We start from the raw sequence: 128728 nt of genomic DNA on the forward strand, positions 1-128728 counted from the left end.
CCTGAGAGACCCCCAAAGAATTAGGGGTCTCTGGGGACTTTCTGTAGGTGGGGCTCTGGCGACAGCAGGGGAACCCGCCCTCACACAGACGCACCCTCCAACCACCTCACGCTCACACTCACTCACATGCAAACCCACATCGACTCACCCGGAACCTCACTCAAGAGTCTCTGGCGTCCCAGGCCCACTCACACCCCTGCGGCTGCTGAGTTCTGCACACACCCCACCGGCACGCACAGTCAGACACACACAGAAGCAGCCCCGCACCGCGGATCCACCACACCAAGACCCTGCTCCCGCCCTTCCTCCCGCCTGCCCTGTCCACCCCGGCTCTCAGACACACTCCAGCCCAGTGCGGGCCGCCCACCTCCCAAGGGTTCCCACGTGCACCCCCCTGGTCACACCACGCTCTCGCCAAGAGACACAGCATGCCCCAGCCCAGGGCCAAATCAATAAAACCACCCCCTAAACGGGACATAAAAGAAACCTCAACTCTTTCCCGGAAACCCACAGTAAAAACCCAGGACAAACAAGCATTCGACTTTTTTTCCTTTGCAGATTTTTTTTAAGTAGACATAGTCTGTTTTCTTTCTCATTTTACAGCAAACATTGCAAATATAGAAATATTTTTTTCTGTACAATAGAACGACTACAGTGTACACGGGGGCTCGGCTGGGGGACATGCCTCCCAGCCCTTGGCCCTCCCGGCCACCCCGGCCGTCCACAGGCACAGCCTCCACCCACCCTGAGTCCAGCAGGGCTCCAGGACCTGTCCCGGAGGCCACTCGGCCGCCGGCATTCACTCTGCCCCTCTGCGGTGGACTCCGGAGGCGGCAACGAAGAGACGGATGGACAGAGAATCCACAGAAAACCACGGACCGAGGAGATCACGTGAGGGGCCCCGAGGCGGCCACGCCGGCCACACCCCCCACGGACGGCATTGTATGTCTTTTTAAAATAACTTGTCTTTTATTATATTTTTTTAAAAAAGGAAGAAAATAAAGAGAGGAAAAGAAAAGGCAGAGAAGACTCAAAAGAGGAAAGATAATGAAAAAAAATCCCCACCCCCACCCCCCATCCCTAAGACACAGTTTTCCGAAGTCCCTCGTGTGTGTGTGTGCGTGTGTGCGTGTGTGTGGACACGTGCCGCCCGGGACGGTGAGCGCATCCCAGGACCGGCCACAGGAGCTCGGGACGTGTCCCCCTAGTCTGTCCCCGCCCACGCCCCCCTCGCCTCTGCAGGGCCCCCCCCCGGCTGTCACAGTTGCTGTGGTGTTGTGCGTGTGTTGGGTTTGGTGCTGAGTCTCTGGGTGGATCTGGCGTCCTTTTTGGTCCAGTGGGCATCGCGGGTCTGGGGGGGCTCAGGACTTGTGCTGGGCCGACACGCCCTTCCAGTAGTCCAGGATGTCGTGCAGATCCTCGTCTTTGGCGAACTGAACCTTCTTGCGCAGCGCGTGGCCCGCGGCCATGAACTCTTCTTCCTCCTTGTGCCGCCGGCGGCTCAGTCTGAAGCGCTCCCAGATGCTCTGGGAGGCCCGGCAGGTGTACTCGGGGCTGGAGGAGTAGCTCAGGCTGTGGTACTGCGGGGACAGCTGCGAGTAGGCGAGGTCGCGGGGCCGCGGCCGGGTGAGCGGCTCCAGGATGGAGGTCTTGCGCCCCAGACCCTCGTGCGGAGGCGGCGGCGGTGGCCCGGGGGGCGCAGGTGGCTCGGCCGGGTGGGAGCCGGGGTACGAGTGCCGGTGCTCGCCGTACTGGCGACCCTTCTCGGCCTCGGCCCGCAGCACGGCGGCCGCGGGCGTCACAGTGAGGATGGCGTCGGCCGCGGGGGAGCCCTTCTCGATGTACTTGGCCTCGGCCGCCGCGGCCTTGTGCGCCCCGACGGCCTCGGCCCGGAAGGCGCGGGGGCTGCGCACGGAGCCGCCGGACGAGGTGCTGGCACGAGGGGGCCCGGCGGCCTCCACGCTGTGGTGCCGCTGCAGGCTGTGGCCGAAGGCGTCCTTGTACCCGGGCGCCAGGAAGCCGTGCTTGGCGGCCAGCGGTTCGGACAGCAGCACCAGCGGCGGCTCTGCGGCGGACACGGGCCCCGACTTGACGCCTTGGAAGGAGGCGGACTCGGACTTGAGCGCGTCGATGCAGTTGTTGATGATCTGGTTGACCTTGTCCACCTCCTTGGCGATGGTGGAGATCTCGGCCACTGAGCTCTGGCTGTCGGGGCCCGGCCGGCCCAGCTCGCAGTCCCTGCGTTCCGGAGGGTCCCCGGTTCGAACCTCCATGTAGCTGCCCTTGCTGGCCTTGGGGGTGTCCGCGCTCTCCACCAGCTTGTACTGCTCCACCTCGCCGGTGGCAGGCAGGTAAGGGATGCGCGTCACGGCCTCGGGGCCCAGCAGCGGGCCCTGGGACAGCGGGGCCAGGCCGGGCGCCTCCAGCTCTGGCCCATACTTGAGCTCGATGATGGTCTTCTTGAGGCTGCCAGCTGCGGCCGCCGAGGCGGCCTTCTTGTGCTTCTCCTCCTGGCGCCGCCGCCTGCGCAGGCAGTAGTAGACGGCACCCAGCACCAGCACCATGCCGAAGAGGCAGCCCAGGATGGTCATGATGTAGTGGGTGGCCGTGGAGGGGCTGGGCACCGGGCCGGGCGGGCTGGGCAGCCGGGGCAAGCAGATGGTGAGGCAGGTGTGGTTGTGGCGCAGCCCGGCACTGGTGGACACCACGCAGTAGGTGTAGTTGGTGAGCGTGAACAGGTTGGTCAGATGGATCTCCTCCTGGGCCTTGGTCAGCCTGGACACGGTGGAGGCCTTGCTGTTGTTGAAATGCTCCAGGGTGTACATCCGGTGGAATGGGCTGGGCAGCTGGACGGTGATGGTGGCCGAGTTCTGGGTCAGCTGCTTGACCTTGATGAGGGGACGGGCCTCGGCCTGCGTGGCCAGCGTGGGCAGGGCCACCAGTGGCGTGGTGCCGTCCCCGGAGAAGCACTCGTCGTCGGCACAGGGCGTGTCACTGGGCTCCGGTGGAGGCGGGGGCGGCGGGGAGCGCCCCGGCTGTGAGCGCCCTGATGCCGGGCGTGGGGGCCCCACCACCTCAGCCGCGTACGAGTCCTCGGTGCAGACTGACTGCAGTTTGCTGAGGATGCTGCGGTGGCTGCGGCGGCCCTGGCCCAGGAGGTAGTAGCCAGAGTAGACGGGCGGCGACTCGCATTGCATGCGGTCGTACGTCTGCGTGGCGTTGGTGAAGGCGGCCAGCCAGCGCAGGAAGCCCAGCAGCTCGCAGGAGCAGTAGAAGGGGTTGCTGTAGAGCTCGCACACCGACAGCTTGGCCAGGCCGGCGAAGGTGCCGCTGTTGAGCTGCTGGATGCGGTTCATGGACAGGTCAATGTTGACGATGTTGGGACACTCCCAAAAGCTGCTGGCCATGACCACCTCGATGAGGTTGGCCTGCAGGTACAGGTACTCCAGCTTGCCCAGGCCACGCAGCATGCCCTCCGTGAGGTTGCGCAGCCGGTTGTAGCCCAGCTGCAGCACCTGCAGGTTGAACTGGCCTGAGAAGGCGCCGTCCTCAATGTAGCCGATCTCGTTCTTGGTGAGGTTGAGGTACGTGAGGTTGCCGAAGCGGCTGAGCGAGGCGTACTGCACGCTGCGGATACGGTTCTCGTTGAGCCGCAGGTCCACGATGGTGTTGTTGATCTGCTGCGGGATGGCCTCGTAGGGCGGCTGGTTCTGGCTGCAGATGGCCAGCCACACGAAGCCCTTGTCGCCCTCGATCAGCCAGCAGTCCCCGCGGGCTAGGCCGCCAGCATGCAGCAAGGTGGCGGCCGCCACGCACACCCACAGCGCGCCCCACCCACGCCCGGCCATCGGGACCGCCCTGCAGGGAGCCCCAATTCAGCCTGCCAAGGGGGACCAGGTGGGGGGCCAGGCGGCAGCCCCCAAAGGGATGGAGGGGCGGGAGGGGGAGGTGCCTGCACTCTCAGGGGTGTCCTGTCCCAAACCGCATGGCCGCGCGACGTAAGCGCGGGGAGGGAGGGTGCCTCCCTCACAGCCGGCCACCTCTCGTCTTCCGCCCCAGTCCTGCGGTGACCGAGGCCTCCTGCCCCATGGGCCTGGGTGTCCTGACGGCTCCACTGGCTCCTCCTGCTCCGACGTTCCTGCTGCAAGACAAAAGAGAAGACAGCGGTCAGGGATGGCCGGCATCTCACAGCGGTGGCATCCGAACATGGCCTGAGTCCCTGCTCCGCTGAGCCCCCCGAATCTGTTCTGTAAAACACAGAAGCTCCTGGGGGTCCTGAGACAGGTCAGGATAGCGGAGGAAATGCTTCACCCTCCCGTGGAGGGATCTCCTCGGCTCTCGGGCCTCAGTTTCCTCATCTGCAAAATGGACGGGGAGAGGCCTGCTTGGCCGGGTTACAAGGTACTGACAGCCCAGAATCAAGGCCCCTGAAGCCCATTTCACTCTTGGCGCAACCCCGGTCAGATAAGGAAACTGAGGCAGGGGACTCGGACCTAAAGTCGCTTGGCTGAGGAGTGACCGGGCTTCTGCCGGCTGGCTGCGGCCAGGGATGCGCGTGTGAAGGCCCTCACTGGGCAGGGTGCCTGTCACCTGGGGCTTCTGCTCCCAGGAGGCCCGGCCACAACGCTCCTGGAGCCGCCTGTAGGAGCTGCCCCGCGTACTCGCCACAGGGTCCCCAGCCCGCGACACAGAATCCTTCCGGGGCACGGGCTCCTCTCCAGCCCTCTGGGAGGGAGGCACCGGGAGGTATTCTGGCCTGTCTGGGGACTCGTGTCTGCCAGGTCTCAGTCTGAGCTCGCCTGCCCTGTGTCCCCGGCACGCTGTGCCCCCTCTGGGCCTCGGTTTCCCCAAATGAGCCAGCTGGATGGTCTCTGAGGGCGTCTACCTGGCACTGGGACTTGGCACTGTCTGCACATCACCTTGGTGGAATGTGGCTGCCTCCCTTCTGGAAGGAAGGGGGCCGCTTGCTCTGCTGAGAATTTCCAGGCTCCACACATCTTCCCCAGGCTGGGAGAGGGACAGCTCCGAGGTCCCTCGGGGGAGCCAGATGCCTCTCCCACCATCCTCCCCACCACCATACGGGGTCCTCTGCTCTATTCCTCAGCCTCCACTGGACCCTGAGGGTCTCCAGGCAGGACGGTGCCTTCCCCATCTCTGTGTCTGCTGAACCTGGACACAGAGGATGTGGCCAGTGAGCTGTAGGCAGGGAAGCCCCAGGCAGGAAGGACCCTGCAGACGGGGCTGGAGGTGCGTCCGGGGAGCGAGGCATCCCGCTGGGCTCCTGCTCCCCCACGGACCCCCCCACCACCGCCCTCGAGATAAGGGGGCCCGTGGTGTGCGGCCTCACCTCCCGGCCGCCTGTGTTTTCCCTGCAGGATAGAGAAATGGGTGTGTTTGCTTGTTAATATGTGGATTTACAGTCGGCCTCTGTCACCGAGCCGTGGCCTGGCGGGCAGCCAGCTGGGTGTATTTCACTGATATTGACGTTTGCAACTAGTCTGCACTGAAGCGGTTTACATTAGAGAAAAAAAATATAATGATGTAAAATGGGTTTTTTCCTCCCTTTGGAAACTTCATAAAGAACAATTTTGTTCCGGCTCCTGGAGAAGAGTCTATTTCTGATTTAAAGAGAGGGAGAAGTCAGATGGCATGGGGGATGCAGCGAGGTCCTAGCGGGCCTTGGGGAGCTAACCCAGGGCTTGGCCTGGAGTGGCCAGGGGACGCCCAGCCCAGCCGGGCGGGACCTGGCTAGGCCCACTCAAAAATGGCTTGGGAGGCTGCTTGGGTTGGGAAAATGGGGTCCCCACGTGGTCTGGTTGGATGTGAAATCCACCATCACGGGAGTCAGCACTGTCTCGGTCACCGTCACGCCATGCGCACCTGCCAGCCCGCACCCACGCCAGCCCCTCCATCCCTCCCCACCATCCCTCCACTGTGCCCAGACAACCTGTGCCAACGCTGGGATTTAGCTTTCCCAGGCCTCCTGCGGGCCCAGGTCTCAGGCAGAGGCGCGTGCTGGCCAGGGGCGGGCCGAGGGCGTGGGGCAGATGGCGTCCGGCTGTGCCCGGCCTCCGGAAGGGCGGGTCTGGCCAGCGGCCGCGCAGGAAGCGCGTAGGAAGAGTGGCGCCTCAGCCACAATCGTAATCACCTTTAATCTCTTGCTCAAAATAACCCAAAGTCAAGGTAAGGAGGATTACAGGGCCTAAGAGCCCTTACCACAGGCACAGGGAGGAGGCTTCGGGGCCTGGGGCTGCCCCGGCTCTCCTGGGCCCACAGCTGAGGGCTGGAGGGCTGCGTGCACATGGGGTTCACGTGTGTGTGTGCATGTGTGTTTGTGGACACATGTATACTCACGTCCACCCACACACGTGTTTGTACACGTGAGCCCTCGTGTGTGCCAGGTTGTCTGTGTGTGTGTACAGATGTGTGTGCACAGATGTGTACACAGGGCGGGCGATTGTGTACATGAGTGCACAGGCCATGCTCACTGGGGCACTGGGCAGAGCAGGTGTCACTGAGGGCACCCTGTCTGGGCAGTGAGGCCTGGGGCTCTGGTGCGTCTGCGGCTAGGTGGAGGCAGGTGTGGGTGGCACGGGTACAGCTCAGAGCCCCCCAGACTTCCTCCTCATGTTCACACGTGCATGGGGGTCTGTATGTCTGGCATGTTGCATGCATGCAGGAAACACGCTCTAAGTGTGCACTGGTGGCCGACATCTCCAGGGCCTGGCTGGGCGCCACACTCTCTCCCCCTTCCTGGCTCACCTCGTTCCTCCCCTGCCCGCCCTTTCCCTACCACCATGCCCCACTCCCCCCATTGTGAGTATAAGAATCTGTGCATCAGACTCCTTGGGAGTGGTGCTGGAACACAGCCTCACCTCCCCACCCAGCTCTGAGCCCTCCTCCATCAGGCTGGGCAGCTTGTGTGATGAGGGAGGCAGGCCGTCCCCAGCCCAGTGTCCAGCCCTCACCTTCCTGCTGGGCCCCTGCCCCAGAGTCCAGGTGAGCAGCAGCCTGTCCTGTAGGGGTTCAGGGAGTCCTGCCCCACCCCCAGCCTGGCCTCACTGCCAATGTCCTGGGCAGGGAGATCTTCAGGGCGTGTGGGCGTGACTCCCCAGTGTGGCCAGTGCCCTGCCAGGAAGGAAGCGTGGGCCCGCAGCCCCTTAGGAGGCATGGATTTTGCCCCCTCTATGGCCCCCAGCTTTGGAGGAGTCCCAAAGTTTTTTTTTGAGATGGAGTCTTGCTCTGTCACCCAGGCTGGAGTGCAATGGCGCAATCTCAGCTCACTGCAACCTTTGCCTCCCGGGTTCAAGTGATTCTCCTGCCTCAGCCTCTCAAGTAGCTGGAATTACAGGCACACGCCACCATGCCCAGCTAATTTTTGTACTTTTAGTAGAGATGGGGTTTCACCATATTGGTCAGGCTGGTTTCGAACTCCTGACCTCAGGTGATCCACCTGCCTTGGCCTCCCAAAATGCTGGGATTACAGGCGTGAGCCACCATGCCCAGCCAAGGGGCCCCAAAGTTTTCATTCGGCAGCTCACTTTACAGCGGGGAAACTGAGGCACAGAGAGAGAAGGACTTCTCCGAGGTCACACTGTGAGTCAGCCCTGTGCAGCCTCCTGTCAGGGGCTGGGGGGAGAGGCTGGACGGTGCTGTGCTAGGAGGGGTTCGCGAGGCACCCTGGGTCTGGGAGTCCCCAAGGGCAGAGGCTGTGGACCTGGCACAGGAAACAGAAAAGCTGAATCACCTAGGAAGGTTCTGGACAGACCACAGGCCCCCCAAGGCCCTTTCCAGCTGGGCTCGCTCACTCAGTCATTCTCGATGTCCCACCAGCCTGTGCCCTCGCTGATGCACACTCACACCTGCCGCTGCACCCCGCGTCCAGTGATCGGCTCATTAAACGACGTTTCTAGAAAGGAGTACTGGCTGGCACGGAGGGTGGGTGTGGAGACCCCACATGGGCGTTGCTGTCCTGCACAGACCCAGCCCCAGCCCTGCTCCCCTCCTCAGCACACTTGCCGCCTCAGACCCAGAGGCTCGCATGGGCGTGGACCACAAGGCCCCAGGGAGGCCAGCAGGCCCGCGGCATCCCTCAGGAGGGCTGCTCCCCACTGCCTGAAAGGAACTCCCCTTCCTCTCAGCCCGTCTGCACCTGCTCCCAGGGCCTAGCCTCCTGCCTCAGGGAGACGCAGAGGTCGTGGCCCCTCTGGAATGGGCACCCCTCGGGTCTGATACCTCCAGCCCTCTGCAATGCCATCTTGCCCACACAGCTTTCTTGGATGCACGGAGGTTCTGTACTTGCACTGTCCAACAGGGTGGCCACAGGTCCCCTATGGCTCTGGAGTGCCAGAAACGTGGCTAGTAGCTGCTGTATTGGAACTCGTAGTTCCAGAACCTTCCATAAAACAAGCCAACTTGAACTGCGTAACTTCCGGCCTCTGCCTCATTGCAGCAGGTTTTCTTGGAAGGATCGCCAGCGGTTTCCATCCCCCTCGCTCACCTCCTCTTCCATCCTCAGCCCCACCCCATCCAGCATCCCCCCTCGGGCCCTCTGAGCCACTCTCATCAAGGCCACCAGCGACCTCTGCCCTGCCAGGGCCCATTTTTGTCTTGCTCAGCCTCTCAGCAGCCCTTGGCCCACGCAGCTGCCGGCTCCCTCCTGCCACCCTCTCCACTCCAGCATCCTAGCCACCGCCCTCTCTGTCCAGCCTCCTTCACCTTCACCCCGACTCCACATGTTCCAGGCCAGGTTGGGTCCTCACCGCCTCCTCTCCCCAGCACTCCCAGGGGGTCTTGTGCCCTGTGCTCTTGTCTCTGTGCAGCTGACCCTCGGTCTATCTTGAGGCCCTCAGCTGCCCCCGACTTGAATATTCTCCCCTGTCACGTCTAAGTGGCTACTCCAAACTCCTGTCCCCGCTGGCTTCTCACTGCCTCACCATCCACCTCATTCCCCCACCAAAAGTTGATGCCACATTCTGGACTCCTCTCTTTCCTCCCCCAACACCTGGTCCAACTCCAGCAGCATCTAATCCACCTGCAGAAGCATCTGGAATCACTCCACTCCCACCACGACCGCCGCCAAACCCACCTCCGGCGGGGACGACGCCCATGGCTGCACCTTGTCTCCTGGCACCCACAATCCATTCTCCTTCCACGGCTGGAGGGAGCCTCACTAACCACCAAGGTGGTCCTGCAGCCCCACGCAGCCCGGAGGGCATCCAGTCCTTCGCACGTGGAGGAGAATCCGGCCTCCAAACACGATCTCCAGGACCCACCGGATTGGCCTCCGCCCCTTCTCACTCCCAGTCCCCCAGTGCACGCCCCCTTCCTGGCTGAAGACCCTGCACCAGCCGCCCCTCTGCCTGGGAAGCTCCGGCTCCCTCCCATCATTCACTCCGAGATGCAGCAGCGTTGCCCCAAGAGCCCTCCCTGCTCTGCACCCCAAATTCACTCTCTGCACCCCAAATTCACTCTCAGCCCCCACCTAGTTTAAATCCTGGCACTTCTCTCTCCCTGATGTTCTGCTTGGTTATTTACTTTTAATTCATGTTGGAGCTTCTGCCACCGCAAGGGCAGGAGCTGTGTGTCCTGGTCACTGCTGTGGCATCCCAGGGCCGGCACGGTGCCCGGCAGCCAGGACTGGACAGACTCGAACCACGCTGCATGCGGGCTGGGACACGCCAGCTCTGCTTCCTCTTCTGTTGAATGGGAGTAAAGACAACTCCTCCCAGGGAGTTTGTGGTTTCTCACAAACATTAACTTCCTTTTGTACTTTTTTAAAGAGATGGGTCTCGCTCTGTTGCCCTGGCTGGAGTGCAGTGGTGCAATCATAGCTCACTGCACCCTTGGCCTCCTGGACTCAAGCCATCCTCCTGCCTCAGCTTCCCAAAGCACTGGGATTACAGGTGTGTGTCACCACACCCGGCCATCCACATCATGCTTGGTCAAGCCCATAGGAGCTGTTACCCCCTCAGGAAAGATATGAGGTGCACACAGGGGGTTAGGTGGTCCTAACCCTAACCCACAGGGGGTCCTGCATCTCAGCTTTGGGCCACACCCCACCAGGTCTCATCTGGTCTGTGCACGTCCCTACCAGCTTCAGTGTCTGATGCCCCTCACCCAGATGGAGAGAGGCCTCCACGTGCCCGGCCCTGGGCAGCCATAAGAGCACCACAGGCCACGTCATGGGACATGGGACCACGTGCCCTCCATGGTCTGGGTGGGAAGCCCCTCGAGTGAAGGGACTGGCCAAGGTCGCCTGGGCTAGTTGGGGAAATGGGCTCCCAGAACCACTGCATTCACTCACAGCCGATGGCAAGGTCTGCTTGTTGCACGGAGACCCCGGCTGTCCTGGAGGCATCTGCCCACCCACCGCCTGAGCCTACCACGCTTCCATCTTGGGACGGCTCTGCCTCCCACAGGCAGGGCCTGGAGGGTGATGGAAGGGGTGGCCAGCATACCCTATGTATAATCAGAGAGTGCTGATCAGGGGACAGACACGGAAGCCGGGAGAACAGAGAATGGGGTCAGACTTTAGGCCAGGTGACCCTGGAAATGTGCTCAGCTCTGGGCCTGTCTGGAGGGTGGAGAAGGGGCAGCAACCGCCAGTGGCCTCTGGAAACAGGAGCACTCCTGGGACCCAGTTGCTAAAGAGCTCTGTCCAACAAGCTGTGAAAGGTAGTGAGCCCCCCATCAGCAGGGGTGTTCAAGCAGGAGCTGGCGCAGAGGGCAGGGCTGTGGGGAGGTGGTGTGAGCGGGAATGCCCCCGACGGAATGAGCTGGCCACTTCAGGGAACGTTGAAGGTGGAGGCAACACTCAAAAGGACAGATTCTGAAGCATATTCGACCTCCTGAAGAAGCTCTCTCCTGGATGGGTGGAGGGCGAGCGGCTTAGCATCTGAGAGTGGGACCCACCCCCCTCGGACACCAGAAAAGACCCCGACTCCAGCTGGAATCTGCTGGGATTCAGGGCCAGGGGCCAGTGGGTCTACCGCCTGCCGTGCCCCCGAGACCCGGAGCAGGAGGGTCCATGTTCATCTCCTGGCCTTGCTCTGTCCACTGAAGATGGGTTGCCAGGCACTGGACATTTAGGAACCACGGGGCCCCTGAAGGGCTTACAGACCACAGTGGGGCCTGCAGGGAAAGAGGCGGCCTGGCTGGGCTAGGGAGGTGTGCGAGATGGGGGGTAACCAGACCACAGTGGGGCCTGCAGGGAAAGAGGCGGCTTGGCTGGGCTAGGGAGGTGTGCGAGATGGGGGGTAACCAGGCAGGGCTTTGGCAGGAGCTGCTGCTCGAAGGGCCCCAGCAGAGGAGTAGGAGTTAGGGGAGGATGGTAACAGGCATCCCAGGCAGAGGGAGTGTGTTCAAGCCATGGAGGCAGGAGGCCCCTCCAGGGAGGGTGGGGTGTCCAGGGCGCAGGCAGTGGTGGGCAATGCTGGCGGGAGGTGGGGCTGCAGGGGTAGCTGGGGGCAGGTGGAAGGGCTTGAGTGCTGGGATAGGAGCCTGTTCTTTAACCAGATCATCTCCCCTCCCTGGGCTTCTCTGCTCAGAAGGGGTGGGAGGAGAGAGTGCAGCATTGCTCCGAGAACCCTCTCCTGGGAGACCCTCTCCCCTCTAAGTACTGGAGTTGCTGGGAAAACTGGTCACAGCGGGAGAGGCCAGGCATCCAGGCCGGAGCCAGAGTCCCAGGTCTCCAATTCCCATCTCCGGGCCTCAGTTTCCCCATCCTAACATGAAATTGTTGAGCCAGACGCCTCCAAGGACTCTTGGGATTGTGTCTGGGGCCTGGTGTCTGCCCGGCTGGAGCCCTCATGACGTCTCATCATCAGCCTCACACACACTGCCCCTGCAGAGAACACCCCGCTGTCCCCCAGGGGACGATGGGGACAGTGCGTGTGAGGTGGGCAGCAAGTTCCTTCCGTGGCCTGTGTCATCACTAATGAAATCAAGAAATATGGTGGTTCCAGGCTTTTAAACTTCTTACGACTGGATTTGCATAATCACAACAGCCGTGCTGGGACGGGCGTGCGTCTGTCTAAAAATATTGTTCCTCGTCTCGATCATTTAAACCAAATGAGAGGCCAGGGCTGGTCTGGGGCCGGGGCCAGGGCTGGACTGAGGATTCTGCTGATGGAGCGAAGTTTCCAGCTCCAGGGGGAAAGGTGGGCAGAGGGCCAGACGTGTGGGGGAGGTGGGGAGATGGTTGGAAAGCTATAGATCGATAACTTTTCATCATTCCAATGTTTTGCCGATAGATCATGTTTACTGCTAACGTCTGCCTGCCTCTGCAGCTTGGCTCTCGCCCTGTCTGTCTCCCTGAGCTCTGCCGCAGAGCCCATGAGGCTGTGATGGGCATATCAGGGCAGTTGGGCCTCAAGCCGCAAGGCCTGCCATGGTGACCTGGCCCAGCTAGGAGCAGGTGGAGGGCCCGCCTGTGCACCTGCTGCGTCAGGGGACACAGAACCATCGTGGGCCAGGAGATGGTGTTGGCTCTGCCGTGCGCCTGCTGTGTGACCTTGGGCATGTCACTTAACCTCTCTTAGCCTCAGTCCCCTCATCTGTCAAACAGAGATCGTCATGGTGTCTGCCTCCCAGGGTTGTGGTGGGGGATGCATCACCAGTTACTTAAGGCTCCTGGCATGATGCTGGGTACAAGGGGGTGCCCAGTAGACACTCATTTCCTCCTCGGTAGGGGAGGGAAGGTCAGTGCAAGGCAGTATGGGAGACGGAGCCGCACGCTGGACACATGTGGGTTCTCCTTCAGCACAGTTGCCGGCCCTGGTGCCCACACGGGGGGGCCCATAGAGGGATCTCACCAGCTCTAGGGGCTCCCTCATGGCCCCCCAGACCCGGCCCTCTCTTCCGCTTCCTGCTCCCATCCTATCGTCCAGGGGAGGCTGGCGGGGGTTGCAGGCAAGGCTGGGGCTGGGAGGGCTGACTCGGCGGGGCTGGCTTCTGGGGACATGGCCACAGAGTTGGGTCTAGCAGGCCCCTGACCTCGGCCTTGCCCTCCAGGAGGCTGGGCTGGGGAGTAGAACGGAGGCGACCGCTGCCTACACCACGTCCCCACTGTGTAAGGACTCAGTGAGTGCTGGGGAAGGTCAAGGGGCTGTGGGAATGGTGTCGAGTGCCTGACGACCTTACCATGGGATCTTGGACCATCCACACAACTCATGGAAGCCACAGGGCTCCCCCTGGCCTGCCCCCAAGAGCAGGACACTCTACGAGTGTGCAACAGAGAAAAGCTCCTGTTTCCTCGAAGGTCTGCCGGTGTGCAGCGCCTCCCGCACGCAGAGCCCTCCCCAGGGTTCAGGGAGGCAAAGGTTAGTGTTACCTCAATTGGACAGATGGGGAAACAGAGGCTCAGCATGGGAAAGTCTAGCCAGGAAGTTGAGACTCCCCCACAGCAAGGCCCAGGAAGGCGGCAACAGCACTCCATTGCTACTTAAAAATGCAGATTCCTGGAGTGGGCACGGTGGCGCACACCTGTCATTGCAGCACTTTGGGAGGCGGAGGCAGGAGGACGGCTTAAGCCCAGGAGTTCAAAACCAGCCTGGGCAAATGGTGAGACCCCAACTTTACAAAAAATAAAAAAATTTGCTGGGTGTGGTGGTGTGCACCTGTGATCCCAGCTATTTGAGAGGCTGAGGCAGGAGGATCCCACGGGCTCACGAGGGCGAGGCTGCAGTGAGCCGTGATTGTGCCACTGTGTTCCAGTCTGGGTGACAGAGTGAGATCTTGTCTCAAAAAAAAAAAAAAAGAAAAAAAAAAAAGTAAAGGGGGTATAGCTCAGGGGTACAGCATTTGACTGCAGAAAAAAAAAGTAAAAATGCAGATTCCTGCCTCACCCCAGAATATGCAGAGGCAGGCCCCGGAGTGGGAGCCCAGGGCTGGGTGAAGCAGCCCCTCCCCAAGGCCCTGGCCCTGGAAGGTGGGGAAGGGGGTGCCTGGTCCCCTCTGCCTCCTCCCAACCAGAGTGGGGAGGGCTCAGGGCTGGGGCTGGGGCCCTGAGTGCTGCCTCCTGGGGTGCGCCAGGCTTATTCTGCTGTCCTACCTCTGGGCCCCAGCCCCAGGCTGCTCTGGAATTAATTAGAGACCCAAACATTTAATGGTCTGTTATGCTTCCATGGGGCATCTTTTAAATTAAAAAACATGATGTATGGCGCCGCTGGAGGGAGAAATCACTTTGCAATGGTTCCCTGCTCTGGCGCTGGCAGGGATGTGGGGTGCCGGTGGCTGGCTGGCCCCGGGAGAGGAGGGATGACCCTCTCCAGGAACACTGGTCCCCCTCCCGCCACCGTCGGAAAGCGCGTCGCTTAAGCCAGGCAAGGGTCTAGGTGTCCAAGGATGCCTAGCACTTTCCTCATCATGCCCTCATAACCCTGGCAGCCGGAAGTTCTATCTTTAGTCTGACCTGAATCTCTCCAGTTGCTTTCAGGGATGGCCGGTTTGAGATTGAAGGCAGAGAGGTGCTGCTTCTTCTCTTCCTAGTAGTACCCTGACCTCCAGGAGCCCCTGAGCTCTGGGAAAGCCTTTCTGATGATCTCAAGCTTGCAGATTCTGTCCCTGTTCTGACCTGGGGTCACAGCCTGGTGGTAGAACAGGACCTCCTGCTAAGACGCTGGAAGGACCCTTTAGGGGGGCTGAGGCCTGGCTCCCCTCTCCCCAGGCGCAGGTGCACAGGCGTGTGGGCGGTCTGCAAGCACAGATCCTGCCTCACAGCACCGTTACCACGATGACTGAATCTGTGTGTTTCCTGGCTGCTGTTAATTGTGCTAGAGATTTGGGGCATAGTTTTGCGGTGAAGGTTAGAAATGAGCAATTAGCCCTCAAATGTTAAACTAATAAGGGAAATAAATGATCAAGCAAAGTCTAGCCCAGGAGGTTTCAGCAACGGAAGATGGGCTGGGATGGGGCTGGGATGCGGCCGCCCCAGGCAGGGAGTGGCCTAGCCTGGTTTGTTCAGGGACCAAGATGTTTCCACAGTCGGAAGGGGTGCTATCTCCTGTCTGTTACTAGAAAGTTCTATCATAACCCCAGGGATGCTGACACAACATCGCGAGACAATTACTGTCCTACCGCCCAGGGCTCCTCGTGCCTCAAGATGACAGGGAAGGGATTTGCTGTCCCCGCGCCCATCAGCACCCGAGAGGCCTGTTACTCCCTCTGGAGGCTTCCCTGGCCCCACCAGCCCTCGCTCACGCAGTCACACCATTTCCACTCCCCAAGGCCACCTGTCGGGCACTGCATGTCCCGGGGACTGGTGTCCCGGCTGCCAAGGAACCTCAGCTGGATCTGGCTGAGCTGTGAAAATAAAAATGTGGGCCGGGCGCGGTGGCTCACACCTGTAATCTCAGCATTTTGGGAGGCCGAGGTGGGCGGATCACTTGAGGCCACGAATTCTAGAACAGCCTGGCCAACATGGTGAAACCCCATCTCTACTAAAAATACAAAAATTAGCCGGGCGTGGTGGCAGGTGCCTGTAATCCCAGCCACTTGGAAGGCTGAGGCAGGAGAATCACTTGAACCCAGGAGGCAGAGGTTGCAGTGAACTGAGATTGTGCCACTGCACTCCAGCCTGGGGGACAGAGTGAGATTCCATCTCAAAAAAAAAAAAAAAAAAAGAAAAGAAAAATGTGATGTATCTTGACCTCATCACACGGCCTCTCCCCGAAGCTTGTTCAGCGCTGTCCCCGCTGTGGCCTGAGCTCGCTTCCCAGGAAAGAGGTTTCTGCAGACAAAGCCAGTGCCACAGCCTGGAGACGCTTTTGCTTTTGACTTGCTTGTCATCAGCTCCATGGGGCATATTTCTCCCCACCGACACGGCCTTCCACCGCTTTGCGGCTCGGGGAACTCCACGCCATCCTGAGCCGGGACACCCGCCTCTGTCTACCAACCTCTTTACTGTTTGCATTCTTACATTTAACTGTCAGTCCACCTGCAAACTATTTTTCTGGTGTAAAGAAGGATCAAAATCGATTTTCTCCCTTCCCCCAAATAGGCAACAAATTGCCCTGACGCTATATTGAGTAATCGATTCCCTCGGGCTGATTTCTGGTGCTCCATCTCCACCCAGGCTGAAGCGTCTCCTGCCTCTCCTCCTACCCCCTGCAACCTTACGTGGCTCCCCAGGACCCTGGAGAGAGTCCTCACTTCTTAAAGGGGCTGACTGGGTGTCAGTGAGGGTCCTTGCTGTCTCTCAGCTCTCATTTTGCCATATAAGGCCGTGACTTGCCTGGGCTTCTTGCATTTTTGCTGACATGGTGTTTCCTCTGCCTGGGACATGAACCCCTCCCACCACCCCAATGTTCCCCCACTCAGTGGGCTTCTCTGTTCAGCCCCCAGGTTGGGGCTGGAACCTCCCGTCTGTAACCGGGGCTGCCTGTGCTTGCTCCGCTGTGACCCCACGCTGCCAGGCTCTGATTCCCATCTCCCTCCACCTGGAGTCCACCTTCTGCACCGAAAGCTTGGGGCAGGTAGGGCTGGAGCTGGGGTTTCCTTTCCAGGCACTGAGTAGGCAATGCATGCTGAATGAATTCAGGGAAATATTAACTCCATACCTGCCTATAAAGGAAGGCAACCAGGCCAGGCACCTGGCTCACGCTTATAATCCCAGCACTTTGGGAGGCTGAGGCGGACGGATCACCTGAGCTCAGGAGTTCCAGACCAGCCTGGCCAACATGGCAAAACCCCGTCTCTACTAAAAATACAAAAATTAGCCAGGCGTGGTGGTGGGGGCCTGTAATCCCAGCTACTCAGGAGGCTGAGGCAGGAAAATCACTTGAACCCAGGAGGCAGAGATTGCAGTGAGCTGAGATCGCACCACTGCACCCCAGCCTGGGCGACAGAGCGAGACTCCATCTCAAAAAATATATAAATAAAGGAAGGAAGGCAATCCGAAATTGGCATATGTCACGGTTTTCCTGGGATGGGCCCTGTGCATGTCTATTTCCCAGTATAATGGTGAATACATCCCCTTGTCACTCTGAAAGTATCCTATTTGGGGCAATAAATTGTCATATGGTCACCCTCTCACGAGGCCTCTATGTGGGACCATTTCTGCTATTTCTATTGATAACACCTCCCCTCTCTTCTTTTACCAATTTCAGCTCAATTTCAATCACCGTAACTCTATAAGAAGCTTCCATACCTGGCAGGAAAGACATCCTTCATCATTCTCCCTTTTCTGCATTTCTTTACTCTTGCCATTTGAATATTCATTCAGATGAACTTTTAGAATGATTTTATCTCACTTTGTAAAACTCGCCACGAGCCTGTTGATGGATGGCGTTAAACCTGTGAATTAATTCTGGAAAGACTTTCGGGTAATATTCCAACACAGCACATCTCACCACTCTTGTTTTCTTTGATATCTCTCAGGATAACTTTAGAGAGTTTTTCATAATGATCCTAAATTTCTCTTGTTGATTCATTCCTGGGAATTGGGAGGGTTTTGTTGTTTTATTGGTGCCGTTGTAAGTGGGGACCGTTTATTTAATTATGTGTCTCGACTAGCTGTTGTTAGTTCAGAGAAAAGTTATTGATTTGTATATGTTTGTTTGATTTCCAGCCCAGCACCTTTGTATTAAATTTTTATATTAAGTCATTTTTTTTCTCAGTTGCTTCTCCTGGGTTTCTAAGATCTTGAATCATATTGTCAGCAAATAATTACAATTCTTCCCTGTAGACATCCCATTTAATTCTATTTCGTGTCTTATTGCTACGTCCAGAATTTCTGGACAATGATGAAGGCATTGCTGTTTTTTAATATAAGTTTCTGAATGGGAATCATTAAAAAATCTCATCACCTAGAATGATTCTGGCTGTTGAACTGAGACAGATTCTTGACTTCGATAAAGACGTGTGTTTCTGGTTCTATTTCTAGCAGTTACTTTAAAATCTGAAATTGGCACTGGATTTTATCAAATGCCTTTCGTCATTATGAATGTGTATTCCAGCTGACCTGCGGACACTGTGTAGTTTATTAATAGATTTATCTAATATTAAGCCAACTTTGAATTCTTTGTATAACTTCTACATAATCATGGCTGATTCTTATCTCTGCGATATTCTGTGGAATTGGATTTCCTTGAGTGTCTTTGAGGCTTTTTCATCCAATATTCACAGGTGAGATCAGGGTGGGGTTTCATTTCCTGCAGGGTCTTGGCTGGTTTGGGGTTTGAGGCTGGCCTGGCTTCCTCCCCCAGCTCATCAAGCAGTGCTGCTGCTGCTGGAAGGCCCTGGCTCGGTGGGCTTGGCCCCCCTCCCCAGTGGATGTTTTCTGGAAAGTCCCACAGGCAATCACCACACACCGCTTTGTAAAGTGAATGATCATTTTCTCAAGTGAAATGTCACGCCTCATTTGTCTTCTCTGCTTTCCAGATTTTCACGATTCAGGGTCGGCTCAAAGTAGGGTGAATGACAGAGCAGCCTCCTCTGGGAGAACTCATGACTGCCTGGAAGGCGTCTGACGCAGTGGATTCGGAGATGGCATCTGGGAGGGGCTGGTCCCTGGATGGGGCTGCCAAGGGCCTCGGAGGGAGACCCCAGCTCCCTGCCCTTGAGGCTAGACCTGTGAGACCACCCCCGCCCACCTCCTGGGGCCTGCTGGTCTATGTGCCGGGGCATCCGTGCTCGCAGATGGACATCCCAGCAACCAATTGAGAGGGGAGGGCACAGAGAATACAAAATGAGTAAACTGCAATCTCAGCCCCTTCGGGACGGCCGTTCTAACATAGGAGAAAAGGAACAGACGCAGGAAGTAAATAGGGGCTCAAGGCAGGACTGCTAGGGCCGACCCTGTCTGCAAAAGACAGCTGCGTCTCTATGTCCCACCTGGAGTCTGCAGAGACCTTGACATCCCCTGCTGAGACGTAGGGTCTAGCTCAGCACCCCTGAATCTGGGCTGGCCTGAGATAGCCTTGACCAAGGCGCTGGTAGAAGCGAAGCCGTGTCCATCCTGGGCACAGCCCCTAGCTAGGCCGGCTGCCCTGCCTCCTGTGTCCTGGAAGCGGCCACCAGGTGAGAAAAGCAACTTTCCCAGTACTCTGCTGTGAGAGCTGGGTGGTGGGGGGTGTGGTCCCATCAAGACCGAGAGGCCAGGGCCATGGCACTGGCTTGGGAGTGAAGGAGCCGCTGCTGAGCAGAGGTGAACCGCCCCGCTGAGCCCTTCCAGTGCCTGACCCAAGAACCCTGAGCAAAAGAAGCCGGCACTGAGCCCCGGGGTGCAGGACTTTGTGGGGCAGCGGAGGATCACTGAGTCAAGCCAAACCCAAGTCCTCAAGTAAGAGGGAGTGGGTGGGGAACCCCAGGCCTCCTCCAAGCTCACGTTCCCCATCCACCACAGGGGGCCGAGCTCTGGCTCTAAGAATCCACTGGAGAATTAGAGGGCTCCTGGCAGTGAGTTGAGCAGAGGGCCTCTGTGCAGTGTGAGGGCCAGAGGAAGCCGGCAGTGGCAGCTCCTCGGGGCAGAAGGAGCTGGGCTTTAAGCTGAGTTTGCCTCCTGCTCCCCAGCTGGGTGATTTGCAGAATGTCCTTAACTTCTTTGAGCCTCAGTTTACCTTTCTGACAAATGGGGCCACTGATAGCCACTAATGGGGCCATCATGAGTGAGATGTGATGGTGTTTGTGAACATGCTGGGCACACGGAGGAGCTGGTGTGAAACTCCCCTTTCCCGACAGGAGCTGGGACCCGGGTAGGGCTGGACCCTCCCGCTCAGTTCCTGATACTCACAAAACTCTGGGTCTTTCCCAGCCTCTGTTTTCTCTCCTCCGAAAACTGAAAATACTAACATCACCCTGGGGTTCCTGGAGGGGGGAACGTGAGAAAACACATGTGCTGGCCGGGGGCGGTGGCTCACGCCTGTCGTCTCAGCACTTTGGGAGGCTGAGGCGGGCGGATCATGAGGTCAGGAGATCGAGACCATCCTGGCTAACACGGTGAAACCCCGTCTCTACTAAAAATACAAAAAATTAGCAGGGCGTGGTGGCGGGCGCCTGTAGTCCCAGCTACTCAGGAGGCTGAGGCAGGAGAATGGCGTGAACCCGGGAGGTGGAGCTTGCAGTGAGCCGAGATCGCGCCACTGCACTCCAGCCTGGGCGACGGAGCCAGACTCCATCCTAAAAAAAAAAAAGAAAACACATGTGCTGTGTGCTGCCCAGGGCGTGAAGTGGTCCGCAAAGCCGTTGGTGGGATTTGCGTGGACAGAAGAAAAGGTGGGGGTCTGAGAAAAGCCCAGGAGGTGCCTCCAAACCAGGGGACCCTGAGCGCTGGGGCAGCGGCTTTCTGCGAGGGAAGGTGGCCAGGACCCTGAGTGAGGAGGACTGGGTGCCCGTGGGCAGCTGGCTTCTGCCTGCCCAGCCAGTTCTGCAAACCCTCCGTGTCTCAGAGCCTATCAAGAATCTCTCTAATAACACAGCAAACATTAATTACAGCTGAAAGGCCGCAGAATGTGGTTGGTCTGAAAGAGGCTGCCCCTTGTTAGTGAGCCTCTGGGAAGGATGCAGGCAGGGCTGGGCTCCCTCCGCAGGGGCTAGTGTGGTGGCGGGGGGATGGGGAGCAGGGGCTGCTCCCAGGGCTACGGTGCAGACCACAGGTCCTGGGGGAGACCTTCTGTTCTCACCCCTGTTTGGCTCCCTAAAGGAAAGACTGTCTTCGCAACCTGGAGCAGGAGAGGCAGAAAGAGAGGCCCCTGGGTGGGGCAGGAAGGTCTGGGATCCAAGTCCAGCCCTGCCTCCCAATGGCTCTGGACGGAAAATGGTCCATGCAAAGGGGTGGAGCTTGGACCTCTCGGCCTCTCTCAAACCCCTCCCCTGCACACAGGGTGGAGAGAAGGCCCATTCCCTGGGCATTCACAAGTCCAACAGACCGCAAATAAGGACTAGGGGAGGTAAGGCACAGTGGCTCACACCTGTAATTCCGGAGCTTTGGGAGGGCAAGGTGGGAGGATTGCTTGCGTCCAGGAGTTCAAGACCAGACTGGGCAACAAAGCAATACCCCATCGCTGCAAAAAATAAGAAAACAGCTGGGCATGGTGACACATGCCTGTAGTCTCAGCTGCTCGGGAGGCTGAGGCAGGAGGATTCCTTGAGCCCAGGAGGTGGAGGCTACAGTGAGCCATGATCACACCATCGCACGCCACCCTGGGTGACCAAAAAAAGACTACTGGATAAGGCCAAAGCATCCAGGCAGACAGAATATTGGAAGGGAGTGGAGTCCTTGAGTTGAATGAGGAAATGAAGGGAAGCCCCTTGAGTGGGGCTTGGGGGGGCAGCCCAGGACTGACCACAGGGGCATCCCACTACTGAAGGTCCCAAGACTTCCTCTCCCTGCCCCTCTCATGGAAAAAAGAAAAGGGAGGATTCAGCCCTAGTTTCTTGGCCCCTGGAAACATCTGAACTTTAGGAGATACCCCCACCAGAATAAAAGCCTCAGGAGATACTCCCACCAGAATAAATGCCTCAGGAGATAACCCCATCAGAATAAAAGACCTTGTCTCATCATTTCTAGCTACCCCAGGGAGAAGAGCAAGATTGCATGGTGGAGAGGCCTGGCTAAAGCTTGAGGACTCACACTCACCGTCTCCACCCTCCTCGTGTGCTCATTCATCCTTCATTCTCACAATCATTCATTCACTCAGTATTTATTGAGTGCTTGGGGGTGGGCAGGGAAGGAACCAAGATGGACGGAACAGGGTTGCTGTCTTCATGAATCACAGAGGCTCTGAGTGCTGAAGAGAACATGAGTGATGGAATCCCACAGCCCGTCCCTGATGCTGGACACCGATCCTGTTGCTTGGTGCTGTGCACCCCTGGGCAAGTGGCCCACCCACCCTGGGCTTCAATCTTTGTGCCTGTAAAATGACCCTGGGAGGACTAAATAAAAGGACACATGATGGGAAGAACCCAGCCCGGCTCCTGTCTCAGCAGACATGGGTCCCCTGTGGAAGAATCGGGACGTGCAGGGGAGAGTTCTGGTGGAGGAGGCATCCCAACCCGCCTGTGGGCCCTACTGGTAACAGCTGGGCTCATGTCCCACCTGAGGCTGGGACGACGGCCCCTCCCCTCTTCTCCAGGTGACACCCTTGCCGTGCCTCTGGCTGTCACCTCCCACCTGCTCACCTGTCTGTATCCAGGAGGTAGGGGGAGAAGGGACTTGGGGGCCCTCCCTGGGCAGAGCCTGGGCTAGAAGCGAGTGGCTGGCTAGCTCTCCCTGGAGGCCTGGGTCCCCTCTGCAGCAGCCGCCACACCCCAGGGGATCCAGGGACCCCGGGGAGCACACACTGATGGGTGTGAGGCTTCAGGGGAGCTGGGCCGGCTTGGCCTTGGGGCGGGACTTGGCGTGGTGTCGGGCTGAGCGTGCTGCCAGCATATGTCTGAGCGGGCACATTTGGCAGGGTCCATATGCTGACTGCTATAAATAGATCTTCTCATTTAGGCTTCAAAGGGCCAAGGTGAGGAAGAACTGACAGGGTTTGGAGAGGCACCGTGCAGGCATGGCTGCAGCTCTCGGCTTGGGGTGGGGGCACCACCCAGAGACCCACAGTGGCTCACGTCCCCATCCCAGCACGGTGGCCGGGACAGAGCTTGGGTGCGGTGGCCACAGGGCAAGGAGGGGTCAGGCCCGTGGCGGATGGGGACCTTGGAGCCCTGCGTTCTCCAGCCAAAGACCTGCTAGGCCCTGGGAGAGAACAGTGTGTGTGTGTGAGTGTGGTTTTTGTGCAAGTTGTGTATTTGCGTGTGAGTGTGATTTTGGGTGACAGTGTACTGTGTGTGTGATTTTTGTGTATTGTGAGTGTGATTTTTGTGCGTATTTGTGAGTGCGAGGGTGTATTGTGTGTGTGTGATTTTTGTGCGAGTGTGTATTGTGTGTTTTTGTGCGAGTGTGTACTGTGTGTGTCTGAGTGTGACTTTTGTGTGAATGTGTACTGTGTGTGTGCGCATGCGTGGGCATGTTCTCTGGCCCCTCCAGCCATGGGTCTACCACTTGCCCCGCCCCACCCTTTCCCGACGTGCACACACAGACATGCACACATGTGTTACACACACGAGCGTCTAATTACTGCCTCACAGCAGGCAGGCGTCCGACAGCTGGGGCAGCCAGAGGACATTTCATTTTCAGTGAAGCTGACAACACTGGAAACCACCCAACTGGGGTGTGAGTGCACCCTCTCAGGAGTCACTTAGTCAGCCGGCCCGGCCCGGGAGGGAGGCCTGTGTTCTGCTCCCACCCCACCCCCGCTCCGCCTCACACCTGCTGCCCTCCCTCCGTCCCGTCTGTCTAGCTCCTGCCTCTCTAAGGCTGCACCGACCTGGCAGACACACGCACCTGTCACCGGCCTCGCCTGCGCCCTGTCCCATCCCACTGTCTCCTCTCCTCTCCACACCACCAGGGCCCCCCGCCAGCTGCCAGGAGCCCCAGCACCAGCTGTGGGCAGGATTCTGGCCAGGCAGCCTCCCTCTGGGAGTCATCGGCCTATTCCCTGGGTTCCTTCTTCCCTAAACACAGTGCCTGGCCCCTGCTGCCGGCCAAACTGCCTGCACTCACCAGGTTTTGGGGTGTCAGGGTCACCTGCTCCCCCTCCCTAATCCTGGCCTCTGCCCACTTCTGGAAGACCCCTCTTTGATCCCCAGCCCAACCTTACTCAGGGACAGAATCACCCTCTGGGGTGCAGGGCTGGGCTGTGACACCTTGTTCTGCCTCCTGGGCTGTGCCCCTCCCCACAGGGGCCTCGCCTGGGCCATGCCTGGCATGGTGGGGAGGGGGCTGGCACCTGACATCAGGGCAGGGCCAGTGTCCACTGTGAGGTAAGGAGATGAAGGTGATGATGCCCTCAGAACTTGGCAAAGAGGCTGACACAAGCCAAAAGGGGTACCAGGGGTGCAGGAGGGGAGGTGGGTGTGAGGCACAGGTGACCCTGACCTTGATGAAGGGGCAGTGGTGGCCATGAACCTGCGAATCCACGGAGAAGAATCAGGTGAGACACACCCGGCCGCTGTGACAGGCCCTGGGGGGAGTCGTGTTCATGGGGACCCGGCCTCCGGCAAGGCTGTGGTCAGTGATCACTTATGCTTGAGTCCCTCAAAGGGCCGGGGTTCCCCAAAGGGGGTCCGTGCGGGGGTCACAAGCTCTGTCCTCACCTGGTTCTACCTGTGAGCAGCAGTTTGGATGAAATTTGAGAGTTTGCAGGAGGGTCAGGACCAAGACCCAAGCCTTCCCTCCTGCTGGACTGATTGAGGGTCAAATTCATCTGCACAAGTCACACAGGGCAAAACTCACACTCACGTAGCCAGCCAGCAGGGAGGCGGGGCCACACGGCACCTCAGGGAACAGAAAGACCAAGAGCAAGTTCAAGGGTAAACACGGCCACCTGAGAAGGCAACGCGGGCTGACTTAATAGAGATATGTTAGGTAGAATAGAGGAGGTGATCTGGTTCTGCCCAGCACTGCTTAGCCACGATGAAGGGTTTGGTTTCAGACCTCTAGGGAGATCATAAATGCTCATGCTGACATTGCACCCACCACGCACCAGACACTGAGCTAGAAACTCTGCATATATTAACATGTTGGATACTTGTGGTAACCCTGTGACGTCTGTGCTGTTATTTCCATTTTACAGACGAGGTGCAGACATGTTCATAAACTTGCCTGAGTTCCCACAGCAACTAAGTGGGGGCCGGAGCCCAAGCCAAGACAGCCTGGCCCCACAGCCCCTGTGACTAACCACATCCCACGTGGCTTGCAGGTCAGCGTGGGCATGTTTCCGGGAGAATGAGTGGCCTCGATGGGAGGGAACACAACGTCAGCTCACCCAAAAAAAAGTGGGAGGAGATGGGGTGTCTGGCTAAGGGAAGGGGCGTCAGGTGCACTGCAACCTGCAGAGCTGCCTACAGCAGAAGGCTCCCCCACCCAGTGCAGGCACTGCACGTGGCGACTCCTCATCCTCCCAGAGACTTCTCCACACCTGACAATGAGAGCGGGACCCAGTACGCAGTGCTGGAAAACAACTGGGCAACATCTCACCAAGGCAAAGATGCTCGTGGCCCACGAGCCCAAGCCCCAGGCCGGGGCGCAGCCCTGGAGGAGCTGGGAGAGCTGCCCAAAGGTGTTCCTAACAGCACTGTTTATAATGGTGACAGGGCGAACACCAGATGTCCATGAGAGAGTGGACCAGAACCTTGTGAGGCATGGGCCCGGTGGAGTACTATGCAGCAGTGAAAAAGAAGGAACCACAGAGCCATGTGCACAGAGTGGATCCCACTCACAAATATGCCTCCCAGCCAACAATCAAGCTGTCCAAGATACCTGCTGTACCACACCCCATATCCAAAGCGTCAGAGCCTGCAAAAGCGTATTACATAGGTGTTTGTACAAATATGGTCAAAGCATAAAAAATGTGTCACAATAACGTTGTGGAGGTCTGTCGCGCAACACCATAAATCCACTGAACACCACTGAACCGCGTGCTGAAATGCGTAAGGTGGCGAATTTTATGTATATTTGACCACTATGAAAAAAATTTTTTCTGAGATGGAGTTTCACTCTTGTCACCCAGGCTGGAGTGCAGTGGTGCGATCTTGGCTGACTGCAACTTCCGACTCCTGAGTTCAAGTGATTCTCCTGCCTCAGCCTCCCGAGTAGCTGGGATTATAGGCGCCCGCCACCACACCTGGCTAATTTTGTGCTTTTAGTAGAGATGGGGTTTCACCATGTTGGCCAGGCTGGTCTTGAACGCCTGACCTCATGTGATCTGCCCACCTTGGCCTCCCAGAGTGCTGGGATTACAGGTGTGAGCCACTGTGCCCGGCCAAAAAAGTTTTTAAAGAGAAAGAGGGATATAGGATCTAGAAGGGGAAGCTTTCAGTGCACAGGGACTAAGCTGGGAAGGGGGTGGGTATTTAGGTATTCATCGTATTACTCCTTAGGTCATTGATTGTATTAAATATTTTATAACTTTAAAATATTTATAAGGGATTTCTTAAATATTTGAGACATCTTAAATATTTTATAATCAATTTTAAAATGTTTTAGAAAGCAATGGGCTGCCATGTAAGACTGAGCTCCCCATTAGTGGAGGTATACAAGGAGAGGCAGGACACCAGAGACAGCATTAAAGTACTGGAGTGGAAGTTGGACTGAAAAAGTGGCTCCTGTGCAGGCGCGGTGGCTCGCACCTGTAATCCCAGCAGTTTAGGAGGCCAAGGCAGTCAGATCATCTGAGGTCAGGAGTTCGAGAACAGCCTGGCCAAAATGGTGAAACCCTGTCTCTACTAAAAATACAAAGCTTAGCCAGGCGTGGTGGCAGGCACCTGTAATCCCAACTACTTGAGAGGCTGAGGCAGGAGAATAGCTTGAACCCAGGAGGCGGAGGTTGCAGTGAGCCGAGATCGTGCCACTGCACCCCAGCCTGGGTGACAGAGCGAGGCTCCATCTCAAAAAAAAAAAAAAAAAAAAAGTGGTTCCTAAATTGGGCTAGCTGTGAGGATGACTCATGAACTTTAGAAAAAGAGGCTTCCAAGACATAACTCTGCTGGTCCTGATCTGGTAAGTCTAGGTAGGGCCAAGCACCCGTACTTGTTAATGTGCCCACTTCTCCAGCTGGACAACCTGTCTGGTCTAAGCACTGTTTCTCTAGTCCCAGGGACCAGGCCTGGGCCACCTGGGCCCCCGACCAGCTCAGCCATTCCCAGGGCTGGGGCAGAAGACCGTCCACTTCGCACCTGTTGTAGTAAAGGATGGGATGTACCCACCCCAGAACGTTCCAGGAGCCGTAAGCCAGGGGCCTCTGGCAGTGAGTCACACAAAAGCTCCCATGGCACAGATGGAATCACTGAAGACCAGAGAGGGGAAGGGAGTGTCACAGAATCACGGGGGACCAAGGGAGACTTGAGCTTGGGCCTTCTCGTTCCCTTCCAGGACCTCCCTGTGCCATGGGCAGGGGTACTGATTGGCTTCAAAAACTCCTGGACAACAGATGGTGAGCGATGGTTTTGGGGGCAGTCCCTTCCTCAGAACACCCTCTTTGACTCTGACAGGCCTGGCTTCCTCTGGGCACTGAGGAAACACGTGATGGACTGAGCGTGGTGGGCTTGGCAGGTGCGTAACTCGATGCCCTGCAAATGGTGCCCATGAGAAGCCGAACCTTCATCTCACAGGCTGATGGCTTTAAGGCCCCAGCTGTTCTTCTTCCAGCCGACAAGGCGTTTAAAGCACCTACTATGTGCCAGGCACCATGCACTGTCCAGCAAGTTCGCTGCCTTGTGTGTGCCAGCGTGCCTGGAGTCACATCAAGAGATGCTCCCAATATTGGCCTCTGCCCCCTGAGAGCTTGACTCGCACACTTAGGCCCTGAGAGGGAAAGGGATTTCCCCCGAGTTACACAGTGAGGTCATCTCTCTCTAAGGTGACACCCCTGTACCTCCCTCACATCAGGCCTGGTTGGGCAGCCAGGAGGAGGGTGAGTGAGTGATCAGCCATGTAACTGCCTCCCACCGGCTCTTCCTCCCCCAGTGCAAGTTGCTAAATCTCTCTGTGCCTCTCAGCTACCTCACAGGGATGAGAGACCTCATTACAGTAATGCCAGATAGCTTTTATCCAATGTTTAATTTTGCAACTGCTGACACATGTTTATTTAAACATGTTATTAAACACATAGAGACACTATGACGTGGAGAGTCCTCTGATCATTCTCATTTTCCAGAAGAGGAAACTGAGGCACAGAGAGAGTGCAAGGGACACGTTGGTAAGGGACACAGCTGGGACCTGGGCCCAGGCAGGATGGGTGTGGGGCTGCCTCTGTACCAGAGGCCACACACAGTCATCGGAGCATGCAAGGTCTGCTCACTAATTAGTAGTTGTTACTTTAGACAATAATACAATGATGTTCCATGTTACATAATGAAAGTAAGAGCTTACACTGTGGAAGAGAGATCCAAGTACTAGGTGCGGGGTGTGGGGGGTGTCGGCTGCTGGGGGGAGGAAGGGATCCCACCACAGGAAGGGGAGAGAGGTGGTCTCCAGGGCCTGAGATGCACTGGAATAGGAAGGAGCTTTTAAGGAGCTCAGAAAGGCATCACAACCTGCTGAGGTTCTTGGCACACAAGCTGGCGCAAAGAGCCATCTGGTCTACCACCTGCCTGGTTAGATGGGGCCCGGTTATTGAAGGCGGTTTTCCATTCATTCATGCCACAAACCTGCACGCTGGTTCCCTGGCTCATGGCCTCGGTGTTCTGTGCTGTGCCTGGGTGGAGGCTGGGAACCCATTCCCGAGGCTTGTTGGGGCATAGCTGGCTGCCCCTTTCCCGCAGCTGTATGGGCCTCCTGGCGGGTGTGAGCCAGCAGGCCTCTGGGAAGATCAAGAGCAGGCAGAGGAAGCCTGGGGCCCACTGTGAGACAGACGTCTGCCCCCCGGCTGTTCCCATCTTCGTCTTCCCACTGGAGGAAAGGCAGAGACCTGGACTCCATCCAGGCTGGGCCTGAGTGCAAGGATAGTGGCTTCCCTGGGACGGGGAAAATGGGCAGAGGGTGGGGTTTAAAAGGAGAGGTGTCTGGCTGGGACATCTCCAGGCAGCATCAGGCTCGCAAGGGACACTGTGCCAGGATGCTGTCAGCTGAGTCTTATTTCTGGGCTGAGAAAGGGGAACCCAGGACATGGAGTGCCGGGTGGTTGGGGCTGGGGTTTGCAGAGGAGATGGTGGGGGAGGCCCCCACCTGAGTGCCAGTGGCTGGTGCTGGGGCTTGCAGAGGCGGTGCGGGGGGAGGGTTTGTAGAGGTGATGGTGGGGAAGGGTTTGCAGAGGTGATGGTAGGGGAGGCCCCCCCACCTCCTAGCCGTTTGCTCCTGGCCTGATCCCAGTGTTCGAACCCCGCCATTGGGGGAGATTCCTCTGGGCCCTGTTATATCTTTGGTTTTCAAGAAGACGCCAAAGGTCTGCCAACAGATCTGGAAAGGGCAGTGTCCTCACAGAATCAGTCTGTGGCCCCATCCAAACTCGGCTCCTCCTTCTGTCAGTTGAGGGAGGGAGGGAGGGAGGGCACTGCGAGGGCTGGGAGGCTTGGGGAACAACAGTGCCATCTCTAAGACACAGGGGTCTCCAGGGGTGGGTGTGTCCAGAGGGCCCTGGCTGCGGAAGAGGGAATTAGACGCGGCTGCCTAACCCAGAGCTGGTTCTGTTGGCGGGCGGGGCCCTGTTGGTGGGCGGGGCCCTGTTGGTGGGCGGGGCCCTGTTGGTGGCTTGGGTCCTGTTGGTGGGCGGGGCTCTGTTGGTGGGCGGGGCCCTGTTGGTAACCCCTGGGGGTGGAGATGGAGGCACTCATTCAACCCCGGATGTGATGCAGGCGGTCAGGACCCTGGACAGCTCCGGGCTGGTCCCAGACACTCTTGGGGGCAAAAAAAGAGGAAGCTCACGTTTCCACCCTGCTGTGCATCCCAATCTAAGAACCCCTGGAGTATGGCTCCGCGGAGGTGAGATTCTCAGGAAGAGAAATGAGGGCAGAGGCCCAAGACCCTTCTGTCCAGGATAGGATGCCAGAGAGGCCAGAGCTGAGGTCCACAAACCAACGAATGGGCGAGAGGGAATCAACCAACACGGCCAGGGAGGGGGGCCTTTCTGGAGTCCTAGAGTGGCTCCATCATTAACTTTAGCGTGACCGAGGACCTCAGCTTCCCCAGCCAGAACACAGATGGAACAGTCTCCAGGTGGGGTGACCGCACATCCTGGTCCGCCCTACTGTCCCGATGTCACTACAAACGCCGCCTCTTTGTACTCTCAGAAGTGCTCTGGTTTGGACACTAAATTACATGGTCGGCGTCTCTCTGGGCACCCTTTGCATTCAAAGCATGCTAATGATTTCCTCATATTTCAACTTTTAGCAAGAAAGGCTTTCAGCCAGGACCAAGGAGAGGCCCTGTGGATAGGTCAGTCACCCCCGATGCTACTTCCCATTCTCCAGTCAGGCCCACTGAGGGTGACCCACTCTCCCTTCTTCCCACAAGGTACTGTGGCCCCAGGGTGTCCAGAGGAATGAGTGGCCAAGACCTTTCATTGGTCCCTATTCTCCTCTTCCTCCTTTACTAATTGAACTCCAAATTTAAGCTGGACCCACCTAAATACTACATTTCTAGCTTCCCTTGCAGGTAGGACCACATTCTAGCCAATGGGACGTGAGTGGAGTTGAAGTGTTCCACTGGTGAACGACTCCCTTAAAAGGAATGGGCATGCATGCTCCTTGCCAGCTGGGATGCAGATGTGATGGTGGGAGCGGGAGCAGCCACCGTGGTTCCAGACATGCAAATTGCAGGTGATGGTAACACAGCCACCCTACCAGCCCTGGGCCCTGACTTCTGGCTGTTTGTGAAAGAGAAATAACTTCTATCTTATTTAAACTACCGTTCTTCAACAGCTTGTCCTACCTAATACAGATGAGAGGCTTCTCGCTCAGATGAGCAGATTACAAGGGAGGAGGCCTGGCACAATCTGGAGGTACTCTGTGCATATGGGGAAGGGAGGAGAAGCAGGACTACAACTTCCTCCTCCCCTGCAATCTGTCCCTGACATGCCCAATTTTCTTTATCCCACCCTGGCACCACAGCCCCACCCTGGCCGTCCCTATACGCTGCACATGCCACGCGAGGTGGAGACGCCACTGTTTCTGCCATCTCTCATACCCCAAAGCACCCTGTGCCCCTCTAAGTTCCACGCACTCTTCCTTCCTAGAAGGCCACTCTGATCTGTCTGATTCTCTGAGGTCTGCATGCATGCACTGTTCCTCTCTGGGAGGGTCAGGGCCCCCCATGAACCACATCCCCAGCCAGGCCTGGGCTCCCAGGGGCACAGCTAAGGCTCCAGCTTCCCCCACACCTTCCTCTGAGTGGAGCACACAGTAGGACCGTAGCATGTGCTTGCAGACTGGGCACACTGCCTACCTCCACCTGCCCCTTCCTGGGTGTCCCAGAGTCTCAGCATGTCAGCTGAGCAAGCCTGGAACTGCAGCCCACTGAGGTGCTCATGGCATCTCAGGGCCATGCTGCAAGCGGCCAGGCCAGGATGCTCCAACGTCCTGAGCAGCCTAAGCTAGGGCAGGCAGAGAGCCCCACGGACTGCTCCAGGTGCCTGTGATCTCCATGCAGAGAACAGCAAGGCTGCAATACTGGAGTGTGGGCGGCTCTCCTGGGCTCCGGCTCCGGGCAGATGCACGGCCCCTGTCTGCCTCTATTTCCTGCGTGCGGCGGCACCGCTGACACCCATTGCTCAGGGCTGTGGTGTTACGGAGAGGCTGCATCTAGAAGGTGCTCAGTAAATGTGTCCTTCTCCTTCCACGCCTTTCCCCCTCCTCCCTCCTGCACACTCTGGCAGAGAAGCAGCTCCTTGAGCTCTGGGCCACGTCTCTCCAGATCAAATCATTGCTATGAAAAAACATCAGCCCTGTCTGCTAATTTCCCTCTGGCTCCCATGCCCCGTGCCGGCCGCCTGCGCCCTGGCCCCTGCAGATCCTCCTCTTCTCCCGACTCTCCTTCCTCTCCCCTCCCCCTCCATGGCTGCCGTCAAGACAGGCCTTGGCGCTGGCCTCCTCCCCAGGCCCTCCAGTTTCCCTGCACGCTCTCTGACCCACTTTAGCTGCTGGATTCACAGTTTCCCGGGTGGGGCTGGGGGAGCGCGGCTGCAGCCCTGGCTGTGAGTCACTGGGGCTGAGTTTGCAGGGGGCGGGGACGGCTATGACATGCATGCAGCCCCCAGGGGTCATCACGCGACATGTATGCACAGGGATGCCTACACCTGTGTGTGCAGAATGTGGATATCCTTGCACATGCAGGGGACCTGGGGATCACACCTGTGCAGGCATGTAGCTGGGTCAGCCTGGCGCACGCAAACACGCATGCACACACAGACATACGCCCACGTCCAGCGGCAGGAAGGAAGGCAGCTGAGGCTCTGGAGGGAGGATGGGGGAGAAAGACTCAGTGGCACCTGCCCAGAGGGCTCACCGGGCACATGCCAGGGCCCCAAGAGGGCTTCAGACTTTATCCATGCTGTCACCTCACCAGATGCTGTGTGAGCCCCTGGGGCCTGGGCCTCCACAGCACACAGTACGATGACCCTAGACCCTCTGGCTGTGGGACCAGCAGGGAAACCTGGAATTAGCTCAAGCGAAGGCTGGATTGCAGGGCAGGAGGACCTCAGGGTGGGCAGAACCTTGGGGTAGGCAGGACCTCAGGGTGGGCAGGACCTTGGGGTGAGCAGGGGATGGGAACAAGTGGAAGAGGAGCAGGCACAGCTGAGAGGGCTCCTGGCTTCTCATTCACTTACTCACAGACCTTCACCCCCAACTCACTGAGGAGGAGCACAGAGAGGTTACGTGACTTGCCTCTGTGTGCACAGCTGGTGAGCAATGGCGCCCACAGTTAAACCTGGGCCTGGGACAGATCCCTCCTGCTGGGTGCCAAAGAGCAGGTCAGAGACCAGGGGTCAGAGGCCAGAGTTCAAAGTCGGGGGTAGGGTCTGTGAAGGGAGGAGGCCAGAGGTCAGGCTGAAAGACAAACTCTACAGCAGGGATGGGCAAACTGGGGCCGGAGGCAGCCTTCAGGAGCCCTGCCCCAGGGGGAGGAGGGAATCTCCAGGGCCTGCCCAGTGGGAGAGGCCAGAGGCAGGGGGCTGGGCATCTGCAGCCACGCCTTCTGTCTGCTAATTAAGTTACAGGAGTCACAGGATGTAAATTACAGGAGTCACAGGATGTAAATTACAGGAGGAAATTAAAAGACAAATGAAGACCTAGGAGCAGAAGCTGGATCCCCACAGCCTGGCCTGCCTGCAGGAGGAGGCTGATTGCAGCGGGGGAGGGGCTTTCCAGGAGGCAGAAGTGGGCAGGAGACCCAGGTGCTGGGGAGGGGAAAGGAACAGCTCCCTTCTCATTCAGGATGGCCCACGGGGCGACTCCGTCCAGGCTGGGCTTGGGCAGTCCCAGGTGTGTGCAGAGGGGAGATAGGATGGAGGCAGGGGATGCCCTTGTAACGGGCTCCTGTGAGGAGAAGCAGCCAGGTGTGGGATGGAGGCGGAAGCAGGGAGAACCCAGGCTGGGGGAATGGACGGCCCTGGAGGATGCCCCAGAATGGGCCGTGTCTCATCTCACAAATGCCAGCATGCAACCTTGTGAATACCACCAGGACAAGGTCTATTGCCTGGCAACTAGTAGGTTCCAAACAACTACCTGGCAAACGAATAAGACGTATAGTAAGCACCAACTCAAAGGCAGCAGTGACTGCCGTGGGCAAGAGAACGGCTCAGGTGTTGGCTGCTACCTTCCTAATGACAAGGAACAGACTTAGCTGGCGTATTCCCTTCTCCTTCACCTCTACCCCACTTCCCAGTTTCCTGCCTGGGATGCAGATACAATGGCCAGAGGTGTGGCAGCCATCCTGAGGCCATGAGGACAAACGTCTGCAGAGGCAGAACAGGAAGCTACAAGGAACCTGGGCCATTGACAACCCCCTTAGGCTGTGTACCAGCTCCACTGCTGCCCTCTTTGCATAAGAAAAATGACCCCCACGTGGGGTTCAACCATGCAGTGTTTGGGTTTGTCTTGCGCAGCCAAATTCAGTCCCTAGCTGACACAGCATAAAATACTACTGAATCATTTTATGAGAAAGTTACTCTCACTTTAAAACTCTTGATTACAACAAGAAGAAAGTCTCAGATCAGGGTTGGTGAGCCTTGAACCCCTCTGCACACTTACTGCTCTCCCTTTTTAATAAAGCAATGGCAGGCCTTGGGCTCTGAGCCTCCCCCAGGGCTACAGCATCCAAGTAGAATTTAATAACATTGCTTTGTTTCCACTGAATTTATTTTTATGATTATGAATTCTATTTATGGCAAGAGAGGCTTGTTTTCCATTTGTAGTAGTGCTATAAAGCTTCCCTTTTAAATAAACGTATTTAAGTTTTTAAAAAGTGAATGGATTTAGAGGAAGGCGGTAGGCTTGAAGTGGGAGGTGGTGTAGGGGGTGAACAGACAGCTCCGGTGGGGATGCTGCCCAGCCCTGCACTGCTGCTTTGAGGGACAGTCTGTCCCAGGCAGGGGGAGCCGGCAGGGCTAGGGTGGTTAAGCCTGGCCCCTCCGCATGCTGGGGGCTGAGCCTCTGTCCTGAGAGGGTTTGTTCCGCCTGGAGACAGGGGATGGGTTTCCCTTGGGGCTGGGGAATCTCTAGAAGATGCAGCCTCAGAGGCATAGGCTGGTCAACTGGGCGATGAGCTGTGGGCAGTGACTTGAAGCTGACCTGGTCACTGAGCCACTAACTCAACGTCCCAGGTTCCTTCCAGCCCGCCCGTGTGAGGCACGACTTCAAATGCGGGGGCTCCGGGAGCCGGTGTGACCTTTTGCTGATTAGCTCGCGCTGTTTGCTCAGCAGCTGCCAGCTGATCTCTGGACGGCGGCTCAACACGCCAGCCACAGCCGCCTGTCACCCTCTGGCAGATAAATAATTGCTCCCGGAGAGGTGGGGGAGGGGAGCCAGGCGTGCGGCAGTGCTGGGGGAGTGGCACGTGGGGTGCGGGGATTGGCGAGGTGGCCTTGGGCGAGTCGCTGGGATGCCAGCACTGCACTTCAGCAGCACCTCTGCTGGCAAGGACGTCGCCCCCACTCCCCAGAGAGGGAAACTGAGACCTATGGGGGGGAAGGGGCTTGCAGAGAGGATCTGGGCTCGCCTCTGTGGGCTCCCAGGCCCTGCTGTCCTGAACAGGCCTCTGCCTCCTATCACAGCCGCCAGCCTCTCTCCCTGGTGCTGAACGAGTCCAGCCAAGGTCACCCAGGGCCACGGGATACCAGAGAGCCCCTTCTAGACTCTCAATCACTGCCTGGATAAAAGCACCTTCTAGGGACCAGGCCTTGAACGCAGGAAGTGGAGGAGAGCGGCAGGGGCATTAGAAGCTGGGAAACTTCAACTCACTGAGTGACAAAAGGATGTCCCTAGAAGGGATCTCGGAAACAATGCATCCCACCCCAAGTTCCTGAGGAAGACTCAGCGGAGCGGCTGCCTCCACCGTCAGACTGCGCGGGAGCCAGGGCCCATCTGTCTTGCCACCTGCCTTCTGAGGTGGGCCGGGCTGGGAAGCGTCCCATCTACTCATTCAACAAACATTTATGCGCTCTCTCCCACCTGCCGGGCCCTGAGGCTCACAGCACAGAGCCTGCAGCCTGGGGCTGAAGCGAGAGAGAAGACAGATTTCAGGCCCGGCGAGAACTCCGGAGGCTATGGGGCTGGAGTGATCCCACCAGGCTGCAGTGAGCCTGGAGGAGCCCGAACTTGGGCTGGGATGGAAGGACAGGTATCTCTGGGTAGAAGGAAAGAACTAACACGGATGGAGCTTCGGTGTTCCGGAGACTGCTGAGTTCCCATTCCATGCTCAGGGCAATACCCAGGGCGGTCGAATGAGTATCTACTTGATGCCAGGCAGTCTACACATCCCACTGTACACTTCCCTCCCAAGGGGCCTTATTTTCCCCATCTTATAGATAAAATGTGGGCAGGGACTTGAAGCTGTCCTGATAAAAGATAAGAGATAAAAGAGGGAGGTCAGAGGTAGAAGATGACTTGCCCAGCATTTCACATCCAAAACCCAGCAGGGCAGAGGTGGTCTGACTTTTAAAAAGGAAAGAAAGGCTGGGTGTGGTGGCTCACATCTGTAATCCCAGCACTTTGGGAGGCTGAGGCGGGTGGATCACTTGAGACCAGGAGTTTGAGACCAGCCTGGCCAACATGACGAAACCCCATCTCTACTGAAAATACAAAAATTAGCCGGGCATGGCAGCAGGTGCCTGTAATCCCAGCCACTTGGGAGGCTGAGGCAGGAGAATGACTTGAAAATTGGAGGCGGAGGTTGCAGTGAGCCGAGATCACACCATTGCACTCCAGCCTGGGCAACAGGGCAAGACTCCGTCTCAAAAAAAAAGAAAAGAAGGCTGGGTGCCGTGGCTCACACCTGTAATCCCAGCACTTTGGGAGGCCGAGGCAGGCGGATCACGAGGTCAGGAGATCGAGACTATCCTGGCTAACAGGGTGAAACCCCGTCTCTATTAAAAATACAAAAAATTAGCTGGGCGTGGTGGCGGGCACCTGTAGTCCCAGCTACTCAGGCCACTGGCCTCCAGCCTGGGCGACACAGCGAGACTCCTTCTCAAAAAAAAAAAAAAAAGAAAAAGAAAATAAAAGAAACAGACAAACTTGGGGGACAGGGTGTTCCAGGCAAAGGAACCCCCCACATGAAAAGACACAGAGAGGGAAGGTCCGTAGCTGCCGCCAGGCATCTCAAGCAAAGCCCAGCTCACACCTCCCAACCACTGTCCCATCCCCAACGGCTGTGCAATGGCCTGGGGTCCTCACAGTCCAGTCTGCTGGCCTCACCCTAACTGTCCGCACTCTGCCGCAGCCCTGTGGGCCTCTGTGTTCTGTCTGCCACAATGTGGGTCTCAGTCTGGAGGCCAGAGGGTTCCTGGGCTCCTGGCACGGTCCGAGCTGCTGCCCCCTCCCCCAGACTGCCCTGTCTTCCCAAGAGCTCCCAGCCCAGGCAAGCCCCATTGAGAGAGGGTCTGTGGGGACACCCTCACATTTCAGGTGGGGATACTGTCACCCACAGAGGGGGAAGGTGCAGGTCACTGTCACAGGGCTTTGCTCCAGTAGGGGATCAGCACAGATTGGATGAATACATGAAGAACTGAAAACTGGGATTTCCGTTTCTGAGTGCGCTTTCTCCCTCTCTCCCTCTCTCGCTCTCATTCTCTCTCACTCTCTCGCTCTCTCTTCAAGGTTTTTCCTTCCCATGTCTCTCTGAGCCTCTGGCTGTCTCCTCCTTTTTCTGGAAGTCTCTATATTTTCTGGGTCTCTCTGTTCCTCTCTCATCTCCTCCTCTTCCCACACTCCCTGCCCTTGCCTCCCCTCCCCTCCTCTGGCCTCTGGATGTTTGGGGCACAGGCTGAGTAGGCGTCCCACAGGCTGGCCTCAGTGGCAGCTACCACCCACCTCTGTGCAGCAGACCCAGCCCAGGTTCATTCCCTCATTTCCACTTTCTAGTAAAACCGACAGACCCACATGGAACACAGTCTGCACACACGGAGGACACCACTCCACTCTGGAGACCAGCCCCCCGAACCTGGTCCACATGTTCCCAGGGGAAGGGGGATCTTTCCTGAAATACAAAGGTGGTATCGAGGTCAGCAGGGCTTGGAGGGATCCCAGATGGGAAGGAGGGACTATCCCACTGGGGAGGAGGAAGACCACAGATAGGGCCAGGCAGGGGCTGGCGACTGAGTCCCTGCTGATCCTGGCTCGGGCGGGGCAGCCCACCTTGCCGCAGGGAACTCCAGGCTGGGGGCCTGGCACACCTGGGACCTCGCCCCCACTTTGTGAAGATTTTCCTGGGTGGTCTCGGGAGTGGGTCCCTTCCCCTCTCTGGGCTTCGAGTCCCTTATCTATACAACGAGAAGTTGGGTTCATGATCCCGAAGGTGCCTTCCAGCCCTAATATTCTAGGCAGTATTCAAGGCAGCAGAGCGGGACAGAGCTAACAGCAGCAGTGGGCCAGGGGCTGGGGCCTGGGCAGGGAGCAGCCCGCCCTGGGGACCCCATTGCCTGCCGGCCTTTGTGGGAAGGAAGGAGAAAGACATGCAGAAACTAACCCTGGCCTGTGAGTTAGAGGAGACCTATGGCCCCGATCTGACTCTGAATCACTATGGGGCCCCCCTGGGCCTCAGTTTCCCCACCTGTAACATGAGAGCTGCAATGGATGAGACTTGAGGGCCTCCCAAATTGGAGATGCTACGAGCTGTTGACAGGGCCAATGCTGTGGGTGGAACCCCTCCCTACCAAGTCCTGGTGAGGCTTTCAAATAAGGCCATAGTGGCAGGGGTGAGGGGGCAGGATAGAGCCTGGGAAACGAGGTCCTCTGGGATCCCTCCCCAGAGCCCAGTTCAACTTGTCTTCCTGAGAAGCCTCCCTCTAAAAGCTGCGGAGAGGTCTGGGGAACCATCTGACCACCAGCAGAAAAAGGCAAGCCTTGGGAGGTTCTAGATGGATTGTCTGTCCCCCCATGTAACAAAGGAGAGAACCCGAAAATTCCCAGATGCCTTCCTCTTGTGGTCCATTGGAATTGGCAGAACATAAGCAACACAACCACTTTAAATAAATTCAATATATAGAACTCTTTATATGGAAGACAAGCTATTTATTGAGGAAACCCACAGTCTAAAATCCAGACTTTTCAGTATACTGTGTCGCTTAACAATAGCGCCTCCTTCTGGTCAAGTTAGATATTACAACCGAGCTCTATTAGACAAAGAAACTGCATAACAGGGCCTGCTAAATTTGAAAACTGCTGAGTTGGAGTCCCAGAACTGGGTGAAGTACAGTTGCCCATATCCAAAGTACAGTTGCCCAGAGAGGACATATCTGCTACTTCTGAAAAATGCTACAGAAAAAGAACTTGTCCAGCTACCTTCCCACTGCAGGATGAAACTCAGAAAAGACACAATGTAACTGGGTCACCAAAAGATCTGGCAAGCCATTGGGATGGAGACCTCCACCCGCCTATTCACCTAGACATTCAATTCAACATTTGTATATATTTTTCCAGACAAGAACCTGTTTCAAATACATACTGCAAGTCAGTATTAACCTATATGACCTATGCCATGTTATTCACATAGTGGTTTTACGCTCAAACGCTGGACCACATCTGTTCACAAAAGTGGTGGAAGATAAAGTCTCCTCTAATCCTCAGAGCTGATCCTGGCTTGTCAGGGAAGGATAATGGGCATGCCCCGAGTATGGCCACCACCTACTTAGACCATTTCTGGGTCCCCTGGCGGCCCCAGGCTCCTTTTGTCCAATTCCGAGGCCACCCCTGCGGCCTCTGTCCACTCCCTTCATCTGAAGGCAGCGCCACTGAACAAGAGTCAATCCCTAAGAAATGCTTATTTCTGCAGGACACCTGGCTCTGTCTCCATCTCCTTCCAGGCACACCTACTCATAGGTCATTAGGAATTGCTCCTGTCCCCCTTCTCTGCAACCCCCTGTGGAGAGCATGAGGAACAAGAGCACGCCTTACTTGCACGTCAGGGCCCGCCAACGACCTGGGGTACCAGCGAGGAATAGGCTGGAGGATTCTTCCCTGCTGGGCTCAAAGACATGTTCACCTCATTCCAGCACACAGAAGGACAGCCTGAGTCCGGACAAACTGTAGGACAAATGGTCACCAAGGCAGCTGCACCTGCACAGAGACAGAGGGGAGGAGGGTGAGAAGGGATGGAGCACCGCCTTCTGCAGCCGTCTCAGCTGCTGGAAGACCCCATCTGCTGGAGCCACCAGCTGTCAGTCACACGTGTTGGAATGCAGGTACGTCATACCTCAAGAACAAATCAGAGAGGCTGGGGACTTCCTGACACACAGAGCAGGCTGACAAACGGAGCCACATGCCAGCCGGGATAGAGGGGAGAGGAGCCAACAGCAGATGCAAGATATGAGCTGAACTGCAGAGCGAGGGAGTTGCCAGACCTGTGGTCACTGCAACCAATTCCAGCTCTAGTCACTTGGCGGTGGCCCAGGTGTTTGGGGTAAAGGTGGCGCCCACCTCTGGGGCCGCAGCCCCAGAGGCTCTGGGACCGTTGGGTCCATGGGAACCTTCCAGGCACATCGCATCCAACATCCCTCCATGAGGTGAAGGCAGATGAAGCAACAGCTGGACTGATTAGGTAGAGACCCTGGGCATGCTCACCAGAACTGCTCCATCCCTGGCAGGGCCCTCTCCCTGGCACCTCCCACCCCAGCTGCCTGGAAGCAGAGGATGCCAAGTGCCAGGCCAGGCCAACAACCAAGAAGGAAACTAAGTCAGGAGGCAGAAGCCTCAGGCCCAAGCCCAGCTCTGTGCTGTTCTGCTGAGCGAGATAACTTGGGCTGGTCAGTGAACTATGCTGCCCACAGGTCAGGTCATTCATCCACCCACTGGATCAATCCCAGGAAGCTTTGCACGCCCAGCTCTGGTGCTGAGGATTCTCCAGGCCCCATCTCATTTCACCAGCATAGCTGCTTCCTTCACCATGAGGAGGCACCTGATCCCCATTTTGCAGATATAGAAACTAAGGCTGATAAGGGAAGTTGTCCTGCCAGGGTCACACAGCTGGGGTGTGGTGCAGAGCCCAGCCCCATGAATGATGCCTTTGCACCTGGAGGGCAGGAGGGGAAGTGCTGTGGGGTGCTGGTGGGGTGCAGGGACCAGAGGAGGTGGTGTCTGCAAGACAAAGGGGGGTTCTGGGTGCAAAGGGCTTCGTGAGGTTGGTGCAGAGGTGGGGGGTTGCCGCTGGGCTCTGCCGTTCCTGAGCCCCTGGAGGCTGAGGGAGCCTCAGGAGGCCCCGGTGGGGGCCAAGAGGGGCCCCCTGTTCTGTCTGCCCGTGCCCTGCTCCCACAGCTCCAGGGCCGGAGCAAGTGCTAGAAGGCGAGCAGGAACCTGTCGCTGGAGGAAGTGTGTGTGTGCAAATAGATGAGTGAGTGGCATGTAATTACCTAAAATTGTGGGTTAGAAGCGGATGTAAATAACCAAAAAATACGTGGGGAAGTGGGGGGATGCTCATCAGTTAGAGATAATTACTTAACCACTAATTGAAATAATAATGGTGTGTATTTGAATATGCTAATGAGGCTGAACCTGTGTTGGAAAAGGTAACTGAAATAAAATAAGAGGAAGCTTCCAGGCCCACAACCCGCTCTGCCCAGGCCTTTGCCCCGTGAGCCCCCCTGCCATCTACCCAGCCCGTGCCCACTTCCTTTGCTTGGTCCTGCCCAAGGCCCCTCCCAGGGCACCCACTAGCCCCAGGGTTGCCCTTGCTTCCTGCGCTGGGAGGGCAGATGCTGCGATGCAGGGCGTTTGCCCACCAGCCTCCTGCAAAGCCCCAGGGAGAGGCAGGAATGCACGCTTGTGGGGTGCCTACTGTATACCCAGCCCAGCTCTGCAAAGCACTCCACGTTACAGACTAGCAGACAGGCATGTGCGGCCAGCCTGCAGTCACGTGGAGGGGTCGGGCCAGGACGCGGATTTCCAGCTGCTCTCGGACTTTCCAGCAAAGCCATCCAAAAGCGGAACAGCCAGACACCACGGAACCACCGTGTCACTGTGAGCAGAGGCCCAGACCCCTTGGGAGCGGGCTCTGCTTGTTCTCACATGCGTGTGCTGGGCACGGTGTGCACGTCAGGGCACCTGCCCTGGAGCTTTTCGCTCTCCATTAGCGTCACAAGCAGACTGTGAGTGTACACAGACATGTATGTGCGTGCACACATATGTACACGTGTATATGTGTTGCACATGTGTGCACATACACATGAACTCACACAGGCATGTGCACACAGAGGCATGCACACTCAACACACACAGGCACACACCCATCGCTCTCCACAAAGGCTCCCTCAGACACATTCAGGCCCAGGCATCCAATGCACCACCTCGGGCACAGCCTGAGCTTTAACCCAACATCCTGCCTAGCATCTGCCAACGCATGGCACCCGAGGGGCTGGACACAAGGTGGGGTGCAGGGGCCCACTCATCCACTCTGTAGAAGCCAGCCAGGCTTGGAGGGTGGTCTCTCGGGGCTGTGCACTTTACAGAGTGAAGGTGATTAGACAACCTCACAGTGGCCCTTGCATTGCTGCTAGAAACCGATGCTTCTGAAGTGCCAGCATCGATCAGGCATTCGTGGGGTCGCTGGTGATCTAACACGCGGCAGCTGCTGGCCCAGGGGCTGCACTGGGAAGGTGGGGGGGGGAACACCCAGATTTGCATGTCGTGGAGATTCAGGGTGCTGTGGGGGGCAGCAGTGCATGGTGGGACTTGCAGGATGTGGAACTGCTGGGTTTTTTTTTTTAGACAGAGTCTCACTCTGTTGCCCAGGCTGGAGTGCAGTGGTGCCATCTTGGCTCACTGCAACCTCTGCCTCCCGGTTTCAAGCAATTCTCTGCCTCAGCCTCCCGAGTAGCTGAGATCACAGGCAGCTGCCACCATGCCTGACTAATTTTTGTATTTTTAATAGAGACGAGGTTTCACCATCTTGGCCAGGCTGGTCTTGAACTCCTGACCTCATGATCCACCCACCTCGGCCTCCCAAAGTGCTGGGATTACAGGCGTGAGCCATGGTGCCCAGCCAGTTGCTGGGTTTTGAAGAAGTGGTGGCTCCTGCCCTTGTATGTGGTCCGCGGTGGCTCGGAGGAGGAACCCAGAGGGAGGCTAGGCTGGCAGCTCAGCAACACCACCACTGCCGTGACCTTGACAAGCCCCTGAAATGCTGTGCCTCACTTTCCCTCCCTGCAGAACCAGGATGATCGTGACCATCCCTTTGTTGGGAAGCAGGCTCACAGTCCAACCTCGTCTGGAACTGCAGGCCGGGAAGCCTCAGAGACCACTGGGCTGGAGGGGTCAAAGCTAAGAACCCACCCTGGAAAATACACAGGCAGTTTTGTCTGTGATATTCAGGGGCTCATCAGACCTCCCTGAGGACCATCCCGGGACACTAAGACTCTACTTTACAGAAGGGCAATGAATCTGTGCAGGATGTTGTGGACAGGAAACCGAGGCCCAAAGCCATCCACTGAATTGCCATGAGCCAGAAAGGGCAGGGGCCCAGAGGGACAGCAGCCCCCAGAGGCGAGGGTAAACTGAGGCTCCGAGCAGCTGATCACACAGGTGCACAGTGAGGCTGTGAGGCCTGCCGTCTGAGGTGCCCACTGTGTGCCGTTGGAAGGGGTGCCCAGTGGTGCCCTCGGGCAGGCGGTGGCGGCTGCCACGCTGGACTCACTCCCCTGGCACCCTGGCGGTTGGGAGTGGGGGCTCCTCCTCCTCCTTCCAGGACGAGGAACAACTCATCAACTTGCAAATGTCCGGGTGAGAGGGTTGGAAAAATGAAGGCGCCCAAACTTGACATTTGCATTTCAAACACTTATATCAGCAAAACAAATAACAGTAATTATACCATTTGCATATTTTGTGCGATGATTGTTTAGTGAGGTGGGGAGGAGGGGTGCCTGCTGATGCCAGCAGCCCAGCCTCCCGCACAGCTGTGCCGCCCCGCCCAGGGTCCCTGCTGCCCTGTACCTCCATGCTGCCCACCCCTGGGCCCTGTGGGTGTGATGTGCAGCCCTTGGGCTGCTCCCTCCAGCGGGCTCTGCCCTCTGGCCACTGGGCGTCCCTCTGTTCTCCAATACGCCCTCCCCCCGCAGCAGGTCCCCACCTCTGTCCTCTGCACTTGCTGTGCCCCCCACCTGGGAGCCTCTCGCAGGCCCGCCCAGGCTGGCTCCTCTGTTCAGGGCCCATCCTCACTGTCCCCGCCTCCACATTCTGATGGGGACACGCACGGCTGGGCTGCCTTCTCTCCAGCCCGGAGCTCCATGAAGCTCTAAGCTGACCTTGAGCCCTGGTGGACAGGGCTGACCCTTGGTGTGGGGCCTGCCTAGCCCACACCCTAGCATACAGCAGGCCCTCAGCAAGCAGGGGACATTCCCACTCAAGTCCCTGCCCCCCACTGGGCACTGGGCACCTGGCTGGGGAGGGGTGCCCAGGCCTGGCACTGACCTCGCAGGGATGACATGACGTGGGGGTCTCAGAGTGAGGGAGACGGGACTCACAAGCAAGGGCAGTGGGTGATCTGACTGCATACCCCAGGTCACACTCAGGACCCCAAGCTGACCCCAACCTAGTACTGCTGTGGGTGGAGCCTCCTGGGTTGGGGAGGAGTCGAGACCCAGTGACCCACATGGCTCTGTGTGTATCACCATGTGTTTACGGAGGGTCTGGCTGTGTGTGAGAACGTGTGCACATCACGTGTGTGTGTGCGCGACTATATGCACGTGTGTGTGCGCATGTGTGTGTATACATGTGTGCGTGTGTGCATGCATGTGTGCTTGTGTGTGCATGTGTGAGTGTCTGTGTGCTTGTGTGTGTGTATCGTAGGTTCTCCAGGCAATGCTGGTCCTTTTGTCTGGATCAGGACCAAGAGACTGGGTCTCTGGGTGCCCATTCCCCACAGCCCAGTTTTGGGGTGAGGAGGGGGAGAGTATGGCCTCCATCAGCACTGGGAAAAGGAGGTGGCCCCACCCACCAGCCCACTCACAGCTGGCAGGGTCCCCCACCCAGAGGCCACCATGGCTGGCTGCAGGCTCCCTTCTCCTGAGAGGCAGCCATAACAAGAACAACAGCGGCTGTGCACCTGTCGCAAACGCCAGGCCCTCCCATGGGCTGACTTGCAGAATCATCCTCCAGCCCCACGAGGAGGTGGAAACTCCAGCTTTATTATCCCTGTTTTCAGATGGAGAAACTGAGGCACACCGCAGTGAGGCCTCTTGCTGAAGGTCACACAGAAGAGCCGGGATTTGTACTGAGCCCGCCCGGCCCCTTGCTTTTTGCAGGACAAACCCCCCCGGCGCACACAGTCCCGGCGACAGCCCTTACAGGACCGGTGTCATCAGTACCCGCATTTCACAGACCAGGAAACTGAGTCTCAAACATACACAGAGACCTCCCCAAGGTTACATTGGATGTGGCTAAACTCAGCCGAGAGTTCTTCGCTTTGGACTGAAACTCAGGCGGAGGCTGCCAGCAGGATTGTCCCCGTGGTAATTAGGGCTCCACTATCAATCCCAGCGCGCAAGATGCCACCTCCCTGCTTCCTTTAATCTCCCCCGCTCAGCACCGACAGAGGAAGCCAAGCCCAGAGACTTGGAAGTGCAGATGAGGCCCCGTCCCCTGGTAAACTGCAAGCGGCAATTAACTCCTCACTTCACACCCCACAGCCCCACAAATTCCAGACGGGGTAAACAGTTAAATATGAAATATTAAGCCATAAAAAAGCTGGAAGAAAACAGAATTCAATACTTATCAGTTCTCAAGAGGGAAACAGGCTTTCCAAGCACAGAAGGAAGAGAATAAATTTTAAAAGAAAAAGGAGGCAGATTTGACCATATAAAAATAAGAAAAAGGAACACAAAAGGTAACCCAAATTAAAAGCCGTATAGCAGAGAGGGAAAGATATTTGTGCGAATGTGACAGATAAATGATATCTATCTTCACTATGTAAAGATCTCGTTCAAATTGATCAGGGAAACATCAATAGCATATAAACAAATGTGTAAAGGAACAAACACAAAACAGAAAATACAGGTGGTTACGAAACATATGGCCCAATGCTCAACCTCCCATATAATCAGGGAAATGCAAATTTTTAGAAAATACAATGAGACACCATGGGCCCACCAAAGTAGACATGATCTAAAAAAACAAAAATACCAAACTAAAAATAAATCCCAGTGCATTGCAGTGCTGGCACGGTTGTGGTGAAACTGGCACAACTCTTTTGGAAAGTCATTTGGCAATACAGATCTAACACTCTTAACATGTGCATAACTTACAGCACATCACACCATGGTGCGGCTAAAACTTTTTGCAATCAAGAGCAACACAAGGATACTTGCTGCCACCACTCTGATTCAGCACAGTGCTAGTAGTTGCAGCCATTGCAATAAGGCAAGAAAAAGAAACAAAAATTATAAGATTCAGAAAGAAAGAAACGAAGCTCTCACTATTCACAGACGATGTGATTATGTACATAAAAAGTCCAAAAGAATGTATATGTTACCAAAATTAATAAAATATTAGCATAAAATTCATATACAAATATATACTGAATTTCTATACATCTGTAATGAATAGAAAATGAATACTTATGAAACATCAACACTCTTCAAATTAATTTATACATTCAAGGCAATCTCAATCAAAATCACAGTCCATTTTTTTTCTTTTTGTGGAACTTGACAAGCTAATTCTAAAATGTATATGGAAGAAAAAAAGGCCAAGAATGTTGCTAAATAAAAAGAACAAGGTGGAGTGAGGGAGGGTCTTCTTCTTTGTTTTTTTTCCCCAGACGGAGTCTCGCTCTGTCACCCAGGCTGGAGTGCAGTGGTGTGATCTCGGCTCACTGCAAATCTCCACCTCCTGGTTCACACCATTCTCCTGGCTCAGCCTCCCAAGTAGCTGGGACTACAGGCACCTGCCACCATGCTGGCTAATTTTTTGTATTTTTAGTAGAGATGGGGTTTCACTGTGTTAGCCAGGATGGTCTCAATCTCCTGACCTCGTTATCTGCCCACCTCGGCCTCCCAAAGTGCTGGGATTACAGGTGTGAGCCACCGCGCCTGGCCGAGGATGGGTCTTCTTCCATCAGATAATGACAGTTGACTATAAAGCTATGGTGGTTGAGATATTATTATAAGATTAGACACATAAGCCCATGGAACAAACAGAAAAATCCAGAAACTGACCCATGAGGCAGCCCTTAATAGAGAGAGGAGGCATAACTTTTCAATAAATTGAATATATATGGGAAAAACTGAAACTGAATACCTGCTTCACATCACATATAAAGTCAACTCCAGGCTGACTACAGAGTTAAATGCAAAAAGAACTACACATTTTGAAAGATAAAGTAGATAAAAAGATAAAATATATATATATAATACAAATATATATTTGTGGATTGAGATAGGGTCTCACTCTGTTTCACAGGCTGGAATGCAGTGGCATAATCACAGCTCACTGCAGCCTCGAACTTCTCAGCCTCAGGTGATCCTCCCACCCCAGCCTCCCAAGTAGCTAGGACTGCAGGCATGCACATCCGTGCCCCATTAAATTTCTTTAGAGAAGGGGTCTTGCCATGTTGCCTAGGCTGGTCTAGAACTACTGGACTCAAGCAGTCCTCCCACCTCGGCCTCCCAAAGTGCTGGGATTACAAGCATGAGCCACTGCACCCAGCCAGAAAAATATATTGATGACCGAGAGACAGGGAAGAATTTCTTCCCACTCATGCAAGAATATATTGATAAATATTACTACATAAAAATAAAGAATTTCTGCTCGTAAAAATATACTATGAAAAGCTAGCCTGGGCAACATAATAAGACACTGTGTCTACAAAATTTGTTTAAAAAATTAGCCAGGCATGATGGAGTGTGCCTGTAGTCCCAGCTACTCTGGAGGCTGAGGTGGGAGGATCACTTGAGCCAGGGAGGTCAAGGGTGCAGTGAGCCATGATCCCACCACTGCACTCCAGCCTGGGCAACAGATCAAGACTCTGTCTCTAAAATATGCACACATACGCACACATACACACACGCACACACACACGTGCACACGCATACACACACACGTGCACACACACATGCACACATGCACACACATGCTCACACACACATGCACACACACGCACACATACACACGCACACATACATCATGCAATGTATTAAAACACAAACTACACAATAGCTATCTTCTGAGAGAATGAGATCTCATTCAGAATCTATAAACACCTCTTATGAATTAATAAGGAAAACCGACACCTCGGTCATAAAATGAGCAGAGATCTCGAAAGGGCATTTCACAAATGAGGACATCCACACGGCCAAAAACCCCGTGCTCAACTGCATTACTTGCCAGGGAAATTCAAATGAAAGCTTGGTAAGACACCAGGACACACCCGCCACACTGGGAGGCTTCAAGCATCTCAGCAGATCTGGAGCCGGGGAAGGAGGATGTGGAGCAACAGGAACTCTTGTCCGCTGCCCTGAGGGTGCAAAGCCTCACCACTGCTTTGGGAAAGAGCCAGTGGCTGTTCTCTGGGATGTAAACCTCAGGGAGGGTCCCACATGTGTGAAGCAGGAGATATGCAAGGGAGCTCACCACAGCCCCAAACTGGAACCGACCTTGATCCCCTCTTAGGACAGGACACGCTTCAGTGATGAGAATGAACCAGCACCAAGCACAATGAATGGGTATGTCTCCCCCGGATGGTGCTGACCAGAAGAACGAGGTCAGAAGGGAAGAAGTATGCAAAGATTTCATTTATGGGAAGTTCAGAAACGGGCAAATCCAGAATCAATTGTCCAGGAATGCTGGTTGCTACGATCAGGAACAACAGAGCGCTGGGATTAGAAAAGAACGCGCCAGAAGCCTCTGAGGGCCACCAACATTCTAGGTCTTCACCCCAATTGTTGTTACACAGATGCAGCCACACAAAGTTCACACGGCGGTTATTCTTTCCCTGGCTCAGACAGGACTTTCGCACCCTGCTGTATAGACGGTTTGTTCCAACTCACAGTCTACACCACCACAGGGCTGTGAGGGGATGGCATGCCTTTCACCCAGCAGCCTCCCTCCTGAGAACCTACCAGAAGGAGAGAATCCCTGAGAGAAAACCATGTACAGCCAAAGATTTCCACTGCTGCTTGATAGAGAAGGAAAAAAAATGGAAACCACCAAAGTTTTCAGTACAAAGACAATGATGAGGCTGGGCACGGGGGCTCACACCTGGAATCCCAGCACTTCAGGAGGTTGAGGCGGGCGGATCACCTCAGGTCAGGAGTTCGAGACCAGCCTGGCCAACATGGTGAAACCCCGTCTCTACTAAAAATACAAAAATTAGCAGGGCATGGTGGTGCGCACCTGTAATCCCAGCTACTCGGGAGGCTGAGGCAGGAGGTTGCAGTGAACCGAGATCATGCCATTGCACTCCAGCCTGGTCGACAGAGTGAGATTCCATCTCAAAAAAAAAAAAAAAAAAAAAAAAAAAAAAAAAGAGGAGAATGACTAAATCAATTAAAGCACACCCTTATTATTGACTGTGGCGATTTATTGATTTATTTATTTATGATGGAGTCTCGCTTTGTCGATCAGGCTGGAGTGCAGTGACGCAATCACGGCTCACGGCAACCTGGACCTCCTAGGGCTCAGGTGATCCTCCCACCTCAGCCTCCTGAGTAGCTGGGCTCACAGGTATGTGTCACTATACCCAACTAATTAAAAAAATTATAATTTTTAGAGACAGGGTCTCACTATGTTGCCCAGGCTTGTTTCAAACTCCTGGGCTCGAGTGATCTGCCCACCTCTGCCTCCCAAAGTGCTGGGATTACAGGTGTGAGCCACCGCACCTGGCCACAACTTGGAAACTGCTGGAGATCAGTGAATGATCAGACTCAACACGTCCATTCTCAAGATGGACAGAGATATCAACACGTCTCTACAAAACACATGTGCGGGGAAGTGCATCACTGCTCACAGTACCCACGATAGCCCAGACTAAAAACAATCTGAAAGACCATCAGCAGAGAAGGGATACAGCAACTGAGGTACAGCCTCACATGGGAATACTATACGGCAATGAAGAGGAAGGAACCGCCATCACATCTAACAAGGATGAATGAATTTCGCAGGTGCAATGTGCAGAAGCACCCAGACAGAATGTGTATATAATGGATGGTTCCACTTATACAACATGCAAATACACGCAAAATTCAGCTATGCTGGAAGGAGCCAGGGTGGTGTTTACCCTGAGGTGGGGGAGAGGTGACCTGCAGAGACCATCAGGAGACCTCTGGGGCTGGTGGGGGGCAGGAGGGGGGCTGGTTTCGTTCTGTTTCTTCGCTGGGGTGCTTGTGAAAATTCATTAAGCTGTGCACAGTGAGGATTTGTGAACTTTTCTGTATGTAACTGACATCTCAAATTTTTAAGTTTCTTTTAAGAGTGATATCAACCCTGAAACAAACGCCGATCCTCAAAAGAAGAAAAAAGACCAGAAGGAGAAGCTCTAAAATGCTGACAAGCTTCTCTTGCATGGTGGAGCCAGAGTTTACATCTCTGGTTTTCAGCATTTTCCTAGTTTTCTTTAGTGTATACACATGTATATTGCTTGTGAAATTAAAGAGAGAAATAATATGCTATTACATATATTTAAATGCCAGGCCCCCAGAAAACGATTCGTGTTTAATTAGGACTTTGTGATTCAAGATGGCACAATGTTTTATATGTTGTTAAAAAATCTCATCACGGCTGCTAACAGTGCTCAGGCCCCCTCGCCCCATCTTCTCACTGCTGTGGCCCAACCATTCCTCACCCGACAGGAAGCTGACGTGCTAATTTGCTTCGCAAAGTCAGAGAGAGCGCCGAGGGTGCAACGCAGGAAAAGAAAATTGCCACAAAAGGGAGGCAGGAATATTCCGAAGGCATTAACCTGATGAATTGTATATGAGAGCTGTAAATTTGATAAGTGCTTATTAGAAGTAGAAAATGAGGCTTGAAATTTGCTTGTTTGCCTGAAATGAAGGCTGAGGTTCCCTCGGAATCTAATCGGCTAAAAATTTGGCGAGATGTTCAAATGTAGGCATCATATGAAAAAAAGACACCTAGAGAGATGCAGAAGGCCAGGAGAGATGGTAACTGTTGTGTCAGGCACATTTGGAAATATTTATTAGAAAGAGAAAAGAAAAGTCCAACGTCTTCTCCAAGCCCGCTGCCTTAGTCAGCACCCACCTGCCAGCCGGTTCTGCGGGAAGCCCAGGCCTGGCCCCAGCCCCACTGCCCTGTCTGTCTCTCCTTTCTTCCCACACCTGGAAGCTGAGGCGGGAGGGTCACTTGAAGTCAGGAGTTCAAGGCTGCAGTGAGCCACGACTGCACCACTGCCCTCCAGCCTGTGCGACAGAGAGACCCTGTCTCTCAAATAAATTACAATTAAATAATTTTTTTAAATCTGTTCAGGTGACACATGCCTTAATGTGTTCATGGGCAGGCAGCCCTGATCTGGGTGAAAAACAGAGATAAAGTCCCAGAAGGAGGAGGGGTGGGGGCGGGAAGTGGAGACCACCCTAGAGAAGGGTCTCAGATCACACAGCAGCTGTTGCAAATGTGGCAAATACCGATTTTCCCAACTGTACCCCTGGGTGTGTAGATGAGAAGACAGGCTCAGAGGTCCCAAGGCCAGTGGGAAGCTGGGAACCCAGACCCTAAACCTGTAGTGTACACCGGGGTGGCCTCGGCTGTGCCGGGACCTGGCAGGCAGGGTCAACCCAGCGGTGCTCAGTCCCAACCCACGGAGAGGGGAGTGCAGGCCCCAGGGTGCTCCCAGCACCGGCTCCTCCCTGCACAGACCCCTGCAGCAACCCAGATATCCCCGTGGAGGAGGAGGAGGGGGCAGGCGCGCGACTGTTCCTGTCTGAGTCCCACACTCTGCGGCAGCCGAGCAGAGGTCTCAGGCCCTCTGCGTGTCCATGGATGGGAATGTGGGCATGAGATCCTCCCCCTTCCCCCCTAGACCTGGCCTCTCTCCTGCCCAGAGGGGTGGGGGGCTCCTCTCTGCCCTGCCTGGGGAGGCACAACTTGCCATCCTCACCTCCAGCACTGCCTCTAGGCTGTCTCACCCCTGCCGCAAAGCCCAGATCAAAGAGGGCAGCAGCTTCTCCAAGGCCTCAAAGCCAGTGAGGGGCGCTGGGCCTCGGACCCCAGCCTGGGCGAGTCACCTCCTCCGAGAAGCCTCCCAGCCTGCCCCACTGAAAGGGGACGACCAGTCCCTGCTAGTGCATTGCCCGTGGTCATTTCCTGTGGCCCCCGTTGTTTTCCTAACGCCTTCCTTTGCTCGAGTCACCCCACTGGACCCTCAGCTCCTTAAGGGCAGTGCGGTGGGCTGAAGTGTGCCCAGCATCCCTGGGATGAAGCCCTGACCCCAGGCTGATGACAGGAGGCGGCAGGATCTCTGGGAGGTGATGGGGGTTAGCTGAGGTCATGAGGGTGGGGCCCATGATGGGATTAGAACCTTTACAAGGAAGGATGCCAGGCTGGGCGCCGAGGCTCACACCTGTAATCACAACACTGTGGGAGGCTGAGGCAGGAGGACTGATTGAGCCAGGAGTTCAAGACTAGCCTGGGCAACATAGCGAGACTCCATCTCCACAGAAAAAAGTTTTAAACAATAATTAGCGTGTGGGTGTCATGGCACCCACCTGTGGTCCCAGCTACTCTGGAACCTGAGGTGGGAGGATGGCTTGAGCCCAGGAGGTGGAGGCTGCAGTGATCTGTGATTGTGTCACTGCACTCCAGCCTGGGTGACAGAGGGAGACCATCTCTGGAAAAAAAAAAAAAGAAAGAAAGAAATAAGAAAGACACCAGGGTATCTGCATGCTCTCTCTCTCCCTCTGTCTCTCTTTCCCTCTCTCTCTCCGTCTCTCCTTCCCTCCCTCTTTCTCTCCCTCTCCATCTCTCTCTCCATCTCTTTCTCTCCCTCTCACCCTCTTTCCCTCTGTCTCTCTCTCCGTCTCTCTCTCCATCTCTTTCTCTCCCTCTCACCCTCTTTCTCTCTCTCTGTCTCTTTCTTTCTCCCTCTCTCTCTCTCTCACACACACACACACACACACTCTCTCTCTCTCTCTCTCTGTCTTGGGAGGACACGGTGAGAAGGTAGCCATCTGCACACCAGGACACTGGCCCTCCTAGAACCAACCCCGCTGGCACCCGATCCCAGACTTCCAGTCTCAGGGGCGGGGAGACAATGTGTGCTGCTGTGTAGACCCCAGTGTCCGGCTTTTGTTATGAGAGCCGGGGCCAACAAAGGCAGGCAGGAGTCACGTCTGCCCTGCTCACTGCTGTGCCCCCACATCTAAACCAGCCTGGGGCTCGGCATACAGCAGGCATTTAATAAATGCACACTCCAGGAGGAAACAGACTTTGTCTGGTAACCCTAGGGCCTGGCGCACCCAACAAGATTTGCTGAGTAAATGTTTGTGAACAAATGAATGGGAGTCAGTGAAACCAAACCAGCATGGTTTTTTTTTTTTTTTTTTTGGAGACGGAGTCTCGCTCTGTCACCCAGGCTGGAGTGCAATGGCGCGATCTCGGCTCACTGCAACCTCCACCTCCCAGATTCAAACAATTCTCCCTGCCTCAGCCTCCCAAGTAACTGGGATTACAGGTGTCCGCCACAATGCCCGGCTAATTTTTGTATTTTTTAGTAGAGACAGGGTTTCTCCATGTTGTCCAGGCTGGTTTTGAACTCCTGGCCTCAGGTGATCCACCCACCTCAGCCTCCCAAAGTGCTGGGATTACAGGCGTGAGCGACTGCGCCCGGCTGCATGGTTTTCAAAGTGGGGTTCATGGGCTTGGGGGGCTGAGTCTGCTCCTGCCTCCCAGCGAGACTCGCCCAGGCCTGTGCCAATGGTCTTGCTCCTGCCCTTTAGGGAGTGCCCTCGACGCGGACACCTGAGCCCTGAGCTGCAGCCCTGGCGGAGGAGGACACAGCTGGTGCTGGGAAGGGCTGGGAGGCCGGCCACGCACCTGGCACGACCCTACTTCCTAGGGTTCTCAGGCAGGAGCAGGGTCCTGGTGGCTTTCCTGGTGGAGGGACAGAATCCTCACAGCCCCAGCGGGCTGCACATGAGCTCTGGAGCCACAGCGCAGGTCCCACCATGTGCCTGTCGGCTACGTCTGCTGCCTGGCACAGCCACGTGCATCCGGAGCCGTCTGCAGCGTAACTCAAAGTGAGGGGGATGGGCACATGTGCACGACACCCGACGCCCCTCTGCAGCACTCAACAGGGAGGGCAGGGAGCTGGAATTTGTCCCAGTTGGGCACAGGGCTGCTGTTGGCAGCCAGGGTCAGGGAGACTCTCAGAGTCCCCCACTTCTGTGGAACAGACAGTTTCTTTCGTTCTGGAATTAAACTATTAATAGCAGTGGAGATCAAGAAACTCAAGTGCAGGGCAGCTGACAGGTGGTCTCGAATGCATCCTGGGGGGTGTGCAGCCAGCAGCCCTCAGAGCCAGTCTAAGTTTGGCAAAGGGCCGCTGTGCGGGCCAGGCATGGTGACAGTGACGTCTTGGTGTCAGGGCCTCCCGTCTCATACCCTCGCTCCTACAAGGGCCTCCGCACCTGGGCAGGTGGGTGTCTGGGTGCTGGGGGAGCTGACTCCTTCAAGGAGGTGGTTTCCTGTCTCAGGGAGGCAAGGGGTACCCCCGGGATCTGCTTCCAGGGGCGTAAGCCCCGGCCTATTGAGTGACTGATGGACCAGAGCTCTATCTTTCTAGAAGGCCTGGGAGAAGCCAGGAATCCCCTCTCGGAGCCTCACCCCACTCCTCCCTCCAGCCATCCTCCTCCAGCTCTTTGTGACATCACTGCCGTTGCCATGGGAACCCTGCCAACTGAGCGGATGACTTCACAGGAGGATGGGAGGCGCTGGGCTGGGCCGGCCTGGGTCTTGCAGCAAAGGTCTTTGATAACCAGCAAAATGGCAAAGGGAGGCAGGAAAACTGCCAGCAGGGAGGCCAGTGTGGGTTTAAGGTGATGGCATTCCCCAGCCCTGCCCGGCATCGGCATCCCAAGCCTGGGACCTGGGCGCTCCCTGCCTCCTTCCAGATGGAGGTGGGCATGGTGGAGCGTGAGGGGCCTGGGTCTGCCCGGGCTGGCTGGGGACCCCCGGCTGGAGCTGCTTCAAGCCTCGGTTTCTCTTTCTAGGAAGTGAGACCAGGACTACAGACTGGGGGCTCCCTGCTGAGTCTGGGGCCCTGAGGGCTGTTCAGCTCTAAGCATGGGCTCACAGACAGGCCAGACAGGGCTGTATTGCTCTGATCGCCCTGCAGGAATCACAGCCAGACGGGGGCTTCCCGAGTGCTGCCCACCTGGCCGGCACGCAAGAGGAAGTGGCATGGGCTGGGGAGGAGGAAGCACTCTCACTCCCGCTGGGGCCTCTGTCCAGGAACCCCCATTGGCCCAGCCGTCCCTGGGGAGCCCCATCCCACGTGCCCCGCACCCCGTGTCTGTCAGCACCGATCAGGGTCTCCCAGACACCTCCTCTGGGGTTGCCATGGGGACGAGTGGGAGGGTGAGTGTGGCGCATACAGCTGTCTGTGGACACACAGAGGGCATGCACACGTGTGTCTGTGCTCACCTGCATGTGTTCACATGGACTGGGCACTGCTGGAGGTGTCTACACAGTGGTGTACACGGACCCCCCTGCAGATGTGCACACGCCCAGCAAGGCCATGTCCACAGGCGTGTATGTGTTCTCGCACCAGAAAGTGGGTCACGCCCCACACCACACACCGTACACTCTGCCCCTGGAGCACGCACCTGCCTGGGTGCACCAGGCAGTCTAAGCCCATGTCACCTATGTGTACACGTATGTGCACATACCTACTCAGGCACACCAGTGTGTGTACACGCCTGCCCAGGCTCTTGGAATCGGGCACTTTCTGAGGCTGCCCTGATGGGCGTTCCCTTCCCCAGCCAGTACATCCTCTCTTCTTAATCCCATGTCTGCTGGACTCTGAAGGTGTCCACGCGGCCATGAACGTCTCCAGGGCCTGCACTGCCCACCACGAGGACCCCAGCGGAACCCAGCATCAGGTCACTAGGGGTCTGCGTGGGCAGTCACTTCCTGGGGGCCTGCACCCCTTAAGGAGGGTGAACGATGGGCCGGCCCAGCTGGGGCTGAATCCTCACAGCCTTGTTCACAGGGAGAGGCTGACCTGCGCCCATTTTACAGACAACAAAACTGAGGCTGAGAGAGTCATAGCCCGGCCAGCACACAGCAGATCGTGGCGCAGGCCCAGGCCGGCCTTGTAAGGTCCCTGCCATTCCCTGCAGGGTACACAGAAAGAGGTGGAAGCTGATGTGGCCCCCACTGGGCGTTCTTTCACTTTCTCTCCTTTGATTCCACAGTCCTCAGACCTAGGAATTGCAACGTCCCTAGTTTCCAATGAAGGAAATATTAATAGAAGCTCAGAGACGTAAGGTAACTGACCCTAGGTCACACAGCAGAGTCAGGGAGCTGGTGAGGTTGAGGGCAGGGAGCCCCAGAAGGGCCTCGAGAATCTCCCTCCCCACTTCACCCAGCCAGGGGCAGGTGCAGCCGGCAGGTGGGCCACTGGCCTCGGGTATGGCCTGTTTATGCCTCTGCATCTAGCGTACATGACAAAGGCAATTTTCCACGTCTAAAGCGCCACAGCATTGCCTGCCTCTGCTGATCAGCCCCGATCTTTCATGGCTGTCTCTTCCCCAGCTCCATGCGGATGCACCCCCAATTCAAGCTCCCTAAGCTCCCAGCCCCACTCCTCTCCACTCTGCCTGTCGCAAGGCCCTCCCAGCCCAGGCTTGGGAGAGAGGTACGCCCTACACTGCCGTGAGCCCCGAGTGGACCTGGACGGACAGAGGGAGCAGCCCTCAGCCGAGGCCCCACAGCGCAGCCCAGCCCGTCCCTGCAGCCGCGATCAGTACTCACGGAACCCTCTGGCAGTCCGGCCTTGGCAGGGCAGGCCAGACAGATCTGTGCAGTTTACAACCAGCTTCTGCTTCTAAAAATAGAAGTGCTACTTGGCACAGAGACCACAGTGAAAGTGGAGAAACTGAGGCCCAGCGGCAAAAAGTGTCTCATCGAAGGTCACGAAGGCAGGAAATAGCAGATGCCAGGAGGGTCATGGCACTCGGAGAGGAAAGGAGTCCCTCGTGCACGGCACTCCCCAGCCCGCCAGCCACCGTGACCATCCTGGGCACGTGAGCACCACTGCACCAGCCCAGCCTGGAGCCTGGTACTGCCGGCCTTGGCAGGCAGACATTGCTGGTCAGGAATGCAGAATCGGCCTTTAAATACCTCAGCAAATTCATGCCCTGGCATCTCCTTCTTCCTCACACCGCCCAAGGCACCGCTGAGGCTTAATGAGCGGTGAAGGTCCATTTTTCAAAGTTAAACATTTCCTGGGCTCCCTGGCCCAGCCTTTAGACACAGCCTGGCGATGTGTGGTGGGTGTGGGGTTGAGACAGCTGCACAGGGAGGCCGTGGTTCACACGGATCTCCAAGACGCCCTCGGCTCTCACCGGCCACCGATGCCAACAGAGACCTACCCGGTGGCCAGCTTGTGGGATGCAGAGCTGGCAGTGGGTCAGGCCTGGGCCATGGGAGCAGTGGGTTGGGCCTGGGCCCCTGAAGCTGGGAATTCCAGCCTAACACAGCCTTCAGAGGTGTCGATTCTAATCCCCTGCCCATTTTACAGATGAGGAAGCTGAGGGAGGGTCGTAAGTCCCCTAACATCAGGGACCACAGCGCTTACCCAACTGAACATCTCAGGGTCCAGCCCTGGGCCTAATGTTTAGCGCCAAAAACAGGTGGTGCTCAATCAATGCTTGTTGCCAGGAGTAAGCACCCAAGGCTGCAGAGCAGGAGGTGGCAGCCTTGGGTGGAGACCACAGAGCCCTGACTCCCAGACTCCCTGCATCAGCCTCCGAGGGTGCAAACAGACCTCCTCTCTGCTGGGATCTCTGTCAGCATCCCGGAGGCCCCTGGCTCCTGGTTTAGACCCTGCTGTCTGCAGACGTGAAGCAATAGAGAGGGAAGTCTAGATCTGGACTTAGGCAGAGTCAGGTTTGGGTCCCAGCTCTGTCACTCTCTGACTTCCTGGGCTTGGACAAGCCACTTCTGGGGGTCTCAGTGTCTCCATTTGCCATTTGGTGACATTAGCCTCTTTACCTGGGGGACTTCTGCACTCCCATTTCTTCCAAGCTCCTGTCCATACTGACACTGTCTTTTTCCAGTCCCTGTAGGTCTCTGCATCTATCATCCACTCATTCATTATCTACTTCCATCATCATTAATCTACATCCTCCCTCATTCAGGCATCCATCCATCCATTCATCATCCATATATCCTTCTAGCATCCACCCACTTACCCACCAATCCATCCATCCATCTACCTCTCCACCCACCCACTCACCCATCCACCCATCGATTCATCCTTCTTCCATCCATTCACCCATTCATCCATCCATTCATCCACCCATCCAGCCACTCACCTATCCATTCATCCATTCATCCACCCACCCACCCATCCATCCATCCATCATCCATATATCCTTCTAGCATCCACCCACCCACCAATCCACCCATCCATCCATCCACCTATCCACCCAGTCACTCACCCACCTACCCATCCACCCATTCATCTTTCTTCCATCCATTCGCCCATCGTCTATCCATCCATTCACCTATTCATCCATTCACCCACCCATCCATCCACTCACCCATCCACCCATCCATCCACTTGCTCATCCATCCACTTGCTCATCCATCCACCCACCCATGCATCCATCCACCCACCCATCAGTCCATCCACCTATATATCCATCTACCCCTCCATCTGATGATGCATATGTCAAAAAGGCAAGGTGCCAGTTCTGTGCCAGGGCTAGAGTCCCAATCCCCAACTTCTAATCTAATGCCCTCTCCAGGATGCCAGGTGTCCAGAGGGCTCAAGGGGTTCCCATTCTGTCACTGCATTGGCTCAGATCCCTGACTGCTTGGGGAAGAGCTCCTGTTGCCACTCTAGGTCTCATGGAGACAACTAACAGCTAAAGAATCAGAGGACTCCCCGTTGGCCCTGCTTAAGGATGGTGTGAATCTGGACAAGACACTCATCTCAGTGTAGCACTCACCACCTGTAATGGGCACATGATTGCAGAGGCTTCAAACTGGGCCATGCCAGGGAAGTTGGCTGGCTCAAGGCACTGTAAATGGATGTAGTTAGGAGATTCAACAACATGATTAAAAATAAGGAGACAGGATATGCTTTTCCCTTGTCACCAATTCCATAGCATCTCAAGGGTCTGTAGTGCACCAGGCCCAGCCTCCAGCGAAGGTGGAACCAGGCCTGCCCAGCTGAGCCCTCTGCAGATCCCAGGGGAACAGGGTCAGTCTGCAATCCCAGAAATGTATTCATGGTTCCTTAGCAACCGGTGGCTTGGGGACTGAGCTGGGAATCTGTGTTCCTCCCAGTGTCTCACCTCATCTTTTGTTCCCCTCACTTATCCATCTGAGCTCTCAGCCCTCAGACACATTAGATGACTGGAATGGTGACTACAAGCCTGTGCAGTGCTGAAATTATATTTCCACACTCATGGAGGCACACACATGCGTGAGCATGCACACATGTATACACACTACATACAGTATGCTGAGTAGAGAGGCCCAGGTTAAGAAATAATGTCACTACTCAATTATAGAAAAGAACAAACTATTGATAAGCATCACAACTTGAATGAATCACCAGGGAATTTAGTGGGGGAAAACAAATGTAATCCCAAAATGTTACATACTGTGTGAATAGTGTGTGATTCCATTTACACAGCAGACTGACAGTCCCTGACTTAACAATGCTTTGATTTATAACTTTTTTACCTTATAATGGGTTTATTGGGGTATTAAATGCATTTCTGACACATTGTTGACTTATGATGTGTTTATCAGGATGTAACTCTATCATAAATTGAGGAGCATTTGTACTTGAAAAGACAAAATTATAGAAATGGAGAATGGATTAGTGGTGACCAGAGGTCAGAGATGGGATAGGGGTGAGGGAAGGGGGTGTGGCTATAAAAGGGTAACAAGAGGAGTATTTGTGGGATGGGACTTTTCTGTATCTGGACTGTATCACTGTCAATATCCTGGTTGTGACACTGTACTATAGTTTTGTAAGATGTTGCCACTGGGGGGAACCGGATAAAGGGTACATGGGATCTCTCTGTATTATTCTCACAATTGCAAGGGACTGTACAATTGTCTTAAAATAGAAAATTTAATTTTAAGGAAATAAAATAATGTCATTGAAAATGGATGGTATTTTTCAATAAAAGGGGTAAAATCAACTGGATTAGTATACCTGGGAAGAACTGACACTTGATCCTTACACCTCACACCATAGATAAAAAATTACAGGTGGATTAAAAGTCTAAATGTCAAGTGTAAAACAATAAAGCTCCTAGAAGATTACATACAAGAGCATTTTCAAGAACTTAAGGTGAGAAAAGATTTCTTTATAAGCTAACAGAAAGTGCTAACCATGGAGAACTTGAGTAACATTAAAATGAAGAACTTCTTCTCATTAAAATACATGACTGAAAGAGTGAAATGGCAAGCCATGGAATGAGAGAAGATATTTTCAACATATATAATCAAAAAATTAAGAATTACTAGATATATAAAGAATTCCTACAAACGTACAAGATAAAGAATGCAACTCAATAGAAAAACGGGGCCTGGTGCAGTGGCTCACACCTGTAATCCCAGCACTTTGGGAGACCAAGGTAGAAGAGACGCTTAAGTCCAGGAATTTGAGACCAGTCTGGGCAACACAGGGAGACTCTGTCTCTACAAAAAAAAAAAAATTAGCCAGGCATGGTGGCATGTGCCTGTAGTCCCAGCTATGTGGGATACTGAGGTGGGAGGATTACTTGAGCAGGAAGTTTGAGACCAGTCTGGGCAACATAGTGAGACCCTGTCTCTAAAAAAAAAAAAAAAAAAAAAAAAAAAAAAAAACCACAACAACAACAACAAAACAAATAAAAAAGACAAATATGACTTTTAAACAGATAGTTCACAAAAAAATGACATACAAATATCCAAATGGCCAATAAACTTACGAAAAGGTGTTCACTAGTACTGCTACAATTTAAAAGGACTGACAATATCAAAGGCTTTTAAAAAATTGTTTTAGATTTAACATTTAGACCTTTAATTCATCCAGAATTAATTTTTTAATCTATGGTGTGAGGTAGGCATTAATTTTCAGTTTTTTCCAGGTATACTAATCCAGTTGATCTTACCCCTTTTATTGAAATATACCATCCATTTTCAATGGCATTATTTTATTTCCTTAGAATTAAATTTTCTATTTTGAGACAATTGTTCAGTCCTATGCAGTTGTGAGATTCCCCTGGAGGAGAGAAGGGTAGTGATCAGGAGGAGATGGGGTGGGGGGCTTCTGAGATACAAGTATCATTTTTATTTCTTGAGCTAGATGGTTCCTACATAAATTTCACTTTGTGGTACTTCATGGAATTGCATATGTTACCTTTTTTTAAGTTTTGTTTAAAAAAAAAAAATACCACAGGGTGGGAATTCTGGTATAGAATAGTGAAAAGGTCACCAAATCTTCTCTCCAAAAAACAACTATAAAACTAGTCCAAATTCAAAAACAGTCATTTCCACATCCTTGAAATTAACCAAAGGCCTTCATTCATGAAAAACTGCTTAACTTAGGCTAAGACAGGGAGAATCTGTGGAGTTCTTACCTGAAGCTCTCCCATCTCCCCCCGCCCCTCCCCCCAACTCAGTTGATGCAGTCATTCCAACAGGGCAGGGCAGGGCAAGGCAAATCATAGAAACTAGTAGCTTTGCTGTCAGGGGCTGATTTTATTTGAAGCAGAAAGCACAAACTCTCGTTTGGCAGAAGTGTTGTCAGCAAGAAGCAGCAATCTCGGTGGCAAGTGAATGGGGAAAGCCAGTGGTCCTACCAGGCTTAAGCTGTGATCCTGACTGGGGTAGCAATAGACCCATAGACTAGCGAGAGTTGCATGAAATATGACAGTCATAGAGATACCTAATAAGCCTACCACGTGTGCCCAGTGGATGGGTAGCACACATACACAGGGGACAGCAGAGAGGGCCCAAGTAATTCACAAATTTCTGGCCTACTGAGAGCCTGTAGGCATATGCAGAGGAGACAAGAGGGTCTGGAAAAAAGTAGAAACCAGGTCAGGCCTGAAAACTACCTGATCTTTGGATGTGCTTACAGACCCACATGCAGATCTATCAGCAGCATGTGTAGGCCTGACTGGCTCAAGGTATTTGCAAACAACCCCAGACCAATCACTGACTGACCACAGAGCTATGCAAACACAGAGGTAATCTAGGAGGCCAGAATTAAAATAAGTAGGGATTTAACAAAAGAGAAGAAAGCCAGGAATGGTGACATTACCTGTAGTCCCTGCTACTTGGCAGGCTGAGGTGGAAGTATAACTCAAGTCCAAGAGTTCCAGCCTGCAGTGAGCTATGATCACACCACTGTACTCCAGCCTGGGCAACAGAGTGAGATCCCATCTCAAAAAAAAAAAAAAAAAAAAAAAGAACAAGGACAAACTAACAGAGACACAATGATCACACATTCACACATCAGGGGAAAATGAATTTCACAGCTTCAGTTCAGGTCAATTACTATACAAACAACAACAACAACAAAAACCAGCAATACTAGCAACTCTTAGGGATACAAATCAGAATCTGGAACTGCTGCAATATATTACCTGAAATGTTTGTTTTCAGCACAAACTTACAAAACATCCAATGAAACAGGAAAGGGTGACCCATACTCAGAAAAAAAAAGTCAATGGAAACTGTCACTGAGTGTCCCCAGATGTTAGATATAGCAAAGACTTCAAAGCTTTTATAATATAAATATATATTTATATTATATGTTGTATAATGTAAATATATATTTATATTATATGTTGTATAATGTAAACATATATTTATATTATATGTTGTATAATATAAATATATATTTATATTATATGTTGTATAATATAAATATATATTTATATTATATGTTGTATAATATAAATATAGGTTTATATGTAATATAATTTAATATATATAATACTTATATAAACTGTTGAAAGACAAAGAAAAATTATAAATATATATTTATATTATACATTTATGTAATATAAATACATTCAAAGAAATAAAGACAACTATGTTTAAAGAATTGAAGAAAAGGATAATAATAGTGACTCAAAACACAAAACCTCAATGAAGAGACAGAAATTATTTTGAAAATGGAAAATCTGGAATTAAAAAGTGTAATTGCTGAAATGAAAAATTCATTACATGAGGGCTTGCAAGATGGTAAAAGAAAAAATTAGTGTGCTTGAAGATCAATCAATAGAAGTATTCAATCTAAAGAACACAGAGAAAAAATTGAACAGAAAAATAAACTGTGCCTCTGACATACATGAGACATCAAGTGCACTAGCATATGTGGTGATGGGAGTCTCGAGAAAAGAGGAGAGAGAGAAAGAGGCAGGAATAAGATTTGAAGAAATAATAGCTGAAATTTTCCCAAATTTGATGAAAAGCATTAATCTACAGATTCAAGAAGATCAACAAACACCAAACAGGATGAACACAAGAAAAATCCAAACCTGGACACATCATAGCCAAACTGTTGAAAGACAAAGAAAGGAGCAGGAGAAAATTGATTCACAGTGTCCAGAGTAACAGCAATATGATCAATGGCTGATTTCTCATCAGAAACTATGGAGGGAAGAAGGTAGTGGAATGGCATATTCAAAATGTGAAAACAAAAAAAAATTTGTTACCCAAGAATGAAGGCAAACTAAAAACATTACAGATTAAGAGAAACTGAAAGAATCTGGGGCTAGGACAGCTTATTTAGAAGAAATACCAAGAGAAGTCCTTTAGGCTGAAAGGAAATGTCAGATGGTAATTCAAATTCACAGAAAGAAATGAAGAGTACCAGAAATGGTAAATATGTAGATGAATATAAAAAGCTCTATAAATGTATTACTTTCTCTTTCCTTCCCTTAACTTCTTTTAAAAACATGAGATTGTATAAAGCAATATTTTTAACACTATATTGTTACATGTTATAACATATGTCAACACATATTGATGAAATATCTGACAATAGTACAAAACAGGGAGAAGAAAATTGAGCTATGTTGGAGTAAAGTTTCTATATTTTACCATAATTGTTAGTATTAATGAAAAATAGATGGTAGTAAGTTGGTACGCATACTGTAGTCCCTAGGGCAACCAATAAGAAAATAACTCTAAAAATTAGTTTACAAATTAACAGAGGAATTAAAACGGCACATGAAAAGTATTTACCTAGCTCAAAAGAAGGCAGCACAGGAGAAAAGAATGGGTAAAGACATGAGACATAGAAAACAATGAAGAAAACAGCACCCATAGGAAATTTAAAAACTGCATTAAGTGTGAATGGACTAAACAGACCAAATAAAAAGCAGAGATTGTCAGACTGGACAGCAATATGATCAATGGTTGATTTCTCATCAAAAATTATGGAGGGAAGAAGGTGGTGGAATCACACATTCAAAGTGTGGAAACAACCCAAATATATACTGTCTAGAAGGGGTACATTTTAGTTCAAATATACAAATATGTTGAAAATAAAAGGATAGAAAAAGATATACATGCAAACGGTAACCATAACAAAGCTAGAAAAAGATATACATGCAAATATTAACCATAACAGAACTGGAGTAGGTAAAAAATTTTTTTGGGGAGACAGGGTCCCACTCTGTCATCCAGGCTGGAGTGCAGTGGTGTAATCATAGCTTTCTGCAGCCTCAACCTCTCACACTCAAGTGATCCTCCCTCCTCAGCCTCTCAAGCAGCTAGGACTACAGGTGAGCACAACCATGCCCAGCTAATTTAAAAATTTTTTATAGAGACGGGGTCTCCCTTTGCTTCCCAGGGTGGTCTCAAACTCCTGGGCACAAGCAATCCTCCTGCCTTGGCCTCCTAAAGTACTAGGATTACAGGCATGAACCACCACACCCAACCTGGAGTAGGTAAATTAATGTCAGATAAAATAGACTTTAAGACAAGAAATATTGTCAAAGACAAAGAGGAAGGTTTCATAATGATAAATATGTTGGTATCTCAGGAATATGTAACAGTCATAAATAAATATGCTTATAACAACAAAGTCCCAAAATACATGAAGCAAAAATTGGCAGAACTAAAAGGAGAAATAGGCAAATCAACAAAAATAGTTGGGGATTTCAATACTCCACTCCCTCTCAATAACTGATAGAACAACTAGAGAGAAAACCAGCAAGGACAGAGAAGACTTGAACATTACCACCCACTTGACCTAACTGACATTTATAGAACATTCCACCCAAAAGACCAAACAATGTTTTCAAATGTATGTGGAAATATAAAGGAATATTATGAACAACTTTACACCAACAGATTAGACCTAATTTAGATGAAGTGACAAATTCCTAAAAAGACACAAATTATCAAAACTGGTTTAGTAAGAATAGAAAATCTGAACAGACTTATAACCAGTAAAACAAAAACAAAAACAAAAACAAAACTAAACTAAGACATAACAAGTTAAAAAACAAACAAACTGATTAATTTGAAATCTTCTTACAAAGAAAAGCCCAGTCCCCTATGACTTTAGTGGTAAGTTTTCTTAAATATTTAAAGAAATAATATCAAAACTTCACAAACTCTTTCAAAAAAAAAAAAGGATAAAAACTTCTCCACTTATTCTGTGAGAGCAATATTTTCCCTGATACCAAAACCAAAAACATCACAGAAAATAACAGACCTTTATACCTCATAAACAGAAGATTCAAAAATCCTTAAAATATCAGCAAACCAAAGCCAATAACATATAAATATAGGCAGAATTTTCCCCAGGAATGCAAGGTTGGTTTAACATCTGAAAATCACTAATTTTGATCCCCTTAATAGATACAGAAAAATAATTTGACAAAATCCAACACCCATTCATGGGAAAACTCTCAATAAACTAAAAATGGCAGAGAACTTCTCAACCTGATAAAGACTATGAAACCCCACAGCTAACATCATATGGTGAAAGACTGAATGCTTTTCCTCTAAGGCCAAGAACAAAGCACCTCCGCTATTCAAGATTATTCTGAAAGTTCCAGTTAGTGCAATAAGGCAAGAAAAAGAAATAAAAGTGCTCCAAGAGGCCAAGGTGGGAAGATCATTTGCGGCCAGGAGTTCAAGACCAGCCTCAGTAACATAGAAAACCTTGTTTCTACAAAAAAAAAAAAAATTATCCTGGCATGATGGCACACGTCTGTAGTCCCAAACACTTGGGAGGCTGTGGTGAGAAGATCACTCGAGCCCAGGAATTCGAGGCTTCAGTGAGCTATGATCACACCACTGCACTCCAGCCTGAGCAACAGAGCGAGACCCTGTCTCTGAAAATAAAAAAAATAAAATAAAATAAAAATAGGCATATACTTCAATGGAATAGAATTGAGAGTCCAGAAATAAACTTTTCCATTTATGATTCCAACAAAATGTAACACAGAAAAGAAAGTCTTCTTCAAAAACATGTATACAGCAAAACAAGCTCTGACCCTCACACACCATACAGACTATTAGCTAAAATTGGACAACAGGCCTAAGTGCAAGAGCTAAGGCTATAAACGTCCTAGAAGAAAACAGAAGAAATCTTTGTGACCTTGGGTTAGGCAAACGATTCCTAAATATGACACCCAAAACATGCTCCATAAAAGAAAAAAAAATGATAAATTGGACTTCATAATAAGTTAAAAAACGTTTGTGCTCCAAAAAGATACCATTAAGAAAATGAAAGACAAGCTCCAGACTGGGGTAAGAGATCAGAAATTACATTTCTGATGAAGGACTTGTATCCAGAACATATACAGAACTCACAATAATTCTGAATAATTTTGAAACTCAATAATAAGACAAATCCATTAAATATGGGCAAAAGATTTGAATAGACATTTTATCAAAGGAGAAATATGAATGCCTAATGAGCACATGAAAAGATGTTCAACTTCACCGGTCATTCGGAAAATGCAAATTTAAACCACATGGGACACCACTACACATCCGCCTGAAGATCTGTAATAAAAAGACTGACAATAGCAGGTGGTGAGAGACACGCAGGGGCTGGAATCCTCACGTGTTGCTGGTGGGAATGTAACATGGTCTGGCCAGTTTGGAAAACTGTTTGGCAGCTTGTTAAGAATTTAAATATGGCCGGGCACAGTGGCTCACACCTGTAATCCCAGCACTTTGGGAGGCCGAGGTAGGTGGATCACTTGAGGTCAGGAGTTCAAGACCAGCCTGGCCAACATGGCGAGACCCAGTCTCTACTAAAAAATACAAAAATCAGCTGGGCGTGGTGGTGCGTGCTTGTAATCCCAGCTACTCGGGAGGCTGAGGCAGGAGAATCACTTGAGATGGGGGGCAGAGGTTGCAATGAGCCAAGATTAAGCCAATGTGCTCCAGCCTGGGTGACAGAGTGAGACTCCATCTCAAGAAAAAAAAAATTTTTTAAATATAAACTTAGCAGATGAACTCTACTTCCAGGAAGCTGCCCAGTTTGTGCACGAATGTTCACAGTGGCATGATTCATCATGGCCCCACACTGGACACACACGCTTTGCATATGTTTTGGAAAATGGATAAATAAAACTTGGCCTAGCAATACAACGGAATACTATTCAGCAATAAAAACCAAAAACTACTGACACAGTCTACAAGATGATTGAACCTCAAAAATATGACACTCAGTGTTAGAATCCAGATGTAAAAGACTGCATATTGCAGGATCCCATTGACGTGAAATGTCCATTAAATGTAAATCCACAGGCTGGGCACGGTGGCTCACACCTGTAATTCCAGCACTTTGGGAGGCTGAGGGGTGTGGATGACCTGAGGTCAGGAGTTCGAGACCAGCCTGGCCAACATGGTGAAACCCTGTCTCTACTAAAAATACAAAAACTACCCAGGTGTGGTGGTGGGCACCTATAATCCCAGCTACTCAGGAGGCTGAGGCAGGAGAATCATTTGAATCCAGGAGGTGGAGGTTGCTGTGAGCCAAGATTGCACCACTGCACTCCAGCCTGGGCGACAGAGTGAGACTCAGTACCCCCCTCCCCCCCAAAAAAATTGTAAATCCACAGAGACAGGGTGCAGATCAGTGCCTGGGGGTGGGGTGGGGGGTGCTGACTATAGTTGGACATGAAAATGTTCTATAGCTGGTATGTAGTTATGGTTGTTCAACTCTATGTATGCATGAAAACCGCTGCCTGGTGCCCTTGCAATGGGCTTGCAGAGGGACAGTGTCGGTGCACATGATGCCTCCGTAAAGCTGCTCAGGAAGAAAGGAGAAGTGAGCTCAGGCGAAGGAAACAAGCCCGGCACAGCCGCTGCCCCTTTCAGCATCGTCCCCCAGGTGATCGGAGTCTTGTCCTGAGGGTGGCGAGAACCAGAACGACTTGACCAGCCCCCAGACCATCCACGTCTTGACTATCCTGCCACACTTGGTTTTCACTCAAAACAGGAGGATCTCCCCGTGACTTTGGGGTACCTTCCCAAAAATCGAACGCAGAATTTTTTTCCCCTACATGACCTGCCTTGGACACTCCTCCAAGGGGTGTTCCAGCACGGCTCTGGGCCCATGGACCGGGTCAGAATGAGCCAGAGTGCTCAAGGCAAGCCCAGGCTACTCCCAGGAGAACACCTGCTTTGCTTTCGTATCCAGACCACGGGGCCCAGCATCGGAGAATGTCCACTGGGTAGGTGAATGAATGAACGAATCAATGAATGAACGCTTGTAATGCGTGACTCCCATGTCCCGACTTCATGGTCATGTTTAATGAACTGTGCACCTGCATACAGGTGCATTCAGGGGCACACGTGCCCCCGTCTGCTCCCCGTTCCATCTCTGCCCCTGTCCTCTCCTTTCCTCGAGGATGGTGATCTCGGTGCCAGGGCCCTGTGGTGGACAGGACAAGGCAGAGGTGACCCTGCACAATGGGGCTTTCAGAAGAGGAGAAGACACCATGCCCATGATGACCAATGATGCCAAGGACAGGGGCAGAGTCACAGCAGGGGGTCGCTGTTGGAACGTGGCCAGGGGGCAAGGGGAAGGGACCCTTGTTCTGAGCACAGTGACAGGTAGCACCATGGCATCCAGGCTGTGCCAACACCCCACAAATGCCACCCCGCTTGGTGGGACTCACCCCAGCAGACAGGAGTTAGCGGCTCCAGTGCACAGGTGCGAACATGAGGCTTGCAGGAACCCTCTGTTCCCCTCCTCACATCCTCCCCAGGAGAGCTCGGTAGAAACGGGGCTGGCTTCAGTTTCCCCTCCTGCCTCAACCTCCAGGGAATGTTCCTGTGGGTTCCCTCAGCCAGCAAGCTGCAGTGGACCCCAGAGCAGGCCCCGGGACTGTCTTCCAGGCCCCAGGCCCAGAGCTCCCTACCCACGGCCCGGCTGGTCAGGCCAGGCACCCCCAGGCTTGGGGAGGTCCCACAGCCTCCTGCAGGGAGGGGGATGTGCAGCCGTGATAATGCCGGCACGATGGACCCAGGCCTGGGCTGTAGCTATGGCCCACCCCCGCCCAGCCCTGGTCACCAGCTAGACCCTGGCAGGGTACAGAGCCCTGGCTGCTCTTTTGTCAAATGGGGGCCATGGGCAGCTGTGTGTGTGTGTGTATGTCGGGGGTGGGCTCTAGCTGAGTAGGTGTCAACATCCCTGCCAGATGGATATAATCATTAGTGTGTAACTCAGGGTCATGCAGCCCAGCGGAGGTGATGGGAAATGAGCGTCAGGGTCCCCAGGCCTCTCCTCTCCTCTGCCCACACCAAGGCCAGTTCCTCAGGGTGAGCACTCCTGGGAGCACGGGCCAGCCCCTGACATCACCCACTCTGGCATCACCCATGCTCCAAATCCCAGTTCACAGCGTGTCCATGCGATGCCCGTACCCCACACTCCCGATTTCGCTGCTGTGCCAAATATTCCCTCACTCGCTAAGCTGGGTAGTCACCAAGACCATCGCGGAGATGGGGGATGCCCTGGTACCCACATGGGCAGACGGAGGGCACAGTGAGAGCCGGGGCTCAGGGGCCACACCCACGACCGCTGAGGCCAGGCAAGGGCAGCAGGACTGAGGCTGGTGGTGGGTGCAGGAAGAGGACGCCAGAGGAGGCTTGGGGGCAGTCTGGGCACCGTGGGAGGTGCTGAGGCTGTTTACAGACCTTTCTGTAAAATGTGGGGTGGGGGCCCAGGGGTGTCTGAGACAGGCTATGCTGGGTTCTGGCACATGCGAGCTGTGAGCCTGAACCATGTTACTTCCCCACTCCATGCCTCGGCCTTCTGTTCTGTGAAATGGGCACACAGCACCTCCCTCCGCGCTGTGTGAAGATTCCTGGTGGCTTGGGCCTTACCCACAACTGGCATGCAGGGTGCAGGGTGCAGGGTGCAGGGTGGGGCGGGAGAGCTGCTCTGAGCCCAGGTGTGGGGTGTGAGGCTCAGGTGCCCTGGGTGGTCATAGCAGGATGGGAGCTGAAGTCCCATGTTGGCACAGGCTGCACCCCAGGACCCCATGGTGTGTGTCTGCACGCACCTGTGCCTGTGCACCCCTGTGCATGCCTCCCCAGTGTGTGTGGGAGCATGGTGGCACACACACTGTGCATGGTGAGGGCACAGGTGCCCAGGGCTGGGAGCTGCCCGTTCAGCCAAGTCCCCTTGGTCCCCGACTGGTGTGGATTCGGGCGCGGGAACACTGGATTTCTGGTGAGTTGTTTCTCTGAAAAGCTGTCTCTGGGGACTCACAGCCCTCAGATGTGGCATTGCTCTTGCTCTATGGGGACAATGTAATGAAGGAACAAAAATAAGCCCGGATGTCTGTCAGACAGCAAACACCTCAGGGGCCTGACTTTCTTCCTGACGTCCCTCCCCGCCTACCCCAAGGACAGGGGAGCCGGCCGCTCCCAGACCCACCAGGAGCCTGCGGGAGCTCCACACGCTCCCTGCATCTCAGAACCTCCATCCGCTCCACTGAATTTGCAAAAAAAAAAAAAAAAAAAAAAGAAAAAGCAGACAACAAATTCATTTTACAGAACCTAACCCTCAGACTGAAGGAATTTCACATCAGAGCCACGATCATTCATGAACCCACATTGGCTGCCCACTGTGGTGTCTGGGAGGGGAAAGGGGTGGGGGGGCCAGGAGGGTGTGCACACTCCTCTACTCACACAGACACTAATCTACACACACGTGAGCTCATGCACGTGTGTGCATACTCCTGTATTCACAGACACGAATCTACACGCACACACCCGCAAACCTACACGCACACACACGTGCACACTCCTCTGTTCACACAGGCGGTAATCTGCATGCGCACACATGTGAACCCGTGTGCCTGCTCCCATATTCACTCGGACACCCATCTGCACCCACAGCCACACACAAACGAAGATCTGAGAATCCCGTCTCCTGGAGAAAGCCGGGATGCTGGATACCTGAGGAATGGGCCCTGGACTCCACTTCGGTGGGCACCCTGAGGGGTTCTGTGCCAAGCTGACCCCGCTGTTTCATACCAATCCATTTTGGGGGGTTCATCTCCTCAAGAACACAGCTCTGAAATGCTAATGGCTGTCAAAGGGAAGCAGGACTTGCTTCGCACAACCTTCCTCTCCACGGGACCGCCTCCCTCATTTCCTAATGAATATAAATAGGAAAATGGGTTTTGCCTTACAGAATATTTTTCTCTTCAGGAATGTAGCTCCAATTTCTAAGCACTGTCAAAACAGAAGTTACATCCTCTCTGTCTCTCCGTTGCCAGCGTCGTCACCCAGTACAGGCTACCCTCATGGCTCTCAGACGTCGGCAGTCCCCTGGGTGGCTCATTCCCTCGTGTGCCCTTAAAAACCCTTTCTACGTCGACACCAGAGGGATGCGTTAAGGCCAGCCTTGTCTCTCAGCTGCTGCAAACTCCCCAGAGACTTCCCGAAGCAATCCAAGTACCATCTAACTCTTCCCAGGAGCTCCGACACAGGAGCAGACCCTGAGGCCTCTCCCGCTCACCTCTCAGCCCCCACGGCCAGCTGCACTGGCCTTGCCCTTCACCCACAGGAAGCGTGTCTCGGCTGCAGGGCCTTTGCACCTGCTCTCCCTTCCCCAGCATCCTCCTTCCCTGCCTCTTTGCACGGCAGGGCACAGAGGGACGCAGGGACCGAACCTGCGCCCCATCCAGGATCCAGGGCTGCAGGTCTGAGGGTCCTGCAGGGCAAATCAGAAAGGCTGGGGATTGTGCTAGCGGCGGCAGCCCGGCCCTTTCCAGAACTGGTGTCAGCCATTTACACTCCCACAGCCATCCATCCACCCCCGCCCTCACCTGACGGAGGGGAGGCCGAGGCTCCGGGAAGGGAAGGGACCCACCTCAGGTCACACCGAACACCAGAGGCTCCCCAACCTGGGCCACCCCATGATCTGCAGCCAGGCCCTTCCACCACTTCCACAGGACAGACAGATGCAGCGGTGGTCCCTCGGTGAAGAGGGCAGAGGCCGGGCCCTTCCACAGCTTCCACAGGGCAAAAAGGCACTGGGGCGGTCTGTCGGTGAGGAGGGCAGAGGCCTCAGTGCAGGCTCCCCTCAGGCAGGGAGACAACAGACTGGGGGACCCTCTCCAGGGTGCCCTGGAACCACTACCAGCACCCTCCAGGCAGAGGCAGGCACTTGGCTAATGCCATCTCCCTTTGGATCTGGTCTAGGAGCCAGCTACCACCTTTCCAGACATGTCCGGGAAGCATCCCAGTCCCCCTCCCAGCCAGCCTCCCTAGGTCAGCACTCTGACCAGTGGGGGGGCCAGGCAGGAGCCATAGCACAGCCCAGTGTCCAGGCCCAGGAGACACATCCTGAGGGTCCCCAGCCCCTTGGGCTTCTAGGGAGGCCGTGGAGGTCGAGATGGCGGTGAGGGAGCCAAGCGCTGGCCGTCCCTTCATGCATCTCTGGCGGGTCGTCTGTGCGGTGGCTATTTCCGGGACACCTTCCCAGCCACTACTTCGGGCTCTGTTTCGGCAGCGCAGGACTGTGAAGGCACACAGCTGTCCTTGACTCGTCCCTCCGGGCCAGCGCTGCCTCACTGTGTGCTCTGCAAAGCCCTCTCTTCCTGCAGTGCCTCCTGTGCACCGGCCCAGGGTCTGGGGAGCCCCCCGATGGCCCCCCATTTCCAGACCCCGCTCCTCGGCTCCAGGAAGCAGGCCGGGATTCTCATCCATGTGGGGCGGGCACATGGCTGGCTGTGTTTGTATCTGTGTTTATTAAACTAGAGGGAGTTAATGACTAAGAGGTGCCTGAGTTTGATCCTGCTGAAAATAAGACTCGGATCTGTCGGTAAACACTGGGGAGCCTCCGGGCTGTCAATCATCTCCTGGGGTTTCCATCCCAGGCAGGATTCCGCCTGGACCCAACCCAACAGCCTCCAAATGTCAGGGCAGCAATGCCAGGGTGTGCACCTGTCACGTGGACAGACCCCCAAGCCCTCAGCCGCCACCTGGCCACATGTCCAGCGCTGGTGAGAAGCTCTCAGCGCAGTCAGCGCTCTGTGACAAGCCCTCTGACAGAAGTCACCATTGGAGGGGGCGGATGGCAGAGAGATGGGCTTCTGTGGGGTGGAGTCCTAGAGGGGTCATACAGGGGGCCTGGGGGTCCTGGGGTACACAGGGGGTGCACAGGGGCCTGGGGCCACAGAGGGCCTGGGGGTGCACAGGGGTGGAATGTGGCTTCCCAGACAAGCCAGTTCACCTCCACGCCATGGGCTGCAAGGTCCCCATAGGTAAGGCCAGGGGCACTCTCCCAGCTGAGGCCAGATATGAGGTGTGGGGAGTCCAGCGTGGGAGCAGGGCTGAGCCCAGATACCGCTGCCTGCAAGCCTCAGTGGCTTGCAGCCACTGCCCTATCTGGGCCTCAGTGTCCCTATCTTTAAAATTCAGAGATTGAATTGGAGGCTTTAGCAAACACAGTGGACCTGGTGATGGCTGGGCTGGGCCGGGCTGAAGGGCGTTTCCCGCCCGGCTGTGCCTCCTCTGTCCCCACCCCTCCCTCAGAAGCCTAGAGCTCGGTTTTTCAATATACCCCAGCCTCATGTAGGGGCACTGGGCACAACACACAGGGAGGCAAGGCCCTGTCCCTTCCACCAGTCTCTCCCACTGTGGCTGCCTGAGTCTGTCCTGGAACTGGCGGAGGAAGACAATAGGGCAGACATCGCGGGCAGGGGGTCATCATCCACTGTCAAGGCCCCTCTCCCCACCCCCCTCACTGCTCTGGGGGACTCACACCTTCCCTTCCGCTGCCTCTCCTGTCTGGATGCCCGCCTCCTCCCGTGGGGTTATCTAAACGCTGCCTACCCTGTAAGGGCCAGCCAGACCCCTCCTCCTCAGCCCCAAAGAGGAGCTTGGGTCCGGCTCACAGGGGAGGGGAACCTGGAAGCCGTGAGTCCTAAGGAACTCACTGCTGGGCAGAAGGGAGGCGAACAGGGCTGAGTAACCGAGATCCTGAGACTCTAGGGTCTCCCACCACAGAATGGCCCCAGGAGTCCTGGCCACGTGGGTGGGGAAGGGCTGCGTGGACCAGCCTCCATGACTCAGGTTCCCCACTGGCTCCTGTGCACCCCCATGGCCCGGAGCAGGCAGCAGAGGAGTGGTCCTCTCTGCCTCAGTTTCCGCACTGGCTCCTGTGCACCCCACGTGGCCCGGGGCAGAGGAGTGGTCCTCTCCGCCTGACTCAGTTTCCCCACCGGCTCCTGTGTACCCCACATGGCCCAGAGCAGGCAGCAGAGGAGTGGTCCTCTCTGCCTCAGTTTCCCCACCGGCTCCTGTGCACCCCACGTGGCCCGGAGCAGAGGAGTGGTCCTCTCCGCCTGACTCAGTTTCCCCGCCGGCTCCTGTGTACCCCACATGGCCCAGAGCAGGGAGCAGAGGAGTGGTCCTCGCTGCCTGACTCAGTTTCCCCACCGGCTCCTGAGTACCCCCGTGGCCTGGAGCAGGGAGCGGAGTAGTCATCCTCTCTGCCTCTCCTCTGAAGGTCCCTCAAGCCCTGCTGGACCCCCTCCTGCCTCAGCCTGGGTTCCAGCTCTTCTCTGAGACCAAGACCCCGGCTGCCCCAGGACAGCCCTACAGGTGTGGAGGCCGGGTCCAGCCACAGCTCCAGCTTACTCGCTGTGTGACCTCGGGCGATGCTGGACCCTTCTGGAAAATGGGGCTGGACCGGCTGATCTCCGAGGGAAAGGAGGCGCATTTATTTGTGAGACCATTGTCTTTCCATCTGGGGGTGCCGGCTCCAAGGCAGCCGGGCTCCTCCGGGCATTGTCCCAGGCTCCAGGTAGGGCACACAGTCGGCCCTCGTTTGCCATCAGCGCTCCCAGGGTGGTCTCTCCACCTCCTGCCCTCCCTCCTCAGGAGGCTGGAAGAGGTGGGACAGAACCAAGTCTCAATCCACCAGCCTTGGGAAGGGGACATCGGGGGCGAGGCGGGGGGGCTGTGGTGCTGGATTCGAGTGGCCATAGCTGCCACCCTGCTTCCTGTTCACTGTTGGTGCCACCGACTGGCTCAGGGTGCACGGGGGTGAGGGGAAGCAGCAGCCCCCAACAACCAAGGCCTCCCACCATGCTGGAATCCCCCGACCTGAACCAACACAACAGGACACAGACGCCGGACATAGGACCCCTCCACCACCCTCTCCGGCCCCACCCCAATCCCGGCCTCAGTCTCCCCATCTGCACAGCGGGTGCTGGAATGGATGGCGCCATCATCCACTGCACTGGCTCCACCACTAGCCACCCCCACAGAGACCCACCCAAGGCCACTTGACACCCGAGCTTGTGCTGGAAGAAACCAAATCCACAACAAAAGCAAAGAAGAAAGAGCGAGGCGGGGGAGCTGGAGAAATGACAAATGTATCCAATGTCCACGGCGATGCCACCATCCGCTCCAGGTTCACGCCCGGAAATTTATGGCCTCGTCACTTGGCCCTGGAGATCTATCTCTCGCCTGTCACTCACTTGCATTTTTAATCCTGCCCCCCCCCGACCCCCTCGTGTATTTATGCACCACCCACCCGGCATCTCGAGGGCCTGCCTGTTTCTTTCTTGTGAAGATATACGAACACCCCAAGTCCATGCACCTCTGCTCATAAATTTCCTCCGATGTGATGGCCTCTGAGTCTGGCAGTCTGGCAAGGAGAAACGGAGTCCCCTACCAAAATGGGGACTGGGCCTGTCGGGGGGTGGGGATCCTGGGGTGGGGGCTCTGACCTCAGGAGGATCTTAAGGAGGAGGCTTTCCTGAGTGCTTAGAAAATTCTATCAAAATCTAGAGCTGATGCGTGTGTGTTGGAAACAGACAGAGAAAGTCACCAACATGGGACCCAGGCAGCCACTCCGATTTTACCCCATTGAGCCCAGGCACTGTGGTCGTATTTTAGTCCCATTAATTTTTCTCTCCTGGAGAGCAGGTGAAGCCCACAAGTATATATTTAGGGAGAAAATAGTCAAATGCCAGGGTCCGAGACAGGCAGCTACTCCAGGCTCTGGCCCTGGGCTCTCGTTGGGGCCCCGGACACCTGTTTCTTGGTGGGGACCGTGGTAGGGAGGTAGAGGAGCGGCAGCCTCTCCCTGGCCCAGGTGTGGGAGCCTGCCTCCAAAGACACTTTGAAAAATCAGTGCTTTCCAGTGGCAGTCCCGGGGCACGGTGGGGAAGGGACGCCGCCTCCCTCCTCCCTCTGGTCCCAGGTGCAGGTGCCCACCACATCCCTGCACTCTTACCCCGGACTTACCAGCCCTCAGGAGTGTGGCTCTGGTTCAGGTGCCCACTGGCTTTTCTGGGAGTCGGGAGCTGCCTGACAAGCCTGCTGTATCATCCTGAATTATACGAACACAGCAGTCCTGCTGCGGCTGAGGAGGAGGGGGCTGCACAGCTGGCTGGAGGACAGGGGGAAGGGCATGGCCCCCAACCTTTGACTTGGAGACCCCCAGGTCTTCTGCCCAGCAGGGGTGGGGATCAGAACTCCCTGACCACCGTATGCCCAGGAAAATGAGGGACCCAAGTGCTGGGGTCCTGGCTGGGCTCCAAACCCCCTCCCCCGCACGGCCCCCTGGAGTTTGTCCCCCTGCTTTGGTGGAGTGGGGCGCAAACCTGGGCTGGGACCTGTGAGCCAGTCTTCTCAATGCTTGTTCAATTAAAAGGTGGCAGGGGCAGGGACCCAGGGGGCAGGAGGCCAGGGGCCAGCCAGGCAGAGAAGAGGAGCACGTTGATGCTTTTCAAGCAACCTATGCCCCACTCCATGGAGTTTCTCCCAAGGCTGGGTGCAAGCTGAGGACCTCTTTGGAGGCTGGGGGCCTGTCTAGGGGGCAGCCCCTGAGAGAGGCAATGTGGGGAGATCTGCAATTTATATCTGCTCCTCGCTCCCGGTCCCCCCACAGAAGCTTTCCGCACAGCCCTTAGCCCAATGGAAGGAGTGAGCGGCAGAGCCAGGCAACCCAAGCCAGGGTCCAAAGAGGCCCCACTCTGGGTGTGCAGGAAGGGAAAGTGCTGGCACGGAGGCTTTTTGAGGACGTGCACACCTGGCTCGGCCAGCCTCGACCCTTTCTGCTAAGCCTTCGTTTTTTCCACAAGGCATTATCATCCTCTCCCCATTTCACAGGTGTGGAAACTGAGGCCCTGAGATTCACCTGCCCCAAGGTCACACAGCTGAGACCTGGAAAAGCCCGATTTTCATCTCAGAGGCTGTCGTTTTTATGGGGGGGGAGTGTGCGGTACGGCAGGCAGTGCCCCCCGCCCCACCCTCAGTATCAAGCAGGTGACCTGCGAGTTTCAAAGGATGGAAATGGGGGCGCTTGTCTTTACAGACAGTTGGGGCACGGAGGCTTCGCAGCCTCCTCCCACCCCCCAGAGGGACGACGACGAGGATGGACTCCAGGTGGGGCGAGGGGTGGAGAGCACCCAGTAGGTTCAGTTCGGAGCGAAGCCCCCCACCCCTGCGCCAGGGCTTGGACTCAGGGGCTGGGACCGAGGAATGTGACCCCTCCCCGTGCGTGGCTGGACGGTCCCCGCGCCGAGCGAGGAGGCTCGCAGCATCGGGGGGAGGGCGGCCCAGCAGGGAGGGCGATGCCAGCCTGGGCAGGGGTCAGCGACTCGGCCAGGAGGTGAGGACAGCCCCTAGTTTCCGGGAAGGGAAGGGCGGGGGGCCGCGTCTGAGGGGCGCCGGGCAGGGTGCGGACGGCGAAGGAGGACGGAGGGGAGAGAGGCGCTGGGGAAGGGACCTCTCGGAGGGACGGGGCAGCGTGCGAGCTGCGGCAGCGACCCCGACCCGGGCCCCCGGGCTCTGTCGGGCTGAGCCTGCGCCCGCTCCGCCGCCGCCAAGTTCCTCCAACTTTGCCCGCTGCGCTCGGATCGCGCGCCGGGCCTGGGGTTGCAGCAGGGGCCGGGGGCGCACGCTGCGCACTCGGGAACGCCCGGGGTTCGAGGTGGCGGGGGGCTTGGCCGCGCCGCTCCCCGGGGGTGGTCCGGGTCCCAAGTCCCCAAGGTTCAGCGCCCGGCCGCGCTCGCCGCTTACCTGCCCGCCCGGCCTCGGTTCCGGGGCTGCGCCCGCCGCCGCCGCCGTCCTTCAAGCTCTAACTTCGCTCCCGGGATTGAAATTCCTCCCCAGCTTCGCCCATCGATCTGCGCGCGCGGCCCCGCCCCTCGCCGCGCGGCCGGGGGGGAAATTCAAGCTCGCCCTGCCCCCTCCCGCCCCCCTTCCCTCCCTCCCTCCCTCCTTCTCTCTCTCCCTCCCTCGCTCCCTCGCTCCCTCGTCCGCCTGCGCGCTCCCTTCCACCCCCTCTTCCTCCGCCGCGAGTCCGGCTCGGAGCCTCTGGCCCTCCCCTTCTCTCCCTGGCCTCCCGAGCCCCCTGCTCTCCTCGGCTCCCCGCGCCAACCCGCTCCTTCCCTCTCCCGCCGACACGCAGGGGCTGGGGGAGGAGGGGAGGTCCTAGAAAGCGCAGGGGGCGTCCTCGCGGTCCGTCCCCGGCCCTCCCTGCCCACATCTAAAAGGTGGAGGGGGTGGGTGGGTGGGTGGAGTGGGGGCGACAGCTGTTGGCTGAACAAGCTACCAGCGACTCCCACCACCCCAAGCAAAGCCAAGGCGTTCTCAGGTCCTCCCGTCTGTCTGCCCCTTATCCGGGAGGGCAGGGACCTAGGGGCGGAGAACGCGGGGCGCAGGCCGGGTCCCCTCTGCCCAGCCCTGGCCCGCTTCCTTCTTTCACTCACCCCAACCTCTGGGAGGACTTCAGGGGCTTCTCGAGCACTCTTCGGCTCAGTCTCACCCTGACAACCTGACTGTGCGGAAGCCCCCGTCCGCATGTTACAGGAGGGGAAACTGAGTCAAGAGAGGCCCAGAATCTGGCCCTACATAGCGCGTCGAAGGCAGAGCCCCAGGGGCAGCCTGGACCCCCGGCAGGAGCCTCAGGACTCCACGTTCTGGCCGGGCAGGCCCCGGCGGTGCCTGGACAAGCCCGCGTTCGCTGAACGGCCGGCGCCTGGGGGCCCTCTCCAGTCCCCGCGCAGCCCGCGCGTCCGCGCCGGCGCCCCCTCCCCGCTTCCTGTCCCCCGCCCGCCTCTGGTTCCCGGCCTCAGTACCCCCGGCACGCTCTCCGCTCGCCGCCAGCAGCTGGGCAATTCAACGAGCATACAAAAGAGTTGACTCAATTCAAAGGCAGCAAATCAAGATAAATCCTATAGTGTGTGGGGACCGGAGAGGGAATGTGAATGAACGCCCATGACGCCGTTCAGTCCTATATGGACTGGCCTAGCCTGGCTGCAGGGCCTGACACGCCCGGGTCCTAGGGTTCTCCAGGAGCCAGAATCGGGGAGTGGTCTCCCAGCTGCCTTGGCTCCCAGGCCTCCAGCACTGGCCCGAATTTAGGAATTTAGAGCTTGTGGCCTCCTTCGGCTGGCTGGGTGGGGCTCCCGTGATAGGGGCGCAGAGCCTTGAAGGGGAGTGCTAGGACAAAAGCCAGTGCGCCCCCACGATTTCATGCAAATACTGGGGGGCAGGGGGCCTGGGAACCCAGCACAGCCCCAGGGGCCAGCAGGAAGGGCACCGGTGCTTTGGAACACCTAAGCTGTGGCCTTTCTCCTTCTGCCCCGACCTGGACCACGGGCAGAGCCAGGCCGCAGGCCAAGAGCAGGCCCTTGTTTACCCACCAGATAGATACTGCAAGCCTGGGATGTGCCAGGCCTGGGCCTGTGGAACGAGGCAGGCGGTGAGAGGGGCACCCTCTCCTCCCTGCCTGTCTGTGAGGTCTCCCCAGCTGCAGCTCCACTAGGGAGAAGCTGGTCGGCCCCCAGAGCTTCCTTGGTCACGCTTGGAAGGTCCCAGTAAGCTACCCTCCAGCTTCTAGCCTGGCCAGCCCTGTGCAGAAGAGGACCACCGCGCTCGGGGCCCCAGCCCGTCCATTCCGCCTGCCAAACATAAACCCCAAGAGAGGTACTGGCTCCCCGTTTCCAGCAGGCTACCCCAGGCCTGTGCTGGCCAAGTGCAGCCGAAGCTCTGGAAGGAGCCTCCTTTGCCTTCGCAGGTGTCCCCCGTGTGCCCTGCGCTGTGCTGGGCGCCTGCCCGGAGGAGCCGCGCCAGGACGTCCCGCTACTTCCCAGGGGCAGGCATTATGAGCCCATTTCCTCGGGGTGCAAACTGAGGCCGACGGCCTCTTCAGAGCGCCCTTGACCGGTACTGCCTGACCCCAGAGGTCAGTTCTGCGGTCACTCGAGGTCTGAGATCCACGGAGAACCTCAGAGGTCAACTGGAGGGGCGGGTAGGGGTACGCGCGCGGGGCCGTGGGAGGCGAGATCCCACAACCTGAGGAGCCAGGACCCCAGCAGAGAGCAAAACCTGGAGCTGGGGGAGGGGACGGCAGAGGACTAGAGGCCGGGCTGCACGGCAGGGGTCGAGTCCTCGTGGCCGCCCCCCTCCCCCCGACCCCGAGCGGAGGCTGCGCCGTCCGGCTGCGACCGAGTCCCCGGAGTCCCGGCCGGGTCGCCCCTCCCCCGTGGCCGCGCCGATTGGCGGCCTGCGTGTAAGTCATTAATTCTGTTACCGGGACGCCGCCGCCGCCGCCGCGAGGACATCTGTCCGGGACCCAACGCCGCGCTCCACGCCCCCTGCCCCTCCCCTAGACCCAGACCCAGGGAGAGGACGCGGCGGTGAAGCTGGGAGGTTGGAAGCTGGAGGGCGGCGGAGTCCCGGAGTTAACGGGGAGGGGGGCGGGGCCGGCGCTGGCCCTGGGGACAAAGATCCCCACGCTGCCTGCGGGCTGGGCTCTGCAGACACCCAGGCAGGAAGAAGCACTCCGTATTCCCCGTCCCCCAGATCCTCAAATCCATTCAGGCTCAGACCTGAGTGTCCGGTTGGGGGTCGGGGGGGAGACCGAACCCTCCTGGGCCCTCGAGGCGCGCGAAGGCGACGCTGAAGGGGGGACGCCGGGACGCTGCTTCCTCCCTGCACACGCCGCCTGAGCTGCATCCCTAAACGCTCCAGGAGCTTCGTGGGTCCCCCCACGCCCTCCACAGCCCCCGAAGCTGCCCCCAGAGACCTCTCCCCTCCCTCAGATGGGACCGCAGGGGCGGGCGAATGTGTTGCGCTCGCCGTTGGTTGGGAGGAAGGGCGCGGATTGTAGGAAGTCCCTGCTCCTCCCTGGGCAGCCTGGCCTCGGGGACTCGCGCTCAGCCCGCGGCGGAGGACTCTGTCGGGAACGGTGCTGAGATTGCGCGGGTACGGCCCAGGGCCCTGACCGGGTGGCCACCGTACAGTTTGGGAAGAAAAAAAGTTCGGGGGGGGAGCGACACCCCGAGATCGAAGAGGGAAAATAGGAGGAGAGCAGGCGGCAGGAAGGGAAGAGCGGCGGAAGCGGGGCCAGGAGGGCTGGGGGTCCGCTCTGGACCCCAGGGTCCCGCCCCACTCGGCAGCCCAGCCCAGCCCCGCGGCGCCAGCTTCCCGGACCGGGAGAGGCTCCGGTCACCGACGCCTATTAATAGCCGCGAGCGGGTCCTTCCCGGGAGCTCCGCAGCGGCCGGCAGAGCCCGGCCACCGGCTGGGGTGGGGGCGGGGGTCCCGTAACACCCCCTCCGGAGGCTCAAGCGGCGCGGGGCGGGGCGCTGCGCCCCCCACACGCCGGCTTTCCGAAGGCGAGGCACCCAGAGCCCACTCCCTCCCCACCTCCGACTGCGAGACCAGGTTTCAGATGAAGAGGGGTTCGTCTGTGGTTCAACTTGGGGCGCCGCGGCTACCCCAGCGCACTCGAAGGCGCGCCCAGCCCCTTCCCCCTCTTTCTGCCCAGCCAGCTTTTTGCTCTCAGCGCGCTCCGGAAAGTTTCGGGGTCCCCGCGGCGCCTCCCTAGCCCTAGGGGTCCGGAGTCCTGGCCCTTCCAGTCGCGGCGTCGGGGAGGGAAGTTTGTCCGGCCCAGACTCGGCGGCCGCTAACTTCGGGTGCGCCCGCTTCCGAACCCGGGTGGGTGGATGGGGATGCCCGGGAGCCGCGGGCCCCGAGCGCCGCATCCAGAGCCCCGCGGGCGGGGGTACTCGGCCCTGGCGCGGACGCCGAGGTCAGGGCACCGGGGATGGGGTGGCCCGGGCTGCGAGAGCCGCTGGGGACCCTGAGCTGACCCCGCCATCCCCCGAGAGAGCATCTTCTTCCCTGCCTCCCCCAGGGGCGGGGACCCTCCGATCCCGCAGCGGCGGCAGAGGGGTCCCCCGGCCCCGGACAGCCCCCTGCCCCACAGGCCCCTTCTTACCTGGGCCGGGGTGCGGGCCCCGGGCTGGAGGCACTGTCGCGGGCGAGCAGAGCGCGCGCACCCCGGTTCCCCGAGCGCGGCGGCGGCGGCGGCTTCCCCTCCTTCCACCTCCTCTTCCTCCTCCGGGCTCGCTGGCTCCAGACAGCCCTCCTCCCCCTCCCGCCTTGCCGGCCCCTCCCGGAGCCCGCCCGGCTGGACTCGGCCTGCGACCCGGAGCCCAGCGGAGCCGGCGGGAGCCAGGCTGCGGCGCTCACTGCGTCAAGCGCGGGGCGAGCGCAGGGCGGCGGCGGCGGCGGGGACCGCGCGCTCGGAGCCCGGGGCTGGCCGGGCAGGCGGGGGAGCGGCGGCTCCGGCTCCGGCTCCGGCTCGGGCGCGGGCGCAGTGGTGGCGGCCGCGGCAGCGCCGAGGTTGTAGCACATTCTTTCTGAGCGTGATGGAAGGTTTCATGTGGGAGAGTGCGCGGGGAGGGCTGGGGAGGGGGCGGGGGCCGCGGCGGGGGCGGCCGGAGGGGCGGGGGGCGGGGTCGCTGCCCGCACGTCGGTGGGCACGGGGGTGGCCGGAGGGGGGCTCCGGAGGGGAAGTTGGAGCCAGCCGCGGGGGCGACGTGGGAAGCCGAGTGGCGGCCTCTCCCCCTCCTCCTGGCCCGCCCCGCGCGCCCCCTGCCCCCGCCCCAGGCCACCCAGCGGCTCCCAGGCTTCGGTTTGGAAGAGAAGCGTCCGAAGGTCTGGGGGTCTGGACCCTGGTGGCTCTGGGAGGTGGGCACCTGGGTGCGGACACGGCTGTGCTCACAGGCGCCCGGCAACCGCGTGCAAGTTGACCCCAAGTCAGACCCTCTGTGGGCGCGCGCGTCCGCGAAGGCCAAAGCACAGCCCGCAGGACGCGCGTTTGCGGGGCGGGGGGAGAGCGGGGCACTTGGGGGCGGGGAGGTGGAGCGAGAGGGTGGTCGGACCCCTGGCTGCCCCGCGTCCCCAGGGACTCGCCCTCCCCTAAGGTCGCCGACCCCTCCCTCCCTTCCCTCCCCGTTGCGCGTCGCCCCCCGTCTTTAGGCCAGGAGGAGGGGGAGGCGTGGGAGCGGCCCGGCGCCTTCCGATTCCCGGAAGGTTCGGTTTAGCGGATTTCCCTCTCCCTTCATGCGCCTCCCGAATCCCAGCGGATCCGAAATCGCTCCCTCGGACTCTAAGCCGAGGGGTCCCCCGTCGCTCCCTGGTGGTCTCGAGCCCTCGCCGAGCGGTCTCACGGCTTCCCAGGGCGTCTCCCACTCCCAACCGCCCCTTCCCCAGCCTGCGGCTTTCGCGTGGGCTAAAAATTCCAAACCAGGCTCAAGAGCGCCCTCTCCGGGCTAAGCCCCCGCGCGCCGCTTCACAAACCGGCCGCGTGCGGAGCTGCGGAGCCCTGGACCCCCAGCGCGCGCTGGGCGCTACCCTCTGGACGCCGCTGCCAGCGCCGCTCCCCGGCCGGGGATCCCCACACCGTCAAGAGGGCAGGGAGAGGGGAGGGGAGGGAACTGCTGGAGGGGAGGGGGCTGCTCCCCGGGTGTCCTTCCCGGAGGAGGTCCCGGGACAGGGGTGGGGGGTGGCGCGGGAGGCCGCAGACAGCGCGCCCCGAGGATGGCCGGACCGGGGATGGGCGCGCGGGGCTCCCGTCCGGACGCGGGTCCAACGGCCTCTCCGCAGCCCAGAAACTCCGTCCAGCCCGCGGGACGGCCACCCGCCCTCCGACCCCGAGCCTCTACACTTGTTCTTGCAGGATGGGGTTGGGGGGACTGAGACCGTGATTGAGGCCAGGGCATGGAGGAAGTGCCGCCGCCTGCTCCCAGGATTGCTGGACACGAAGGGTGGAGGCCAAGGACGGAGCCCCTGCCTGCGGCTGTCCAGCCCTTAGTCCCTGCGCGGGGGCGCCCGGACCTCCAGGGAACAGGGAGCCAGAGGGGCAGAGCCCAGCCTTGGGGGGGGTCTCTTGCCTGGTCCCTCAGGGAGGGTCCCGGCTGCTCTGAAGCGCGCAGTGGCCTAGGTAGGCACACAGCCCCTTTCTCTCACTTCCCTCCTCCCCTACTTGCGGGGCCTGGAGAGTCCCGGACCTGGCTCCTTGGAGGAAGCTGGAAGAAGGGAGCTGTCCTGCAGACCTTCCAGGGCGCTGAGGAATTTCAGCCCTGACTGACTCCCTCTGCAGCGCCTTCCAATGCTGAAATATGCCCTCCTGTCCTGTGAGCGGGCAGGGCCCCCGCGGGGCCTGGCTGGCCTGGGGCTGCTGTCCCCCCTCAGGCTGGGAATGGGCCACCCCAGGACAGACCCTAAGAGAGGAGGTGGGAGGGAGGGTGTCTCTGGCCTCTCCTGGAGCCCTCTCTCCCCGCCTCTGTTTGCCTCTGTCAGAGAATATGTTTGTTCTCTCTCTCCCTCTTCCTCTCTCTCTCCCTCCCCCCTCCTTTTCTGTCTCTTTCCCTCTTCCTCTTCCTACTCTTCTCCCCTCTCTCCCTTTCCGCCTCTCCTCTCTCCTTTTCTTCCTGCGTCTTGGTCTCTTTCTCTCTGACATTCATCTCCTCCTGATCCCCCTCCCCCAGCAGACACAGGTACCCAGAGGCAGCCTGTGTGGTGTAGACACCTTACAGCACATCCAGGGAAGATGCCTGTGGATACACACCCCAGCTCCGCCCGCCCCCCGAAGGCCGGTCTCCCACATGAAGATGCCGCAGCCTCACTGGGACAGGAAGACTGAAACCCTCCCCACCCCATAGCTCACACTGTGGTTATGCAGAGAGTTGCAAAGGCATCCTGCTTCACACACCCCTGAATCGCACACACCCCGCCCCACCCAGTGTAACCCTCACACACACGCACGCACACTGGTGTGGCACTATGACGATCCTTCCTGTGATGGAGCTTCCTAGTGGCTGGTGGCTGGCATGAAGTCATTTAGTCCTCACAGCAACCCTAGAAGTGAACCAGCTGTGAAGATCTCCAGTTCCCAGAGGGTAAAATCAAGGAGTCCAGAGATCAAGTACCTTGGCCAGGGTCACCATAAACTGGAAATGGCCAAGCCAGGGTTTGAATCCAGATGGTCAAACTTGAAGGCACCTGTACTAAGCATGTTCCCATCTGCATGCACACTCGTTGACACACAGTTGCTCCACACATGTGCTCGCTCAGGCCTCCTTTCTGAGGTGCTGCCACTGCCCGGCAGCAGCCCAGATGCAGCAGTGATGGCCGGGTCCATCAGACAGCCTGTCTTTCCAGAGATGAGTCGGCTGCGCCAGGACCTAGGACAGAGCTGGGGATAGTGGGTGCACCCCCACCCACCTGGGCACCGTTGCCAGATCCAGGGCTCAGCAGGCCCTTCTGATGTACACAAGGTCCTCGTTCAGAATAAAGCAGCCCAGTTTAAGACCTGCCTGGGCAATGTAGTGAGACCCTGTCTACAAAAAATAAAAAATTAGCTGGGTGTGGTGGCGTGCACCTATGGCCCCAGCTATTCAGGAGGCGGAGGTAGGAGGATCACTTGAGCCCAGGAAGTGGAGGTTGCAGTGAGCTATGATCGCACCACTGCACTCCAGCCTGGGCAACAGAGCAAGACTCTGTCTCGAAAACAAAAAAAAAGAGCTAAACTGCCAGTAAGATTCTCATTTTTATGGAAACAAATCAACCACCATCTCATGACCCACCCAGCTACCCTTTGGGGAAAAGGCTGGTCAGTAAGAGCCGGAGGGGCCTGGGGCTGTGGGGTTGGAAGCACACCCCCTCCCCCCGACCCTGCCACTGCGCCGAGCCTGTGTCCCTGCACGCCCTGGGATTCCCTGGGCAAGTTCTCACTGTATTGACTTGACGTGTCAGTTTCATCCAACAGAGTGTGAGCTCGAGAGAGCAGGACAGACTGACTCACCTCCAGGCCTCAGTGCCTCACTCCAGCCCCACATGACCACACCCACTTCCAGGATAATTGAGGACTCACCTGGCAGCTTTGATACCTTTGCTCCCCTGCAGGCGGTTCCTGTGCCCTCTCTCTGCTGAGGATGGCCTGGCTGGAAGCAAATGACCCAGTTGCCTGAGTGTGTTCGTGGGAAGCAGGGGAGGGATGGAGCAGCTGAGATTAATCTCGAAGGAGCAGGGAGAGAATCCCCCCCCCCACCCCCGACCCATCCTAAGGAAATGGTAACCAGGGAAGAATGATGACAATATCTTCCTGTTCCCAGAACTTCACAGTAAAACAACAAATGCCCATAAAACCCTGAAGCCATAGATTAAATGGTGTGTCCAATTTCTATCTCAGGCAAAGAGCCAGTTCCCCCTATATAAAGAGCTCTTACAAATCAATAAGAAAAATAGCCAAGAGGCAAAAAAAAAAAAAAAAAAAGGCAGAGGTAATGAACAGAAAAGGAAATCAAAAGGATGTTTAAACAAATGAAAAAGTGCCTACACTCACTCTTAGTGACAGAAGTGCATGCTGAAACTGTACTGATGTGATTTTTCACTCATCAGATTGGCACAGATTAAACAGTCTAAGGACACACCCTGTTGCAATAGTGTGGGGGAAGCAGACACCCTTGGAACCTCTGAAACGATGTCAAAATTCCAAATATACGCACCCTTTGGCCCAGCATTTGCTTCTAGGAATCTGTCCTCCAGATACTCCTCGCAAATGTGAAAAATGATATATTGCTTTGTACAAGGTTATTCGCCGAAGCACTCTTTGTAATAGCAGCAGATTGGAAGGATCCTAAGTGCCTGCTGACGGTGGAGTGCTTAAATCATCATGGCACATCCAGCCGGATAAAGGTGGACTGATTGGAGTTCATCTGCCGATGTTCTTTGGTGTGAAAAAGCAAAAGGGACCAGACAGTGTATATGGTACCTTTTTTTTTTACACTGCGTACAAAAAGGAAGTAACGAAACGACATTTTAGTTGCCTGCGCACACTGATTTCTGGAAGAAGACTCAAGAAACTAGAAATAGTGGGTGCCTCCTGTAGGAACCTGGGGGCTGCAAGGCTTGGGGAGAGGGTGGAAGGGGACTCACTTTTTTTTTTTTTTTTTTTTTTTGAGACGAAGTCTCGCTCTCGTCCCCCAGGCTGGAGGGCAGTGGTGTGATCTCAGCTCACTGCAACCTCCACCTCCTGGGTTCAAGCGATTCTCCTACCTCAGCCTCCCAAGTAGCTGGGATTATAGGCACGTGCCACCACACCCGGGTAATTTTTGTATTTTTAGTAGAAACGGGGTTTCACCATGTTGTCCAGGCTGGTCTCGAACTCCTGATCTCAGGTGATCCACCCACCTCAGCCTCCCAAAGTGCTGGGATTACAGGAGTGAGCCACTGCGTCCAGCTGGGGACTCAATATAAAAAATTATTTTTAATGTATTATTTATTTACAGACGGTGAAATTCATAATTCTTCAGTTTTATACTGTTCGGAACTACAGTTCTGAAATCAGACAAATGTGGACACTGGTTGCCATCACTACCTTGCTCAAAATACTGAACATTCCCATCACCCCAGAAAATGAGACTTTTCCCTGTGTGCCCCTGTAATGCCATGTGCAGACATGTTCCTTTATAATAAATTTCAATGTGAAAATGAAAATGGAAAATTGTTTTCTATCATCTCATCTGGTTCCCACTGTAACTCAGGGAGGCGAATCCTTCCTTCCCCCTTTTACAGGTGACAAAACTGAATTTTAGGGGGTGACTTACCTAAGGGGATCCTGCAGGAGCAGGTTGGGATGGGAACCCAAGGCTTTTTTTTTTTTTTTTTTTTTGAGACAGAGTCTTGCTCTGTCACCCAGGCTGGAGTGCAGTGGCGCGATCTCAGCTCAATTCAAGCTCCGCCTCCTGGGTTCCTGGCATTCTCCTGCCTCAGCGTCCCGAGTAGCTGTGACTACAGGCGCCCGCCACCATGCCTGGCTAATTTTTTGTATTTTTAGTAGAGACAGGGTTTCACTGTATTAGCCAGGATGGTCTCTATCTCCTGACCTCGTGATCTGCCCGCCTCAGCCTCCCAAAGTGCTGGGATTACAGGCGTGAGCCACCGCACCCAGCACCAAGGCTCCCTTTTTAAGAAGGCTTTCTTGATGATAATGCACATAGCATACAAATCACCCATTTCAATTGTACAACTTGATGGTTTTCAGTATGTTCACAGGGTGTGCAACCATCACCACCATCTAGTTTTAGGACATTTTATCACCCCAAAAGGAAACCCTATATCCGCTATCAAGCACTTCTCATTCCCCATCATCTCCCAACAATGGTAAGCAACAACTCATCTGCTCTGTCTCTACGGATTTGACTATTCTAGATTTTTTTTTGAGGGGGGATGGAGTCTCACTCTGTTGCCCAGGCTGGAGTGCTGTGGCATGATTTCAGCTCACTGCAACCTCCGCCTCCCGGGTTCCAGCAATTCTCCCACCTCAGCCTCCCGAGTAGCTGGGATTACAGGCACACACCACCATGCCCGGCTAGTTTTTGTATTTTTAGTAGAGACGGGGTTTCACCATGTTGGCCAGGCTGGTCTCGAACTTCTGACCTCAAGTGATCTGCCCACCTTGGCCTCCCAAATTGCTGGGATTACAGGCATGAGCCACCGCGCCCAGCCTATTGTAGATATTTCCCATTAGTGGAATCCGACAATATGTGGTCTTCTGTGACTGGCTAGTTCCACTGAGCATTGTTTTTGAGATTCATCCATGTTGTAGCATTTCAGTATTTTATTCCTTTTTATTGCCAAATAGCACTCCATTAAATGGCTGGAGTTTTATTACCCATTCATCAGCCAATGGGCATTTGAGCTGTTTTCACATTGCAAATGTGAGTCACACAGCTAGATACATTCATGTACTAGTTCTCGCATGCGCATGTGTTTCCATTTCTTTTGGGTAAACACCTAGGAATTGACTTGTTGGGTCATATGGTAAGCCTATCTTTCACATTTTGAAGAGTTCACAAACTCTGCCAAAATTTTGATGCCACATGTTATGTTCCCGGCAGCAATGTAGGAGGGTTCCTATTTCTCTGCATCCTCGTCAACACTTTTATTATTATTATTTTTTTCTGAGATGGAGTTTCACTCTTGTTGCCCAGGCTGGAGTGCAATGGCACGATCTCGACTCACCACAACCTCCACCTCCTGGGTTCAAGCGATTCTCCTGCCTCAGCCTGCACAGTAGCTGGGATTATAGGCATAAGCCACCACACCCAGCTAATTTTGTATTTTTAATAGAGATGTGGTTTCTCCATGTTGGTCAGGCTGGTCTTGAACTCCTGACCTCAGGTGATCCACCCACCTTGGCCTCCCAAAGTGCTGGGATTACAGGCATGAGCCATCCTGACCGGCCAACACTTTTACTATTATTATTATCATTTGAGACAGGGCCTCACACTGTCACCTGAAGGGTGGCACTCTGTCACTGTCAGGCTGAAGTGCAGTGGCATGATCTTGGCTCACTGCAACTTCTGCCTCCTAAGCTAAAGCAATACTCCCACCTTGGCCTCCAGAGTAGCTGGGACTACAGCCATGAACCACCATGCCTGGCAAATTTTTGTATTTTTAGTAGAGATGGAGTTTCACTGTATTGCCCAGGCTGGTCTCGGACTCCTGGGCTCAAGCGATCCACCTGCCTCAGCCTCCCAAAGTGCTGGGATTTCAGGCATGAGCCACCACACCCGGCCTCAACACTTATTATTATCTGTCGTTTTTATTATGGCCATCCTAGATGGTGTGAAGTTGTATCTCCTAGTGGTTTTGATCTGCATTTCCCTGGTGACTAATGATGTTGAGCATCTTCTCCTGTGCAATTGAACTTTTATGTATCTTTTGGAGAAATGTCCATTTGAATCTTTTGTTCATATTTAAATTGGGTTATCATTTTATTATTGAGTTGTAAGAGTTGTAAAATATATTTTAGACACAGTCCCTAATTAGATGTATAATTTGCAAATATTTTTCTCCCTTTCTGTGGGTTGTTTTTCACTTTCCTGTTGCTGTTATTTGTAGCACACAAGTTTTAGATTTTGATGAAGTCCAATTTTTTCATTTGTTGTTTGGGCTTTTGATGTCGCATCTGACAAAATTTTGCTTTTGATGAAGACTTAGTTCTGTATTTTCTTCTAAGAGTTTCATGGTTTTAGCCCTTCTGTTGAGGTCTCGGATGCATTTTTTTTTTTAAACGGAGTTGCGCTCTTGTTCCCCAGGCTGGAGTGCAGTGGTGTGATCTCGGCTCACTGCAACCTCCATCTCCCAGGTTCAAGCGATTCTTCTGCCTCAGCCTCCTGAGTAGTGGGGACTACAGGCATTCACCACCACACCCAGCTAATTTTTTGTGTGTGTGTATTTTTAGTAGAGGCAGGGTTTCACCATGTTGGCCAGGCTGGTCTTGAACTCCTGACCTCAGGTGATCCACCTGCCTTGGCCTCCCAAAGTGCTGGGATTACAGGTGTAAGCCACCATGCCTAGCCTTGGATGCATCTTGAGTTGATGTTTGTATATGGTGTGAGGTAAGGGTTCATCTTCATTTCCTTGCATGTGGCTACTTGACCCAGCACTATGTGTCAAAGGTCTCCTCTCCCGTTAGCCCCATCAAATTGTCTTGGCTCTCTTATTGGACATAAATAGAGTAAAAATACAAGGGTTTATTTCTGGACTCTCAGTTCTAGCCCACTGCTGTTCATATCTGTCCTTACCACAGTACCACACTGTCCTCATTACCGTAGGAAGTTTTCACAATAGGAAGTGTGAGTCTTCCCACTTTTTTTTTTCTAGAAACAGAGTCTTGCTCTGTTGCCCAGGCTAGAATGCAGTGGTGCAATCATAGCTCACTGCAGCCTTGAACTCCTAGGCTCAAGCAATCCTCCCACCCCAGTCTCTTGAGTAGTTGGGACTACAGGCATGTGCCACCACATCCAGCTAATTTAAAATTTTTTTTTGTAGAGATGGAGTCTTGCTATGTTGCCCAGGTTGGTCTTGAACTCCTGGACTTAAGTGATCCTCCTGCCTTGGCTTCCCAAAATGTTGAGATTACAAGCATGAGCCACTGCACCCAGCTGAGTCTTCCCACTTTGTTCTTTCCTTTTCGAGCTTGTTTTGGCTCTTTGGGGTCCCCTGCACCCGAACCCAGTGCAAACCCCAGCTGTTCCTCACCATCTCTGAGTAGCGGGGGCACACGTGGCTGATACTTTCAGGGCTGAGGAATAATGTCAACAAAGGGCACATTTATTAAGCACCTGCTGTGTGCCAGGCACTGTCTAAGTGCCCTGCCTGTGTTAATTCACTCACACCGTGGGCAGTGGTGCTATTACCACCCATACTTAACAGTGAAGACCCTGAGGCACCGTGAGGCTGAAAAACCCACACAGGACCACACAGATACTGGGCCGTGGCCACCTCCCAGCAGTTTGTCTGCAAAGCCCAGATTGTTTTTCATTGCTTTTCATATTGAACTCTGAAATGTTTCAAACATCTGGAAAAGTTGAGATGATTTCACAGTGAGCACCCAGATGCTGTCACCTGTATTCCACAACTGACGTTTCACTAGACCTGCTTCATCTTGTTTCTCTGTCCCTCTGCCCACCCATAATCAATCTCTTTCCAAGTTGCAGGCACCAATACTCTCTCCCCATTAACAGGCCGACTGCATGTCATGAACTAGAGTTCAGTATTCGTTTCAGATTTTTTATTCCTTTGAATAAAATTCACACACCGTGAAATGTATAAATCTGAAGTGAGCCATTGAATGTTCTGATGAAAGGATCACTTCTGCAGCCCAAACCCTTATCAAGAGACAGACATCAGGCCGGGCATGGTGGCTCATGCCTGTAATTCCAACACTTTGGGAGGCAGAGGTGGGAGGATCACTGGAGCCCAGGAGTTGAAGACCAGCCTGGGCAATGCAGGGAGGCCCCATCTCTACAAAAATTAAAAAATGAGCCAGGTGTAGCGGCACATGCCTGTGGTCCCAGCTACTCAGGAGGCTGAGGTGGGAGGATGGCTTGAACCCAGGAGGTCAAGACTGCAGTGAGCCATGATTGAGCCACTGCACTCCAGCCTGGGCAACAGAGCAAGACGCTTGCTCTGAAAAATAAAAACGACGATGCCCCAAAAGGTTGCTGCATATCCCTGCCCAGTGCCTTCCTACCTCTGGCCCCAGAAGCCACTGCCATTCTGATGTTTTCCACCATAGGTTAGTTCTAGAATTAGTTCTAGTTAGTTCTTGTCTGTTAGTTCTAGTCCAGGTTAGTCCAGGGTAGATCTAGTCTGTTCCAGAATTCCACACACCTGGGCTCCTGGCGAGTGGCTTCCTCCCCCTGCACAGCCTCCCAGCCTCATGCATGGCCTAGGTGTCCCTTTATTACTCTGGGAGCTGAGTCCTCCACGTGTGGCTGCACCACCATCTGCTCGCCATCCTCCGCAGGGCAGGCACCCTGGACCCTCATCTGCATCACCCACCATATCATTTCTCAGCCTGAGGAAGGCAACCAGAATTTTTTGAGCCTGTGGACACACAAGGAGCTCCCTGGTGGCCTCAGCTCTGGCCTCCTCAGCTGCTCATCTGTGTGACCCTGTGAAGGCGGCCATACCTGTCTGTGCACCTGGTTCCCCATCTGTTCCTCAGCCGCACGATGATCAGAGGAAGTTGGGGAGGGAGGCAGCCTTCCCAGAAGCCAGAGGTTGCAGAAATGCCACCCTTCGTTGGCGTCTTGTGTCAGGGATAAGCCGTGGGATCTAACATTAGGTGAGGAGACAGCAGATTATAAATTGCAAATTGAGGCTGGGTGCGGTGGCTCATGCCTGTGATCCCAGTACTTTGTAATCCCAGCATTTTGGGAGGCCGAGGCAGGCGGATCACTTGAGGTCAGGAGTTCAAGACCAGCCTGGCCAAAATGGTGAAATCCCGTCTCTACTAAATATACGAAAATTAGCCAGGCGTGGTGGTGAGAGCCTGGTTATTGGGCTGGTTACCTCAGCCACTTGGGAGGCTGAGGCAGGAGAATCGCTTGAACCCAGAAGGTGGAGGTTGCAGTGAGCTGAGATTGCACCACTGTACTCCAGCCTGGGCGACAGAGGGAGACTCTGTCTCAAACAAAACAAAACCAAAAACAAAACCCTAAGAACAAATAAATTGCAAATTGGGGATTCTAGTAAGAAGAATCCCAAATTTATAAAACAATTTTTAAAAAGAAAGGAGGGAGGGAGGGAAAGAAAAGAAACATTACATACGTATACACACAACACACAGACACTGGTAACCAATGGACCACATATGCAATAGTGGTCCCAGAAGAGTATAATACCTGCTTTTACTGCACCTTCTCTGAGTTTAGATGTGTTTAGAAACACAAACACTTATCTTTGTGTTGCAGCTGCCTACAGTGTTCAGTGCAGTCACCTGCTGTGCGGGTGTGTAGCCCCGGAGCCACAGGCTATACTGCGCAGCCCAGGCGTGGTGTAGGCTGTGCGGGTCTGTAGCCCCGGAGCCACAGGCTGTACCGCACCGCCCAGGCGTGGGGTAGGCTCCGCCATCTGCGTTCGTGTGAGTCACTCTAGGATGTACGCACGATGACAAAATCACGGAACCATGTATTTCTGAGAACACATCCCTGTTGTTGAGTGATGTGTGGCTGTGTGTGCATATACACGTGTGTGTATATATATATGCAGACACGCACACATATGTAGCCTGGCAGAATCACGGATGCTGCTTTTCCTCTGTCTGCCTTATTTCATTTCTCTGATTGCCCATATTCACTAGCAGCAATGTGGATTGCAGCTCGGCACCGTGTTCCCAGGAGCCAGGGCCTGCCCTCCCGGGCTGCTGCAGGGGTGCGCTGGGCGGGACGAGGCTGGGCGCCCCCTTCGCTCCCCCTGCATGCTGAAGGCTGGGCTGCAGACGGCCTCCTCAGTGATGAAGGCAAATGGCCCAGGCCTTGGGCTGTGCTCGCCTGGTCCCCTGTGATTCATTCTGTTTTATTCAGACTAAAATAGGGCTTAATGAGAAGATAACAGGAGTGACGTTTTGCAGGCTCCTACGTGGACTGTGCCCGGAGGTGTCTTATTTCTTAAAACAAGTTTCAACCGCCAGGATGCTTCATTTGGAGGGAGAGACCCGTGATGTCTAGGAGAGGGGCCTCAGCCTCCACCCCGTGGGGTCCCTGGGTGGAGATGGAGGCGCTGTCGGCAGCCACCTGTGAACGTGGCCTTGAGCTCGGTGCACCCCTCCTGCTGTTATGATGAAGGGGGGGCCTCAGGACTTGTCTTCCCTCCTCCCTGGCTTCCCTCTGTGAGCCCCTCGGGGATCAGGCTGGTCTGATCATCACTGTCACTTTTGTACACAGTAGATGTTCACTGTAGGCGCTTTGGAACCCGGGTTTGCCCTTCCTCAAAGCACACCCTCAGCAAACAGCCTGTATACGCTGGGCCATTAGCCCCAGGACCAGTGCCATGGCCCGCTCCCAGAGCTGAGCATGGCGCATTGCTCCCCAAGGCCTGACTCACTGCAGCCAAGCACTGGGGCGCAGATGCCCGCTGGCTCCAGGAGCCGGATGGGCAGGCAGGGCGGGGTCTGCATGGGAGCTGGTCTCCATCTCTAGCAGGGTGCTAACCTGGGCCTGTGTCCAAGCACATACTGCAACTGTGTGTGTACCTGTGTGCATGCATGTGTGTGAACATGTCTGTGTGTGCACATGTATGTACCTGTGCCTGTGCATGTGTGTATGAGTATGTGAGCATGTCTGCATGTGTGTGCACAGTATGTACCTGTGTGCACCTGTGCATGTGTGTATATGTGCATGTCTGTGTGTGTGCACAGTATGTACCTGTGTGCACCTGTGCATGTGTGTATATGTGCATGTCTGTGTGTGTGCACAGTATGTACCTGTGTGCACCTGTGCATGTGTGTATATGTGCATGTCTGTGTGTGCACAGTATGTACCTGTGTGCGCCTGTGCATGCGTGTATATGTGCATGTCTGTGTGTGTGCACAGTATGTACCTGTGTGCACCTGTGCATGCGTGTATATGTGCATGTCTGTGTGTGTGCACAGTATGTACCTGTGTGCACCTGTGCATGCATGTATATGTGCATATCTGCGTGTGTGTGCACAGTATGTACCTGTGTGCACCTGCGCATGTGTGTATATGTGCATGTCTGTGTGTGCACAGCATGTACCTGTGTGCACCTGTGCGTGTGTATATGTGAGCATGTCTGCATGTGTGTGCACACGTGTCTTATGCACCTGCACATGTATATGAGCATGTCTGTGTGCACACATGCATGCGCCCTTGTGTATGTGTGTACCTGCATGTACAAGTGTGCCTGGGAGCATGCCTGCATTCTTGTGCACATGCATGTACCTGTGTGTTCCTGTGAATGTGTGAATGCCTGCATGTATGTACACATGTGCCCTTGGGTGCATGTGCCTGCATGTATGTGCACCTGTGTGCCTGTGTGCATGCCTTCATGCTTGTCCACACATGTATATGCATGCATGCGTGATCACCCTATTTCTTTCCTCTATTACCTATCAGCATCTACATGGAGCACCTGGGGCCGGAAGAGCCAACAAGATGCCGTGAGTCTGACTTCAGGACACACAGACGGGGCAGGTGACGGGGGCTAACACCACAAGGAGCTCATAGCATTTCTGCAGGGAGCCCGCATCTGTCCCTGTATCTGTGTCCCGGGGCCACCATAACACAGTGCCACACACTGGGCGGCTTAAGACAACAGGCATCTGCTCTTTCACAGCTCTGGAGGCCCAAAGTCCAAAACCAAGGGGCTGGCAGGGCTGCGCTCCCTCTCATCCTTCCTGCCTCTTCCAGCATCCCTGAGCAAGCCTTGGTGCTCCTTGGCTGGTAGACATGTCACTCAGTCACAGGGATGTCTTTCCTCTGTACATGTCTGTCTGTGCACAAATTTCTTCCTTTAAAAAAATAATCGAGGCCAGGCGTAATGGCTCATGCCTGTAATCGCAGCACTTTGGGAGGCCAAGGCGGGCAGATCACCTGAGGTCAGGATTTAGAGACTAGCCTGGCCAACATGGTGAAACCCCATCTCTACTAAAAATACAAAAATTAGCTGGGTGCAGTGGCGGGTGCCTGTAATCCCAGCTACTTGGGAGGCCGAGGCAGAAGAATCGCTTGAACCCGGGAGGCAGAGGTTGCAGTGAGGCAAAATCGTGACACTGCACTCCAGCCTGGGCGATAGAGGGATTCTGTCTCAAAAAAAAAAAGAAAAATTGGAGGTTGAGGGAACATGGTCTTGCTTGCTCTGTTATCCAGGCTGGAGTGCAGTGGTGTGATCACAGCTCACTGCAGCCTCCACCTCCTGGGCTCAAGTGATCCTCCTGCCTCTCAGCCTCCCCAGTAGCTTGGACCACAGGCATGTGCCACCACAGTCGGCTGAAATGTTCCCTGTTCATAAGGACACCAGGCACACCGGATCAGGGCCCACCCCAATACATTTTAACTTAATCACCTCTGTAAAGACACTGTCTCCAAATAAGGTCATGTACTGGGGATAGGACACCAACGTGTCTTTTGGGGGACACAGTTGAGCTCATGATAATCCCCATCTCAGTTCCTTCACCAACCCTGGAGCTTGACTTTATTAGTCCTTTGATAAAGTCAGGGTGGTGTTGAGGCTCAGAGATGTCAAGTCCTTTGCCTAAGATCACCCAGCCTGGGCACTAATAATATTCCCCACAGCAAGGTGGTGCCACAAATACCAAGAGGGAGCTGATCTCCATCTGAGGCAACCCAGGGTGGCTTCCTGGAGGAGGCGTTGTTTGATATGGGCATTGTTGGTTAGGGGGATTTTTAATCACAAAAGCATCGAGAGTCAAGTTTCAAGGAAAAGTCCGACCCCTGATGAGGGTGCTCCCCTCAATCTCCCCACCCCGTCTTTCGGGCAGGACCTCCCCCACCCAAGGGCAAGACTGAAGTTGTCCAGGGCCTCCTGCTCGGGGCAGACCTCAGGTTCTGGGTCCCCGTCTCAGTTCTCTGAGGCTATACGGGTTGGCCTTACCCCTTGATGCATTTCAGGCGGCCTTCCTTTCTCCTGCCACCCCAAGGTCCTCTGTCCTCCCAAAGCTGGGCCTACCCCAGGGTTCCGGCCTCAACCTGGACAACGAATTGGCCTCTAGGTTCTGTCCCCTCTCCCCCTGAATAGTTCCCTGATCTGCCCCTCTGCAGAGACAAGAACTCCAACCCCCTTCAGAGTTTAGAGTAGATTTGGCATTTGGAAACTTGGGTTCACTGAGCAGAAGTCCCTACCCCACCATGTTCTCTGGGAACACCACGCCCACCTCCAGATTCCGGCCCCTCCCCAGGGGCCTGGTCACCGCTCAGAGCAGCCTGGGGCAGGTCTAGAGAACATGGGAGGGGAAAGAGGAGGTGTGTGCCCGTGTGTGCCCATGTAGAGAACATGGGGGGGGGGAGGAGGTATGTGCCCGTGTGTGCCCGGGTTGGCAGCTGCCTGGCTCCGCCTGCTTCACCTTGTAAGATTCTCTGGGCCTCCATTCCTGTGCGCTCCAATCAGGCCTCCCTCAGGCTATGACTGGAGCCCAGCCTTCCAACATGCCAATCTGGAAACCCTCATATTCTCTGAAAAAGTCCCCATCCTTGGGCTGAGGACCCAGGGCTGTATCTAGTGCTCCCCTCCGGGCCTTGACTCATGCTGGCGCCTCCGCCTGGAGTGCCCTCCCAAGCCTTGGCTGGCTTCTCCCACGCCTCTGTCCTTCAGCCTCAGCTTAGGGGTCCTGGGCTTGTTCAGGTGCCCATCCGTGGGCCCATTGCCTGAGCTGTCGTCATGGGGTGCCTTGGTGGGGAGCCCCTTGCCAGGAGGGGCTTATTGGACTCCACTCCGGAGGCACAGGACTTTGGACCTACCTGGCTGGGGCGGAACCAGCCTGGGGGAGGGGTGGGGCAAGTGGCTCCAGGGAGCGGGGTGCTTCGGCAAAGGGCCAAGGTCTCAGCACCCCCTGCAAGCCGCGTCCTTGCCAAATGGACTGGCCCAGCCCTGGCCCCTACTTCAGTTCCTCTTCTCGTGCAGCGGGCCTTCCCTGCATCTCCCATGGGAAGGCCGCTCGCTCCAAGCCTCCATCGTGACGGACAACCAGGCCTAGGTAGGAGCTCGGCGGGGCTCTTCGGCTGCGGGGATTGATCAGGCTTCCTCTGGGAGGGGAGCCGGCACCTCCACGTCCGTCTCCTTGGCAGGAGCTCCCTGGTTCTGGCCTGATCCCTAGGGTCACAGGCAGTAAATGACAGTGGCCTCCATTCATAACCAGCCTCATCTGCCTGGCTCAGGGCACGCTGGCCCTGAAAGCCGCCCCTGGGTGGACATTCGGTGCCTCTGCAGGGCAGAGCTTCAGCTCTGAGGCCAGATCGATGGCTACAAACCTCAGATTCCACCAGAAGCTGACTCCAGAGAAATCACTTCCTCCAGGGCTGCTGGTGTGTGGACCCTGAGCCCACAGCCTGACTTGCGGTGCTGCCCGGCCCCTGGGCCTCCGTGAAAGCACAAATTCATGCAGAAAATGGCGCAGCTATTGGGGATCCATCCCTGGACCCCAAAAGCCATCTCCTCCAATACTTCTTCCCAGGACTCGAAATTCCCCCAACAGCTTTTGATAAAAATAAAATCCACCCTTCCATGATGCTGGTCTTCCTGCTTCTGCCAGTCAAGCCTCTCCACTCAGTGAGCATCACGATGTACTTGATTTCCTCCAGTGCCAGGGAGCTCACTACTGCCCAGCTGTGGCAGCTGCTGGCTTTGTGCACCTGAATTTACTCACCAGGCTCTGTGCTGGGGAGGGATAAGCGCCCCCTCACTGCACTAGACAATGTGGTCCCTGAGGCCATCCCCTCCTTGCCCTTTGCCGGTCTCTTCCACATGGCCCCTCCTCCAACCTCATCACCTCCACAGGGTCTCAGCAAAGTCCCCCTCTCCCCTCTCCCTCTCCTGGTCACCCAGCCACCAGCGTCACCCTGCAGACACTCATCTCTCGGGAGTCCCTGTGCAGCAAATCCCCAAAGCTGCCCATGGAACTAAGCACAAGTTTTCCCCAGGGTTTGAGGCCCACTCCACCCCAAATAACCTTTTTTTCTTTTTTTTTTTTTTTTGAGACAGAGTCTCGCTCTGTCACCTAGGCTGGAGTGCAGTGGCGCCATCTCGGCTCACTGCAAGCTCCGCCTCCCAGGTTCACACCATTCTCCTGCCTCAGCCTCTCCGAGTAGCTGGGACTACAGGTGCCCGCCACCACGCCCGGCTAATTTTTTTGTATTTTTAGTAGAGACAGGGTTTCACCGTGGTCTCGATCTCCTGACCTTGTGATCCGCCCGCCTCGGCCTCCCAAAGTGCTGGGATTACAAGCGTGAGCCACCGCGCCCGGCCCTTTTTTTCTTCTTTTTTTGTGAGACGGGGTCTCGCTCTGTCGCCCAGGCTGGAGTGCAGTGGTGCGATCTCGGCTCACTACAACCTCCACTTTTCGTGCCTCAGCCTCCTGAATAGCTGGGATTACAAGTATGCACCACCACGCCCAGCTAATTTTTGTATTTTTAGTAGAGACAGGGTTTCGTCATTTTGGCCGGGATGGTCTTGAACTCCTGACCTCGAGTGGTCCACCCACCTCGGCCTCCCAGAGTGCTGGGATTACAGGCGTGAGCCACAGCGCCCGGCCACCTCCCTTCGTAAAGCCGCCTTCTCAAACTCCTCCTTCAGCCCAGACAGCGCTCACCAGGCACACCTTACCCATGTTCATTCATTCTTTCCGTGCACCAGCCCTAAGGGAGGGATCATGACTATCTCTGTTTGCCAAATGAGGACGTGAGATCCAGAGAGGTCATATAACTTGCTGATGGTCACATGGCCCGTATGTGGCAGGGCTGGGGTCCAGGCACAGGCGTCGGGGTCCAGGCACAGGCGTCGGGCTCTGGCGTCCATGTCGCAGACATTCTGTGGGGCCCCACCCCTTTTCCACCCTTCCCGTCACCTGCAGACTCCCATAAGTGCAGCACTTCAAGCTGGCACATAAATGACCCTGATGATCCTGGCCCATCTTCACACCATCCTTGAAGGTCATGGAGGCCGGGAGGGGAAGGGGTCTGCCCTGAGTCACTCGGGAAGGGTCAGGGGGTGCCAGGAAGAGGACTTCCCAGGAAGAGGGGGGTGTTACAGGCTGCATGGTGCCCCCAAAGCTCAAATGCTGAAGCCTGGACCCCCAGGACCTCAGAATGGGGCTGTGTTTGGAGACAGGGCCTTTGAAGACGTGACTAAGACCAGATGAGCTCATACGGATGAGTCCTAATTCAATCGGACGGGTGTCCTTGTAAGAAGAGGAGATTAGGACACAGACAAGCACAGAGGGACGGCCCCGTGAGGACACACGGAGATGCTGCCATCTGCAAGCCACGGGCTGAGGATTCGGGAGAAGCCAGCCCTGCCCATATCTTGATCTCGGACTTCCAGCCTCCAGAACGTGAGATGATAAATTCCTATAGTGTAAGCTGCCCGGTCTGTGGGGTGTGTTACTGCGGCCGGAGCGGACTCACACAGATGGGGCCTTCCTGACTCCACACTGGGGGCTCCCGGGGCGCAGCCTGCTGTGGAGCTGGGCCAAGGGCTCGCTTGGTCCCACAACGGGAGCTGCTCAGGGCTCTGCTGGCTCCGATCCGCAGGCAGCACCCCCCGGCCGCCCCCCTCCCCGGGACAGGCTGGGCCAGGACTCCAGCAGGGCCTGGCTCTGTGACAGGCTGTCAAGCAGGCAGCAGATAAAACGCCTGGCCAGGGTGACAGAACAAGATATAAAAAGCCTCCCGGTTCCTCTGTGTTGACTAGAAACCTCGTGCTTCACGTCCCATTATCTCCCAGGCTAATGGGCCCATACCAAGGCTGGTCAGTGGGGAACTCGGCGTCCTGGCAGGCAGGGAGACACCGCACCTCGCAGGGCACCCCAGCCCTCGGCCCCGGTCCTTGCCCAGCCAGGACGGTCTGACCGGGTAGGTCCTTCTCACCCCAGTGCATTTCCATCCCCTTCGTTTTGGAGGGCAGGCAGAACATGACCGCCTCTCGGAGAGGAGACAGAGCTGCAGGCAGCTGGGAACTCGCCCAAAGCCAAACTTGGACGCCAGCGTGGGTGTCCCGGGCATCCCCCAAGGCAGGCAGGCCCTGGGCATCGGCTCACTCAAGCCACCTGAGCATTTGATGAGGAGGTGCTTCTGCACCCCCATTTGGCAGGCAGGAATGCAAAGCCCACAGGCAGGGAGGGACTCACCCAACAGCCCTGCAAGCTGGAGCCCGTGTGGGGCTTCTGACCCAGGTCTGAGGGACCCCAGAGCCTCAGGGAGCCCCTGGGGCAGATTGGGCTGGGATCCCGAGTGTCTATAAACAGGAGCGAGGCTGCGGCCCGCAACCCAGATCAAGGCCCATGAGCACAAACCCAGGTGAGGCACAAACTCCGTGGCAGCAGCGGGCTCCGCGGGCCCCAAGTTTCCCCGAGGCCAAAGGCCCAAGCCTGTGGGATGCAGATGGGGTCCTGGGCCAGGTCTGCAGGGGTCCTGGGTCTCCCCGCAGGGCCTCGCTCCAGGCTGGAGTCACAGGGGCTGCCTCTGCCCGCACCAGCCCCTCCACCCCTTCTCCTTAGTCAGGTGGCAGCTGCACACTCCTCCCTCCGCACAGCCTAGTTCCCCAGAGACCTCACTGAGCCAGAAATGCCTGTGGCCTGTGAGGAAGCTGGGAGGAAAGGCATGCTGTGCTAAATGGCGGGCCGTTTCTTCCTTCCAGAATAGCTGCGGCCACGGCGCGTCCAACGTGCCTGAGCCGTTGGAGCCAATCGCAGCACGGGGAGCAGTAATTAATAAAAATGGGTAATGACAGACCATCTGTCCCAGCCTGCGCTCCGTGGCGGGGCCACGCCGGGCCCTCATTAGGCATTCCTCTGTCACTGTCCCCGCAGATGTTGGCGGTGGCCGTGTCGGTCTCATGGGAAGACGAGGTTGAACACATTTAGGCGAACGACACCAGCAGGCCAGGCCTGAGCTACGAAGCTCACTGGGGTCAGCCCGTGCAGAACGCCCTGGCGCGAGGGACCGCCATGTGTCCCCCAACCCGGAAGATGGCTGGAAGCTCAGGCAGTGAGTGAGGTGGGCCCGGACCCTGGCTGGAGCCCCACTCGCTGGCTCCGTGACCTTGGGCAAGCGCTGGAGCACTCTGAACCTCCACCGCTAAGGTCAGAGCCAGGCACCCAAGGAGAGGGGCCAGTGTCTGTTTGGGAAGCTCGGGTGGAGAGATCAGGACTTCCCAGAGGCTTTAATTTGCTAACTTGCAAGGGAGGAATCAGATCTCACGCCGCGGCCCCCAGAATCCAGAGACTCAGTAAGGCTCCCAGATCATAGTCATGCTTCAGTGGAGAGGAGACCTCAGGAGAAGATGACCCCAGGGGTCCCAGGGTCTTGGAACTCTCTGGAAGGCGCTGGGCAGGGCTGACACTCCTTGACAATTGCAGCCAGTCTATGGATCCCTGATGAAGGGACCCTGCACAAGGCCCGTAGCCCAAGGACCCCTGGCTTCCCTGGAGGAGGGTCCATCCCCTGGGGAGGGGAGGCTGGGCACCAGGAAGGGAGGGGGACCCAGCATGCCCACAGGCCCAGTGAGAATCAGATATGCAGAGAGGCCCGGCATGGTGGCTCACACCTGTATCCAGTGCTTTAGGAGACCATCGCTTGAGCCCAGGAGTTTGAGAGCAGCCTGGGCACATGGCGAGACACTGCCTCTAAAAAAAGATATAAAATTAACTGGGCAAGCACCTGTAGTCCCAGCTTAAAAAAAAAAAAAAAAAAAAAAAAAAAAAAAAAAAAAAAAAAAAAGGGCCGGGCGCGGTGGCTCATGCCTGAAATCCCAGGACTTTGAGCGGCCAAGGTAGCTGGATCACCTGAGGTCAGGAGTTTGAGACCAGCCTGGCCAACCTGGTGAAACTCCGTCTCTACTAAAAAATACACAAATTAGCCTGGTGTGGTAGCAGGCGCCTGTGGTCCCAGCTACTCTGGAGGCTGAGGCAGGGGAATCGCTTGAACCTGGGAGGCAGAGGCTGCAGTGAATTGGGATGGTACCACTGCACTCCAGTCTGGGCAACAGCACAATCAGCAGAGGGCAGGAAGGGACGTCTCGCTCCCCTGGGGTGGAGGAAGGCCCCATGTGGTCTGTGTAATCTGGAGCCGTTCTGCGGCAGAGGCACGGCCTGGCCTCCGTGCAGTCTCAAAGCTTTGGGCTCCATGGTAGTGCCACTGCTCCCCCAGCTGGGTCCACTCTGGACAAATGGCCAAATGCCCTCAGAGTGGGGGGTCCCCCACACAGAGCATCCACATTTGCCAAGGGTGGCCCAGCCTTGAACACACCTGGGGAAGGCACGGCAGAGAGCGACACCGAGGCACAGAGAAGCGTGACCTGTCCAAGATCGCGCCACCAGGAGCAGTGGAGCCTGACTTCCTCTGGACACCATGTCCCGGGGCGCAGAGGTCCCACTCACCTTCCACCCTTGAGCTTTGCGGTCTGAGCGCTTCCCCCGCCATGCGTGCAGCCCCTGCCCCCTGCCTGCCCCGAGTGCTCCCAGCTCACCTCGGTTTGGCCTGTGCCAGGGAACGGCTGACCAAGCAGTCCCTGGCTGTGGGCATGGAGGCCAGCGGGGACACCTGACCGAAGGCCTCTCTGGTTCCCTGTCCTGGGTAACCCGAAGTCTTGGCCTGGCACACCCCTGGGGAACCGGAGCCTCTCGGCTTTGTCCCCGCACAATGGAGCATTGGAAGGAGGAATCAGAGAGGACGTGCTGTTCCCCGAGCCCATCAGCCTGGCCACTTTGAGGGCCAAAAGGGCCTGTGGAGGTCAGAAGGGAAACTGAGGCCGGGAGAGGGGCTCCCCCTTACACAGGAGGTGGGGTCAGACCTGAGACAGGGCCTACACCTGCCAAGCCCTGGGCCAGGGACGATTCCCACCCAGGGGTGTCCTGGGACGAGGGAGCCCTAGGGCTGCCAGGCAGACCTCTGTCGGTGGAGGGAAAGCCGCCTCGCTGGCTCGAGTACAAGGGTCAACAGAGACCCGTGGGTGCGGTGAGTTAGCAAGCTATGGAGGTACCCAAGGGCGAGAAGATGGAACGGGCGCAGTGTTCTCATAAATATTCATGTAAGCCATATGAATATTCATAGTAACCTCTCCTACTACTGATAAGGGAGAAGCGGCAGTGAGGGAGGACAGGTGTCTCTCTTCTCAAGCCTGCAGGCTGGAGTCCAGGCGGAGGCCCTGAGCGTTAGAACAAGTCCTCCCGGCAGCCCCCTCAGGATCTCCTTAAACAGGCAGGGACCAGGGGCCAGTGAGCGCGGGACCACAGCAGGAACATGTGGGCTCTCCCTGCCACGGAAGAGGGCTCCAGCACCCTGGGTAACCGGGGGTCACCACGCCTGGCCCTCAGAAGGGCCTGGCTTTTCTTGGGTCTGCTGGCAGGAGCCGCAGGACCCCGGCGAAGTTGCAACTGCTTGGATCACAAGACCCTCTGGGGCTGGGTGGGGAAGGGATGTCCAGTCAGAGGTGGGGCAGCTCCACGTCCAAGCCTTCTCCCTTCACAGAGATGGAAAGCGAGGACGGCTCAGAGATGGCAGTGCCTTGCCCCAGGTCACACAGCAGCTTCATGGAGAAGCCCAGGGCTCTATTCTGTAAGCTTCTGTAAGCGTGGGGACGGATTTTTTTTTTTTTTTTGGACAGAGTTTTACTCTGCCGCCCAGGCTGAAGTGCAGTGGCATGATCTTGGCTCACTGCCTTCTCTGCCTTCCAGGTTCAAGCGATTCTCCTGCCTCAGCCTCCCAAGTAGCTGGGATTACAGGTGTGCGCCACCACATCTGGATAATTTCTGTATTTTTGGTAGAGATGGAGTTTCACCATGTTGGCCAGGCTGGTTTGGAATTCCTGACCTCAGGTGATCTGCCTCCCTCAGCCTCCCAAAGTGCTGGGATTACAGGTGTGAGCCACCATGCCCAGACTGTGTGGACGGATTCTGGCGTGCAGGTAGGTAGTTACATCTGAGCTGGTTCCTGCCCTGGGACAGGTGTGTTCCTGCCCTGGGACAGGTGTGTGGCACATAGTAGGCCCTCAGTGTTTGCTGAAAGATCATAACCTGAAGTTAGTTTCTTTTTAAAGATGGGGATGCCCGATGTGGTGGCTCATGCCTGCAGTCCCAGCACTTTGAGGGGCTGGGGTGGGAGGATCGCTTGAGCCCAGGAAGTCAAGGCTGCAGTGAGCCGTGATTGCAACACTGCACACCAGCCTGGGCAACAGAGTGAGACCCCGCCTCCAATAAACAAATAAATGAAGACAGGGAAACCGAGATGAAAGGACCTGCCCAAGTCTCGCTGTAGAGGGGGGTGGGCCAGCTTCTGTTTCACTGAGTAATGTCGACAGTTTAGGTGGCGTTTGAGGACGGGGGTCTTTTTGGAAACCTCTGTCCTTGATGATCTGGGCGGCCCGTTGGCTCATGAGGAGCTTTGCAGAACCCACAGGCCTGGGGCAGGGGGGCACAGGGTTTTGAGCCCTGTGGCCTGCAGGGCAGCCCCATTCCGAGTCCCCAGCCCCTTCTGTGCACTGCAACCAAGAAAGGTGTGCAGGGTACAGTGGTACGCACCTATAGTCCCTGTGCTTTGGGAGGCGGGGAGGGTGGATTGCTTGAGTCCAGGAATTTAAGACCAGCCTGGACAATGGAGCAAGACCCCATCTCTACTAAAAATTCTTCAAAAAGTTAGCCAGGTGTGGCGGCGCACGCCTGTAGTCCCAACTACTCAGGAGGCTGAGGTGAGCCTGGGAGTTCAAGGCTGCAGTGAGCTGTGATTGTGCCACTGTACCCCAGCCTGGATGACAAAGTGAGACTCTGATGAAAGAAGAAGAGGGAGGGAGGGAGGGAGGGAGGGAAGGAGGGAGGGAGGGAGGGAGGGAGGAAGGAGGGAAGGAAGGAAGGAAGGAAGGAAGGAAGGAAGGAAGGAAGGAAGGAAGGAAGGAAAAGTGTGCAGGTGAGACTCATCTGAAGGACAGGAAAGAAAATCCCAGAAGACCGGCAGCCGTGGTCAGCAGAAGGTAGCAGTGCTGGCTGGGGCAGGGACACAGGAGGGTCCTGGGGCTGGAGGGAGGCCCTCGGAGACAAAGCAGGCAGGAAGCCGTGTTCATATGAAATCCAGTGAGGAGGCTGACAGCGAGTAGGGAAGAAAAATAATCATAAATGATGGTTTTTATTAAAAAATATCACCAGGAAAATGTATGCTCATTCCAGAAGCCCAAAAAAGCCCAAAATGTAATAAGGGGGAAGAAAAGAGATGGGGAATAGAAAATTAAAATCATGAAAATAGCCCCAGAAAGCCTCCTGATGTCTGCCGGGAGTCCGTAGCATGGGAGGGAGGGAGGGAGGGAGGGAGGGAGGGAGGGAGGCAGGCAGGGAGGGTCGCTGCTGTGCCGAGTGATAAACATTGTTCTGCAGCTGAAATAGCACAGGGCGCGGGAAGGAGGAGGCTCAGATCATCCATCAGCCAGGCCATCCTGCCATGACCAAGGCAGCCAGGCCGGCCCACAGGCCAGGGGCCAGCTCCTGGGCACCCATGAGGGTGGGTGGGCTCTTGGTCTGGAGGCAAGGGGCTGCCTCTGGTGGCCCTGGCCGAGGGGGGCTGCTCAGCTGGAGTCACACCACGGCGTCTGCCCCAAAAAGGCTCCCGGGCCCATGGAATGCAACCTTGGGATGAGAGAAGGGAAACTGAGGCCGACAGGTGAAGGCCACACCCACAGTCACACAGAAAGCCCGTATCCGCGTGGGGGCAGGGGCAGGTCTGCTAGGGCAGACGCTGCACCCAGGGCCCGTCCCATAGGGGCTTCTGCGGAGAGGAGAGGGTGTTACTGTCTGGGGTTCCCCCTCGCCAAGCCTGTTCTTCCAGGGTTGGGGCTGGGTATCCGCCTAGGGCCTCTCACTCCTGCATGGCCCGGGAAAGTGTCCTCACCCCCTTGTTCCTGCCTGACTTGAGAAGGGCAGTAAGGGCTGGGTCTCGGCATGAAGCGGGGCCCCACCATGTCCACGGCTGACGCTGGAGCTCCGGGTGCCATTCCGGCTGGGGCAGGGGGTCTATTTGGGGAGAACAGCAGGGGGACAGGGTAGCACCCCAAATCCAGGCTCCTCGGGGGGGCTTGGGGTTTTACAAAGCACATCACCTCCCTCCACTGTGGGAAGCTGTCCCCCTTTCACAGATGAGAAAACAGGCTGGGAGAGGGTTGGTGAGGCCACTCACAGGACCAAAGAACGGAACCCAGGCTCGGGCAGGGCCATCCCCTGGCCCCTCCGGGAAGCTGGTGAAATCGGCTTCTTCTGTCTGACAGCCTTGCCGTGAGCCTGCCGTGTGGCCGGGGCTCTCGTACCAGGATCAACAGGAAAGGGCACAGAACCCTGGCCTCGTGGAACCGACATTTTAGCAAATTAGGGAGGTAGAGGGGGAGGGAAGAACGGATTTCAGACAGTGAAGAAAGTCAACCATGGCAATGCAATGGAAACAGCTGGGGGGCGGGAGAAGGGCAGCACTGTGCTTGAACCTGGGGTTCCGGAATGGCCTCTCCCAGGAGGGGGATTTTGAGCCGAGACCTGGGTGGTGAGGAGTGAGGCTGTGAGGAACCCCAGCCGAAGGACACCAAGTGCCAACACCCTGTGGCTGGGCAAGCTGGCTGGACAGATGGAAGGCCACATGTGGGGCAGGGGGCAGGCAGGGTGAGGGCTTGGGACCCCGGGGAACTGTTCTGAGCCAGGAAGGGCACCTGAGTGTGGGGAGGACAGACGGGGCAGGGAGAGGACGGAGCTGGGGACCCTCTGTGGGACCAAAGGGGGTGCAGGGAGGGCTCCCAGCTCTGTGTCTGATGACCTTAGTTAGGGGAAGACTGGGGAAGGTGTAGGTCTGGGTGGGGTTTGTGGGCACCGTCAGGAGCTCGGCTGGGAGTGGAGGCGACCAGTGGGCAGGTGGGGCATGGAGGGGAGAGGTGGGCTGGGGGAGAAGGGCGAGGTGGTAGCCAGTTTGGAGAAGGGCCAGGGTAGCACAGCTGGGAAGAAAGGAGGTGGAGGGGAGGCCGGGCCCACTGAAGCTGTAGAGCGCACGTGCACAGGCCAGCACGGGCCTGGGGCAAGGCTGAGGGGACCAGGGAGATCCGAGCTGCAGGGGTGGGAGGTTGACCCAGTCGGGGGTGCAGCTCCCCACTGAGGGAGGCAGCCTGGGCCTGCTGGTGGTGGCTCCTGGCATCGTGGTGGCCTCCTGGCATCCTGAGGCTGCTGGGTGTGGGGGCTGGGGTTGGGGATGTGAGGAGCTGAGGGGTCCAGTTTGGGGCATTTGGCTGCCTGAACAGAGGTTATTGGGCAGATTTCCAAGCAAATTAGTTTTGCCTCTGAATTTGGTCAAAGGCTTTCCTGAGCCTTCAAAATGCCCAAGGACAGGGGTGGGGGATCCACCCCAGCAAGGGGCTGAGGGGTGGGCCACGCGGGGCTCAGAGAGGGCTGGAACGCACTGGCTCCACTGCCACGTGCCACAGCGTCCTCTTCTGAGACACCGCAGGAAATGGGGCTTCCAACGCCAGTGGCTCCAAGGCAGGACCTGTCTTTGCTGGAGTTACATTTTGGAAGAGGAATTTTGTATCATATGCAAATGATTCCCATCAGGAGAAGAAACCAAAGCCTCCTCCTACTTGGAGACACTAAGAGGCCCGTGGCTGATCACACCAGTAATTCCAGCACTTTGGGAGGCTGAGGCGGGCAGATCACTGCAGCCCAGGAGTTAGAGACCAGCCTGGACAACCCTTTCTCTACCCCAAAAATGCAAAACTCAGCTGGGTGTGGTGGCGCGCCTGTAGTCCCAACCCCTCCGGAGGCTGAAGAGAGAGGCTCGCTTGAGCCCTGGAGGGTGAGGTTGCAATGAGCGGTGACGGCGCCACTGCACTGGAGACCCTGTCTCAGAAGAAAAAAAAAAAAAGGAATCTCCTGGCTGAGAATCTGGAGCTTCCACCGGGCCCTGCTGGGTGCCAGACCCCTTCCTGGCCTCATCCATCTCACTGGATAAACTCCGGCCCAGGCGATGATGAGAGTGAAGCCGTAGGGCCGGGGAGCCCGGGAGGAAGCTGAGCTGTGGCCCAGGCAAGCATCATCCGTCTTGATCAGAGGCCTCCCGAGAACCAGTCCCCACCCCAGACCAGGGTGGCTCTGGACCCAGGACCCCCGGCTCCTCTCAGCTCCCGGCCCCTCTTCCCTACGACACCAAAGCCCTCACCATTTCTAACATTTCCCGAGGGTCAATTAAGATGTCTGGAGTTGATTAGACTCTGACACTGATGAAACCCAGAGGTAATTAGCAAAAGGAAAAAAAAAAGTTTTGATTAGTCCTCAGCATAATTCTCTCCAATTATTCAAAGTTCATGCCTGCAGGGGGTGGAATATCTCCAGGAATATTTATTTATATCCCGATTTTTTCATCAACTTTGTGAGTCTGCTTAATCATCAGGCCCTGAACTTGTTAACTTGGAGAATTTGTCCGGGGCCGGGCTGGTCTGATGCTGAAGGGCTCAGCTGAGGGATACAGGGGCGCCTCTTGGATCCCCCAGAAGAAAGCCTGGGGACCCCACCGACATCCCCCAGCGAGGTCACAAAAGACAATACCATTCCCAACTGGGTGGCTGTCTTGGGACACCTGCTCTGGGCACCCACATAGCCTGTTCTGAGCATGCCAGGGCCCCAGGGAGTGACCCACAGATGGCACCAAACTGTCAGTCGAGCAGGTTCTCCATCTTGAATAAGGGTCCTTCAGTCCCCGTTGAGCTGCCCTGCACCGTGCTGAGGAGCAGACGAGGTCTCCCTGCCCAGCCCTGCACAGATGGAGGGTTCCTGAGCAGAATCAAGAACTGTTGTTTTATGAAACTGAGTTTGGGAAGGTTTGTTAAATAGCAACAGATAATCCAAAGCACCGGATGTGGGGGATGGTGGCGGTGGCTCACACCTGTCATCCCAGTGCTTTGGGAGGCCAAGGTGGGAGGATTGCTTGAGCCCAGGAGTTTGAGACCAGCCTGGGCAACATAGGGAGACCCTATCTTAACAAAAAATACGAAAATTAGCTGGGTGTGCTGGCACCTGTAGTTCCAGCTACTGGGGAAGCTGAAGCGGGAGGATCTCTTGAGCCCGAGGGTGAGGCTGCAGTGAGCTAGAATTGGCCACTGCGCTCCTGCCTGGGCAACAGAATAAGGCCCTGTTTCTTAAAAACAAATATAAAATAAAAATGAGAAAACAAGGAAGCCTGTGTGAAGAGGCACCCACACGTGGACACCAGCCCTGCCCATCACCCTCCCCCAGCCCACAGCCCCAGCGGCTTTGGGATGAGGCAAGACCAGGACTCTCTCTGGCTCCTTTATCCACAGCCGGAGCGAGGCTGTCGCCTTCCTCTCCTCACTCGGAAACTCAGGGCTCAGGTTTTTCAAAGCAGATGCTCAAAGCCCTGCCTCCTCCCTCCCTCCCTCCTCTCAGCACTGTCAGGGCTGACGGGCCTGGCATCTCATGACTCTCTCTCTTCTCAGATTAAATTAGTCCAGCCCAGCGCGGGCTCCCTGGCAGTGCTCCCATCACACTTTAATGGTGAGATTATTAGCTGGGTGGTTCCAAGAGGAGAATTCACTCCTGGTTCTGCCCAATTAATGCTGCCCTAAACCAGCTAAAAGGGAAGCTTGGAGACAGCCGCCCCTGTAACTGAGAGGGAGGTTCAGTAGCAGGGTGTTGGCTCTGCTAGTGTGGAGGAAGGAATGGGAACACGCTGTCCACAGGCCAGGGCCTGGCTGCTGGGTCCAGCTTGGACTCTGACCTGGTGACCAATTCCTGCAAATACCCTGCCTCTCTCTTGGCCTCAGTTTCCCCACCTGCAAGCTGAATCCGTTGAGTGGGATGAAAGCAACACAGGGAGGTATAAAAATAATGGCACAGTTACTTAGTCCTTCCTGCCTGCCATGATGTGCCACAGAATTGACATCCACCAACTAAATTTATCCTCCCAGCTGGGCATGGGGGCTTATGCTTGTAGTCCCAGCACTTTGGGGGCCTGAGGCGGGAGGATTGCTTGAGCCCAAGAGTTCGAGACCAGCCTGGGCATTTTAGACAGGGTCTTGCTCTGTTGCCCAGACTGGAGGGCAGTGGCATGATGTTGGCTCACTGCAACCTCCGCCTCCTGAGTTCAAGTGATCCTCCTGCCTCAGCCACCCAACAGCTGGGACTACACATGTGCACCTCACTCAGCACTAAATTTTTGTATTTTTTATAGAGATGGGGTTTCACCATGTTATTTTCCTAGGCTGGTCTCAAACTTCTGGGCTCAAATGATCCACCCATCTTGGCCTCCCAAAGTGCTGGGATTACAGGTGTGAGTCACCATGCCTGACCTTCTATTTTCAAACTCAAAAAATTAATAAATCCTCCCAACACTCCAGAGAAGTGGGTACTTGTGTTCTAGCCATATGCAAATAGAGCTGCCAGGTATGCTTATATCTGAGTCTCTGTGTGGACAGATGATTTCATCTCTCTTGGGTGAGTGCCTGGGAGTGGAGTGGCTGCTTCTTATGGTAGGTGCACATTTAACTCTCTAATAATTGCCAAACTTCCCCAGCATTGCCGCACCATCTTGCATTCTCAGCATCAGCACTCGGCATAGAGTTCCAGGTGCTCCATGTCCTCATCAACACTTGCTGAGGTCGGTCTTCTTCATTTCAGCCACTCTAGTAGGTGTGAAGTGGTATCTCATTGTGGTTTTTCATTCCTGAATGATTAATAATGTTCAGTGTCTTTTCATGTGCTTACATGTCTTTTTTTCCCCCACTTAAACTGACTTATCTGAAAACCTGTGTATCTTCTTTAGAGAAGTGTCTGTTTAAGCATTTGGCTCCATTTTATTTTATTTATTTTTTTGAGACAGGGTCATCCTCTGTGACCCAGGCTGGAGCACAGTGGTGCAATCACAGCTCACTGCAGCCTCGAACCCCTGGGCTCAAGCAATCCTCCTGCCTCAGCCTCCTAAGCAGCTGGGACTATAGGCACATGCCACCATGCCCAGCTAATTTTTTGTATTTTTTGTAGAGATAGGGTCTCACTACATTGGCCAGGCTGGTCTCAAACTCCTGGGCTCAAGTGATCCTCCCACCTCAGCCTCCCAAAGTGCTGGAATTACAGGCATGAGCCACCTTGCCTGGGCCTATTTAACCCATTTTAAAAATTGATTGTTAGTCTCTCAAGTTTAAAACATCTTTGTATTTTAAATACAAGTCCTTTGTCAGGTAAATGTTTTCAAATATTTTCTGTAGCTTGCATTTACTTTTTTTTTTTTTTTTTTTTTTTTAATATATGGAGTCTCACTCTGACGCCCAGACTGGAGTGCAGTGGCGCAGTCTTGGCTCACTGCAAACTCTACCTCCTGGGTTCACACCATTCTTCTGCCTCAGCCTCCTGAGTAGCTGGGACTACAGGCGCCTGCCACCACGCCCAGCTAATTTTTTGTATTTTTAGTAGAGATGGGGTTTCACCATGTTAGCCAGGATGGTCTCGATCTCCTGACCTCGTGATCCATCTGCCCAGCCTCCCAAAGTGCTGGGATTACGGGCGTGAGCCACCACGCCCAGCCGTAGCTTGCATTTTCATGGGGAAAATCTTAGTGACCGTGAGTTTGGCAAACAAACACTGAGGGGACACAGAGACCTGGCCTCACAGGTGGATGCCTCAGCCTGGGCCCAACCCTCCATGATGAACTCTGCTGTTTTCAGGTCCTTGGCCTGCTCTGATTCTCACTGACCCAGCACTGACCCATTGACCCTTTCATTCTCGACTCTGGCCTCATCTTTGGGGCCTGAGGCTGGGCCTCCCCTCCAGGATGACTTCCTGGGCCCCACAAAATCTGGAAACCCAGCTAAAGGCACAACAAAGGGCAGGATGACTCACAAAGCCCCATCCCAGTCCCCCTCATTAATCTCAGGGGTTAATGAGATAATTCATGTAAAAAATCAGTTGTAGATAATAAAGTTCTGTGCAAACTCCAAAGTACTTCAAAATCCAGAAAACATTTCATAAACTGGGACAGCCAGCCTCTAAGAGGGCCTCCAAAGATGGATCCTTCTCTCCTGGTGTTTATGCCCTTGTACAGTCTCTTCCCATTTTGAACAGGGCAGACCTATGCAATAATAGGGTATCCTGGGAGAAACAGAGTGTGGCTTCTGAGACTAGGCCACAAAAACAATGCACTTCTTTCTTGCTCTACGGATTGCTCACACTGGGGAAACCAGTCATCAGGGCACAAGGAAACCTAAGCAGCCTGTGGAGAGGGCCACAGGGTGAAGAGCTGAGGCCTCCAGCCAACAGCCCTGTGCAGGTGCCATCTTGGAAGGGAGCCTCCTGCCCAGTCAAGCCTTCAGATAAATGCAGCCTTGGCTGGCTCCTGACTGCAACCTCATAAGAGTCCTTGGGCCAGAACCACCCAGCTAAGCCACTACCTAATTATTTACCCCAGAAATTATGGGAGATGATACGAGTTTATTATTTTAATTTGCTAGATTTTGAGGTAATCTGAGTAATTTGTTGTGCAGTAATAAATAATACCCATTTGCTTTGTGAACCAAAATACAATAACAATAAATAAACTAAATTTGTAACTAAGAGAGCACTTTGTCAAACTTAAAGCTTTTCTTAAACCATTGCCAGATTTCGTCCACTCAGGGCAAAGCTAAATTCATTCCTCCACGTGGAAAACAGGGGCCATGGAGGTTTGGGTAGGAGATTGCTTAGGAAGTGACGGGACTTGGCTGCAGGGTTCCCATGACTGCTGGGTTCACTGTAGGCCCTGTTCTCATACATGGGGTTGCCAGATGGGTGCGAGGGCCCCTGGCTGGGTGCATCACTCACACAGCAGAGCCCAGAGAGCTGGCATAACCCAACCCACTCTGGGGATGTGTGGCAGATCGTCTTTTCCAACGACAGCTGCAATGATATCTCCCATTCAACAGTCTCTTCTCACAATGTGACCTTGACCTTCCTCTCATCAAGCGTTGGGGTCTCCATCCCTTCCCCTCGACTCTGGGCAGACCCTTGTCCCATAGAGCTTGGGAAAGGTGATGCTACTTGACTTCTAAGTGCCCTGCACTCCACCTTGCTTTATTGGGGGTGTTCGTTCTTGGAACCCAGCCGCCATGATGTGAGGAAGCCCAACAGCCCAGGGAGAGGACAGGTGGAGAGGAACTGAGGACAGTGGCCCATAGCGCAGCCTGAGCTCTCAGTGACAGCTGGTGCTCACCTGCCAGCCATGGGATGCACACTCTTGAAAGTGGACTCTCAGCCCCAAGTCCATCCCTGTGCTCCCATGACCTGACCCACAGTGGTGTTCAGAGAAGATCAGTCATGACAGGGCCTGAGAGAGGAGTGAGTCGAGGGGGCGTCACTCACTCAGCTGAAGCACAAGGGGAAGACATAGAGGGGCAGGAACCTAGGGTGCTCTGGAGAGAGGGACAGCCACAGAGTTGGGAAGGAGGGACTTCTACAAGCTCCTGCAGAGCCTTGAGCACCGGCAGAAGGTCCCCGGGGCAGCTGCCCCCAACCCATTCTTCCCAAATCCTGCCTTGGCCACACCTACCCAGCAGCCCCACTACAAGGCTAGCCTGGAGGGAGACACGGGGATGGAGAAGGAGATCCGGGAGTTGGGCAGACAGACAATGAGGAGAGACGCATGCAGAGCTATGGGAGTCATTTCAGACCAAGCAGGCCACAGATGCAGGGGAAGGTGGGGACAGAAGGGCCTCTGGGTTCTGCTCTCTGACATCCTGCATGGTTTGGGGGTGCCATAGGTCTAGATCATTGCAGGAATGAGGAGAGAGCCTCAGCGCCCACCCAGGCCCCTGTGCCACTGTCAGTAAAAGGTGGCTCCCCCAGGAGAAGCCCAGGTTTGGGAGGGCTTGTTTTCTTGTCCAGAAAATGCTACAGCACCAGGCAGCATTAGGGGATGCATGGTGAGACCCCAGCCCCTCTCTCTGCATGAATGTCAGCCCCCCCCCAAGCCCCCCACCAGGGGTTGCATGTCAGGGCGCTCAGGGCCTCCCAGCCAGCCTCGGAACGCAGTGACAAGGACTCACCTGTGGCCTCCCAGGGCGACGGGGCTGTCTGTTCTCCCCACCACAGTGACCTTCATGGGGAAGAGCTGTCCTGAGTCGGTGTGGTGAGGGGTACCCAAAAACCCCACAGAAGGAAGATTACTGCAGAGGAGCAGGAGCTAAGGGCCGTGTGGAAGCTGAGCAGTGAGTTTGCAGAACCAAGTCCCTTCTGCAGGAAGAACTCTGCTTCCCCAGGAATCACCCTTGTCCCCAGACCACTCAGGGTCACCCACTCCTTCCAGCTGTCTCAGCTTCAGGGCCAGCACTCACTCTGTCCTGATTCCTCTGCCCTCCCCCTCTCCCCCATCTGCCTGCCTGTGCCTCCACATGGGGCCCGGGTAAGGCTCCCACGGGTCCTGTGGCCAGTCTGGCCCAGCTGTCCAGGAATCCTGCCCCCTGTGGCCACTAACACCCCTTGGGAACTCTTTGTGCTAACTTCGAGGCCCCCTGCTTGCTGGAGCCCGGTCCACCTCTCAGAGACCACCAGGACGTAAGCTGCCCCCACGGGCTTGCTGGAGCCATGGCTGGGGCTCCTCTCCCCTGGGGGACACCCCTGTGCTGGTGTGAGGATTTCTCCAGACTTCTCCCCAAGGAGTGTATCAAGCACAGGTCTACACTGACGTCCCCCACCTCCCCTGGGTCTCCCAGCAGCCACCCCCATGTGACTTCACTCAGGCAGTGGCCATGTGAGGGACTGGGGCGCCCCTTCCCTGCCCCACCGCCCGTGGTCCAACCCTTGCCTTCTCTTAGACAGAAATGAGGCTCCCCGCAGCTTCCCCCAATCTACAGCTTAAGCCAGTAAAGTCCATGTTCTCACTTAAAACCTTTTCCTTTCTCAAAAAGCCCTGCTCTTGCAAAAGAAATCCTCTGTGCTTTAGAATAGTGGCACTGTTGCTGGTCTTTAAAAATTCATCCAGAAAGTCCATTGATTTCTTTGTACTCAGCTCTGTCCGCCTTCCCACCGAGGCAGATGCCACAGAACAGAAGAACAGAGAGAAGTGTGAGGTGAAAACCTCCACCGGGGCCTAGCCAGTGCCATCTCACCTGGCCCTGCACTGCCACGGAATCAAGGACTGCTCAGGGTCCCCACGGTGGGGGGAAGCAGGAGAGGCAAGGGGTCAATGCCCCCTCTGCAGGGTCCTGCCTCTCCCGACCCTGGAAGGCCGTCCCTGGATGTCAGCTTCAATGCTCGGCAGCCCTACCGATGCTCAGGCCTGGCTGGGAACACAGGTGTGGATTGTAAGCAGCCCTTGGTGTGTACAGGTGAGGTGGGGGTGCTTACAGGTGAGGTAGGGTGTGCATAGGGTAGGTGGGGTATGCCCAGGTGAGGTAGGGGTATGCACAGGTAAGGTGGAGGTACTTACAGGTGAGGTAAGAGTGTGAGGCAAGGGTGTGCCCAGGTGAGATGAGGGTGTGCACAGGTGAAGTTGCCCACAAGTGAGATGCCCAGGTAAGTTAGGATGTGCACAGGTGAGGATGAACTATATGCCCAGGTGAGGTAGAGTGTGCCCAGGTGAGATGGGGGTGTGCACAGGTGCTATAGAATGTACACAGGTGGCCGGGCGCAGTGGCTCACGCCTGTAATCCCAGCACTTTGGGAGGCCAAGGCGGGTGGATCATGAGGACAGGAGTTCAAGACCAGCCTGGCCAAGATGGTGAAACCCTGTCTCTACTAAAAATACAAAAAAAATTAGCCAGATGTGGTGGAGTGCACCTGTGATCCCAGCTACTTGGGAGGCTGAGGCAGGAGAATCACTTGAACCTGGGAGGCAGAGGTTGTAGTGAGCCCAGATCATGCCACTACACTCCAGCCTGGGTGACAGAGCGAGACTGTCTCCAAAAAAAAAAAAAAAAAACGTGCACAGGTGAGGCAGAGTGTGCACAGGTCAGGTGGGGGACATATGGGCAGGGATCCTAGGTCTGATGATGATATCAGCTCAAAGACCACGTCTGTGGCTTGCAGCTTCAGCGGTAACATCATGGACCCGGACACTTCACTTTCCTGGGGGAAGACAAGCCTGAGGCTTCCCTGAGGAGGCCCCTGCCCTGCCTTTAGACCGGCTCTCAGCCCTCTGTGCCCAACGACTACTTCTTCAGCGCACTGTGGATTCCATGGCTGCAGAGGCCATCAGGTGGCTCCCACTGGAACGGGACAGTAAGGGACACCCTCTGGATGCCCAATTAAGCCACTTGCAACCAATAGGGGCCATCTCTGGGATGTTTGCTATGCTTGCCCCATGATGGGATCTCAGTTCCTATGGCCTTGGCTTAAATAGGGGCAAGGGAAACGGTGGCGAAATCTGGGTCTGCGCCCCACGTCAGTGAGCATCAGGCCTTCTCTCTGACATGGCCCAGCTCCTCACCCTTCTTATGGAAGGTTGTACCTGCATAGAAGTCAAAGAATGCCAGAGTGTGAAGGGCCCTGGGAAATGGGTTCATTCGACTCTTCCATTTAAAGATAAGGAAACTTAGGTCTTGGAAGGCGCATCTGTTGCCCAGTGTCCAAAACAGTTGTTGATCAGAAATTGGGATGAGTATGTGGAAGAAGACAGAAGGAGGTACGGCTGAATGATGGATGGATGAATGGATGAGTGGATGAGTAGGTGAATGGATGAATGGGTGGGTGGATGAGTAGGTGGATGGATGAATGGATGAGTGGATGAGTAGGTGAATGGATGAATGGGTGGGTGGATGAGTAGGTGAATGGATGAATGGGTGGGTGGATGAGTAGGTGGATGGATGAATGGATGAGTGGATGAGTAGGTGAATGGATGAATGGGTGGGCGGATGAGTAGGTGAATGGATGAATGGGTGGGTGGATGAGTAGGTGAATGGATGAATGGGTGGGTGGATGAGTAGGTGAATGGATGAATGGGTGGGTGGATGAGTAGGTGAATGGATGAATGGGTGGGTGGATGAGTAGGTGAATGGATGAATGGGTGGGTGGATGAGTGAATGATGGAGGAATGGGTGGGTGAATGGGTAGATGGATGGATGGATGGGTGGATGATGGATGGATGAATGGGTCGGTGGATGGGTAAATGATGGATGAATGGGTGGGTGGATGGGTAGGTGGATGGATGAATGGGTGGGTGGATAGGTGAATGATGGATGGATGAATGGATGGGTGGATAGGTAGATGGATGAATGGGTGGGTAGATTGGTGGATGATGGATGGATGAATTAGTGGGTGGATGAATGGGTGGGTGGATGGGTAGATGGATGGGTGGGTAGGTGAATGGGTGGATGATGGGTGGGTGGATGTGGTGGATGGGATAAATGGATGGATGGTAGATGGTTAAATGGACAGAGTGTAGAGGGATGGATGGGTAGATGGTGGATGAATGGAGAGATGGACGAGTGTATGGACACATGGATGAATGGATAGACAGGTGGATGGATGGAAGGGTGAATGGGTGGATGTGTGGATGAGTAGATGGGTGGGTGGATGGATGGATGGGTGGGTGGGTAGACAAGCAGATGAATGGATGAGTGAATGGATGGGTGAATGATAGGTGGATGGGATGAGTGGGAACTCACAGCATTAGACATCCCCACTAGCATACTGATTTTATTTTATTATATAAATAATTAGTCTGGAAATATTATCAAAACCTTAGGAAAAACCTTCCATGTACCCAACACTGCTGGGCTCTTTGTGGACTGCAGAGAAAACGTGATGATTTCCAGCCCCAAAAAACTCCGTGAGTAATGGGAAAGGCCCTGTGTCTCTGTGTAGGGAGACAGATGGGAGTGGACAGACAGGCTGGCAGAGGAGCCATGCCAGGGAGAAGCAGGCAAGCTCCTGGGAAGACCAGCCTGCTGCAGAGAAAATAATATAAACCATGACACCTGCCAGCTGTCAGGAGCTGAGCGCAAGCCTGGGACAGGTTTTTCTATTCTTTTTTTCTTTCAGATGGAGTCTTGCTTTGTCACCCAGGCTGGAGTGCAGTGGTGCGATATTGACTCACTGCAACCTCCACCTACTCGGTTCAAGCAATTCTCCTGCCTCAGCCTCCCAAAGTAACTGGGATTACAGGTGCATGCCACCATACCCAGCTAATTTTTTGTATTTTTAGTAGAAACGGGGTTTCACCATGTTGGCCAGGCTGATCTTGAACTCCTGATCTCAGGTGATCCAACCACCTCAGCCTCTCAAAGTGCTGGGATTACAGGCGTGAGCCACCATCCCCATTTGGTTTTTCTTATTTGTTTTCCAGAAATTGACAAGCCAAGTGTAAAATTCACATGGAATGCAAAGGACCTAGAAGACCCAAAACAACATTGAAAAGAGCGATGTTGGAGCACTGACACTCCCTGATTTCAAGACATATGACAAAACTGCTGTGATCAAAACAGTGTGGCATTGCTATAAATACAGACAAATATATCAATAAAGCAGAATAAGAGTCTGGAAATAGATGCCCATATACATGGACAACTAATTTTGACACAGATGCAAAGGCAACTTAGTGGAGAAAAGAGCGCCTTCCATCAAATGGGTTGGAACGTTTGGATATCTGTTCATGCAAAAAAGGAGTTTTGGTCCATAGTTCACACTACATACAAAAGTAAACTCAAAATGGATCATAGACCTAAATGTGAAACCTAGAATTATAAACCTTCCATAAGAAAACATAGGAGAACATCTTTGCGCTCTTTTCTTACAGGTAAAGATTTTTTAGACATGGCATCAAGTGTGATCCAAATAAAACTTAATAAACTGGACATCATCAAAATTAAAGACCTTCTGCTCTTTATTTTATTTTATTTTTTTGAGACAGAGCCTCACTCTATTGCCAAGGCTGAGAGCAGTGGCACAATCTCCACTCACTGCAACCTCCACCTCCTGGGTTCAAGCAATTCTCCTACCTTAGCCTCCCGAGTAGCTGGGACTACAGATGCCTGCCAACATGCCCAGCTAATTTTTTTGGTACAGATAGGGTTTCACTATGTTGGCCAAGCTGGTCTCAAACTCCTGACCTCAAGTGATCTGCCCACCTCAGCCTCCCAAAGTGCTGGGATTACAGGCATGAGCCACCATGCCAAGCCCCTTCTGCTCTTTAAAACTCACTGTAAGGAGAATGAAAGGACAGCTCACAGGCTGTGAGAAAATATTTGCAAGCCATAGATCTGAAAACAAACAACTGAATTTTAAAATGGGCCAAAGATTTGAACAGATACTTCCAAAAAGACACATAGATGGCAAGTAAGCACCTGAAAAGATATACAATGTCATTAGTCATTAGGAAAATTCAAATTAAAACCACGAGATAGCTATGAACACCTATAGAATGGCTAAAGTTAAAAAGACTGACCATATTAAGTGCTGGTAAAGATTGGAGGAACTGGAACTCTTAGATGCTGCTAATGGAAATAGAAAATTGTACAACCACGTCAGAAAATAGTTTGAAAGTTTCTTTCTTCTCTACTAAAAATACAAAAGTTAGCCAGGCGTGGTAGCGCATGCCTGTAGTCCCAGCTACCTGGGAGGCTGAGGCAGGAGAATGGCTTGAACCCAGGAGGCAGAGGTTGCAGTGAGCCAAGATCATGCCACTGCACTCCAGCCTGGGCAACAGATGTAGACTCTTATCTCAAAAAAAAAAAATTAAAATTAAAGTAAAACTACAAAAATTAGCCGGGTGTGGTGGTGGGTGCCTGTAGTCCTCGCTACTTGGGAGGATGAGGCAGGAGAATCGCTTGAACCCAGGAGGTGGAGATTTCAGTGAGTCAAGATTGCACCACTGCACTCCAGGCTGGCCAACAGAAGGAGACTCCATCTCAAAAAAAAAAGGAAAGATGTATTGATCAGTAAGAATCCATAAGTAGGCTGGGCGCAGTGGCTCACGCTTGTAATCCCAGCACTTTGGGAGGCCAAGGGGGGTGGATCACGAGGTCAGGAGATCAAGACCATGGTGAAACCCCATCTCTACTAAAAATACAAAAAATTAGCCAGACATGGTGGCGGGCACCTGTAGTCCCAGCTACTCGGGGAGAATGGCGTGAACCCAGTAGGCAGAGCTTGCAGTGAGCCGAGATGGTGCCACTGCACTCCAGCCTGGGTGACAGAGCGAGACTCCGTCTCAAAAAAAAAAAAAAAAAAAAAGAATCCATAAGTAAATTTATACATCTATGAACAACTGGTTTTTTACACGGATGCCAAGGCCATTCAATGGTGAGAGAATTGTCTTTTCAACAAATGATGCCGGGACAGCTGGATAGCCACATTTGAAAGAATGAAGCTGGACTCCTGCCTCACACAAACATTTACAGAAGAAAATATTTGCAAATCATATAGGTCATATATCTGATAAGAGGTTTACTCTCCAAAATATTGTATAAAGAACTATATAGTATAGCATAATATAAAGAACTCTTATAACTCAAGAACAAAAAGACAAACCACTCAACTTAAAAATGAGCAAAGAGGCCGGGTGCGATGCCTCATGCCTGTAATCCCAACACTTTGGGAGGCCAAGGAGGGCAGATCACAAGGTCAGGAGTTTGAGACCAGCCTGGCCAATATGGTAAAACCCCATTTCTACTAAAAATACAAAAATTATCCATGCATGGTGGTGGGCGCCTGTAGTCCCAGCTACTCAAAAGGCTGAGGCAGGAGAATGGCGTGAACCCGGGAGGTGGAGCTTGCAGTGAGCCGAGATTGCACCACTGCACTCCAGCCTGGGCGACAGAGCGAGACTCTGTCTCAAAAAAAAAAAAAAAAAAAAAAAAAAGCCAAGTATCTCAAAAGACATTTCCTCAAAGAAGACATACAAACGGCCAACAAGCCCATGAAAAGCTGCTCACAGCTAATCATTAGGGAAATGCAAATCAAAAGCACAGGGAGAGACCAAGCCACACTTACTGGGTTTCTCATAATTTTTTTTTTTTTTTAAAAGGAAAGCAACAGGTGTTGGTGAGGGTGTGAAGAAAGTGGAATCCTCACACAAGCTGGTGCCAATGCAATATGGTACAGCTGCTGTGGAAAACGGCTTTGCAGTTCCTCAGCAGAACATTACAATACAACCCAACAATTCCACTCCTATGTACAGACCTCAAAGAACTGAAAGCAGGTGTCACACAAAAACTTGTACACAAATGTTCATATCAGCATTATTCGCACTCATCAAAAAGTGGAAACAACCCAAATATCCATTAATGGATGAATGGATAAACAAAATGTGGTCTCTCCATACCATGGAATATTATGCAGCCATGAAAAAGGAATAAACTATTGATACACACTGCAACATGGATCAACTCTGAAGACATTAGGATGTAAGTGAAAGAAGCCAGACACAAAGAAAGCACATATTATAGGGTTCTACTAATATGTCATGTGTGGAAGAAGCAAATTCATAGAGACCAAAAGTTGATTGGTGGTTGCTGGGGCCTGAGGGCCAGGGGCTTAGGAGTGACTGTTTAATGGGGCTTCTTTGGAAGTGGGGAAAATGCTTGGGAACCAGGGAGAGCTGGAGGTGGTAGTCGTGCAACATTGTGAGTGAACTTGATTCCACTATATTGTCAGTTTAAAGTGACTAAAACAGTAAATTTCATGTTATGTGAATTTTACAACAACAACAAAAAAGGGTCAGGTGCTGGTGGCTCATGCCTGTAATCCCAGCAGTTTAGGAGGCCAAGGTGGGAAGATTGCTTGAGCCCAGCAGTTTGAGACCAGCCTAAGACCATGTCTCTGGGTTTGTTTGTTTTGAGATGGAGTCTCGCTCTCTTGCCCAGGCTGGAGTGCAATGGTGAGATCTCAGCTCACTGCAACCTCCATCTCCTGGGTTCAAGCAATTCTCCCCACCTCAGCCTCCCTAGTAGCTGGGATTACAGGCACCTGCCACCATGCCCAGCTAATCTTTGTATTTTTAGTAGAGATGGGGTTTCACCAAATTGGCCAGGCTGGTCTTGAACTCCTGGCCTCAAGTGATCCATCCGCCTCGGCCTCCCAAAGTGCTGGGATTACAGGCGTGAGCCACCAGGCCCGGCCAGACCACATCTCTACAAAAGATTTAAAAATTAGCCAGCCACGCACCTACTCGGCTACTTGGAAGGCTGAGGCAGGAAGATCACGTGAGCCCAGGCAGTTGAGGCCACAGTGAGCTGTGATCGTGCCACTGTACTTCCAGCCTGAGGGACAGAGCGAGAGAGACCTTGTCTCAGAAAACAAAATTGTTTTTTACTTTTAAAAGTAATGAAAATAAATACAAATTTAAAACACAGAGAAGGTAATGTCCAAGTGAAGTCCCGAATGGAGGGAGGCAGGAGGTGTAAGGTGGGTGCCCTGCCACGCTCACCCCGGATCCGTGGCCCCTTCCTTTCCACCGCCCCTCCCTCCCCACACACCTGCGTGGAACCCTCTCACAGTCCGAAGCAGATGCCTCATGCCTCAGAGGGGCCGCCGGTCCCGTCTCCCACACCTAATCCCACTGCGGGAGTGCTGACTCCAGGGCCCCGGAGGGAGCTGGAGGAGAAAGGACCCAAGGGCTGGACACTGGGGCTGCTGTTTCCCCCACCACACCCACAGCTGAGCTTTCAAGCCTAAGACCCTGCCCATGCCACCTCCCAGCACACGGCTTTCAGGCTTCAGATCCAATGATAAGGCATGGGGGAGAGAGCAGCGGGGAGCTGGGCTGTCAGGGATCCCTCCTCTTCTTCCTACAGGTGCGGCCCCTAGCTCTGAGCTGTTTGGTGTCCCTGGATGAGGAAACTCTACTGTGGCTTCAGGCATTCCTGTTCCTGACTTGGAGGGGACTGGTCTTTCTTGGTGACTTTGCCCCAGACTCTGGGGGAGATGTGTGGACCCCAAGAGAAGCAACAAGACACAGGCACGTTGCAGGGCCAGCTCAGGCCCCAAACTGAGGGGTGCCGGGGAAGGGGCGATTCCTGATTCTCTGTAACCAAGCTGTGGGCTGCCTCTGCCTCTCCAGGGCGATGGAATCAGCCTCCGTCCATCTCAGCTTCCCTCCCTTCTCCCTGCAGTGCTGGGTCTGGGCTCCTAATGTATAGAGGGCAGGGGAGCGGGTTCTCAATGTCACCTGTCCCTGGGGCTTCCTGCCAATGGCAGGGTGTGGTCCCTGATCCTTAAAAGGCCAAGGTGTCCATGTCCTGGCAGTCCCATGTCCTGGCAGTCCCATGTCCCACATGTTGTCACACCCTGCACACACCCATCTTCAGTGATACCCACAACCCCATTCATGCGACCTCCCGCAGGCCCCTTGCAGTTGGAAAGGGCTGGGCCCACTGCCTCCAAGTCCCACCGCCCCTCACATTCCTCCCTCCCTGTGACCCCTTTTAGGGGCTCCGTTGTGTTCCCCCAGCTTCATACCCTGAAGACTTGACCCCAGAACCTCAGAATGAGACTCTGTTTGGAGACACAGCCTTTAAAGAGGCGATTAAGGCCAGGTGCGGTGGCTCACACCTATAATCCCAGCACTTTGGGGGGCTAAGGCGGGCAGATCACGAGGTCAGGAGTTCGAGACCAGCCTGGCCAACATGGTGAAACCCTATCTCTACTAAAAATATAAAAATTAGCCAGCCATAGTGGTGTGTGCCTGTAATTCTAGCTACTAGGGAGGCTGAGGCAGGAGAATCACTTGAACCTGGGAGGCAGAGGTTGCAGTGAGCCGAGATCACGCCACTACACTCCAGCCTGGATGACAGAGCAAGACTCCGTCTCAAAAACAAAAAATAAATGAAAAGAGGTGATTAAGATGAGATGAAGTCATAGGGGTGGGCCTTAATCCAATCCCAACTGGTGTCCTTCTAAGAAGAGGGGATCAGGACACACAGGGCTGACCCCATGAGGACATGGGGGAGACGGTGTCTGCAATCCCAGGAGCCAGGCCTCAGGAGGAGCCTGCCCTGAGGACACCTTCATCTTGGACTCCAGCCTCCAGCACGGTGAGAAATAATTGCCTGTTGTTGAACTCTCTGTCCTGTGACACCTGTTACAGCTTTGCTCGCAAACGAATGTACCTCCCGGCTCACCCAGGCCCCCAGACGCCCGGCTACCCCTGCTTTCCTGACGATGGCCCCGCTGCTTCCATTTCCCTGGGACCCGAGCCTCTAACTCCTGAGCATCCGCATTGGAACCCACGTCCCCGTGGTGTGAGGACCCGGAGCCCGGGGACTGAGTGAGGAGGAGGGCCGAGTGGAGGAGAAGACGCCAGGGCAGCATCACTGGGCATCTCCAGGCGTCCCTACCCTTGGCCGTGGCTGCTGTCCTGCACAGGCAGGGCTGCCTCTGGGAGCACAGAGTCTGGGGTCTGCCCCTTGCTCTTTTTCTTTTTTGAGTGTTTCTCTCTGTCACCCAGGCTGGAGTGCAGTGGTGTGATCATAGCTTACTGCAGCCTCGACCTCCTGGGCTCAATCCTCCCGTCTCAGCCGCCTGAGTAGCTGGGACTACAGGTGCATGCCACCATACAAATTTTTTTTTTTTTTTTTTTTTTTTTGAGATGAAGTCTGGCTCTGTCGCCCATACTGGAGTGCAGTGGCATGATGATCTCGGCTCACTGCAACCTCCACCTCCCAGGTTCAAGCAATTCTCCTGCCTCAGTCTCCTGAGTAACTGAGATTACAGGTGTGCGCCACCATGCCTGGCTTTTTTTTTTTTTTTTAGACAGGGTCTGGCTTTGTTACCCACACTGGAGTGCAGTGGCGTGATCTCAGCTCACTGCAACATCTGCCTTCTGGGTTCAAGTGATTCTCCTGCCTCCAATAGCTGGGATTACAGACTTGCACCACCATGCCTGGCTAATTTTTGTATTTTTAGTAGAGACGTGGGTTTCACCATCGTGGCCAGGCTGGTCTTGAAATCCTGACCACAAGTGATCCTCCTGCTTTGGCCTCCCAGAGTGCTGGGGCTGCCGACCCCCAGCTAATTTTTTTTTTTTTTTTTTGAGACGGAGTCTCGCTCTGTCACCCAGGATGGAGTGCAGTGGCGCAATCTCGGCTCACTGCAAGCTCCGCCTCCCAGGTTCACGCCATTCTCCTGCCTCAGCAGCTGTGACTACAGGTGCCTGCCACCACGCCCGGCTTTTTTGTATTTTTCTTTTTTTTTTAGTAGAGATGGGGTTTCACCGTGTTAGCCAGGATGGTCTCGATCTCCTGACCTCGTGATCCACCCGCCTCAGCCTCCCAAAGTGCTGGGATTACAGGTGTGAGCCACCGCGCCCGGACCCCCCAGCTAATTTTTTAAACGAATTTTACAGAGATAGAGTCTTGCTATGTTGCCCAGGCTGGTCTCAACCTCCTGGGATCACGGGATCCTCTTGCCTTGGGCCCCCAAAGCAGTGAGATTATAGGTGTGAGTCGCCTCACCAGCCCTGCTTCTCACTCTTCTAACTTGCCCCGTGGCCTTGAGCGAGCCTGGGCGCCTCTGTGACCCTCGCTGGCATAGCAGGTAGATGGTGAGCCTGGGCTGACTTTGACAACACAAGCCCACTGCCTCCACCCCACCTCCTCTACCTTACTTCACACGCCTCACTTCCTGGGGGGGGACCTGAGGGCAGAGAGGTCTCACGGATCAGACAGGCTGAGCTGGCAGGGAGCTGGGGGCCCCAACGTGAGGCCCTGTGCTCGCCTGCCTTGAAGACCCACCCTCAAACAGGGCCTTTGTGTATGCAGTGGACTTCCAGGAAGCTTTTGTGGGCGTGAAGGATGCTTATATCATCACCGAACCCCAAAAACAGACCTGAATGCTGTCCTTCCCTTTGGAATGTCTCCTTTCTTCATTTGTTTTTGTTTTGATACAGAATCTTGCTCTGTCACCCCGGCTAGAGTGCAGTGGTGTGATCTTGGCTCACTGTAACCTCCGCCTCCTGGGTTCAAATGATTCTCATGCCTCTGCCTCCCGAGTAGCTGAGACTACAGGTGCCTGCTACCACGCCCAGCTAATTTTGTATTTTTAGTAGAGACGGGGACTCACCATGTTGGCCAGGCTGGTCTCGAACTCCTGAGCTCAGGTGATCTGCCCGCCTCAGCCTCCCAAGGTGCTGGGATTACAGGCATCAGCCACTGCACCCTGCTAATTTTTGTATTTTTAGTAGAGACGGGGTTCCACTGTGTTGGCCAGGCTGGTCTCGAATTCCTGACCTCAAGTGATCCGCCCACCTCAGCCTTCCCAAGTGCGGGGATTACAGGCACCCACCACCACGCCTGGCTAATATTTGTATTTTTAGTAAAGACAGAGTTTCGCCATGTCGCCCAGGCTGACCTCAGGTGACCTCCCTCCCCCACCTTGGCCTCCCAAAGCGCTGGGATGACAGGCTTGCATCACCACACCCGGCTAATGCTTGTATAACCTGTAGAGACAGGTCTCGCCGTGCTGCCCAGGCTGGTCTCGAGTCTTGGTTTGTTGTATTATTCCCACTGCACCCCCCAGGAGTTCCCCACCTGCCACCCCTTCCCCGGGATCTAGCCACCTATGCGTGGGGCAGCCACCTGTCACCCCAGGTCCCCCTCACCTCTCTCTGGTCCTGCAATCCTGGGCCCCTCCCCTTGGCTTCCAGAAACTCAAATCGCCCCATTCATCACCCGGAACCTTTGAGCAGACGGAGGTCTAGCAACACAGCCTCTCACAGAGGCCAGCGTGGGACCCCGTGGAGCACGCGCTGTGCAGTCAATCTGGGGAAACGGACTCACCTGATGGAAAACGCCAAACCAAGCCTCTGCCCCAACCCGCCACAAACTCCTGTGAGATGAATTAGAGACCTCAGCGCACAAAGCAAACTTTTTTATGCTCTCTGGACCAGGAAAGAGTTTGTACATAAACACCAAAAGCACAAATCACGAACAGAAAGATTGCCCAGTCCAGACAGAGCAAAATTAGAAACGTCTGCGTGACAAAAACGCACCATAAACAACGCAGCAAGACAAGCCACAGACACAGAGAGGATATCTGGCACCCCTATCACCGACAAAGGGTTCATACCTGAGACGGACGGGGAGTCCCACAGATCAAGGGGAGATGGACAGCCCCGTCGGAGCGGGTGACATGGAAACCCTCCGGCGAGTCCCAGAAGAGGAGGCCGGTAGCTGCTACCAAGAGGCGCCCGCTGCGGTCACAACGGGGGCAACGTGGACGGAGACCTCCGTGAGGTGCGGCCCCCACACCACCCGCCGGGCCTGAGTGTGGCACAAGGGGGTGTTGGCGAGGACCGAGAGCCTCAGTGCGTCTCCCCCTGGCAGGAGCACCGAGTGGCGCGTCCCTTCAGAGGCTGCCCGGCTGTTTCTCCTGCGGTTGAGACTACACCTGCTCCATGCCCGGCGGCTCCACCCTGGCGTGTGTCCTGGGGCAGGTGCAGCATCGCTGGGGATAACGGGAAGCTAGAAACAGCATCCACGCGCCTTTTCAAGGAAACGAATGAATCACCTGTGGTGCCTGGTGGGGGACGCCGCCGCGCAGTTCACACCAGCAGATTCCAGATGAACCACACCTGCGTCTATCAGCGCGGCTTAACCTCAGAAGGGTACTGTGGGGTGAGAAGAACAAGTT

At 55.1% G+C, this 128728-nt stretch overlaps 3 protein-coding genes across 5 annotated transcripts; 1 reads left to right on the forward strand and 2 right to left on the reverse strand.

Annotated features, from left to right (window-relative positions):
* Window positions 1-536: 536 nt before the first annotated feature.
* On the reverse strand, window positions 537-82240 carry ELFN1 (extracellular leucine rich repeat and fibronectin type III domain containing 1). 3 transcript variants are annotated; one of them, XM_055261150.2, is made up of 3 exons: window positions 82058-82240; window positions 39088-39249; window positions 537-4141 (listed from the first exon to the last, which is right to left on the reverse strand). In XM_055261150.2, the coding sequence occupies exon 3, from the start codon at window positions 3846-3848 to the stop codon at window positions 1362-1364; it is 2487 nt and encodes an 828-aa protein (XP_055117125.1). In that variant the 5' UTR covers window positions 3849-4141; window positions 39088-39249; window positions 82058-82240; the 3' UTR covers window positions 537-1361. The 3 variants fall into 3 exon arrangements, with proteins under 3 accessions (XP_055117125.1, XP_055117124.1, XP_055117126.1); XM_055261149.2 differs by lacking the exon at window positions 82058-82240 and adding an exon at window positions 77848-77962; XM_055261151.2 differs by lacking the exons at window positions 39088-39249; window positions 82058-82240 and adding an exon at window positions 5948-6064 and having other exon boundaries at window positions 1256-4141.
* LOC129472190 (uncharacterized) lies at window positions 54529-55131 on the forward strand. Its single transcript, XM_055261574.1, has one exon. The coding sequence runs from the start codon at window positions 54529-54531 to the stop codon at window positions 55129-55131; it is 603 nt and encodes a 200-aa protein (XP_055117549.1).
* Window positions 82241-104598: 22358 nt separating the features above from the next.
* Window positions 104599-115888, reverse strand: LOC129471966 (uncharacterized). Its single transcript, XM_063631140.1, has 5 exons — window positions 115543-115888; window positions 115210-115279; window positions 107046-107167; window positions 106491-106783; window positions 104599-104634 (listed from the first exon to the last, which is right to left on the reverse strand). The coding sequence occupies exons 1-5, from the start codon at window positions 115886-115888 to the stop codon at window positions 104599-104601; spliced, it is 867 nt and encodes a 288-aa protein (XP_063487210.1).
* Window positions 115889-128728: the final 12840 nt, after the last annotated feature.

The sequence above is a fragment of the Symphalangus syndactylus genome, chromosome 22 (assembly GCF_028878055.3).
Source record: "Symphalangus syndactylus isolate Jambi chromosome 22, NHGRI_mSymSyn1-v2.1_pri, whole genome shotgun sequence".
NCBI lineage: Eukaryota > Metazoa > Chordata > Mammalia > Primates > Hylobatidae > Symphalangus > Symphalangus syndactylus.

Bases quoted from the DNA above. Each gene is read 5' to 3' on its own strand.
- LOC129472190 (XM_055261574.1), top strand. From the start codon at position 54,529: ATGGGCTGGGGAGGAGGAAGCACTCTCACTCCCGCTGGGGCCTCTGTC.
- LOC129471966 (XM_063631140.1), bottom strand. From the start codon at position 115,888: ATGGGGGTGGCTGCTGGGAGACCCAGGGGAGGTGGGGGACGTCAGTGT. The intron at 115,280-115,542 runs GCAGGCAGATGG...ACACCGACTCAG, and splicing joins GGCCCCATGTGGAGGCACAG to GACAGCTCTTCCCCATGAAG. The intron at 107,168-115,209 runs GTGAGTCCTTGT...CTCCCCAAATAG, and splicing joins GTCGCCCTGGGAGGCCACAG to ACCCCCTGCCCCAGCCGGAA.
- ELFN1 (XM_055261150.2), bottom strand. From the start codon at position 3,848: ATGGCCGGGCGTGGGTGGGGCGCGCTGTGGGTGTGCGTGGCGGCCGCC.